The 144,179-nt window shown below is 42.8% G+C and overlaps 3 protein-coding genes across 14 annotated transcripts; all 3 read right to left on the bottom strand.

The window, feature by feature from the left end:
* Positions 1-21,060: 21,060 nt before the first annotated feature.
* Positions 21,061-27,668, bottom strand: LOC136546105 (L-ascorbate oxidase-like). Its single transcript, XM_066538079.1, has 2 exons — positions 26,773-27,668; positions 21,061-22,281 (listed from the first exon to the last, which is right to left on the bottom strand). The coding sequence occupies exons 1-2, from the start codon at positions 27,526-27,528 to the stop codon at positions 21,325-21,327; spliced, it is 1,713 nt and encodes a 570-aa protein (XP_066394176.1). The 5' UTR covers positions 27,529-27,668; the 3' UTR covers positions 21,061-21,324.
* Positions 27,669-84,266: 56,598 nt separating this feature from the next.
* LOC136541898 (uncharacterized) lies at positions 84,267-111,262 on the bottom strand. Of its 12 annotated transcripts, XR_010780522.1 has the most exons (5): positions 110,420-111,256; positions 110,200-110,344; positions 98,773-98,841; positions 96,847-96,978; positions 95,753-96,754 (listed from the first exon to the last, which is right to left on the bottom strand). XR_010780522.1 is itself a non-coding variant. In XM_066534071.1 (4 exons), exons 1-4 carry the CDS (start codon positions 110,617-110,619, stop codon positions 84,282-84,284), a joined length of 516 nt encoding a protein of 171 aa, XP_066390168.1. In that variant the 5' UTR covers positions 110,620-111,261; the 3' UTR covers positions 84,267-84,281. The 12 variants fall into 12 exon arrangements, 3 of the variants coding, with proteins under 3 accessions (XP_066390168.1, XP_066390167.1, XP_066390169.1); XM_066534071.1 differs by lacking the exons at positions 95,753-96,754; positions 96,847-96,978 and adding an exon at positions 84,267-84,383 and having other exon boundaries at positions 110,420-111,261; XM_066534070.1 differs by lacking the exon at positions 96,847-96,978 and having other exon boundaries at positions 110,420-111,262.
* A 4,691-nt stretch (positions 111,263-115,953) lies between these two features.
* Positions 115,954-117,303, bottom strand: LOC136546104 (heavy metal-associated isoprenylated plant protein 23-like). The gene is made up of 2 exons (XM_066538078.1): positions 116,800-117,303; positions 115,954-116,674 (listed from the first exon to the last, which is right to left on the bottom strand). The coding sequence occupies exons 1-2, from the start codon at positions 116,957-116,959 to the stop codon at positions 116,358-116,360; spliced, it is 477 nt and encodes a 158-aa protein (XP_066394175.1). The 5' UTR covers positions 116,960-117,303; the 3' UTR covers positions 115,954-116,357.
* Positions 117,304-144,179: the final 26,876 nt, after the last annotated feature.

Raw genomic sequence — 144,179 nt, 5'->3', positions numbered from 1 at the left:
ATGTCAGAAGATTATGAAAGAAATGTCTGAATTCCACCCTTCATAGTGAAGAAAGATCCAAGCATCATATTAAATGATGAAGACACTCCATGGTTACGACAAGATCATAACCAAGGGTCATATGTCAAGAAGAAATTCATTGTTGTGCCCGCATGATACAACGATGCATGTTTAATATATTATGTTTTAGAGATGGATATTATGTAATATGTTATGACTTCACATTATAATATGTTTAATATATGTTTCAAATTTCACAAGTGTGTGACATAGTTTTAGAAAGTCTATATGAGATTTAAGAATTTATGACTAGTGTTTGATAAAACTTTCTCAAATGGGAAAATGAGCTATGTAACAATTGTAGATCTTACTGAGGTGATCAAACTTGGTATTTAGAGTTTTTTCATCTGAGGTCATTTAGTGTCTCATTTGAGCAAGTTTGACCAAGTCAAATTTGGTCAAATGAAAAAACAACACTTTGACTCTAGTATTATGGACTCTAAATGACTTCAAATTGAAAAGTTTTGAATACAAAGTTTGTTAAACTCATCAAGATCTACAATTGTTGTTTTGGTCAACTTTCCATTTGAGATAGTTTGGATGGTTCAAATTTATGATTTTTAAATTTCGATGCCTACAAACTAGTTTTCGGAACCCTAGATTGTCTCAAATTAAAAAGTTTTGAATACCAAGTTTGTTTAGATCATCAAGATATACAATTGTTATATAGGCCATTTTTTCATTTGAGAAAGTTTGAACAAAATGTAGTTCAAATTTCATAAGTGTGTGATATAGTTTTAGAAAGTCTATATGAGATTCAAGAATTTGAGACTAGTGTTTGATAAAACTTTCTCAAATGGGAAAATGAGTTATGTAACAATTGTAGATCTTTCTAAGATGATCAAACTTGGTATTCAGAGATATTTCATCTGAGGTCATTTAGTGTCTCATTTGAGCAAGTTAGTCAAATTTGGTCAAATAAAAAAACAACACATTAACTCTAGTATTATGGACTCTAAATGACTTCAAATTGAAAAGTTTTTAATACCAAGTTTGTTAAACTCATCAAGATATACAATTGTTGTTTTTGTCAACTTTCCATTTGAGATAGTTTGGATGGTTCAAATTTGTGATTTTTAAATTTCAACACCTATAAACTAGTTTCCGGAACCCTAGATTGTCTCACATTAAAAAGTTTTGAATACCAAGTTTGTTCAGCTCATCAAGATATACAATTGTTGTTTTGGTCAACTTTCCATTTGAGCAAGTTTAGATAGTTTAAATTTATGATTTTTAAATTTCAACGCCTACAAACTAGTTTTCGGAACCCTAGATTGTCTCAAATTGAAAAGTTTTGAATATTAAGTTTGGTCAACTCATCAAGATCTACAATCCTTATATAGGCCATTTTTTTATTTAAAAAAGTTGTATAACAAAAATACTATATTTTCTTTATTTTTATAGGTTCAACAAAAATTTCCTATCATTTTGATCAAAAAACCAAGAAAAAATTGAAACATTGACATTACAATAATGTGATAATAAATTTCCTATTGAATAATATTAGTTTTATTAATTTTAAGTTACAAATATATTTTTGCATTAACAAAAATACTTAGTATTAGTAACATTTATATTCTATATTCATAAAAGAAATTAAAAACATTAGGTTACAAAATTTTCCTATTTACAATAAATAATTAGTTAATCAATAGTATTTTTTAAAATAAATATTGCAAAGTATTGAAGTTGCTATAGAATTAATTAGTATTAAACAAGGAGAACAAAATCAAAATCCTAGGCCTTTCCAATTACTCTGGCGTGTTACCAAAATTTTCAGGCCTTCAGTCCCGGCCCAGGCTAGGAACCGGGACTAAAGGGTGGGCGGAATTGCCTGCTCAAAAATGCCTTTAGTCCCGGCTGGTAACACAAACCGGAACTAAAGATCCTTTAGTCTCGGCTGATAAGCCGAGCCGAGACTAAAGAGTTGGACCTTTAGTCCCGGTTCGGCTTACCAGCCGGGACTAAAGGAGCTTTAGTCCCGGTTGCTGTTACCAGCCGGGACTAAAGGGTCCCGGCCTATATATATCGAACGGTTCCTCTATTCATCTTCTACTTTTCGATCTACAACGTCGATCTCGTCTCTGCCGTGCCTGTCCGCGTCGAGCTCTGCCGCGCCGCCGTCGTCGTCTACCCCCGCCCGGCCTCGTCGTCGAGCTCGTCTCTACCGCGCCTGACCGTGTTGAGCTCTGCCGTGCCACCGTCGTCGTCTACCCCCGCCCAGCGGCCATCGAGCTCATCTGCGCCGTACGTCGTGTCCTCGCGCGGCTCAGCTCGGCCCCGTGGCCGGCCAGCACGCCCGCCATCCGCCCCTAGCCTGCTAGCTAGCCCGGCCATATTTTTTAGATAGTTTTTTAGATAGTTTTTTTAGATAGTTTTTTTAGATAGTTTTTTATATATATGTTAGATTAAAATGTATTAAAATTTAATTAGTAGTTTATTCTTAGTTTTTTAGTTAGTTTTTTAGATAGTTTTTGATATATGTTAATTAGATTTAAATGTATTAAAATTTAATTAGTACTTTATTTAGATAGTTTTTTTGATAGTTTTTTATTATAGTTTTTGATATATTTAGTAATTATTATTCTATCTCTCTCTATATATGTGTTAGATTTAATTTTGATTTAGTAATTGTATCTATGTATATATGTTAGGTTTAATTAGATTTAGTAATTAATTCTATCTAGATATATGTGTGTTATTTTATTTAATTGGATTTAGTAATTATATTATATCTCTCTATATATATGTTAGATTTAATTTTGTTTTAGTAATTGACAAATTGTCGCGCAAGAAAATACTGGTGAGGTATATTCGATTATCTATCATCTCTTATAGATGCATGCGTACATATATTTGTTGTTAATCGTTGTGTTTCTACTCATGTATCCGGTCTCTGGATCTACATCAACCACCGACAAGAGTAGGAAAGTTTGAGGGCCAAAAAAGCCATTAGAGGGCCATTTCATAATATCAGCATTCAACACTGACACCGGCAAACCATTGGGACCATATGCTCAGACATATGTCAATCAATGTGGGTTCATTGTAAGGGATAGAATCCCAGTTAGTGCTCGTGAATGGAAGCAGAAGATATCCGCTCCTAATGTTAGTTTTGTATCTGATCGTGATAAGAACCTAGCTTGGAGAGATATCACTCAGCATTTCACATTACAAGCAGATGATGCTTTGAAGGAGCTAGTGAGGGATTGGACAATGAAGAAGATGGCAACATTGTTCCAGAGTTGGAAGAAGACATTGTATAAAAAGTTTATCTTGAAGAATAAAACGCCGGATTTCAATGCTAAGGCGTTTGTTAAGTTGGAGTCCCATTGGGATGACTTCGTACAATACAAGACATCTCAAGAGAGTGAGGAACGTGTGATGAGGAATCAGCAGAATGCCCGACAGAAGCAATACCATCATCGCATGGGATCAGGTGGTTATAGGAGTGCTATTCCCAAGTGGTAGAACCTAGAAGCAGAGATTACTACCAAGTGAATCATACCTGAAACAATAGAGAAGAACTGGCCTCAACGCGTGAAGAATTGGTTCTACGCTCATGGGGGAAGCCTAGACCTAGACACTAGCAAGCTAATTTTCGGCCAAAAAATTGAGAGAGCAACATAGAGACTAGCTCGTGCTAGGGAAGAAGCTGATAGTGGTGTTTTCAAGCCTAACAGAGAGAAGGATGAATTGACATATGCTCTAGAGAATCCCGAACATGGTGGTCGAACAAGAGGCTATGGGGCGGTTCTGTGGCTACAAGCATTCCCAGCAGACAAGGATACCTATAGAAGCTGCCAGAGAAAGAAGGATGAGGAGGCAGACCAAATCCGTGTATTGGAGCAATTTGTTAATGAGTCACGACAAGCATTGCTTGAATCACGTGAACGAGAAAAATCTCTTGAGGCAAGAATGCAGGAGGAGATCAAGAGGCAAGTGCAGTTAGCAATGAGTCAAATGCAATCGCAATCAACGCCGGTAGTCACTATTAGCCCCGTTGGTCAGATGAAAAGCAGTTATGCTTCCACGGAGCTACCAGTTATTCAAGATGACGCTGGGTTGCGCTTCCCTGTTGATGACATTACCGAGCCTCTAACAACATGTGAGCTGCACATTCCAGATGGTAATAATGCATCAATCATGGTGGCTGTCGGGGTTGTATCTCCAATAGACTGAACGAAGACACCAAGAATCCATGGGTCAGTTATTCAACCTAGATATGCTAGCGTCTTGGTCGATAGAGTGCTCAAAGGTTACAACAATGTTCCTCTTGACATTGAAGGCGATGATGGGGAGAAGACACTAAGAGAAGCAGAGAAGACATTTATTCAATGGTGCAAACGCTTCATCATCATTCCTAGGGCGCCACCACTTCCCCTACCTCACCCTAGGTATGAATGAAAGTGAATGAAATATTATTTTCCATTAATTTTATATTGGCTTAAAAAATAATTGACCCACAACTTGTTTTTGTAGCAGGGTCTCCCCCCAGCCTAGCCCAATCATTCATTCCCCATCTCATCACAGCATCGCGGGGGGCGAGACGACTTCATCCCCACGGCGATCTCCAACTCCTACACCGGCCCCACCGCCTCCACAACGATCTCCAACTCCTACACCGGCCCCACCGCCTCCACAACGATCTCCAACGCCTCCACGCCGGACTCCAACACTGGCCTCATCGCCTCCACGCCGGTCTCCAACACCGCCCCCACCCCCTCCACAGCGACGCACTACAGAGACGTCTAAGGTCCCGACGGCAAAGAAGACCCCAAAAAAAGAGTTATTTCTCAAGAAATACTTCCTAAAAAGACTGATGAGCAAATAACAGCTGAAGAAGATAAAAAAGTGAAAGATTTTTTTATAGATATCCAAAAGCAGAGACAAGCGAAGCTTAAGGAGAAGCCGTACTTTTACATACCACGAGATCTGCTGAGGCAGAAGGTTGAAGCTCACAAGAAAAAGATGCATAAAGTTCATAAGCCTCCGCCACTATCAGACTATGACCGCTCCCTCGTGAAGTCACATGATGCACATAAGAAAAGGAAAAGAGCATAAGGGAAGGATGTCCCACAGCTCGGACAACAGAAGCAACCAATGCAAAATCTTGTTGTTGCTAATGAATATGGTTCCAACATAGAAGTCTATCAACCAGACAACTCTAGAGAAGTGTCGGTTCAAGACCTTAATACTTTTTTTGAACTAACTAGTTTAACCTTGGATCAATTGACGGGCAAAGCTCCAATCTAGAACCTGGAAGTTGATACCTGCGGCTCTGAATGAATTGGGTACGCAAATGTACTTGCTCAACAAGTGGTACATGCAGGCATGTGGTAGGGGTGAGGAGTGGATCTTTGTCAGATTTAGAGACCATCATTACTTCCGTGGCGATGACATCTTACATATTAGTTTCGAAGAATTGCATCAACTATACCACTTGGACGCTCTGGACAAATCAATCATTAGCTCCTTTTGTTTGTAAGTGATTCTTACTTTTATTTAATAAACTCACTTCCATGCGTACGTGTATATAATTATCCTCACATGTAACTTATATTTATATACAGATTCTAGATGTCAGAGCTCCAAAGAATACAAGACACCAGTGTTGACTTCATTGATCCTTATATCATATTCAAAACCGATATTATTGTCAAGGAGCACTGGGTATCTGAAGCACAAACAAATATCATGAGGTTCTTCGTGAAGCAGCACGACAAGACAACAATATTTTTTCCGTACAACTTTGAGTAAGTATTAATAATAATGTAGTCTACACATTTTATGTAATATCAATACAACTTATATGCATGTACGTGTGTGTATAAACCAATGCAGGTTTCACTGGATACTCATTGTCATTGAGTTAAACTCGAGTCGGTTAGTAATCTTGGACTCGTTGAGAAAAGAGCGGACACTATACCAAGATATGATAGACATTATCTAGGGGTAATTTCGATCTCTCACGCACAACTATTATTGAATAGACTTTGCCATAATTTATTAACGATCGTACATTATTGGTCGCACAGGGTTTGGAAAGAGTTTATTCGGCAACACCGCAAGTATTGCAAGGCACCACTTAATGTAGTTGAAATATCAGTAAGTTGTACTATATATATTTTCCCACGTGTTTAATTACTATATCGTACTTCAATTTACGTATGAGATGATGAGAATAATCTTCTTCTCATACGGTGGTGTTTGCGGCAGCAACCAGGTAATAACTTATGTGGATACTACGTTTGTGAATTTATCACTGCACACATAAGAAGAACTCCTGAAGATGTCCTCAGAGTACGTATATATCAATTTTTTATTTATTTTTAAATGAATATATATATATATATGTATTAATACTTTTCCTTTTATTTCAAATGCAAGACTGAATGGTTGAAACAAAGGGTCATGCAAAAAGACCATCTGAAAGCAGTTCAAGAGTCAATAGCAGGATTTCTTCTAGAAAAAGTGCTAAATCCCAACGGCGACTTCTACTTTGATCCTAAGGAATAAATGATGTAAATTAAATGTTTATTGATATCGTTATTTTTTAGAACAAGATTATGAAAGTGTTGTATATATACATATATATCTATAATATATATAGTTTCATACTTTATTCGAATATAATAATGCTCGATATGAGAATTAGATGTAATTATATACGTGCGTGTATTTATATTAGTAGCGTAGAATACGTACATAAAAACATATTATATATTAAACAAATATGTGTAACTGAACTAAAAACAAATTAAACAAAAAAAGAAAAAAAGGAACCTTTAGTCCCGGTTGGTGTTACCAACCGGGACTAAAGGTTCCTCTTTAGTCCCGGCTTGATGACCCGGGACTGAAGGTTCCACCTTTAGTCCCAGGATCGTTGTTCCGACACGGTAACCGGGACTAAAGACTGTTACCGCCTGGGACAACAAGTCCATTATGTAGTAGTGTTTAGAGGTAACAACAAAACTTTTTTTTTTAAATAGGTACCAACAAAACTTGACTAGAAGGAACCGGTCTCTAGCGTGATGCCCTTGTGGAGTTGCAGTCAAAAGAAAACCGCAGCGAGTTAGGGAACACCCGAGAAACCAGCCCATACAACTGGAATGCAACTGAGGGAGTACTAAGAACACCCAGGAATGAGGAAACCAGCCCTCAACTGGGGCAGGTTTTCCCTAACAACACCGCCGCCGGCCGCGCGCAACTGATGGAGTACTTTACTTGGGTGAACGTTTTCTATAGTTCAACGGGCAAAAAATATACAGACTGAATGACTGATGGATCAGTACTTTACTCCCACAAGGCATGTGCCTGCTGCTACGTGTGAACCATATATATATATGTGACACTGACACTTTTATTTTAAATTAAATTAAAATTATTATATACTATATATGATAATAAGGTTTATAATGTGTTACTTTATATAAGTTTATATATTTTAACAAAAATGTTATGGCACATATATCACTGTTGTTAGTTTAACTATAATCACTCAATCTTTTTGTAAAACAATATTATTACACATATAATTCTTTAATGAAGGAATTTCAACGTATTGAGTGCTACTAGTAAGATGTAGTAGGCTCAAACAACTGTTTGTGGTGTTGTAGTATTTTTTATGAAGACAATGACAACAAATCTATTTTTACTCCACTGCATGCTATTGCTATATATGTAGGGATTGAAAGAGGGATCGAATTTTGCCGAAGCATGAGCACTGGCGGAGCCAGGGGGGGGGGGGGGGGGGGGGGGGGGGGGGGGGGGGGGGGGGGGGGGGGGGGGGGGGCTGGCAGGGGCCATGGCCCCCCCCCCCCCCCCCCCAATGTTTGACAACAAAAAAAATTATAAGTATGACTTAATATTTTTTATTTATATTAAGAGGAAGATTATATAAAATTCTTGTCATATATACCTATTAATATCTTATAGATAATATAATCATACAAAACACAACTAGATAATAAAATTATCGCAATAAAAAAGACCGAGCCGGCCCCCCTAAGTATAATTCCTGACGGCCGGCCCCCCCTGACTATAAATCCTGGCTCCGCCACTGAGCATGAGGTACCATTCAACCGAGTTATTATCGAAACTATTTTACGAGATCTCTGTGTACACGCATACATATACATTGGCTTGATCTAGCTACGGAGAAACAGTTGTATCGCGCAGTAACTGATAAGATTCGCCGTCATATCAGAAAAAAGAGGGCGGCCAAAGTGTTACGTGCAGTGTAGCTGTAAAGAGAATTGCTTTTGTTTTATATTATGATTGCTCTGAGCTGCGAATTTTCTAAAGAGACTATTATTTGTCCTCTAAACCGCGTCCATCCAGCGAAAAAGCTGTTAAAACTGGCAACATAAATATGAATTGGGTTTTGAGAAAGTCGAAAAGAATCGCTCCAGAAAGGGTCATAGCTAGCAGAGCTGGTGGCCACCTTTTGTAGAAATTCCATTTGTATGTATAATATTGAAACTCGCTCGATTATTTATTAGCCGCTGTAAAGCATAGCTGATAATGCATGGGATGACTCATCTAGCGTCCACTGTGTGTTTGTAATTTTAACTACTAATAATAAATAAAAGAATGGACGGCTCAATTATTTATATTTTCTGTTTTGGACTGAAACAGTATATATAACTTGTCCAAACAGAAATTTGGATGCGCATGTGGTCTCGTCGTCGTATCCATGAAACAGTATAAACTAAATACATATTAAAAATCCACAGAAGCGCAACATGTATTAAATGCAAAGATGAAAACATATATAGAGTAATTTATAAATTTATCAATTCTTGATAGAGGATATCATGTTAAATAGATATTGTGTTAGAAAATTAATAGAGAGAAAGATAATCGATTCTGATTTGTTGTATATATTAAATTTATCAAAAAATATATTTTTATCTTTTTTTTTTCGGCAGCATGAGTTGATGTGCTAGTTAGCTAAATTAGGGTGAGGTCGTGAAAACCTTTAGATCCCCTAACTCACACCATTGATGTTGTCAAAAAAAAATTCACACCACTGCATGCTATTTCTATGGAGGTATTGAAAAAGGGATCGAATTCTTTGCTGAAACATGGAGGTACCATCGTTCAACCGTTATTGAAACTACTCCATATTTATCGGCTTGGGCCTGTTTAGATCCCAACCGCTAAAAAACAACACTATGTTTGGATACAAATTAAAAGGACCAAACATGAACTAATTTCAAAACTAATTGCATAAGCGGTGATCAATTGACAAGACGAATCTATTAATCATAGTTAGGACATGATTAGCTCATATGGTGCTACAGTAAATATGGCTAATTGTGAGCTAATTAGGATCAAAATAAGGACTCATTTATAGAAAACTTAGAAGCCAAGGTGCTAGGGGTATAGATTTCCATAGGTTAAAGTTATTGCTTTAAATTTTTAGAGCCCAATTCAATACCATCTTGGGCCATTGTGCATCCTCGGTTTGGACTTGTCCGCGGCCAGTCCACTCGATCCACCCTCTCTTGGACTTTGACCTCAGCTAGAATACAAAATAACTAAAACTTAGGTGACCCACATCACATTACTTAGGCATTACATTGGTTGAGGTATTAATGAAATGTGTATATAAAATAGTAGTATGGCTTGAACTGAGCATAGCTTAGTTGGTTGGGTTCTTTATGGCAAAATCTATTCGCACGGTTTAAAGTCCTTGACTCGATGCAAGTGCTCATATTTTTTTGGATTTTTCCAGAATTTAACAGTGTTGTTCTTTCAGCGGTAAACGATGCACCTATGGTGGATTCGTCAACCTCGAGATTTATCGGACAACAAGCCACGTATGGTGACTTCATGCATTTATAGGAATGAGTGTGTGCATTTGTACTATGATTTGAAAAAAAAAGTGATATGGGAGAAATGATTCCTTAAATTAGTGGTAGTATAGACGGAAAATGTCTCAAGATATGCTAGCTTAGTTTTTCAGATATGCTCATTGAGATAGGTTTTGAGCGCGTGTGTTTATAGGAGCGAATATGAGTCTATATATGAGTGTTTTCATATGTATATATCATGATTTAGAAAAATAATGAATCCTCAGATTATTGGCAGTATCTATGAAAGTTGTATCGAATAATTTTTGGTCGGATTGGGTGATTTTGTTTGAGCCAATGCAAGTTTAGAGGTAACCACAAAACTTTTTTTTTTTTTGAGAATAGGTAACAACAAAACTTGACTAGAAGGAACCGGTCTCTAGCGTGATGCCCTTGTGGAGTTGCAGTCAAAAGAAAACCGCAGCGAGTTAGGGAACACCCGAGAAACCAGCCCATATATACAACTGGAATGCAACTGAGGGAGTACTAAGAACACCCAGGAATGAGGAAACCAGCCCTCAACTGGGGCAGGTTTTCCCTAACAACACCGCCGGCGGCCGCGCGCAACTGATGGAGTACTTTACTTGGGTGAACGTTTTCTATAGTTCAACGGGCAAAAAATATACAGACTGAATGACTGATGGATCAGTACTTTACTCCCACAAGGCATGTGCCTGCTGCTACGTGTGAACCATATATATATATGTGACACTGACACTTTTATTTTAAATTAAATTAAAATTATTATATACTATATATGATAATAAGGTTTATAATGTGTTACTTTATATAAGTTTATATATTTTAACAAAAATGTTATGGCATATATATCACTGTTGTTAGTTTAACTATAATCACTCAATCTTTTTGTAAAACAGTATTATTACACATATAATTCTTTAATGAAGGAATTTCAACGTCTTGAGTGCTACTAGTAAGATGTAGTAGGCTCAAACAACTGTTTGTGGTGTTGTAGTATTTTTTATGAAGACAATGACAACAAATCTATTTTTACTCCACTGCATGCTATTGCTATATATGTAGGGATTGAAAGAGGGATCGAATTTTGCCGAAGCATGAGGTACCATTCAACCGTTATTATCGAAACTATTTTACGAGATCTCTGTGTACGTACACGCATACATATACATTGGCTTGATCTAGCTACGGAGAAACAGTTGTATCGCGCGGTAACTGATAAGATTCGCCGTCATATCAGAAAAAAGAGGGCGGCCAAAGTGTTACGTGCAGTGTAGCTGTAAAGAGAATTGCTTTTGTTTTATATTATGATTGCTCTGAGCTGCGAATTTTCTAAAGAGACTATTATTTGTCCTCTAAACCGCGTCCATCCAGCGAAAAAGTTGTTGAAACAGGCAACATAAATATGAATTGAGTTTTGAGAAAGTCGAAAAGAATCACTCCAGAAAGGGTCATAGCTAGCAGAGCTGGTGGCCACCTTTTGTAGAAATTCCATTTGTATGTATAATATTGAAACTCTCTCGATTATTTATTAGCCGCTGTAAAGCATAGCTGATAATGCATGGGATGACTCAGCTAGCGTCCACTGTGTGTTTGTAATTTTAACTACTAATAATAAATAAAAGAATGGACGGCTCAATTATTTATATTTTCTGTTTTGGACTGAAACAGTATATATAACTTGTCCAAACAGAAATTTGGATGCGCATGTGGTCTCGTCGTCACTAGTAAAAAAAATGGCTTCTATTCCCGGCTGCCAACCCCTTTATTCCCGGTTACGCAGCCGGGAATAGGAGTTCGGAAATAAAGGGTTAGTAGTCGGGAATAGAAGTGGATCTTTAGTCCCGGTTGGTGATACCAACCGGGACTAAAAAGGTAGCCACGTCAGCGCCTGGGCTGGCCCCTTTATTCCCGGTTGGTATTATCAACCGGGACTAAAGGGTCTTTTTTTTCTTTTCCTGCTTATTTCAATTGATGATTCTTTTTTGTTTTAATTTGGTTTTCGAATATGCATTATTCGCTGCAAAGTAATATACATATACGCGCGCGTACTGTAAAGTTTTCGCTCGATCAATGCACGCAAGCAACACAAGTAAAAGTAAACTAAAACATAATATTACATTTCATCGTCACATGTAAAGTTTGCATTAATTGTACATTTCATCATCACATGTTCTTTGGATCAATATAAAATTTGGCTTTCATCATCACATATTTGGGTCATAGTAAAACTCGCCGCCGGGAGTTAAGACCTGATCATTCAAAAATCCACCTATTGTCTCTTGGATTGCTTTGAGATGGTGTGTGTCCAGAGTTTTTTCCTTCAACCAACGAGTCTTCAATTTGAGATATGAGATAAAGAAAAAGTATATTAGTATGTATGTATATATATATATGTGTGTATCAAGAATAACGATAAATAAATTATATCTATCACGAATATATATATATATATGTATGAAGAATATATATATATATATATATATATATATATATATATATATGTGTGTGTGTACACTTACCCTTTTTTCCTCTAGACTAGTTCTTTTTAAGCACACTCTCATGAACTCGCAAACATAGTATCCACAGAGATTGGTCCCCTGGGGGGCTGCAGCAGAATCCACTTTACAAGAAAAAGATTCGTCATCATCCGAGCATAGGGAAATTGAACTAAGATAGGTATATAGTACTTACTTTGTATAGCACTACTTTCAGTGGCACTTTGCATTTCATATGGTGTTCCTGACAGACCTTTTCCCAACAGCTACCAAATATCATAAAAAATATTTGGACCATTAATTTGCATGCAGAGAGACTGGAATAGTTTTGCTAGTGAGACTGCAATTACCTCTGAATAATATCTATCATCTCTTGGAACTCTTTTTGCTCTTTTCTCATCGAGTCCCAGATGCCTAGATGACCTTTCTCCAGATCGAGTTCCATCAATATTCAGTGTTCACTGTCATGTCCATTAACACTCATTAATTAGCTAACAGGTACAGTGAACATATATATATGGATACACGATCGTCGACATTATGAACACTTACCTGAAGTTGTAGGGGAAGAGTATACATTTCTTGTCACGTTGCTTCTCTAAGAACATCTTGATATTGACCTCCATTTCTGCTTTCCATGTTGGATGGGGTTTAGGGTTTTTGAATACGATATGTGGATCAATGAAACCAATATCAGTACACCCTCTCTTTTTGCACTCTCCCATCTCAAACATGCATCATATATATAGAGTGAGGATAATAAACACAGACATGTACGTACGTAGCGACTTATTATTAATTAGTAGAAAGAATCACTTACAGACAATAGCAGCTGATGAGAGTCTTGTCGAGAGAGTTCTGGTGGACTAGTTGGTGTAATTCAGCAAACTCAATGTACATAATGTCATCGCCACAAAACCAATGGTCGTCTTTGATTCTGACAAAAATATAGAACTCTTTCCGGTGACACGCGTCGAGGTACAAGGTGTTTAGCTTGAACAATTGTGTACCCAGTTTATTGATGGTCTTAGGATTCCATAGACTCCTGCCATGCTCATATTTCTGCCATTCATCCGCTACCGGCGCACTTTCGAAGAGGAAATCGCCAAGGTCGATACCTCTCATAGCATAAAAGTTAGCAAGTTCTGTCATATCCACTTCTTTATCAGCAGGTATTTCCATCATATCCAGCATATCTATGTTTGAACCATATTCATTAGCAATAACTAGAGGAGGGACTGATTGCAATTCTTGTTCTCTGAGTTGTGCAACAGTTTTCCCTGCTTTAGCAGCTTTCTTGATTATCTTGCTAAGAGTGTGGTCAAAGTCTGATGGTGACGAGGGCTTACGAGCTTGCCGCCTCTTTTTCTGCTCAGCTTCCACCATCTGCCTTAGTTTAGCTGGAGGTAGGTGGAAGTGCTTCTGCTCCTGCTGCTTCCTCTTCCCTGTGCCTGAGAAGAATGCTTCGACAGTTTTTTTAACCTCATTATCTAACTCCTCTTTACTCATTTCACCAGGCAATTTCTATGGAATTGGCCTTGGTTTCATGGGGGCCTTCTTGGTCGTCTTCGCCGGTGGGGCAGATGGCTTATTTGTTTACAGCCGCCTTCCCTGGTTCATGGGAGGAGGTGGGGGAACAGGTGTTGGAGACCTTCGAGGCGGCGTTGGGGAACGCCTTGGAGGTGGGGGGAACAGGCGTTGGAGACCTTCGAGGCGGCATTGGGGAACGCCTTGGAGGTGGGAGAATAGGCGTTGGAGACCTTCGAGGCGGCATTGGGGAACGCCTTGGAGGTGGGGGAACAGGCATTGGAGACCTTCGAGGCAGCGTTGGGGAACGTTTCGGAGGCGGTGGCAGCGGCGGTGGAGACCGTCTTGGAGATGGTGGGGATGCAGCCATGTCTTCTACCCCATCGTAACCGTCGCCTGGAGCACTATGCTTGTCTGGTGATTGTACTGTTGGACTTAGGTTGGGGGAGGCCCTGCTGTGTGCGTATAGAAGACAATGAGTCAATTGTTATTTAAGAGGCAATATAAAATTAACAAAAAAAATTGTTTCGTTCACTTTCATCCATACCTATTGTGCAGCAACAGCTTCCCGAGAATATTGATGTAGCGCTTGCGCCATGCAATGAATGACTTCTCTACTTCTCCCACGGTCTTCTCCCCGTCACCTCCATGAATGTCAAGAGGCACATCGCTAAAACCTTCAATAGCTTTATCCACCGAGACGGTAGCATATCCAGCTAGTACTACTACCCCATGGATTCTTGGTGTCTTGGTACGGTCGATAGGGTTTACAACACCAATAGCCACCTTCACTGTGCCATTATCTTTTGGAATGTGCAGCTCACATGATGTAAAAGGTTCAGTGACGTCATCCACGGAGAAGCGTAGCTCTGCATCTTTTATGGCATCAGGTAGCTCTATAGAAGTACAACTGCTTCTCAACTGATCGGGGGAGCTAATGTTGATTCCCAGAGCTGTTGTAATCCCATGGGCACTCAATTGTATTTGCACTTGCCTTACGACTTCCTCTTGTATTTCTTTTTCTCACCTTTGTGATTCAAGCACCGCTTCCCGTGACTCAATAACATATTGCTGCAAGATGTGGATCCTCTCTGCCTCCTCATCCTTCCGTCTCTGGCGGCTTCTGTACGAATCGATCCATTTAGGGAAACCTTGCACCCACGGAATAACCCCTTTGCCTCTAGTTCATCCAGAATGCTCAGTGGTCCCGATGGAATATGTCAGTTCATCTTTCTCTCTGTTGGGCCAGAATAGTCCACTATCTCTAGCTTTTAGAATTTGAATCAACCTTTCTGTTGCTCTTTCGAGTTTTGTGCCATGGACGAGCTTCCCGGTGACTGGGTCCAATCCTCCCCCATGACCTAAAAACCAACGCTTTGTGCGTTTAGTCCATAGTGCTGATTCAGGTACGACCCCCTTGGCAATAAGGTCTGCTTCTATTTTTTGCCACTTGGGAATGGAAGTCGCGTAGCCACCTGATCTCATGTTATGGTGGTATTGCTTTTGTCTGGAATTCTCTTGGTTCCTTCTCGTCCATTCCGCACTCTCTTCTGATGTCTTGTACTGTACAAATTCCTCCCAGTAGGGCCTTGCCTTCACGATTGGGCCCTTATCGTTCCAATTTGGAGTCTTGTTCTTCTTGATGTATGATTTGTACAGTTGCTTCTTCCAAGATTGGAATTGGGTGGCCATCTTCTTCATTGTACAGTGCCTAACTCGCTCCGTCAACCTTTTGTGAGTGATGTCTTCATGATAATCATCTGTTTGGAGCATGAAATGTGCAAGAACATCTTGCCAAATCAGCTCCTTGTCCTTATTAGAGACATAACTAATATGAGGAGCATTGTTATTTTTTTCCATTCACGGGCATTGATCGAGAGCTTGTCCCTTATAAGGTACCCACAGTGGTACACGAATTTCTGTGCATATTGTCCTAGTGGTTCGCCTGTAGCCACATTGAATTCTGAGATGATGTAGCGGCCTTCCAATGGCTTTTTGGCCCCTCGAACATTCTTTGTGTTCCCCGTCGTCGTCGTCGATCCAGACGGCTATGTACGCATAGAAACACAAAAAGTATTATAAAACGAAGGTCGATCCAGTGGGCTACATGTATGCATAATAAATAAATGAGAGCTAGATATTGAGAAATATATACCTCGCCAGAATTATCTTCATGATCAAGATTCAAGTATTGACTCCCGTCGTCTTCCTGCTGGTCATTATCAACATTAGCACAATGTTCAGTGCCGATGTTGATAATATCCATTATTTCTGCCTCTAGGTCATCGTCTCTTAGGTCGGCCATAGAGAGCCTAAACAATTATAAAACAATAATTATGCAATTAGGGTTTCATAGATATTTCATACACATTTCGGGGCGGTGGTGCCTGCGTGGGGCGGTCGGCCAGCGTCGGTGGCTAGGGAGGGTTTAGGGTGGTTTAGGGTTTAGGGTTTAGGGTATAGGCCACATGGTATCAGAATATAACACAATTGATTTTATCTTCTTTCTTTCTTTGGCTAGTATGCCATCTTTGATTGTATTGAAACTTTTACTTTGAAAGCCTACCATAAAGCATACTTAGCAATTCTACGTCTTTGTAAATGAAATCATCTTCAAGGATGGTAAATAATTAACAAGGTAGGCAATACATCAAGTAGGTAACATTTGAATTAATCAACTTAATGCAATAGGTAACATAGGTGATAAACTTTTTAAAGTAAACAAGGTAATGGTTTAATGCATAAACCGGGGCTTGCCTTCGTTGATGATCTCGGGTTCCGGATCACTACCACAATTATCGAATCCCGAGACAACCGGGAATTCTTCCACAACTTGCTCAACTAGAATCGGTTCACTCTCGGATTCTACATGAAATAATAACATATGCTTCAACATGATGATAATGTAAACATGATGCTTTCATGGTGCATGAAATATGACCAAAACAAGATCAAACCCTAAACCTAACACTTAGGGTTTGCTTTTATCCATTTTTGAAATAATTTGGAAATAAGCTCAAAATGAACTTGTTCCAAATGACCTTAAAATTTTACGTAAGCTTCCTCATGACAAATTAGTGTACCAAAACAAATTTCATAATTTTTGGAGTTATACAGTGGCCTACAAAAATCATAGAAATTACATTTATCAATTAATTGACTGAATTTTTGAACATTAAAAATTTATTCAAATTTCAAGTTTCATATTTTTAAACCATAATAGAACATGTACAAAAGCTACATACAAATTTTCAGAATTTTTGGAGCTGTAATTATTTTCCTATGAATTTCCAAAGTTGCTGCACTATTCAAAATTCAGAAAATAAGAAATCTCCCTGTTCTCTCTCCCTCTCTCTCACTGATGACCCGGCCCCTCATGTCAGCGACCCAATCAGAGCGCACGGTGGTGCTGCCAACTCTGGCCGACCAAACTCGCCGGTGGTGAGGCTCCGACGAGGCGGACCGCACCAGCATGACCAACACCACCCCGCGAACTTACCTCGACACCTAGAATAGAAGCAGACGCACCGAAGGAAGCTCTACGTCAGCCATGGCGACCACGGCGGCGAGACACACTCTGACGTGACTGGGCTATGACTGGGGAAACAATCGAGCTTACGAGCAACAGGATGTCACGGGGAAGGCGCGGCGTCAGGGGCGTCGGGACGATGCCCTCCGGTGAGGAAGAAGGCGCGGCGTCGGGGGCGGCGTGGCGCGCGCGCATGGCGTTGGGGGCGGCCGGGGGCTCCTCGGTGATGGGCGCGGCATCGGGGCTACTCTAGCGAGGTGAGCGAGCCTCGGGGTGCCCTTCGGTGAGGAAGGCGGCGTCGGGGGTGGCCGGGGAGGCGAATCGACGGCGGCGGAGCTCTGGGGACGCGCTGAAGACGAAGACGATCGATGAGGAGGAAGAGAGAAGGGAGGCGGCGGTTTATACGAGAGGGACCTTTAGTCCCGGCCCCATCCATCGCCCGGGACTAAAGCACCTTTAGTTCCGGCTCCTGCCTCCAGCCGGGACTAAAGGGGGGACCTTTAGTCCCGGCTCCATCCACCGCCCAGGACTAAAGTACCTTTAGTCCCGGCTCCATCCACCGCCCAGGACTAAAGGGGGGACCTTTAGTCCCGGCTATTGAAAGGAGCCAGGACTAAAGGATTTTTTGGCAGACCGCCAAATGCAGCCCACCTTTAGTCCTAGCTGGTGGCAGGAGCGAGGACTAAAGGTGGGCTACATTTTTATTTCCCGCCAACTTTTAAGCAGATTAATTTATTTTATATATGTTTTGTATTTAAATGTTTAAGTCTTATTATTTGCACAGTAAATTCAATACTAGGCATAAATTTTTTTAGAAAAAATAATAAACTTTATTTTCATTTACTACACAAAAAAATATTTGACCTAAACTATTGTGTTTTTATTATAAATGTTGAACATAATGCAACTAATACTCATTATTTTCGTTAATGCAAAAATGTAGACTTTAATTGAAATTATTAAATTTATTGGTTTTCGACAGAAAATTGGTTTTCACGTAATTGTAACATAAATCTTTAGGTTCTTCATTAATCATTGTATAATTAATCGATGAGTTCGGGCGCAAATTCAATTAAAGTTAAAAAAGTACCAAACCACCTCAGAAATATCTCAAACTTGGTGGTGGCTACACACAGGGCATTTATAGTCTTGAGAAAAAGTTTGAGACCAATCCGGCACTAGAAAGCAAATGGACTTCAGAGTCCCAGAGAACCTAGATGTATAGATAGGGTTCGACGAAAGGTTCTATATATCTCTGTGAAGCACGTCGACTCCGCCTATGTCGAAATGGCTTGAAATTTTTTTGACAGTCATTTACACCCAAAATATGGCCTCACACAAGATCTTAGATTTTTCTGATAATTATTTTTATTATTACATTTTTCTTTGTGCCGCGTGAGATGAAATACGATGAATTACATATTGAAAACAATATAATTTTGCATCAACCTCCACAAATATTTGTCTCCTAGGGCACAATAGACCATTTGGCAAAGTTTGGCACCATTCCGGATCATTTAGGGGGTGGACCCAGTTCAACGTATAATTAATCGGTGAATTCGCGCAGAAATTCAATTAAAGTGCAAAAAGCACCAAACCAGCTCAGAAAAATCTCGAACTTGGTGGTGCTATACATAAGGCATTTGAAGTCTTGAGAAAAAGTTTCAGCCCAATCCGACACTAGAAAGCACATGGACCTCAGAATCCCAGAGAACCTAGGTGTATAGATAGGGTTCGACGAAAGGTTCTATATATCTCTGTGAAGCACGTCGACTCTGTCTATGTCGAAATGGCTTGAAATTTTTTTGACAATTATTTACACCCAAAATATGGCCCTACACAAGATCTTAGATTTTTTTGATAATTATTTTTATTATTACATTTTTCTTTGTGCCGCGTGAGACAAAATACGACGAATTACATATTCAAAACAATATAATTTTGCATCAATCTCCACAAATATTTGTCTCCTTGGGCACAAGAGACCATTTGGCAAAGTTTGGCACCATTCTGGATCATTTAGGGGGTGGACCCAGTTCAACGTATAATTAATCGGTGAATTCGCGCGGAAATTCAATTAAAGTGCAAAAAACACCAAACCAGCTCAGAAAAATCTCGAACTTTGTGGTGACTATACATAAGGCATTTGAAGTCTTGAGAAAAAGTTTTAGCCTAATTCGACACTAGAAAGCACATGGACCTCAGAATCCCAGAGAACCTAGGTGTATAGATAGGGTTCAACGAAAGGTTCTATATATCTCTGTGAAGCACGTCGACTCCGTCTATGTCGAAATGGCTTAAAAAAATTTTGGTAGTCATTTACACCCAAAATATGGCCCCACACAAGATCTTAGATTTTTCTGATAATTATTTTTATTATTACATTTTTCTTTGTGCCGCGTGAGACGAAATACGACGAATTACATATTCAAAACAATATAATTTTGCATCAACCTCCACAAATATTTGTCTCCTAGGGCACAAGAGACCATTTGGCAAAGTTTGGCATCATTCCGGATCTTTTCGGGGGTGGACTCAGTTCAACGTATAATTAATCGGTGAATTAGCGCGGAAATTCAATTAAAGTGCAAAAAGCACCAAACCAGCTCAGAAAAATCTCGAACTTGATGGTGGCTTCACACAGGGCATTTGCAGTCTTGAGAAAAAGTTTGAGACCAATCCGGCACTAGAAAGCACATGGACCTCAGAATCCCAGAGAACTTAGGTGTATAGATAGGGTTCGACAAAAGGTTCTGTATATCTCTGTGAAGCACGTCAACTCCGCCTATGTTGAAATGGCTTGAAATTTTTTTGGCAGTCATTTACCCCCAAAATATGGGCCCACACAAGACGTTAGGTTTTTCTGATAATTATTTTTATTATTACATTTTTCTTTGTGCTGCGTGAGACGAAATACGGTGAATTATAGATTGAAAACACTAGAATTTTGCGTCAAAATATGGTAAAATAAAACTTAAAAACTTATGTGTGAAAATTATATTTTTCCCCTAAAATCTAAAACTATTTTTTCAACAAAAGACTCTAAAAATCAAAGTATACTTAAGAAAAGAATATAAATGAAACTAATAAACTAAAACTATTTGTTTTTTTAATGACTACTGGCGGAAGCTTTATTCCCGGTTAGAGGTTATAACCAGGAACAAAGAGCAATATTTATTCCCGTCTAAAGCCTTCAGCCGGGACTAAACATTTAGTCCCGGTTAGTGGCTCTAGCCGGGACTAAATGTCGATCTTTAGTCCCGGTTATAGCCTCTAACCGGGACTAAAGGTTTACCTGCTGAGCCAGCAGCGTTGGGCAGCAATCTTTACTCCCGGCTCGAGGGTATAGCCGGGATTAAATCTCCTTCACTCCCGAGTTCAAAAAATGCCAGGAGTAACTCCGAAAATAGTGCCGAGACAAAAGGTCTGTTTTCTACTGCGTGGTATCCATGCATGTCCGCAGGTACTGCAAAATTTCCGGCAAATTGGTTGGTCAGAGCAAGATCACCCCGTATTTGTGCAGAATGGAATTGACTAGTAACATACATCGTGGGGGTTGACTTTGAATGTCAAGCAGGGCCGTCTCGCTAATTTTAAAAGCCACAGGACTGTATTATATAATGTAACATTATTACGAATCTAAATTCCCATACAAATCTCTTATCATCTGGATTTCATTTTAGAACATTGATGAAACAAAAATACATAGTGCAACAATTTGTCTTCCTCCAGAAATGTGCCCGCGACTGAAGGTCTTTCGTACCATTAGATGGATTGTAGTAGCAAGAAACAAAAGAATGAAATCGATCAACGATGCATATGCTGCTGCTGAACAACATCAGCCCTCTCCTGGTTGATCGATGATTGGTTGTTAGTGGCCGCCCTTGGTCTTCCCGCACCCCATGATCTGTTGCGGGAGCTGAGCGACGCGCTCGACGCCTTCCTCGAAGGCGATGCCCATTCCCATGAAGAAATGAGACTCGATGTGGCAATGGAACGCCCACACGCCGGGGTTGTCGGCCTTGAACCGCAGCGCCGTCCAGCCGTAGGGGTGCACGGCCACCGTGTTCTTCAGGATGGGGTCCTTGAGGTTGTAGGACGCCGGGTGCACCGCCGGGTCGAAGCGGCCGATGCCGTAGCCCAGCACCCAGAAGTCGTGGCCGTGCAGGTGCCACGGGTGCGTCTCGCTCTTGTTGGCCGCCAGCATGTTGGCGTTCTGCAGCACCACGTCGACGACGGAGCCGAACCGCAGTCGGTACAGCCCGTCGCTGACCGTCGCGTTCGGGTTCGGCGGCGGAGCGTATACATCGTACCCCTGGTGCGCGTACGTCTCCGGCGGCGGGCGCTGATCGAAGGCGCCGAGGAGGCCGCTCTTCATGGCCACCAGGTAGGGCGTGTGCGGCAGCGTGAAGGACACGTTGTTGAGCGCCCACTTGATGTGCCCGTCGATCTTGTTCTGCGTGTTGAGCAGGAGGATGACACGGTCGGCGCGCGGCGGCGGCGTCTGGACGTGCGCAGGGTGCGCCACCGTCGCCACGCTCTGCCGGAACCGGTACGTGGTGTCGTTCCAGGCCGGCCCCGTGGGAGGGGTGGTCGGCGGCGGCTTCCGCGGGCTGCTGCGGCCGCCGTAGTAGCTGAGGACGGCGGTGCCCGTGGGCGTGCCGGGCTCGCGGCTGACGACGTTGGAGGCGAGCCAGTAGTTGCGGTTGGGGTTCTGGTCGGCCTTGATGAGGACGGAGTAGGTCTCGCCGGAGTAGATGTTGAGGTTCTTCACCACGAACGGCTTCACGTAGTGGCCGTCGGCCTCCACCACCGTCATTTCGTGGCCCTGCAGAAAGCATGCATGCCGTGGATCATTATTCACATTCTAACTGTGGTAAACTCTTTTGGTAACTCTGGTATATAGGATTAAAAAATCTCGGTCGGCAGAGATGCATTCCATTGGTATCGCCTTGCAAAATGGCTCTACATGCGTCTGAAAGGTCGATGTTCAAACTTCAAAGCCTAGGGAAACTACCCGAAACATTGACAGAATAAACAAGAAATATTTTGTCGCGCAGCCCTAGCTCCATATTTCGTTACTGCCACTCGCAAGAGTTGTTGGACGCAGTGGTTGCACAATACGAAAGCAACGATGGACGTAGAAATTGTTGGATGATGCTGACTTGGTCGCGCGTTGCTTGCTAGGTCGTCATTGCGCACGTTTGTAGACCAACTATGGGCGTCCCCAACAGGATCACAAACAGTTTGAAAAGAGAAAATTAAAGTTGTATAGCGTAGTGCAACGGTGCTGCAAAGATGTTAGAGCCAAAGAAAATCTTGGGAGACATGCGAGCTAGGCGCTCGAGTCCACGGTAGCGTTGTAAGTTTCCTTTTTTTTATTTTTTATCTCTCCTCCTGATTTGGTATCTATTAATTGTTTGGAGCTAGCGGCTTCAGCACTGTTGGGAACGCCCTAACCGTGGTTAATATAACCAAGCAAATGCATGGGTATCATCAGAGAGTTCAGACAGATCCAAAACGACCAAAGGTAGTGTATGTGTTCATCATTAGCTTGCTTCGTCTGTCTTGCCTTGTCTCGTCGATAAGCAACGTGCTGTGTCGTCCGATCTGCCTCGGGCGCGTTGCAGCTTTCGTGGCGTTTATTAGAAGTAACACTACCGGAAACCGGCGATTTGCCGAGTGCCGAGGCTTTGCCGAGTGTATTTTATCGGGCACTCGGCAAATACCGTGTTTGCCGAGTGCCAAATAAAATACACTCGGCAAACAAAAACACACGGCAAAATACGTCTTTGCCGAGTGTTTTTTTCTGGCACTCGGCAAAGAAGCTTTTTGCCGTGTGCATTTTTTTTGCCCTCGGCAAATCATTTTTTCGAAGCAATTTTTGAGGCCCTAAATGAATTCAAATGAAAAACTTTTCAACTACAAAGTTGTATAACTTCTCAAGATCTACAAAGTTTATTTTGGTCATTTCTTCATTTGACAAAGCGACAATAACGTTGTTCATAAAATCTACATATCTCATATCTCTCATATTAATTTCATGAAAGTAGAAGATACATATATAAGATTTGTGAACAATGTTACTACCACTACGTCGGATGAACAAATGACCAAAATAAACTTTATAGATCTTGATAAGTTATGAAATTTTGTAGTTGGCAACATTTTGATTTGAAATCATCTGGTCATGCAAAAACGACGTTTGAATTTGAAAATTTTAAAATTTGAATTTTTCAAACGACCTCGGATGAAAAAACTTCCTAAATGAAAATTGTAGATCTCCAAAAGTTATGAAACTATGTAGTTGACAACTTTTTGATTTGAAATCATCTTATCATGCAAAACTATGTTTGAATCTCTCAAATTTAAAATTCAAATTTTTCAAACGACCTCGGATGGAAAAACTTACTAAATGAAAATTGTAGATCTCAAAAAGTTATGAAACTTTGTAGTTGACCACTTTTTGATTTGAATTCATTTAGGGCCTCAAACAAGCAATTTACTCTCAGTTTACCCGAGTGCCTTTTTTCTAGCACTCGGCAAAGCCATATTTTGCCGAGTGCCTATATTTTGGCACTCGGCAAAGAGGTATTTTGCCGTGTGCATTTTTTTGGCCCTCGGCAAATCAGTTTTTCGAATCAATTTTTGAGACCCTAAATGAATTCAAATGAAAAACTTTTCAACTACAAAGTTGTATAACTTCTCAAGATCTACAAAGTTTATTTTGGTCATTTCTTCATTTGACAAAGCGACAATAACGTTGTTCATAAAATATACATCTCTCATATTAATTTCATGAAAATAGAAGAGAGATATATATGATTTGTGAACAATGTTACTATCACTATGTCGGATGAACAAATGACCAAAATAAACTTTGTAGATCTTGAGAAGTTATGAAATTTTGTAGTTGGCAACATTTTGATTTGAAATCATCTGGTCATGCAAAAACGACGTTTGAATTTGAAAATTTTAAAATTTGAATTTTTCAAACGACCTCGGATGAAAAAACTTCCTAAATGAAAATTGTAGATCTCCAAAAGTTATGAAACTATGTAGTTGACAACTTTTTGATTTGAAATCATCTTATCATGCAAAACTACGTTTGAATCTCTCAAATTTAAAATTCAAATTTTTCAAACGACCTCGGATGGAAAAACTTACTAAATGAAAATTGTAGATCTCAAAAAGTTATGAAACTTTGTAGTTGACCACTTTTTGATTTGAATTCATTTAGGGTCTCAAATAAGCAATTTACACTCGGTTTAGTATAATATATTGGGAACTAAAACGGAATCTAGACACAAGTGATAGTGTGGTGTAGTGGTAGAGGAGGTTTGTGCGCAGCGGGAGGTCTTGGGTTCGAATCCCGTCGGCCGCGTAGCCGTGAAATTTACGCGAAAAAAGCCGGAGATGGATGGGCGCTGACCGGTGGGGGCCTCCACCAATTAAAAAAAATTTCATTTTTTTTGGGTAAAAATTCCCATTTTTTCGGCTTTTTTTTCGGTTCCAACTTTGCCGAGTGTCGGCACTCGGCAAAGGCTTTGCCGAGTGCCCGACAAAAGACACTCGGCAAAGACGTCTTTGCCGACTCTTTTTTGCCGAGTGCTCTTTGCCGAGTGCAGCACTCGGCAAAGCCTTTGCCGAGTGCAAATTGGGCTTTACCGAGTGCCCCTGGCACTCGGCAAATTCACTGAGTCCAGTAGTGTAAGAGGGTGTTTGGTGTTTTAGTCGCTTCTAAAATTTATGTCACATTAAATGTTTAGATACTAATAAGGAGTATTAAATATATATTAACTATAAAATCAATTATATAGATGGAGACTAATTTGCGAGATGATTTTTTAATCCTAATTAATCTATTATTAGCATATGTACTGTAGCACCATGTTGTCAAATCATGGCCTAATTAGGCTTAAAAGATTCGTCTCGTAAATTAGTCGCAGGTTGTACAATTAGTTTCGTAATTAGTCTATATTTAATACTCCATGTACGTGTCCAAACATTCGATATGACAGGAATTTTAGAAGACATGCAGGAACCAACACCTAAGTATACTAGTAGTACCAGTAGTATGAATAGTACATAGTGGAATAATTTCGTGGGATATATAGCACAGTGTCTTATACGAGTACGAGCCAAGAACGTACACGGAGGCATACAGCCTGTTCGCTTGCTCGTAAATGATCGTAAATTTCCAGTCGGGAATAGTATTTTTCTCTCACACCAAACCAGCCAGCAGTAAATAATCTACGTTAGGATACGGCGTTCCGAACATGCTGATATTCCCTGGTTGCCTCGGGTTTGGAGAAAAAAAATGGTTCATGCGTAGCCTGCATCGGACTTCCCCCCAAAACACGGCATTGCCCAAGATTTGTGGCGCGAGATTGCAGCAGACGATTCTTGCTGTCGCCACTGCCGGCCTTGGGAAATGCGCAGCACTCAATATAATGCAAGTACTAGTTCCAAATTTTTTTTCTAAAAAACGTTACAGTAGCCATCACATCGAATCTAATTATTCGTGCATGAAGCATTAAATATAACAAAAAAAACTAATTACACAGTTTGATTGGAAATCGCGAGACGAACGTTTTGAGTCTAATTAGACCATGATTGAATACTAATTGCGAAATAAAAACAAAAATACTACGGTAGCTAAATTCTCAAATTTTTCCCATGAGTTGACGCGCGCGGCCGCCGGCGGCATTAGCAAATAAAACCGCCCGCGTTGTATGCTCCCCCGTGCTTAATTTGGCGACAAGCTAGCTTAGCACATGGGGATGCATGGGCCGGTTCCGTCGCCGCGGTTTGCTTTTGACTGCAATACACTGTGTAATGGGCAACATGCAATGCTGTCGCACGCTACCGATATTTGTATGTATGGTATGGATGATATGATTCCTTATGCTGGCAATGCAAATGGGCTCACTCTTTTCACTACCTTTACCAAAGTGGTGCACGTCATCTAAGTTTTTATTTTATTTCATCCAAATGCTGGCTTGTATTCTTAGTTGTGACTATATGACGATTTTCACATTTAACCGTGTCGCTAATGTATAATTAAGCTGCGCGTTACTAGTATATGTATGCATTATATATAGATCTTTTACCAAACATGCATGGTTGCCATCATTTTCTTCTATTCAACTACATGGAGTTGTTTCAAATGCAATGTTTTAGATCTTGACACCTGCTTTTGTAACTATTAATTAACAAATTGAAATATATTATTAAAAAAAAGAACAGGATGCGGAGAAACAAATAAATAAAGCGAGCGATCGAGAAGGAGATCAAAATCAAAATTAAACGTGCTTACCTCGATCTCAAAGTTGAGCGCCGACAGCGACGTGACGCTGGCAATGCGGAACCTGTAGGTCTTGCCGGGCACGACGGCGAACACCGGCGCGGCGCACTCCGGGAGCGTGGCGTTGCAGGCCCCGGCCGCCATGGACGAGCAGTTGACGAACCTGCCGCGGCCGTTGATGAGCAGCGACTGCGGCTCCCCCACCCAGCCGAACGGCACGGACGCGAGCCCCGTGGCCTGCTCGTAGGTGCTCTTGTGCCACCAGTCGTTGAGCAGCACGTGGTGCTCGCCGTCGTACCTGAAGGGCTCGGCGTCGGGCCCGCCGCCGGGCGCCGCGGCCACGACGATGAGGCCGTTGAGCCCCGCCGAGCGCTGCATCCCGTAGTGCGCGTGGTACATGTAGGTGCCCGGGCGGTCGACGACGAAGGTGTAGGTGAAGGTGTCCCCGGGGAGGATGGGGCACTGCGTCACGCCCTCCGTGCCGTCCGCCCACGGCGTGCCGATCTGCCGGATGCCGTGCCAGTGGATGGCCACGTTCTCGGTGAGCAGGGAGTTCTTCACCCTCACCACCATGGTGTCGCCCTGCGTGGCGCGGATGGTCGGCCCCGGCGTCTGCCCGTTGATGGTCACCGCCAGCTTGCGCACGCAGTCGGGGCTCTTGAACTGGTAGCTGATCTCCCACTCCTGGTGGACCGTGGCGGCGCGCGCGAGCCCTGCCAGCGTCAGGGACAGGAAGAGGCAGCAGAGGAGCCGCGGTCGCCAGCCCATCGTGGCTGGATCGACTCACCAGAGCAGGGGCTCGATCGGCGTTGCTTTAGACAGCTACCCCTGTCACCGTCGGCAAGCCGCGTTGGTTGAAGCTGGGTTTGGAGCGATCCTTTAGCTGGCTACTCCTGGACGCAGCTGCAAAGTATTATAGCTGCTATGTGTCGAGGTGCTCTTGTGGTGCATTGGCATTGCATATATATACACGGAGTAGTAGCGACCTGAGATCCATGACACGAAGCAGATTTTATCGAGTCAAATATGTTAAATGATCTACGCGCTCCCACCAACCAAATGGCCTTGACTTTGTGGCTTGGTATACTGCAGGAACAACACATGCAAGTACCTGTTCGATTCTAGCGGAAAAAGGCAGCATGTGCTTATATTGAGACATTATTCAAGTTCAAACTGAGACCACCTCGAACGTGATCACACCCAGACCCAGGGACGACGCATCAACAGAGCTGGGAAGAGCTAGGTTCACATAGAATTCGTCACCGTACCTTTTAATCGAAAAAGGATTGAGCAGAGCATTGTCATTGTCTCCTCTCTTCTTCGAACAAAGCAACTTTGAAGTAGTCTCTGTTCGACAATTCGCACAAATATCAACAAGTACTATTCGGTTTCTTGCACGGACAGAGGAACGAAAACTTGGTTCTTGTCGATCAAAGACAACGCGTCGTTTTGGCTATACTCATTCATTCGTGAACGTTGGAGGCCAAAGTATTTGTATTTCTTAATTAAAAAAAGGTCAATCCCCGTTATACGTGCTACTAGTCAATTCCCTTCTGCACAAATACCGGGCCAGGGGTCACTCTGTCTCCAAATAAATTAATTCTCAGAATCCCTGCAAATCTTAAGTTTAACTAATTTTATAGAATCCGTGCAAGTCTTAAGTAACTAATTTTATAGAAAAAAAAACTAATATCCGATCTTGACCCGCGGGGTAGGGTGCCGGAAGGCGTGTGATCGCTCGCAACGGCACCGCGTGGCGATGGATGGTTCCGTCGCCCGTGTGCGCCCTGAGCAGTCACGTCTTGCCAATGGCGTGGACGCCGCTCGGGGCGGGGTTTTGTCATGGGGTCTAGGCTTACAAGGTGGAAGGCCTAGGCGGGGCAGAAGTTGGTGGCGGGCATGAGCCCGTTGATGTGGGCGAACTCATAGCTCCCTACCTGGAAGGAAGTGGCTGGTGGTGATAGGAATAGCACCGGTAAGGCATGGTAGCTGAGGCCTATCAGCAGTGAACTCCCATAGCCATGCCGTGAAAATAAAAACATAGAGGCCTGGTAAGGATTCGTTGGAACTTCGTGTCACTTACCTTTTACTCTAATTGAAGTAGTTTCTGAGCTATAAACTTGATACATTTAAACTTGCCAGGAGTGTAATGTAGGATTTTTAAAAAGAGCAAGTGTCTGATATTGAGGCATGGATCCATTCCCATAGGAGTTCCTTCTTCCCCAGCTCCTCCACCACCTCCAGCATGTACGTGGCTTCCCCAACTCCACAGTTCTGACTTTCTGTACTAAATGTCCTCTGGACAGCCTTTTATGAATATATGGGAGGTACAGTTATGATATAAGGCTCTATATATTCGTTCATAAAACAAGGCCATTGATAACTACACAGATCAAACATTACTATAGATTGGCTTATCACTATCGCCACTTTCACTGCCGTAGCAATAGAAGCGACTGCGTTTTACTTTCACTGCCGGTTGGACCCATAGCGAGGCCTCTTGCTGAAGGAAACCGGCAGTTGAGACTTCTACCACCGACGGATTAACAGTAGATGCGGCTATGATATTTTCTCCGTCGCGTGAAAAGCCGAGCTGACTGGATAGGCGTTCTGGCCGTTGGCCCTACACGACTGTTTGGTCTATAGGCGGTAGTAAATTCAGCGTGAGTTATTTCCCTATTTTCCAACTACCCACAACATAGTTGCATCACCATTCCACTTCTCCATCTTCAAGGTTAGTGCATTGTTCCTCTCTCCATTGCACGCCTCGCGCCGCGCCGCCGCCACCTCATGTACGGCCGGCACAATGTTCCTCTCATAATTTGTGTGAACCATTGCATGCCTCGCGCCACGTTGCCGCCAAATCCAAAGGCAAGGGTATGCTTTCGCACTTCACTGATGGATCTTTGTCGGATTATTTTCCTCTTTAGTGATCTCATTACCACTAGTAGAGAAATGACTTTTGATCCACTTCGAAATTTGACTTTAGTCCCGGTATTTTTCGCGCCCGAGACTAGAGAAACCTTTAGCCCCGGTTGGTAGCTCCAAGCTACCAACCGGGACTAAAGGTCCCTGCCCAACGGCTACTATGGCAGGCTTTTGCTGTAGGGGACCTTTAGTCCCAGTTGAAGCTACCAACCGGGACTAAAGGTTAACTTTTACTACCGGTTGGTCCCTACAACCGGGAGTAAAAGTCTACTCCCGGCTAGAGGCTCCGTCCGGGACTAGAAAGGGACCTTTAGTCCCGGTTTCTGTCTCCAACTGGGACTAAAGGTCCCCTCCTATATACCCCTTCTGCCTCCCTGAGCCCGAGCCACTTCGAGCTCAGTGTTCTTGCTTCATATCGTCGGCCTCTCTTCTTCCTCATCGCCGATAATCACAAGATTTCTTTGATTCCTCCATCGATTCTTTGGTTCTAAAGGTTATCAACTTTATACTCTCATGTTTCATCAGTAGCATATCTCATTTTGTGGACTAGATATATGTGATTTTTTATGGTGGATTTTTTTTATTTGTAAGCCATTTAAGCTCAAAATCACTTTAAAGTTTGCCTATTTGGATGAAGGAAGGTTAAAGTAGTTATTCAAAACTAGTATTCAGCTTTCATTTCTTGCATGCATAGTACACTTCATGGTTTAGAGATATAGAGAATTTTAGAGTTTTTTTTAATTTTATTTGTTTATAAAATGAGAAATTTATATTATATTAAAAATGAGTACAGAGAGTAGATGACAACTGCTTCAGGGTCCTTGGCCTCTCATCGGGTTCGAAAGCGACTGAGGCCGGACCTCCCTCTCATTGCATGCGGTAAGTATGAGGAGAAGATTGTGATGGAGTACCGGGTGAGGAAGGAGTGTCCCAACAAGGGCCGTATCTTCTACAAGTGTCTGGATCACAATGTGAGTTATTTTGTCGCATTTGATGATTATGGTTAATTTATACTTATTTTCATGATGATTGTGATTAAAGTTCTAATTTTTTGTTTTAATTTCAGTGGGATGGCACTGGATGTTCAGGCTGGTACTGGGAGGAAGAGTATGTTGAACACATGCAAAACTCTCTTGCACAGGCGGCTACGGTGGCTAAAGAGACAGTGATCCTACGGAAGAAGCCCATAGATGTTGAACAAACGCATGATCTTTCTGTTTTAGTTTGGATTGGTCGTGAAATCCTTATGCTGCTGAAGTGCATTTTAGCTTTAGTTTTTTTAGTGGTAGTTGGGATTGTCTACATTGTAGTGAGACTTTCATAAATTAATACCTTATGTGGTGGCATGCATGTCGTATAATTAACTAATTATGTTCTAGGTTTTAATATGGTATGTATGTCATGTAATGTAGATGAGTCAGCATTGGATGTACAATGCTTATCGCCGCTCCCAAGAGTTCATTAAGGGCGTGCATTCTTTCTTACGTGTGGCCGAGGCAAACAAACGCGATGGTTCATGTGTTGCCCATGTGCCATATGTAAGAATTTGAAGGAATATGCTAGCTCAAGGATTCTTCATTCACACTTGTTGAAGTCGGGTTTCATGCCAAACTATATTTGTTGGACGAAGCACAGAGAAACCGGAGTTGTAATGGAAGAAGGTGAAGAAGAACAATGGGACGATGATGAAATTATTGCTGAATATGGTGCCTTCAATGATACTGCAATGGGGGAAGCTGAAGAAGAGGTAGGGGCAGAAGATGAGCCCGCAGATGATCTTGGTCAGGCCATTCATGACGTACAAAGAGAATGCGAAAGTGAAAAGGAGAAGATCAAGTTTGAGCGCATGCTAGAGGATCACAAGAAATTACTATACCCAACTTGTGATGCGGGACAGAAAAAGTTGGGTACCACACTAGAATTGCTGCAATGGAAGGCAAACAATGGTGTATCTGACAAGGGATTTGGGGAGTTACTGAAAATCCAAAAGAAGATGCTTCCGAAGGATAACGAATTGCCCGCCACTACGTACGAAGCAAAACAGGTAGTCTGCCCTTTGGGATTAGAAATCCAGAAGATACATGCATGTCCTAATGACTGCATCCTCTACCGTGGCAAGGAGTACAAGAAGTTAGATGCATGCCCAGTATGTCATGCATCGCGGTATAAGATCAGGCAAGATGACCCTGGTGATGTTGAGGGCGAACATCCCACGAAGAAAATCCCTGCCAAGATTATGTGGTATGCTCCTATAATACCACGCTTGAAACGTCTGTTCAGAAACAAAGACCATGCAAAGTTGTTGCGATGGCACAAAGAAGACCGTAAGGTAGATAATATATTGAGACACCCTGCTGATGGGTCCCAGTGGAGAGCAATCGATAGAGAATTCCTGGAGTTTGCAAATGACGCAAGAAACTTAAGGTATGCTTTAAGTATGGATGGTATGAATCCTTTTGGGGAGCAGAGCAGTAGTCATAGCACTTGGCCTGTTACTCTATGTATCTACAACCTTCCTCCCTAGTTATGCATGAAGCGTAAGTTTATTATGATGCCAGTGCTCATCCAAGGCCCAAGCCAACCTGGCAACGACATCGATGTGTACCTGAGGCCACTAGTTAAAGAACTTCTACTTTTGTGGAACAGACCAGGTGTACGTGTGTGGGATGAGCACAAACAGGAGCACTTTGACCTATGAGCATTGTTGTTCGTAACAATCAATGATTGGCCTGCTCTAAGTAATCTTTTAGGACAATCAAACAAGGGATATAATGTATGCACGCACTGTTTTGATGACATTAAAGGTATATTCTTGAAAAAATGTCGAAAGGTCGTGTACCTTGGCCATCGTCGATTTCTTCCTGCGAATCACCCCCTAAGAAAGAAAGGCAAGCATTTTAAAGGTAAGGCAGACCACCAAACCAAGCCGGGCAACCGAACTGGTGAGGATGTACTCAATATGGTCAAGGATGTGAAAGTAGTATTTGGAAAGGCACATGGCAGCGAACCTATTCCAAATGACACCGACGGTCACGCACCCATGTGGAAGAAGAAGTTCATATTCTGGGAGCTACCCTATTGGCAAGTCCTAGAGGTCCATAGCGCGATCGACGTGATGCACCTGACAAAGAATCTTTGTGTAAACCTGCTAGGCTTCATGGGTGTGTATGGGAAGCCTAAGGACACACTTGAAGCACGATATGACCTACGGTGTTTGAAAGAACGAGACAACCTGCATCTAGAGAAGACAGATGATGGACGCCATTACTTAAGTCCTGCTAGCTACACTCTTAGCAAAGAAGTGAAGGAAAGCATGTTTGAATGCCTAGCAAGCATCAAGGTACCATTTGGATTCTCCTCGAATATAAAGGGTATAATAAATGTGCCAGAGAAGAAATTCCTAAACTTAAAGTCCCATGACTGCCACGTGCTCATGATGCAATTGCTTCCAGTTGCATTAAGAGGAATTCTACCTCCAAATGTACGTCTAGCCACCGTGAAGCTATGTGCATTCCTCAATGCAATTTCTCAGAAGGCAATCAATCCAATGGATCTAGCTAACCTACAGAATGATGTGGTTCAATGTCTTGTCAGCTTTGAGTTGGTGTTCCCTCCTTCCTTCTTTAATATCATGACACACCTCCTAGTTCACCTGGTCAAGGAGATTAGCATTCTCGGTCCTATGTTCCTGCACAACATGTTCCCCTTTGAGAGGTTCATGGGAGTCCTAAAGAAATATGTTCACAACTGTGCTCGGCCAGAAGGAAGCATCGCCAAGGGCTATGGAACAGAGGAGGTCATTGAGTTTTGTGTTGACTTTATTCCTGACCTTGACTCGATTGGTGTTCCTGAATCGCAACACGAGGGGAGACTAAGTGGAAAGAGGACACTAGAGAAGAAAACATATATTGGTACACAGTACAATTATTTTAATAAAGCACACTACACAGTTCTGCAAAACTCCTCCTTGGTGGGTTCGTATATCGAGACACATAAAGAGTTGCGCCGATCTGAGTTTCCAGGGAAGTCTGAAGCTTGGATTACGCGTCAGCACATGGAAACTTTCAGCGACTGGTTGCGAAAAGAATGTAAGGGTGATGAGAGTATTGATGAGAAATTGTATTTGTTGGCTAGGCAGCCATCTGAAACGTCTTAATATGCCTAGAGGGGGGTGAATAGCCTATTTAAAAATCTACAAATGAACTACAGCAATTTGATTAGTATGACAAATAGCGAAATGCAAACTTGCTCTAGCTCTACAAGGGTTGCAAGCCACCTATCCAACAATTCTAGTTGCAATGATAGTTAGACACACAACTTGCTATGATACTACTCACTAAGAGCTCTCAAACTTTCTACTCTAAAGAGCTCCACTAAGCAAACTTAAATAGCAAAGCAAGCTCTCAAATCTAATTACACTAAAGAGCTTGCTACAACTAGTTTGCAAGAATATAATTGAGTGAGTAGGATGGTTATACCGCTGTGTAGAGGAATGAACCAATCACAAGATGAATATGAAACCAATCACCAGGAGAATATCAAATGGCAAGAGACAACCAATTTTTCTCCCAAGGTTCACGTGCTTGCCAACACGCTAGTCCCCATTGTGTCGACCAACACTTGGTGGTTCAGCGGCTAAGAGGTGTTTCACAAACCTCGTCCACATGATTGGACACCGCAAGAACCTACCCACAAGTGAGGTAACTCAATGACATGAGCAATTTACTAGAGTTACCTTTTGGCACTCTACCGGGGAATGTACAACTCCCCTCACAATCACCGAAGGCGGCCATGAACAATCACCAACTTGTGCCGATCCTCCACCGCTGCACCAAGCCGTCTAGGTGGTGGCAACCACCAAGAGTAACAAGCGAAATCTGCAGCGCAACACGAATACCAAGTGCCTCTAGATGCAATCACTTAAGCAATGCACTTGGATTCTCTCCCAATCTCACAAAGATGATGGATCAATGATGGAGATGAGTGGGAGGGCTTTGGCTAAGCTCACAAGGTTGCTGTGTCAATGAAAATGTGCAAGAGACTGAGCTTGAGCCGGCCATGGGGCTTAAATAGAAGCCCCCATGAAATAGAGCCATTGGCTCAAATATTTGGCTGACTGCGCATCGACCGGACGCTCCGGTCACAATGCACCGGACGCTCCGACCGTGAATACTGGACGGGTCCGGTCAGCCTACCAGACGTGTCTGGTAGCTCCCAGACTACCACGTGTTTAGTTCAAACCAACCTAGCCATTGCTGCCCATTCTGCCGACGACCGGATGCTCAAACTGGACGCACAAACACAAATGACCGGACGCTGAGCCGCTGCGTCCGGTCGAATCCAGTAAGCCTCCAGGGCCGATCGGACATGTCAGTTAAAAACTGACTGGATGCTGAGCCTCAGCGTCCGGTCAAGTATAGTAAGCACCCACGGACGACCGGACACGTCTGGTCACACCAGACCGGATGCTGCCAGCGTCCGATCAACTAAATTGTCGAGCACTGCGTTTCCTGATTCACACCGGACGCGTCCAGTGTGGCGACTGGACGCGTTCGGTCGCTGAGTTTGTCGCCAAATACCGGACGTGTCCGGTCACCATACCAGACGTGTCCGGTCACTCTGTAACTAGCGCGACTAACTCCTTTTTAACTCTATCTTCTTCACCCTTGCTCAAATGTGCCAACCACCAAGTGTATCACCTTGTGCACATGTGTTAGCATATTTTCACAAACTTTGTCAAGGGTGTTAGCACTCCACTAGATCCTAAATGCATATGCAATGAGTTAGAGCATCTAGTGGCACTTTGATAACCGCATTTCGATACGAGTTCCACCCCTCTTAATAGTACGGCTATCGATCCTAAATGTGATCACACTCGCTAAGTGTCTTGATCACCGAAACAAAATGGCTCCTACCATTTTACCTTTGCCTTGAGCCTTTTGTTTTTCTCTTTCTTCTTTTCCAAGTTTAAGCATTTGATCATCACCATGCCATCACCATCGTCATGATCTTCGCCATTGCTTCATCACTTGGAGTAGTGCTACCTATCTCATAATCACTTTGATAAACTAGGTTAGCACTTAGGGTTTCATCAATTAACCAAAACCAAACTAGAGCTTTCAATCTCCCCCTTTTTGGTAATTGATGACAACCCTTTCACAAAGATATGAATTGAGTTTTAATTGAATTCACGTTGCTTGCCCAAGCATATCTACCATGTGTAAAAGAGTATGGACAAGTTTCATGAACTCCAAATGGTAGTAATTGCTCCCCCTACATATGTGCTAAGAGTTTGGATTGTAGCTTGCACAAATGCTTAGATAGGAAATATAAGAGTTAATTTCTACCAAATGATGCTAAGGTATAAGAGATGGACCTTTGAAGCATGATACCAATCGGAGTGCACCAATATACCATCCTTAGCATCATTAGTAACTAGACATACACAAAAACTAGAATACCCCATGAGATCAACATTACATGCAAGGGTCTAGTTTCCATAGAATGAACATAAGTCTAGTTACTTAGCCTATGCATGCTAGTTTTTCATTTCATCATTCAAACCTATAACTAGCATACACCACACAAGCATGGATATTGAAATTAAGAACTTGTACCATGCAAACAAATATATGAAATGTTCATTCAAATGCATCATACAAGTTTATGAGCTTGCTCCCCCTACTTGTGTGATCAAAATTTTAATTGATCCCTTTCCTTTATCATATCTCTCCCCTTATGTCAAATACTCCTCTATCACTCATATCTTTGTTTCTCTCCCCCTTTGTCAACAATTAGCACAAAAGATGAGCTCAAATTATAGATAGGTTGGGGTAAAATCATGTGAAATGAGGATCATGTTTCAATGTGGTTCAATCTAGTTTACTTGCAAAAAATATTTAACTCGGTTTGATCCAAGGACAAGCTTCTTCACACCTCCAAATAGGATTATCTTGTACCATGTTGAGTTAAACACTTATAGCTCATTTTCTAAATCAAACACTAGGTTTACAAGCCCACAAACATGTCATATGCTACCACTAGATTATTTCAAACATACAAGCAATAGTGGTACCATACAAGCATCAAATTCATTTGATTTTCATAAATGAGCCTAGGACCTGATAGGAATGACTAGATGCACTAAACAAGTCCTTAGCAATGGATGGATGACATGTCAATCAACTTTACCTTGCTTAGCTCGAAGGAGAGGCATGTCATATAGTGGGGGTGCATCAACACATATTTGAGAAGTCAAGTATGTTAAATTCATTCCTTAGCTTGCAAAACCTCTTCTCATCAAGTGGCTTGGTGAATATGTTGGCAAGTTGATCTTCGGTGCCCACACTCTTTATGCAAATGTCCCCTTTTTGTTGGTGATCTCTTATGAAGTGATGACGGACATCTATATGCTTTGTTCTTGAGTGTTGAACCGGGTTGTTGGTGAGCTTTACGGCACTTTCATTGTCACATAGCAATGGCACTTGCTTGGATTTGATTCCAAAATCACTCAAAGTAGCCTTCATCCAAAGTAGTTGAGCACAACAACTACCGGCCAAAATATACTCTGCTTTGGCGGTTGAAAGTGCTATACTATTTTGCTTCTTTGATGACCAAGACACAAGTGATCTTCCCAATAGTTGACATGTACCTGATGTGCTCTTTCTCTCAACTTTGCATCCCGCATAATCGGAATCCGAATATCCAATCAACTCAAATCTTGCTCCTTTAGGATACCATAATCCAACATGTTGTGTATGCTTCAAGTAGCTCAATATTCTCTTAGTTGCCTTCAAATGACTTTCTCTTGGTGAGGCTTGAAATCTAGCACACATGCATACACTAAACATCACATCTGGTCTTAATGCAGTCACATAGAGTAGGCTTCCAATCATAGACCGATATATCTTTTGATCCACCATGTTGCCACTAGCATCACTATCTAAGCTTCCACTTGTCCCCATTGGTGTACTAATAGCTTTACTCTCATCCATTTCAAACTTCTTGAGCATGTCCTTGATATACTTGCCTTGACTCACAAATGTGCCATTCTTCATTTGCTTGATTTGAAGACCAAGGAAGTAACTAAGCTCTCCAATCATGGACATCTCAAACTCACTTGCCATCATCTTGCCAAACTCCTCACAAAATTCTTGATTTGTTGATCCAAAGATGATATCATCAACATAGATTTGCATTACAAACAAGTCATTTTCAAGCTTCTTGGTGAAGAGAGTGGTGTCAACCTTTCCCATCTTGAATCCCCTAGAGAGTAGGAAATCCCTCAATCTCTCATACCATGCTCTAGGTGCTTGTTTCAATCCATACAAAGCCTTTCTCAACTTGTAAACATGGTTGAGTTTCTTTTCATCCTCAAAACTGGGAGGTTGCTCAACATACACAAGCTCATTGATGTACCCATTGAGAAATGCACTCTTCACATCCATTTGGTACAACTTGATGTTGTGGGCACAAGCATAAGCTAGCAAGATCCTAATTGCTTCCAATCTTGCAACTGGGGCATATGTTTCTCCAAAGTCTAGACCTTCAACTTGAGTGTAACCGTGAGCCACTAATCTTGCTTTGTTCCTTATTACTATCCCATCTTGATCTTGCTTGTTCCGAAAGACCCACTTGGTTCCAATCACATTATGATCCTTAGGCCTCTCAACTAAATCCCATACTTGGTTTCTTGTGAAGTTGTTTAGCTCTTCATGCATAGCATTGACCCAATCAACATCCCTCAAAGCTTCATCTATCTTCTTAGGTTTAATGGATGACACAAATGAAAAATGCTCACAAAATGAAGCCAATCTTGATCTTGTTTGCACACCTCTTGAAATATCACCAATGATAGTGTCCAATGGATGATCTCTTGCAACATTGGTTGGTTGAAGCACTTGCACTTGATTGCTAGCATTTGATTGATCACTTGGTTGAGATGATGAACTAGCCATTTGTTGATCTTGCACATTGCCATCACTAGTGCTTGCTTGGATTTGATCATGAGAACCACTAGCTTGCACATTTGAGTTAGAGAGTACTTGATTCTTGTCATCTTCAACATCAATCACTTCTATAGGCCTTATATTACCAATGTCCATGTTCTTCATTGCATTGACCAATTGAGTGCCTCTTACATCATCTAGATTCTCATCTTCCTCTTGGGAACCATTTGTTTCATCAAATTCCACATCATGAACCTCCTCAAGAGTACCACTAGCCAAATTCCAAACTCTATAAGCCTTGCTAGTAGTGGAGTAACCAAGCAAGAAACCTTCATCACATTTCTTTTCAAACTTGCTCAATCTAGTGCCTTTCTTCAATATATAGCATTTACAACCAAAAACCTAGAAGTATGCTATGTTGGGCTTTCTTCTATTCAATAGCTCATAAGGTGTTTTCTCCATCATGGGGTGACAATAGAGTCGGTTGCTATAGTAGCAAGCCGTGTTGATTGCTTCGGCCCAAAATGAATGACCCACATTGTACTCACTTAACATTGATCTTGCCATATTAATCAAGGTTCTATTCTTTCTTTCAACTAGCCCATTTGATTGAGGAGTATACTTGGCTGAGAATTGATGTCTAATTCCAAATTCATCACATAACTCATCAATTCTAGTGTTCTTGAATTCACTACCATTGTCACTTCTAACTTTCTTGATTGATGTTTCAAACTCATTGTGAATGCCTTTGACAAATGATTTGAATGTTGCAAATACATCACTCTTGTCCACTAGAAAGAATACCCATGTGTATATAGTGAAATCATCCACAATCACAAATCTATATTTGTTTCCACCAATGCTAGTGTATGTGGTTGGTCCAAACAAGTCCATGTGCATCAACTCAAATGCATTAGATGTGCTCATCATGCTCTTTTTAGGATGTGTGTTACCAACTTGCTTTCTAGCATGACATGCACTACATAGTTTGTCCTTCTCAAATGTGACATCTTTCATGCCTCTAACTAAGTCATGCTTAATCAATTTGTTCAATTGTTTCATTCCAACATGACCAAGCCTTCTACGCCATAACCAACCCATGCTAGACTTAGTGATCAAACATATTGACAATTGAGCTTCTCTAGCATTGAAATCAACCAAGTATAGATTCTCATATCTAAATCCTTTGAATATCAAGTTAGAGCCATCTACACTTATGATCTCTGCATCATCCACACCAAATATGCACTTGAAACCAAGATCATACAATTGAGCTACCGATAATAGGTTAAAGTTCAAGCTCTCTACTAGTAGCACATTGGAAATGCTCAAGTCATTGGATATTGCAATCTTACTAAGCCCTTTGACCTTGCCTTTGCTATTGTCACCAAATGTGATACTATCAATCCCATTACTCTTGTTTTCATTGATTGAATTGAACATTCTTGGATCACTAGTCATGTGTTGTGTGCACCCACTATCAAGCACCCAATGCCTTCCTCCAGCTTTATAATTGACCTACAAAAGAGGATCAATTCCTCTTAGGTACCCAAATTTGCTTGGGTCCTTGAAGGTTAGTTACCAAGGTCTTTAGTACCCAAATAGCCTTCTTCTTTGGGCTCACAATTGGTGTACCAATAAACTTAGCCTTCACACCATTGGCACCCTTAAAAAGCATGTAACAAGAATCAAATTTGATTGAGGATACATTAGGTAGCTTGTTCTTGTTAGTCTTGCAATTTTGCTCTATATGCCCAACTTGCTTGCATCTATTGCAAAACCGACCATTGCCCTTCACAAAGCTAACTTTGGGAGTGACAAAGGCCGCCTTGCCTTTCTTGGGGGTATAGCCTAATCCCTCTTTGGTTAGAGAAAACCTTTGGCTACCCAAGCACTTTAGCAAGCGGACATCTCCACCATAGGCATTGCCTAAGGCATGAGTGAGCTCATTCACCTCCTTCTTGAGGGTCTCATTTTCCACTTTTAGTGAGTTTTCACAAGTGAGACCATCACTCAAGGGTGAAGTGGAAGTGGTAGTGCTACAAGAAGTGTTAGTGGGAGCAACAAAAATAGATTCATCAATAAGATCACATTTTAGTCCCACATCACATGATATGATCACTTGCTCCTTCTTAGCTTCCTCCACTTTGACTTGCTCAATAAGAGAGGAGTGAGCCTTTTCAAGCTTAGAGTGAGCTTTGCCAAGCTTCTCATGGGCTTCCATTAGCCTCTCATGAGTAGCATTGAGCTCATCAAAGGATTGCTCAAGAAATTTTACTTCCTTGCGCAATTCTTTGCACTCCTTTCTCTTCATCTCATTGCAAGCATGCACTTGCTCACACATGTCCAAGAGCTCCTCCTTGGTGTACTCCTCATCCTCATCATCATCATTATCATTCCTACAAGAGTCACTTTCACATTCATCATCATCACTCTCATCATATTTTACCTTGGTAGGCTTTGCCATGAGACATGTTGATGGAGTGTCATAGATGGAGAGCTTCTTGTTTATGGCGATGCTTGCTAGTGCTCTCTTGATAGATTTCTTGTCATCATCACTAGAGCTATCACCATCCAAGGAACCATCACTATCCCAAGTGACTACATAGCCTCCACCCTTCTTCTTCTTTTGGAAGGTCATTCTCTTCTCCTTCTTCTTCTTTTCATTCTTATCTTTCTTGTGCTTCTTCTTCTCATCTTCATCATTATCACAATTGTAGGGACAATTTGCTACAACATGATCGGGGCTCTTGCAATTATAGCATCTTCTCACATACTCTTTGCTCTTGGTGTGATCTCTTCTCTTTCTTGCACCATAACCCTTCTTCTTCATGAATTTTCCCATCTTGTGGACAAAGAGGGCCATAGCTTCATCATCAATATCACTAAGATCATCATCATCGCTTGATTCTTTCTTGGACTTGCCCTTGTTCTTGGATGATGATGAGCTAGCCTTGAATACTATACTCTTCTTCTTCTTATCTTCTTCTTCCTTCTTGTCATCCTTGTCATTCCCCTCCCTTTCCACACGGTATGTCTCTTGGGTCATGACATCACCTAGTACTTGGTTGGGGGTAATCTCCTTCAATCCTCCTCTTATGATAAGCAATCTCAACATCTCAAATCTTGAAGGTAGGCACATCAAGAACCGATGAGAGACATCATCATCCTTGATCTTCTCTCCCAATGCCTTAAAATCATTGACAATCACTTGCAATCGATGGAACATCTCCGGAATGCTCTCATCTTCCTTCATCTTGAAGCTTGTCAATTTATCCTTGAGGATATACAACTTGGCACTCTTCACCACCGGTGTGCCCTCATAAGTTTCTTCCAATCTTTTCCACACTTCATTTGCTCTTTCACAATCCTTGATTTGCTCAAACACCTTGGAATCAATGGCATTGTATATGGTGTTGAGAGCCATTGTATTGTATTGCTTGTTGATCTTATCTTGTTTGGTTGGATCATCGGGATCAATGAAAGCATAGTCATTCTCGGTCACTTCCCATACTTGATCATTGATTGAACCAAGATACATCCTCATCTTTGTCTTCCAATAATCATAGCATGTGCCATCAAAGAACGGTGGTTTGCCCCCCACGTGGTTGAACATAACTTGAGCCATAATTGGACATCGAGGTTGTTAAGCCTTTAATCAAACGGTGCCCATGGCTCTGATACCACTTGAAAGGTCCTAATATGTCTAGAGGGGGGATGAATAGCCTATTTAAAAATCTACAAATGAACTAGAGCAATTTGATTAGTATAACAAATAGCGAAATGCAAACTTGCTCTAGCTCTACAAGGGTTGCAAGCCACATATCCAATAATTCTAGTTGCAATGATAGCTAGACACACAACTTGCTATGATACTACTCACTAAGAGCTCTCAAACTTTCTACTCTAAAGAGCTCCACTAAGCAAACTTAAATAGCAAAGCAAGCTCTCAAATCTAATTACACTAAAGAGCTTGCTACAACTAGTTTGCAAGAATATAATTGAGTGAGTAGGATGGTTATACCGCCGTGTAGAGGAATGAACCAATTACAAGATGAATATGAAACCAATCACCAGGAGAATATCAAATGGTAAGAGACAACCGATTTTTCTCCTGAGGTTCACGTGCTTGCCAACACGCTAGTCCCCATTATGTCGACCAACACTTGGTGGTTCGGCGGCTAAGAGGTGTTTCACAAACCTCGTCCACATGATTGGACACCGCAAGAACCTACCCACAAGTGAGGTAACTCAATGACACAAGCAATTTACTAGAGTTACCTTTTGGCACTCCACCGAGAAAGGTACAACTCCCCTCACAATCACCAAAGGCGGCCACGAACAATCACCAACTCATGCCGATCCTCCACCGCTGCACCAAGCCATCTAGGTGGTGGCAACCACCAAGAGTAACAAGCAAAATCTGCAGCGCAACACGAATACCAAGTAACTCTAGATGCAATCACACAAGCAATGCACTTGGATTCTCTCCCAATCTCACAAAGATGATGGATCAATGATAGAGATGAGTGGGAGGGCTTTGGCTAAGCTCACAAGGTTGCTATGTTAATGAAAATGTGCAAGAGAATGAGCTTGAGCCGACCATGGGGCTTAAATAGAAGCCCCCACAAAATAGAGCCGTTGGCTCAAATATTTGGCTGACTGCGCATCGACCGGACGCTCTGGTCACAATGCACTGGACATAGCACCGGATGCACCCGGTCAGCCTACCGGGCGTGTCTAGTAGCTCCTAGACTACCATGTGTCCATTTCAAACCAACCTAGCCATTGCTGCCCATTCTGCCGATGACCGGACGCTCATACCGGATGCACAAACACAAATGACCGGACGCTGAGCCGCTGCGTCTGGTCGAGTCTAGTAAGCCTCCAGGGCTGATCGAACGCGTCAGTTAAAAACTGACCGGACGTTGAGCCTTAGCGTCCGGTCAAGTACAGTAAGCACCCACAGACGACCGGACGCGTCTGATCACACCGGACCAGACGCTGCCAGCGTCCGATCAACTGAACTACCGAGCACTGCGTTTGCTGATTCACACCGGACATGTTTGGTGTGGCGACCGGACATGACCGGTCACTGAGTTCATCGCCAAATACCGAACATGTCTAGTCACCATACCAGACGCGTCTGGTCCCTCTGTAACCAGCGTGACTAACTCCTTTTCAACTCTATCTTCTTCACCTTTGCTCAAATGTGCCAACCACCAAGTGTATCACCTTGTGCACATGTGTTAGCATATTTTCACAAACTTTGTCAAGGGTGTTAGCACTCCACTAGATCCTAAATGCATATGCAATGAGTTAGAGCATCTAGTGACACTTTGATAACCACATTTCGATACGAGTTCCACCCCTCTTAATAGTACGGCTATCGATACTAAATGTGATCACACTTGCTAAGTGTCTTGATCATCGAAACAAAATGGCTCCTACAATTTTACCTTTGCCTTGAGCCTTTTGTTTTTCTCTTTCTTCTTTTCCAAGTTTAAGCATTTGATCATCACCATGCTATCACCATCATCATGATCTTCACCATTGCTTCATCACTTGGAGTAGTGCTACCTATCTCATAATCACTTTGATAAACTAGGTTAGCACTTAGGGTTTCATCAATTAACCAAAACCAAACTAGAACTTTCACCATCATGGCATATCCTCATATACAAACGGTACGAGATAAATGGGAATACATTTTACATAGTAGCCCAAGATAAAAGGAGCACCAACCAAAATAGTGGTGTCCGCATAGATGCCACCGACCCTAATGGAAATAAGCAAACATATTATGGCCGCATAGAGGAGATATAGGAACTAAACTATGCACTTACTTTTAAGGTACCTTTGTTCAAGTGCCAATGGGTAAAGGCGACTAGAGGCGGGGTAGCAGTCGACGACCAGTATGGAATGACAACTGTGGACCTCAACAATATTGGGTACAAAGATGAACCGTTTGTCCTTGCCAAGGATGTGAATCATGTGTTCTATGTCAAGAACATGTCTACAAAACCAAAGAGAGGGAAAAACAACAATGACCTAATCAATGAGCCAAAGCACCACATAGTTCTTTCAGGGAAAAGAAACATCATCAAAATTGAAGACAAGTCAGACATATCAGAAGATTATGAAAAGGATGACTGAATTCCACCCTTCACAGTGAACAAAGATCCAAGCATCCAGCTAAATGATGAGGACACTCCATGGTTACAGCGCGATCATAACCAAGGGATATACATTAAGAAGAAGTTCACTACTGTGCCCGCTTGATATATATAGTGATGTTTAATAGTGTGTATTAGAGGTATTATGTAATAATTGTGAATTCAGAGATGTTTATTAGGTGTTTCCATTTTTTCTATGTTCAGATTAAATTTGTGCTTGATGGTGGGATTTCCATGTCGCACAAAGCAAAAAGCAAAAGCAATGCATCTGATGTGAAAAAATTGTTTTAGTCCCAGCTTGATATGGTGATGTATTAGACCTATTATGTAATAATTGTGACTTCAGATTTTTTTGTCGTGTTTTCATATTTTCTACGGTTTAAATGAATTTTCTGCTTGACAGTGGATTTCCCGTGGAGAAAGTGTGATGAAAAACCAAATGATCAATGTTAATAAGATGTGAAAACTAATTTCCTATTGAAAAGCAATAGTTTTAATGATTTTAATCAAGTAGTATATTTTTGCATGGTGCAAATTATAATTATTATTTACACTATGTTAAATATTTATATAGTAAAACAAAAGAGTTTAGGTTATAAATTTTTGTTATGTATAATAATGCAAAACCAAGTCCAGGAATTTTTTTTATAATTTTTTGGATAATATTTTATTTATTAGGCAATTAATAACTCTCTGCATATTTATATAAAAGAAATATATAAAAAAGGAAAAACTTCTGAAAACTTTCAGAAAGCCAACTGTAGCCCACCTTTACTCCCGGGTGGATCAGCCACCCGGGACTAAAGGTGGGCTACATTTTCATGGCCCGCAAAAAAATAACTTTAGTCCTGGGTCATGGCTGCACCCGGAACTAAAGGTCCTTTAGTCCCAGGTCATGGCTTCACCCGGGACTAAAGATCCCCTAAATATATATCGCCTCATCTTCTTCTCTGCCTCCATCATCTTCAACCATCTCCTGAGAGCCAGCACTCCGCCATCGCTCCTCATCGGCTCCAACTGCCTCCACGCGCCTCTCCCATCTCTCGCCGTCTCTGCTGGTGGCCCGGCTTGCTCCTCTCTCGTTCGTGCGTGGCGGCCAAACCCGGATCCATCGCCATCATCCTCGTCCTCACCCAGATCTGATTTGGATCTACCATGCCCTCATCGCCATCGTCAATCCTCGTCCTCGTCATCGCCGTGCGCTCATCCTCGTCGTCCCCTTCACCGGAGCGCTCGTTGTCGTCCCCTTTGTTAGAGCACTCATCGTCGTCCCCATCGCCACGCGCTCATCCTCGTCATCTAGAGATCACCTCCGGCCAGCATTGCACCTCGAGCTCATCCTTCGTCCCCGATGGCTGGCTCTACATGCACGCGCGCCTCATCCTAGCCGGCTCCACGCGCTCGTCATCCTCCACGCTCGTCATCCTCGATCTCCTCACCATGCTTGTGCTCGTGCTCATCTCGCCATCATGCTTGCAATTAGTAGAGTCTAAAACGGCTAGTCCTATTGGGAGCGACAGCTACTACTTGCTTGTTGCTTGTTGCTTTGCAGGAATGATTTAGTATCGAAAAGAAAAATTTTCATCTCCTTTATTTACCGTGCTTGTGTGCATGATATATCTAGGGTGGAGAGTATTTTCAAGATGATTGTATTAACTCAATGTATTTTTCTTCAAATATCAACCAAAAGTTCATTCATTTCTTTAAAAAACAACTAGTTTTAATAATGGTTCAGATGAACGCAAATTTATTCAAACCACTCATCTTGGTTGCAAATATATAAAAAAATTTAGACTTGCTAACTTAAGCATGGTACATATATATCAGCACTTGAGTTAATTTATTTGGATACTAAAAGTAACTATATATTGTAGTAACTTAAGCATGGCACATAATTGTGCTCGCCGTGCTATATGTGAGCAACAGTGTGTATAGAAAATGTAGTAGTTTACTTAAATATAATATATATATAGAAAAAATGTTGAGTGGATGAATTGTAGAAAAAATGTAGTAGTGTACTACAATATATAGTTGTAGAAATATATTAGAATCTTCGTCACAATTGAAAAGATTGTTTTTATTAGTGCTATGAATTTTTTGGTATATATATCTGAATTTTGATATATTGACACTAATGTTGATATATATCCTAATATCCTAAGCTCCGCTCCAAACCCTAACCCGGTCGAGCTCCGCTCTAAACCCTAACAAAGGCGTAAATAATAACCTTGAATTCTATAGTTATATATATTTGATTCTTCATAATTAGGGTGACATGAATTTTGATATATTTATATACACCAATGTAGATCAGGATATATATAACCTAATATCCTGAACTCGCTCCTAATCCTAACCCGGCCGAGCTCCACTCCAAACTCTTATATATACCTAATCAAGTTTCACGCATGCAAACCCTAACCAGAGCTTGGCGTAAATAATAACCCTAAATTCTATAATTATTTAAGTTTAATCCCCTAGCTCTATCCATTAAATAACATATGCATGACTAGTGTATGGATTTCTAGAAAATAAGAAATCAAAGTTATGCTTTGGAGACTTGAATTTCGAGTGTAGTTATTTAATTAAATTTAAGCACATGACTCGATCCATTTTATAGTTATATGGTTTTTATTTTTGTACATATATCTGGTGGTGTAAAAGCTAGATGGCTGCCCCGAGAGACAACATGGATGAAGAAATGATGGATATTATCAACACCGGCACTAAATTTGCCGATGATGACCAGCAGGATGTAGATGATGGGAGTCAATACCTAGCTCTTAAAAATAATCAAGAAAATATTGTGCAAGAAAATACTAGTGAGGTATATATATTTATATATATATATTTGAATATTATATATATATATTTGAATATCTATCATCTATTATGTGTACACATGATATTTATTTATTCTTTTTTTATACGTAGCCCTCTAGATCGACGACCACAATGGCGAAAAGCAAAAATATTCGAGGCCCGAAAAAGCCATTGGAGTGGCGCTACATAATATCAGAATTCAATACTGAGACAGGCGAACCACTTGGTCCACATGCAAGGAAATTCGTGCAACACTGTGGGTGCCTTGTAAGGGACAAACTTTCGATCAGTGCCCATGAATGGAAGCAAAAGATCAATGAGACTCATGTTAGTTTTGTCTTTGATCTTGATAAGAATTTAATTTGGGATGATATCCTTCAACATTTCACGTTGCAAGTGGATGATTATGATGATATCAACGATGATGAATTAAAGGAGCTAGTTTGAAAGTGGGATATGAAGAAGATGACCACATAATTTCAGACTTGGAAGAAATCCATATACACGAAATACGTCAAGAAGAACCTAACGCCCAATTTCAATATTAGTGGCCCGCTCGCGAAGTTGAGGCCCTACTATAATGATTTTGTACAGTACAAGACATCGGAAGAGGGTGAGGAACGGGTGAGAAGGAGCCAAGAGAATGCCCGACAGAAGGTATACCACCATGGCATGGGATCAGGTGGCTACGCAGCTGCCATTCCCAAGTGGGAAAAAATCAAAGCGGACATTCTTGCCAAGGGTATCACACCAGAATCACTCAATTGGCCCAAACGCGTGAAGAATTGGTTTGTCGCTCATGGGGGAAGACTGGACCTAGAGATCGGGAAGCTGGATACCGGTTTGGACCTTGCCCAAGTGCTCGCTAAAGGACCATCTGTTCCAAAAGTGGATCCTTGGAAGAAATTTGAACATGGAAAGAGTCTATACAACCCTGAGGCCATAGGTGAATTGGGTACGTAAATGTACCTACTAAACAAGTGGTACATGGCGGTGTGTGAATGGGGAGAGAACTTTGTTTCTGTCAGAGTTAGAAACCAACATTACTTCTATGGCGATGACGTTATATATGTCGAGTTTTTAGAATTACACCAACTATGCCACCTGGACTCTCTCAACAAAAGTCTCATTAGCTGCTATTGTCTGTAAGTGTGATTATTTCTACTATTAAAGTGCATTATATAAAGCTACATGTATATATATAAATTATATATCCTCACACTATATTTTTATATATGCAGATATGAGATGATAGAACTCAGAAAGAGAAAGGATAATGATGTTGGTTTCGTTGATCCAAATGTCGTATTCAAACACCCTAATCCCCCGCCTCAATGGAAAGCTGAACTTGAGAAAAATCTCATGAGGTTCTTAGTGAACCAACGAAACAAGGACATACTCTTCCCCTACAACTTTAAGTGAGTGTTAAATAATTAATGTCGATCATATGGATATTTTGTTCAATTATTTGCTTACTAGCTAAGCTATCTCCCATATATATATGTTGACTCTAGTTAATGTCGATCATATTTGTGTATAAAAACATATGCAGCAATCACTGGATATTGATGGTTATCGATATGGCCAATAGTCAGTTGAGCATCTTAGACTCATTAAGAAAAGAGCAAACAGAGTACCAAGACATGATAGATATTATCCAAGGGTAATTTGGTCTCTCTAGCAACTATATATACCCCGATCTCTTAACTGCAATAATTATTAAAGGCCAAATTAATTTTTTATTTTATTGGGCATAGTGTTTGGAAAAGTTTCATTGAGGAACACCACATGAAACATTGTAAAGCGCCACTGGATGTAATCGCACATAAAGTAAGTACTAGCTACATATATATATATATATATATATATATATATATATTTAATTAACACCATGCATGCTTTCAATTCACCGGATCATTTTTCCATAAAAGTTGGTTGTGAGGCAAGAACAGAGGAACAACTACTGCGGATACTTTGTTTGCGAGTTCATCATGGCGTATGCAAAAAGAACTCCTAAAGAGATCCTCAAAGTACGTTATATAAATATATTCATATATTCACAATTTCTTTTATTGCTCATATATATAAGTAATCACGTGACCAACATATATATATATATATTAATACTTTTCCTTTAACTTTTATTGAAGACTCTATGGTTGAAGGAAAAAGTCATACGACGTGACCAACTAAAAGCAATTCAAGAGACCATAGCAGGATTTCTTAATGACCAGGTCTTAAACCCCACCGGCGAGTTCTACAATGACATGAACGAAATATGGAAGCCAAACCAGATGGAGCGAATTTGTTATCCCAAGGATATGATAGAATATACAATGCAAGCTTTATTTGTAATATATATACATATTATATGTACATAAAATAACATACAATATATGTATATGCATGTAATATATACGTTAGTTTCATACTTTAGTTTGTACAAAATGTTCGAACATTATAAGCGTGTAGAATATGTATATTATTAGCAGCGTAGAATGCATATTCAAAAACCTATTCAAAAACCAAAACGAATCATCAATTGAAAATAGAAACAAAAAAAAAAGAAAACCTTTAGTTTCGGTTGGTAATACCAACCGGGACTAAAGGGCCGGCCCACATGGCTAGGCCGGGAGGCCTCTTTAGTCCCGGTTGGTATTACCAACCGGGACTAAAGGTGGACCTTTAGTCCCGGGCTAGAAACCGGGACTAAAAGAGGGGCCCTTTAGTCCTGCATTCGTGCTCCCAGTTGGGAAACCGGGACTGAAGGGGGTTCCCAACTGGGAGTACAGCTCGTTTCTGTACTAGCGTACTAAGTAAGCTCTCATCCTACTGCACAATGACAATCGCATGCTCTTTGAAATGGAGGCGGCCTCCAACAATAGGAACACATAGGCTAGCCTCATAGAGGATCTTGTTCTAGAGATCCTCCGCCGTCTCCCCACCCGCTCCTTGTTCTCCTACAAATTTGTCTGTCGCTCATGGAACTACCTCATCTTCGACAACTGTAAGGTGCTGCCCCCGACTGTGGCCAGCTTCTTCTACGACAGTGAGAATGGCAATTGAAACTTCACTAGCGTCTCTGGTGTACGCCCCCTTTCGAATTCTTGCCCTTCTACCCTAACAATATAGCTGTCTTAGATTGCTGCAACAGCTTCATCCTATGCTGGTGCCTTGGGGCTGATGGATATCGCTATGTTGTCAGCAATCTAATGACCCAGAAGTTTAATATACTGCCGCCTAGCACCCATGATGTTGGACATTCTGTTGGTGAGGCTCGCTTGGGGTTCGATCCGACAACCTCCTCGCACTACCATGTGATTGAGTATGTGGATGTCGACGATTTGTGCGCTGGTGTGGAGATCTACTTATCTGAAACTGTAGCATAGATCTATAAAGAATCTAAATAGGGCGAGGATACTGATGTGACATTTATAGATAATCAAGTGTGTTTCTTAATGGTTGTCTACACATTATGGGACACTCTAGGGAGTACTCTAAGATACTTGCTGTGAATATAGAGGGAAACACATGGAGAAGAATTGATAGGCCTAGTGTTCTTCAACACTCCATACATCAAGCTCAGGGTCACTTGTGTGTATGTACTATTGCTAGTCCCAATGATTCCAAGCTTTTAATCTAGATCCTTGAAGACTATGGTACTGATAATTGGACATTGAAGCATACAATCAGCATGCAGATCCTATTTGGAAGGATTAATATTAGATTTGGTATCATGGATTGGGTTGCCGAGTACACAGTGATTACAGTTCACCCAGAATGAAATATAGTTTTCTTTACTGGTGAGGATAGAACAATCATCGCATATGACATGGACCCCAGAAGAGTTCATGTCATCCCGCCCGTGTCTTTCTGTATGTTAAATGTAGCGTTAAAAAAGAGTTCAATTGCAGACCATTCTATCTTCCTTATGTTCCCTCGTTCTTGGAATCATTAGCAGAGCAGTAAATAAAGCTGCATTTGATGTATCTTTCTGTCATGCATTTTAAATGGACCTTGCTTGTCTATGGGCATGTTAATTTCCTCAATGATGGATATTGTCATTATGTTAGCTAAACTAGTGTGCCATCTTTGTTTTGTTTGCAAATTAAATTATTTATTTGGTGCACACATGCATTATGGTGGTGTTACAATAACATTTCAATACCAATGTCTCCTCAGCTTGACTTTTAATAGAGGGACGTGGTCAAGTGTACTATCTTTTGCTTGGCTTTTAATTTAATTCCTTAAAAAATGTGACGCGAGACTTGATTGGATGAACTCTATTATGTGATGAATATGGAAGTAGACATCAATTCTCGGTGGCGTGACAACTCCCGTCACCGTTTCAAATGCTGATTCAGCGTTAGTAGCGCAAAGAGTACTGTAGTAGAACACTTATATTGATTTACAGAGTAATTTCCTAACTAATTCATAGTAGAACACGTATATATTGAATTACAGAGACTGTAGTAGAACACTTATATTGAAGAGTACTGTAGTACAACACTTATACACAAAATCAAAACCTAACTGATATTTCACTCTTGCATGTAAAGAGTGAATTAGTTTCATATTCCAATTGCCTTTTCAAACAAAATAATTTCACGACAAAGCCTATAGTCATCGCTGCAAAACAGAGTCCTTTCTTCCCATCATTTTGGAACGCCGCAGTCGTTGTCTACGCACGGAAGATCGCCGTGTACCTATGCTGGTGACGGAGGCAGCCACTTGTTGCGCCACCATGTCATTTCGTGGATCACTTTTGCGGCCGCCTCATGGCACGGCCGACACCCCTTGTTGCTTAGCCGCCTACTTATTGGTCCACCGCCGCTGCCTGTCACCACCGCCCGCGATTCTTCCTCGCCCTCAACCCATCTTATGTATCGCCTCGCAGTGTTGTTGTCGCCAGCATCGCTATTGTTCCTATAGAGAAAATATGGTGACCAGATAGGCCGCCACATTGTGCCTGCCATCGGTGGCGTGGGTGAGATAGTCGAGGCATGGGCGAGGGCTATGGTTTTCTGCAAATATGGTTTGTATCCCGGTGAGCAAGCAAGCCTTCGGGTTGTCGACTTGGGTCAGTCTAGCAAGGAGGGCAAAGTAGTTGACGAGGTCGTTCGATGACCTCACCCCGCGTCTGCACCGACCCACTACCACGCACCGACCGACGGCGGGGTGGCCGCAAATGTTGCGCATGGATGAGCATGTCGCCCGTAGGCTACAAAGTTCATCCATGGGCCACTCCAAGGTTGCAGCAAGGTGACAGGTGATCTCAATTTGCACCTCGATAGGGAGCGCCGTCAGCGACGTGGGGTGCCGCCTCACCGCCATGATTGCTGGCGTGGATGGAGATATGGAGAGTTGGAGGGCTAGAGAGGCGCAGCGGCGTGACATATGTTGATTGAGGAGTTTTTCTTATGAAATTTAATTTTATTGATTGTGTAGTTATTGTGGCAAACTTGATTCCTGTTTATTTAAAGAGTATCATCCGACCACGTAGTGCACTATGCCACTTGATCTTGTACATTGGATGCGATCTCGACGGCATAGCACACAACATTGTAGTTGGGTACAGTGTGTTCTTACGTGTGAATCACACTCCTAATCGATGACCATTGTGACGGTTATGTTTCCAATGTTTTTGAACGCTTTGAGTACGCTGCTAGGCCAAGTGACATGAAATATGCACCTTGTGAACTCAACGCTGCCAAGTGAATGGCCGCCATTGAATGGACACGTTGGGTACACAACGAGGCGAATCAACGGGAAACATGCGCCTAGGGAAGTTGATGTTGCCATGTGAATCGTCGCCATTGCTTCATATAAGAAGGGGGTGCGGTGTGTTGCTTTCTCCACTCTAAACTTGCACAATTTTGTAGTTGATCTTCCTCTTTCTTTCTTCAACTATCTCTGCATGCATCGTAGGCCATAGTGACTCTGAGATCAAAATCTCATATTCAGACGATTCTAAATTTGAAGAGAAGGAGAGTGAGATCCTACTCGGCCTCTCCAATGGAGGCTTCAGGTTTCATGGTCGTGGAGAGGGCACCTTTGTGTGTCCTTTTTGCCATGGCAAGAAAGTGCCATCATGGAGTCTTTGCGAGTTGCTGCAGCACGTGAATGGGAAGTCTCACAGAGGTGAGGGGATCTCTAGGCCAGAGCATAGTGCTTTGGCCAAGTATATCCTGAGCAACGACGCCATGGCCCGAGACCACGAGCTTGGTGGAGTTGGGGACTGCGGCGGCAATTAGGCGGTGAAGGCTAGCAGGGAGAAGCGCCACGCGGCCAATATGGCGGACAAGGAAGCATGCAAGGAGAAGGTACTAAAGAAATAATAACTCTGTGTGATGATGTTTTTTTGTGATCAACCTTCTTTCAATTTTTATAAGTTACTACGTAGTTCCTATCACCAATCGAAACTAACTATATATATTTGAGTTAACACAGCGGACCGCACACCACATGGGAAAGGGCCCCTACTACAAGCCATCAAGCCATCCGCATCCCGCTGAAGCTAGTCTTGTAGTAGGATTTTATTTTATGTACTAAAATTTTAGCATAGAATATGTATGTTTTATATACATGCACTATGAAATATTCTTAACTTATGTATTTTTTGGGATCTTCCTTATCTTTGCTGTGATGTTTATTTTGTGTGATGGGGAAGCGGCCTTCTATGACCAGTAGTGTGATGGTAGCCCCCGAGCAGCTTAGATTTCGCGACCGTATGTCACGTCCGTCGTTAGGTGATATTCGTAACACGTAACCACCACCACTAGCAGTGTTCGCCTAAACGGTTTAAACGATCGTTTAAACGACCACTAAACGGTAAACGGTGGTAAACTGTTTTGCTTAGGGGGGAAACAGAAATTAAACGATTGACCGTTTAGATGGTCAAAAAATAGGAAAAAGCGGTCTAAACGGCCTAAACGGAACGGAGATAAACAGTATTAAACGAGCTAAACAGTTGTTTAAACGGTTGTTTAGATGAACATGAGGTAAATCTTGTTTAGTTTTGTATGGATAAATTTGTATACTTAAGTTTATTATATTTATAAATGTGTACACTCGATATGTTACATGCATAAATATCTATATTTGGTTCTTTTCACATGCATAAATATATATACATACCAAAATAATTGTTTTTTACACTAATAAATATGTATAAATGCTAGAATACTTGATTTTTTACATGCACATATATAATTATATGTATTTTTTTAAAGTACAAAACTGTTTAGACCGTTTAACTTCGTTTAAATACCATGTAAATAGCCTAAATGCTAAACGAAGGGCGACTGTGTAAAGACCGTTTATCGTTTAGGAAAACATTGACCACCGGTAGACTTCACCATCGCTTCTAGACGGTCAGGATGGCACCACTATCATCAATTTCCAAGCCCACCCAAATCCCCCGCACGTATTTACGAAGTTTCGCTCAAATTTGCATTGCTGCGGCCCCCAACTTTAGCTTACAAAGACGGCTTCCACACCCTGTCTGCCTCTTCCTCAGTGCTACTATTCCCCATCACCGCCGCTCACCGCCGACAATCTAGCACTCCACGCTGCGGCACCGGTACACCTCACTGCCCCGCACATATCCACCGGTGACCAAGGTGGTACTCACCGCCATGCCCACTTGAGCTCAGTGCTGCAAGATCCAAATGCAAGGGTAATGCTTTTACACTTCCCTTATCCATGTTTCTTGGATTTTTATTCCCCTCTTCACTCATGTAAGTAGGAAGCAAGCTTCCATCTAATTAGTGTGTGTCTATTGCTCTAGCAGATCCTTGTCAAGATGGAGGAGGTCCCCAACAAGATGAAGGGAGCAGGCATCCTAACAAACCATGTCTTGGTCCTCATCCTCCGCCGCCTCACCGCACACTCCTTGTGCAGCTACAAGTGTGTCTACCACTCCTAGAACCACCTCATCTCGAACGTTGAGTACCGAAAGGAGCTGCCCCAAATTGTTGGGGGATTCTTCTATCGCACCTAGAAAGGCAAATGCCACTTCACTAGCGTCACCAGTGAACACTCGTCCTTGTCCTTCTTGCCCTTCCCCATTCATGATGTTGTCGTCTAAGATTGCTGCAGCGGCCTCATCCTCTGCTGGTGTTTTGGGTGTTGCTATGTTATCTGCAATGCGGTGACTAACAAATGGTTTCTACTACCGGATAACCTCCGTTCTTGTGGTGAGGCTCGCTTGGGGTTTGATCCGACAGTCTTCTCGCACTTCCATGTGTTTGAATATGGGAAGATGAGGGAGGGTGAGTCCTTAGGTGTAAGGATCTTTAAAGAATCTGAATGGGGCAATGGTATTATAGTATCCACATATGCGAGAAGTATGTTTCTTAATGGTTTTATGCACTGGCTTGAGTTCTCCTAGATCATTGCTGTTGATATGGATGGAAAGATATGGACAAAAATACAGAAGCCACATGGTGATGCAATCTCCATCCATGAAGCCAAGGGTCAGTTGTGTTTATGGATTGCTGATATTTACACTATGACTCAGCTTTCAATCTAGATCCTTGAAGACTATGGTAGTAACAAATGGACATTGAAGCATACGGTGATCACGCTAGAGATATTTGGACAAAACAATATTGAATTTGGTTACGAGGTTTGTGATGCGGACTATAGAATGATTGCGGTTCACCTTGAATGGAATTTGAATTTCATGTGTTTACACCAAAATTTAGAAGGAAGAACGTGGGAACTCGAAGCTTCTAGGATTGTGTCATCAAGGAATCGATTAGATGTGAATCGGTATCAGCTGATTTAGATGCGATGTTAGAATCGGCTATTTTATAGATGCCGTCAGCAGACGATGTCAATGGGCTATGCTTGAATGTCATTAGGAAGATGTGTCGGAATCTATGAATAAGGAAAATTAGGGTCCAAGTTATTGTTAAATTAGGATGTTTTTTTATTCCAAAAATCATAATGAGTTGTATTTGAATAGGATTCATATTTAGGTTCTGTTATAAATATTAGACCCTGGTTATTGTACAAAGGGACGAACACTCAATCAATACAATCTTTCTGGCTTTCACCATCGTATTAGGAGTAGGAGTACTATAGATCTTGACGAGTTCTTTAGCAAACAGGGCTGCATGTTCCATTTAGCCGATGATGTTTTCTTATATCACTTCTTTGCTGGTTACCAATTCTATAATCAATGACTATATTAATCGACTATTTAGTAGTATATATTGGAATCTTAAGGAAGGATGTTCTAAATTTTGTACTTGGGTGTGTTGTACTTGTTTTTGTCTCGATTAATCAATCACCATAAATATGCTATGATCCATGGGCATTAGTTATTTTGATTTACGTTATCATCATTTAACATTAGCCGATCATCCTTAATCGAAAGATCTTCATTTCATGAATACACTAGATATCAACTATTTAGTCGATAGCCTTATTGAAGTGGCTACTTAGCTGCATATTTGGAACTGTCTGGAGTAACACTAACATGTTCCACCTTAAATTACTAATAAGATTTCTTCTCCTTGTCAATTGCATGTCAAATTGACTAGCATGTTGTTGGGTTTTTAGAGTCGGCTAGTTCTATGTTGAAGTCAAGCAGATCTATGGTCTCATTCCGCTTAGATCTTTCGGCTTGCTGTGTGTTGATCACATCATCACATTTTTGTGTCAACACACTTTTTGGCACACCTGGTGGGATCACTATCATCATGGCAGTTCACAACAACAAGGACATTCTTATGGTGCCTTATGAAGACTTACCTGATGAGGATAAAGATGTCATTGGTAAGGCTATAGAGGAGTTTTAGAACAAGCACTTGTTGTAATATATGAAAACACGTGACAATAAAGTTATTCAGAAATATCCACTACCGAGAGTTTTGATGCATGGATAGTGAGATACAGACGAAGCTGATGATAGACGTTTCTTTGTAGAAGCTATCAATAAATCTGTTCATTATGCAACGTTGAATCATAATACAGCTTTCTTGAATACATTTCATGATACCATGAAGGATGTGTTTCATGGATTTCCACTTGATCAGGTTGGACCAGCTTATTACAATATTCTACATCCGTTGACTCTGGGGACTAATCAAGCCAGTACTAGCCATCAAGAAGCAACACTAGCTAAGAGTGATGATGCCTAGGCAATTTAGAATTCATCTGAGCAAATTCAGGGTGCTACTACTAATCAAATGCAATATAATCCTGGATCATCAGTGTAGTATGTGCAATAGCCGATAGGACAAGTTTAGAATCAGATGGTTAATTTTGGTACATTAGGCCAAGTACCGCTGTTGCCTCAAAAAATAGCACCATCAGTTCAAATGATTTATAGAGATATAGATCCTAATATTTTCAAACAAAGATTTCAAGCAGCAAATCAGCAAGGGGGCCGATAGATAGATATTCCATAAGGATATCATTATGGTCAGATTATAATACCTTCAATATGATTCTAAATCTAGGATATCAGGGCACTCAGAATTTCAATCCATAGATGGGTCAGCAATTGCCAAAAAATCCAAACTCAAATGCTGATGAATTATTGCTCAGAGTAACCAAAATGATGAAAAACCAGTTTGGTTTAAAACCAAAAGGGGAGACCTTTTCGTACAAGCGTCCATATCCAGAGTGGTATGATTTGATGGTCCTTCCTATGAACTATAGGCTTCTAGAATTTGCTAAGTGCACTAGTCAAGATAACACAAGTACAATAGAACATGTCAGTAGGTATCTTACTCAGTTGGGTGAAGCCTCTATTGAAGAAGCGCATCGAGTTCGTTTCTTCTCTTTGTCCCTGTCAGGACTAGCTTTCACTTGGTTTTTGTCATTAGAGGTTAATTCTAGTGCCAGTTGGAGTGACCTTGAGAAGAAATTTCATACATATTTCTATACTAGGACAGGGGAAAGAAAGATCATAGATTTGACAACTATAAAGCAAAGAGTTAATAAATTCGGTGTTAAGTTCCTTCAGAGGTTCTGAAAAACAAGAAACTTATGCTTTTCGTTGAATTTCACTGATGATCAGCTAGTTGTGTTGGATGTTCAAGGAATGTTGCCAACATGGAGACAAAAGCTGCTTGGGCAAGAATTTGACAACTTAGGTCAATTGGCTCAACGGGTGGCAGTACTTAATAGTCAATTCTAGAATATGTGCATAGGTACCTGATTCCAGAAGAATGCTGCAATCACTGAAGCTTATAATCCATATTTAGTCAATGATGATGATGAGGATGATGAATAAGAGGAAATTGTTGTAGCTGAATGGAATTGGGGTAAAAAGATAGTAATGGTTCCAAATCCTTGGCGAAAAGAAGTTGAATAAAGTTATGATTTTGATGTTACAAAAGCAGACAAACTTTTTGATTTCTTGCTTGAGAAGCGACAGATTAAATTGCTTGCCAATCATGTTATATTACCTCCCAATCAGTTGAAGAATAAGAAGTTCTGCAAGTACCATAACACTACTTCTCATACTACTAATGATTGTAGGATTTTTTGGCAACATATTTAGAGGGCTATTCAGCAAAGGAAGCTTAAATTTGATATGGCTTAAAAATGAAGGTTGATGATAATCCTTTCCCGAAGGATCAGAACATGGTTGATGCTAAGTTATTCAAAGGGAAGACTAAAGTTTTGACATCAGCTAAGGCAAGAGAAACTAGAACGGTTGATCCAGAGATGTAAATATCGGCAGATGAATATATAAAACTTAAAAGGAGTTGTGACCAACAAAAGAACTGATATGAGTAGAGATAAATGTCGAGAGATGGGGCGATGAGACCATGTGTTACATCTCGAATTCTGTTGAATAAATGGTAACGATAGAAGGAAAAGGATTATCAGCGCTAGTTAGAAGAGAAAGAATATCAGCGTCAACAAAAAGAATAGAGATATGAAAGAGAACAAGCTGAGTCACATTGGGATTGCCCTTTCTTCAGACATTGTTGGAATGAAGGTTTCAGACAATGTCTGAAGAAAGGGTTATCAGCGCTGGTTAGAAGAGAGATCTGAAACCTTCATTCCAACAATGTCTGAAGAAAGGGCAATTCCAATGTTACTCAGTTTGTTCTCTTTCATATCTCTGTTCTTCTTATTGATGCTGATATTATTTCTCTTCTAACCAGTGCTGATAATCCTTTTCTTTCTACCGTTGCCATTTATTCAACAGAATTTGAGTAGTAACACATGGTCTCATCGCCCCATCTCTTAATGTTTCTCCATGTTCATATCGGCTCTTTTATTGGTCACAACGCCTTTTAAGTTCTTTATATTCATGAGCCGATATTTGCATCTCTAGATCAACCGTTCTAGTTTCTCTTGCCTTAACTGATGTCAAAACTTTAGTCTTCCCTTTGAATAAGTTAGCATCAACCATGTTCTAATCCTTTGAGAAAAGATTATCATCAACCTTCATTTTTCGAGCCGTATCAAATTTAAGCTTCCCTTGCTGAATAGCCCTCTGAATATGTTGCCAAAAAATCCTGTAATCATTAGTAGTATGAGAAGTAGTGTTATGGTACTTGCAGAACTTCTTATTCTTCAACTGATTGGGAGGTAATATAATATGATTGGTAGGCAATTTAATCTGTCCCTTCTCAAGCAAGAAATCAAAAAGTTTGTCTGCTTTTATAACATCAAAATCATAACTTTCTTCAACTTTTTTTCCCCAAGGATTTGGAACCACTACTATCTTTTTACCCCAATTCCATTCAGCTACAACAATTTCCTCTTCTTCATCATCCTCCTCATCATCATTGACTAAATATGGATTATAAGCTTCAGCGATTGCAGAATTCTTCTAGAATCGGGTATCTCTGCGCATATTCTAGAATTGACTATTAAGTGCTACCACCCGTTGAGCCAATTGACCTAAGTTGTCAAATTCTTGCCCAAGCAACTTTTCTCTCCATGTTGGCAACATTCCTTGAACGACCAACGCAGCTAGCTGATCATCAGTCAAATTCAATGAAAAGCATAAGTTTCTTGTTTCTCAGAACCTATGAAGGAACTCAGCACCCGATTCATTAACTCTTTGCTTTATATTTGTCAAATATGTGATCTTTCTTTCCCCTATCCTAGTATAGAAATATGTATGAAATTTCTTCTCAAGGTCACTCCAATTGGTAATAGAATTAACCTCTAATGATGAAAACCAAGTGAAAGCTAGTCCTGACAGGGACAAAGAGAAGAAACAAACTCAATATGCTTCTTCAACAGAGGCTTCACCCAACTAAGTAAGATATCGACTCACATGTTCTATTGTATTTGTGCTATCTTGACAAGTGAACTTAGCAAATTCTAGAAGCCTATAGTTCATAGGTAGGGCCACCAAATCATACCACTCTGGATATGAACATTTGTACGAAAAGGTCTGCCCTTTTGGTTTTAAACTGAACTGATTTTTCATTATTTTGGTTACTCTGAGCAACAATTCATTAGCATTTGAGTTTGGATTTCTTGGCAATTGCTGACCCATTTATGGATTAAAATTCTGAGTACCTTGATACCCTAGATTTGGAATCATATTAAGGGTATTATAATCTAAACCATGATGATATCCTTGTGGAATATCTATCTGTCGAGCCCCTTGCTGATTTGCTGCTTGAAATCTCTGATTAAAAACATTAGGATCTATATCTCTATAAATCCTTTGAACTGACGGTGCTATTTTTTGAGTCGACGACAGTATTTGGCCTGATGTACCAAAATTAACCATCTGATTCTGAACTTGCTATGTCGGTTGTTGCACATACTACACTGATGATCCAGGATTATATTGCATTTGATTAATAGTAGCACCCTGAATTTGCTCAGATGAATTCTGAATTGCTTAGGCATCATCACTCTTAGCTAGTGCTGCTTCTTGATGGCTAGTATCGGCTTAATTAGTCCCCTGAGTCAATAGATGTGGAATATTGTAATAAGCCAGTCCAACCTGATCATGTGGAAATCTATGAAACACCTCCTTTATGATATTGTGGAATGTATTCAAAAAAGCTGTATTTTGATTTAGCATTGCATCATGAATAGATTTGTTCACAGCTTGTACAAAGAAATGCCTATCATTAGCTTCGTCTATATCTGACTGTCCATGCATCAAAACTCTCGGTAGTGGATATTCTAAATAACTTTATTGTCATGTATTTTGGTGTATGACAACAAGCACTTGTTCTAAAACTCCTCTATAGCCTTACCAATGACATCTTTATTCTTATCAGGTAACTCTTCATAAGGCACCATAAGAATGTCCTTGTTGTTGTGAACCAACAAGATGATTGTGGTCCCACCAGGCATGCCAATAAGTGTGTTGACACAAAAATGTGACGATGTGATCAACACACAGCAAGCTGAAAAATCTAAGTAGAACAAGACCAGAGATCTGCTTGGCTTCAATATAGAACGAGCCAATTCTGAAAACCCAATGATATGCCAGTCAATTTGACCCACAATTGATAAGGAGAAGAAATCTTATCAGCAATTTAAGGTGGAACATGTCAGTGTTGCTCCAGATAGTTCTAAATATGCAGCTAAGTAGCCACTTCAATAAGGCTATCGACTAAATAGTTGATATCCAGCGTATTCATGAAATAAAGATCTTTAGATTAAGGATGATCGGCTAATGTTAAATGATGATGATGTAAATCAAAATAACCGATGTCCATGGATCATAGCATATTTATGGTTATTGATTAATCGAGACAAAAACAAGTACAACACACCCAAATACAAAATTTAGAAGATCCTTCCTTAAGATTCCAATATATACTACTAAATAGTCGATTGATACAGTCATTGATTACAGAATTGGTAACCAGCAAGCGATATAAGAAAACATCATTGGCTAAATGGAACATGATCGGTATAAAGCATCGAGCCGATAAGTTTGATGAAAAGAGTATAACATGCAAACAAATCGACTATCTAATATAAATAAATCTACAAACAGTTTGAGTCTAATCTATTATCATCAATAGTGAGGGTCAATTGGATCAATGTAGCTATGATAATGATAACAAACTAAAGTCAAAGAATCTATAAAACCATCTATATGTTGATAGATTCATGAAAACATGCTATATGCGTGAGAGTATAGGCAATCGGCTAAAATAGCTGATGCGGTCATAGCAAACAAATAGAGTACATATCTTGATCATGAATAAAACCACTAATCGATAATTTCTAATCTAAAGCCTTACTAGTGGGGTTCAACCGGATCGATGCAGTTATGGTAGTATCATTAGATTAGATCTCATTAAGTAGTGAGTTTATTCAAGATTAAAACATGTCTTTGGATGCATACTATGTTTGATTCGAATAGAGATAAAATAGCCGATCTAGAGGAATTTAGCCATCAATTATAAGATTTAAAGCATGACCAGATCAAAGGATGATCAATTAAGATGATATGATGCCGATCTATCTCTATCTCAATCGAGTGATTTGTTATAATTAATAAAACATTAATTATAACAAGATCGATAACTGATGAATCAACCAAAAATAGTAAGAAAAATCTTACTAATCTTAGGAGATTCGATAACTGGTGATATTGTATTAAACAACAAGTTATTTAACACAAGATTGATAACTTTGATCTATATTATGATTCTTAAGAGATCAATCAGCTGATGTAGCCTTACAAACAATAATATGGATCGATAACTAACTTATATTATAGCTCATAAAAGACCAATCAGCTGATGCAGCTTTACAAGCACAATACAAGTCGTGACAGTACTCACAAGCAAGCTGGAGGTTGATCAGTTGATGCAGCCCTGTTTGCTGAAGAACTCACCGAGATCTACAATACTCCTACACCTAATGCGATGGCAATAGCCGGAAAGATTGTATTGATTGAGCGTTCGTTCCTTTGTACAATAACCAGGGTCTAATATTTATATCCAAAACTTAAATATGAATCCTATTCAAATATGACTCATTAGAATTCTTGGAATAAAAGAAAACTTTCTAACTTAACAATAACTTGGACCCTAATTTTCCTTTTTCGTAGAGTCCGACACATCTTCCTAACTCCATTCAAGCATAGCCCATTGACGTCGTCTGCTGACGTCATCTATAAAATAGTCGATTCTGACATCGCATCTAAATCAGCTAACACCGATTCACATCTAATCGATAACTTGATGACACAATCCTAAAAGCTTCGAGTTTTCGCGTTCTTCTTTCTAAATTTTGGTGTAAACACCTTGTTGGGGAGGACAGAACACTGCTTGCATATGACATGAACCATGGAAAAGTTCATGTCCTCCCTACACGGGTCATCCGCTGTTCTAGACCTATCTGGAGTCTATGTATCAACAGACCTCACTATCTTCCTTATGTTCCTTTGTTCATGAAGTCATTAGCAGAGCAGTAAAGGTGCATATGATGTATTTTGTTGCTAGGCCATGTCTTTGTTCAGGTAGGGAATTGTTTTGAGTCTATATATAGTCCAATTTTGGCTTTGTACATAAACCAATGGTATGTTGAATATTATTAATTATTAATTATGTTGCTTTGCATTATGTAGGTTTTAGAGTCTCGGTGCTTTTGAATGATTTTCCTGCAATGGCTATGGGAGGAAGAAGATGGGTTCCATCATGCATTGGCTACCAAGCTAATCAAGGAGTGTCAATCTAAAAGAGCAGAGCACATCTACCTTATATAAGTCTGTAGGGAGCAGAACATTTATTATGCTATCTATGTACTGCTTGTGTTAATTCATCAGTTGACACAGTTGTTATGTTAGTGTCGAGCATTGTTATTATAATAAGTACTCTTCATTGTGGACATGATGAATGATGTGTAATGATTATATATGTATGGAGTGTGTTCAGTAAGTTATTAAGGCCCAGCTGAATTAGTAAATACATTATGAAAACTAAAAGCAATTCTGCCACCCTCAATTGTACGGGCCGTTGGTTGTGTTTCTCATCACCGCCGCTATTCATCTGATGCGGCAGGGATCAATAGTGTATCTTCACCGAATCATTTAGTAACCCAACACCGACTAAAGGATCATCATGGGCGGATCGTACTGCAATGCAACGGTAACGATGCCCTATGACTAGGCGGTTCATTCGTTGAAGCGATAGTGATGTTCGCCTCGACACAGGCAGGTCATGCTCCAATGCGATGGAAACAAGGACCTAATCACGGACGGATTATAAGCCAACACGATGGTGTTAGTGTACACCTACACAGGCGGGTTGGGCCTCAATGCGATGGAATAAGGATCTGATCATGGATGGATCATAAGTCATGCGGCGGTGTTAGTGCATACCCACACAAGCGAGCCATGCTCCAATGTGGCGGAAGTAAGGACCTTATCACGGACGGATGATAAGCCAAAACAGCGGTGTAGTGAAGATCCCAGTTGGTCTCAAATAGCGATGGCGATGGCTATGACTATCACTGCCGACAACTTATTACCGAGGCCGAAATCAGACTACGATAGGGGTTACGACATGGCTGTGAAATGTGCGAGTGTAGTAGTGAAATATTAATATATTATCAATTTTATGAATATGTGAAATACAACAGCATGCATCAAGCATGACAATCACTGCACGCTTCCTTCAGTTTAGTTACACTCCTATACATTGAATTGAATCATAACTGTTATCTTATTATTAATTGTATTTTCAATTGTCTAATTGCATAGCAGATTGGTACTCTTGTATCATGTGTTGGAATGGAAACTCTGGAGGAAACATTGAGTAGGATCGCTTATGGAGTCTATCATGGTCAAGTGAATGCCACAACAAGTGGTGGGGATACGTACTCCCAAGGGGATGATGAATTTCCATTACTTTGGCATGTTGTACTGTAGATGAACAGAGGCTTAGTACTTATACTATGATGCTATGTGGTTCTATTCACTTTGGTCATTTTGATGGCACAAGTGTTGTTTGTGTCAGTGCCTCTAATGAGATATTGTAACTTAAAACAATATGAATTAATGAATGTTGAATACTGATGGAAAAATGCATGTGTATTGTGCCATGTTTAGATTTGTATTTGAATTCATTTTTTGAATTAAATTATATATTGTTTGTTCAATGTTATGACCTACATTTTGTTTGTTTCCTACAAATTTTTACCCTAGGGAAATGACCTTTACACGTAGGCTGGGGAGTGTATCGACAAAAGATGCTCGGCATCCACCGAGGGGTATCCCACGATGGTAGATTTGTCATAGAGGTGAGCGAGATTAGGAGCGAGGTGGTAATACAAGCACCAAGACACAAGATTTAGACAAGTTCGGCCGTCAGTATGACATAATACCTACATCCTGTGTTCTGATGTATTGCGTTGAGATGTCGAGTAGGAGACCCCTGCCTCACCTTATATACTCTGGAGGGGTAGGGTTACAAGGAAAGTATCCTGTTTGGTACTATACAATAGCTTGCGGTGCACGCCGAGCAGTGTCGTGCACGCCTTAAACTTGTGGGCTGGGCCACCTCTGATGGTGTGGCCCATGTCTTGTCTTGTGGATACCGGGGGCCATACCCCCATAGCTAGTCCCCGAGCTTGATAGTAGATGACATAGTCACGTGGTGCTAGGGTCATAAAGTAGAAGACCAGCCGAGTAGGCAGCCAGTCCCTGGGCGTAGCCTCGAGATGAGAAAGGCGCACATTCACTGTAAGGTGAAGTGTGCCCACTTAGTCCCCGAGCCTGTTGGAAGATGAAGAATGAATCTTGTAGTAGGGTCAAAGAAAAAGAAGTCTGAAAGCTTTGCCGACGTCATCCAACATACGTGTATCAAGACCCTAGACGTGCTACCCAAGTTCTGCACCCTGATCTAAACAGCATGGAGCAGCTTGATAGCACACCGATGAGACATAGCAAGATCCAACCACCAAGGGTGATGTCTGAGCACCAAGGAGTTCCCGACGTAGGTTGGCGATGTCTAAGCACTGAGGAGTCCCCAGCATAGCTGCCGATGGCCGATGAGTCCCCGGCGTAGCTGGTGATGTCCGAGCACTGAGGAGTTCTTGGCGAAGCTGATGAGGTCCGAGCACCGAGGAGTTCCCAGCGAATTTGGCAAGGTCCGAGCATCGAGGAGTCCTCGGTGTAGTTGGCGATGTCCGAGCACTGAGGAGTCCTCGGCGCAGCTAGCGACGTCCGGGCAGCAAGGAGGTCCTGGTGTAGCTAGCGATGTTCGAGCACCGAGGAGTCCCCAGCGTAGCTGGCGATGTTCGAGCATTAAGGAGTCCCCGGCGTAGCTGGTGATGTCCGAACACCGAGGAGTCCTCGGCGCAGCTGGTGACGTCCGAGTAGCGAGGAGTTTTTGGCGTAGCTAGCGATGTCCGTGCGGTGAAGTGTGCCCACTTAGTCCTCGAGCACAAAGAATTGGAGCACCGAGGAGTAACCGGCGTAGCTATTGATGAAGCACAAACAACGAACAGTCTGGCCAACTGGTCGGCGATGAAGTGAGCATCGAGTAGAAGCGACCGGCGAACAGTCCGATCAACTGGTCGGCGACGGAGTCCATAAACCAAGCGGTTCGACCAGTTGATCGGTGGAGAAGTCCGAGCACCAGGTGGTCCGATCACTTGGACGATGATCCTACAATACAAATATGTAGAACTTGTAGTACATGATGTAAAGATATATTAACTCTGAAGAAAAAATAGCATATGTAGCTCGGCGATCAGTTGGAGCGAAGATGTATTTATATTTAATATAAACCGTCCGACCAGTTAGTGTGTAGCTAAGTATCCAACCCTAGCTAGCCCATAGTCCATAACATCGAGCGCACAGCCCATGCACGTGTAGGAGGAATAGGCGTGACCAAGGAGCCACTGCTGACCACCAATAACGCAGAGCGCGGAGCCTATATCACGTGTAGGGAGAAGCCGGAGACAGGGTCGTCTCTAGAGGTGTCTGAGCATCAACACGACTGTTTGGGGGTTCGGAAATTGTTTGGAGAGCAAACATGGAGAAAATAGTTCAAAGAAATATCATGGCGATATATGGAGATTGGAGAATATTTAGAAAAATATTAAAGCGTGACTTAGCTTTAGATAGAACATCTGGTCGGTGGTGTATGGCGTTATCTAATCGGCGTTGATAGCGAGCACCTAGCGAGCGGTGAGTTGTTGGTGAAGACAACCTCAGAGGTGGTTCCGAGACTGGATCTGCTATCATGGGGGCTGGTGTAGCCGGCGATGAATCGTCGCCGTAGACCAACATGGATCTCCACGAGATTGTTGACGAGAACGCGCTGTTGATTTCAGGTCCATCTGGCTCACCATGGGATCAAGTGCACACCCCTACCTAGCGCGCCAACTATCGATAAAAGATGCTCGGCAGTCCACCGAGGGGTATCCCACGATGGTAGATTTGTCGTAGAGGTGACCGAGATCAGGAGCAATATGGTAATACAAGCACCAAGACACAAGATTTAGACAAGTTCGGCCGTTAGTATGATGTAATACCTACATCCTATGTTCTGATGTATTGCATTGAGATGTCGAGTAGGGGACCCCTGCCTCTCCTTATATACTCTGGAGGGGTAGGGTTACAAGTATCCTATTTGGTACTATACAATAGCTTGCGGTGCACGCCGAGCAGCGCCGTGCACGCCTTGATCTTATGGGCTGGGCCACCTCTGATGGTGTGGCCCATGTCTTGTCTTGTAGATACCGGGGCCATACCCCCATAGAGTGACATGTTAGCAGATTTCCCTAGGGGTAAAATTACCCTAGGGAAGATGATATACCCCCACAGAGTGACATGTCAGCGGATTTCCCTAGGGGTAAAATTACCCTAGGGAAGATGATTTTCCTAGGGTTTTCTAGCAATACCCTAGGGAACTTATTGGTTTCCCATGAAAACAGTCCCTAGGGAGTGTTCCTGATGATTCACCCTAGGGAAATTGGTTTCCCTAGGGTATCTGAGCCTTTCCCTAGGGTTTTTGGCCCTAGGGAAATAGGAGGATTTCAATAGTGTTGGAAGGAAGTGTCCATTGAGGGTCATTCCATGGGCGTGTTCATTGTAGACCATGGGTCTCATGTCTCCAGGGCGAAAAACCTGGCCATTGCTGGAGGTGAAAGAGGGTACTTGCCCTCCTACATGGGTGCACTCTGGGATGCGGCCACCGGGGGCCGTTCTAAGAGTCTATCCACTGTAGACAATGGAGTCTAGGGCTCTAGGGCGGAGGATCTGGCTGGGGCTGAAAGTGAACATGGGCACTAGCCCGACGACATTGGCGAACTCAGGGTTCCCATGGCGAATGCGGCCACCGAAGACCATTTCGTGGACGACTCCATCAAGAGTGCGAGGAGCCATCGCTTCCTTCTCAACAAGGAGAGTGCGCGACTGTCCCCTACCTGGCGTGCCAACTGTCGGTGTTTTGATAACTGGCTAGTAAATTTATACGTGTGTCGTGCTGCTCTAGGAAGATGATGGTAGTATCCAAAGATACAAGCAATTATACTGGTTCAGGCCAGAGCCCTATGTCCAATCTTAGAGAAGATCGAGTGCATGTTCCTCGGTTGAATGCTCTAAAGTTCTTACACTAGGGTGTGTAAGAAGAGGGTGAGAGGTAGGAGGAGCAAGGTGAGGGACTACCCGAATGAAGTCTCGAGAATCCATCCCCTTGAAAGGGAGACTTGGCCACCCTTATATAGAGTCCAAGGGCCAGGTTACATATAGAGAGAGAGGTTCTCCCGACCGAGTGGGCGTGAGCCTACAAGGAAGGTCGTCTTGTCCTAGCGTCAGCGCACGTCCGGGCATGGTTGTTGTCATGGTCTTGTGTCCACGTCGCGGCATGGCGTGGCGTGATGCTACAGTGTCAGTCATGACGGCACTGTTGGCACGGTGGTGATTCACCAGCTGTCCTACGCGACGTGATATTGTTGTGGCCTTCGTCATTGTCTCCTGTTCTCCCAGTGGCATTGTGGCAACAATGAGAGAGTAGGTAGCCACCCCTGGGTCATCGGTCACCTTTGCTGGTCGTGGTGCTGGTGGCCTCGATCCCAAGCCACAGGGTCAAGGTCTTTGGTGGCTTGGCCGGTCTTGGAAGTCAAGGCCAGGGTCATGCGCCTCATCCTGTAGTTGGTAGGGTCGTACGGCTGTCTTGTCGGACCGTATTTGGACGGTGGGTCTCCGTACCAGTCATCACCACCTAGCGATGTTGTCTTATCTACGCAGCGTGGCTCAGGAATGGCGTCTACCTCGAGGCTGTTGTCCCCTCAGTCCTGTCGGAGTGAGTGGGGCATGCCTGTCCTTGTCAGGGTTGGCATACCCGATACAGCTCGATCTCTTCCCGTTCCTTCTCAGGGGTCGGGACGAAGGAGAGGTCGTGTGGTGCTGCGTAGTGTGCAGCAAAAGAAGGTGGGAGAGGTCATGGTGGTCCACCCATTATTAGCGTTTGGCCTAGATCTCGTATGGCTTAGATGGGCCACGATTGTTGGGCTTCGCGTTTGGCCTAGATCTCGTATGGCTTAGATGGGCCATGATTGTTGGGCTTCTGCTAGTTGGACCAGCGTGGGCCGTCCGAGTGATCAACTAATCGGTGTCCTGAGATACCCGGTGTATTATAACCCCAACACATGGATAAGATTACGAGCTAATTAACGAATGCCTACCCCTATGCATAACGCGCATCCAAATTTCTGCTTGGGCAAAGTTTATACAGTTTCAGTTCAGACTTTAGAAGAGAAAATTAGTTAAGCCAGCAAAAAATGAGATCCTACCTAGGAGGAACTAGGTGGTATTTTATTAAGAAAAGAATATAGGCATCTAAATTCAGTTGAAGACAAAACTTGAATCTAGGTGGTTAGATGCATTGCCACATCTTTCACCCAACCAGTTGAGCTAGGCTCACTTTCTATAGTTGAGTGAGCCACCCCTTCCTTTTATCATAAGCTAAAATTAAAAACACATCGTAGACGCTGCTGAGTCATCCAATTATCATTTTTTACAGCTGCTAATAATTAATATAATCGGGATTATTTCAATGAGCAATGGAATTTCTAGAAAAGCTAGCCAGCTCTGCTATGACCATTTCTTGAGCAATTCTTTTCAGCTTTCTCAAAACTCAATTCATATTTATGATTCCTGTTCAACAGCTTTTTCGCTGGATGGACGCGGTTTAGAGGACAAATAATAATCTCTTTAGAAAATTCGCATCTCAGAACAATCATCGATAAGACAAAAGCAATTCTCTTTACAGCTACTGCACGTAAAACTTTGGACCCCTTTTTTTCCGATATGACGGCGAACCTTATCAATTACTCCCTGCGTGCTCAGAAGAATGCAATTCTAGAAAAATATCGTATTTTAGTATATTATATTTTACTAATTATAGATAAAAAAAGTATAAATACTTATAATATAAAATAAATATTATTAGATTAATTACGAAATGTATTTTTATAATAAATTAATTTGGAGCCATAAATATGAATATTATTTACTAAAAACTTGGACAAATGTAAAGCACCTAGGTCCCGTTTGGTAGGGCTTCACTTCACTAGTGATGTCATTTTTTTTTAGCTTCAGCTCCACGAACAGTTCCACCGGTGGAGCTGAAGCGGTTTTGGTAAATCGTTTGGCAAAATGGCTTATCAGTAAGAGCATGTTTTAGGGGCCTGGAGGAGGAACCGGGAGAAGCCACTTTTTTTGGCTCCATCCCACCCCAAATCACTCTGAGAGCATGTTTTTAGGGGCTTCACAAGTAAAGCTATTTTACTTTACCCCGTTTGGTAGAAAACGGCTCCAAACGGCTCCTGAAGCAGGTGAAGAAGCCCTACCAAACGGGGCCTTAAAGTGGCACGCAATCCATTGTTGCATTCTTTTAGGGACAGAGCAAGTACGACTACTGGAAACCGGCACTTTGCCGAGTGCCTGCGGCACTCGGCAAAGCCTGAAATACACTCGGCAAAAAATTAATCGGCAAAGAAGCCTTTGCCGAGTGCTTTTTGTCGGCTTTGCCGAGTGCCGGAAAAGCACTCGGCAAAGATTTACACTCGGAAAAATGAAAATACGAAAAAATCTAAAAATAATAGCAAAATTTTTTTTCGGGGGAGGCCGCCACCGGCCAGCGTCCGTCCGTCCAGCGTCACCGGCCATTGAAGTTGCTATATTTTTTGCGCAAAATTCACAGCTAACGTGGCCGGCGGGATTCAAACTCACGAGCTCTCCCTCGTATGTCTGCTGCTCTACCACTGCACTACACTTGTGTCAAGATTCTATTATCTATCCTCATATATTATACTAAACCGAGAGTAAATTGCTTGTTTGAGGCCCTAAACGAATTCAAATCAAAAAATGGTCAACTACAAAGTTTCATAACTTTTCGAGATCTACAATTTTCATTTAGGAAGTTTTTCTATCCGAGGTCGTTTGAAAATTTTGAATTTCAAATTTGAGAGATTCAAACGTAGTTTTGCATGATAAGATGATTTCAAATCAAAAAGTTGTCAATTACATAGTTTCATAACTTTTGAAGATCTACAATTTTCATTTAGGAAGTTTTTCCATCCGAGGTCTTTTGAAAAATTCAAAATTTAAAATTTTCAAATTCAAACGTCGTTTTTGCATGACAAGATGATTTCAAATCAAAATGTTGCCAACTACAAAATTTCATAACTTCTCAAGATCTACAAAGTTTATTTTGGTCATTTGTTCATCCGATATAGTGGTAGTAACATTATTCACAAATTTTATATATCTCTCTTCTACTTTCATGAAACTAATATTAGAGATATGAGAGAGATATAGATTTTATGAACAACGTTATTGTCGCTTTGTCAAATGAAAAAATGATCAAAATAAACTTTGTAGATCTTGAGAAATTATACAACTTTATAGTTGAAAAGTTTTTCATTTGAATTCATTTAGGGCCTCAAAAATTGCTTTGAAAAAATGATTTGCCAAGGGCCAAAAAAATGCACACGGCAAAATGCCTCTTTGCCGAGTGCCAAAAAAAGACACTCAGCAAAGACGCATTTTGCCGAGTGCCAAAAAATGGCACTCGGCAAAATGCCTCTTTGCCGAGTGCCAAAAAAAAGGCACTCGACAAAGACGCATTTTGCCGAGTGCCAAAAAAATAGCACTCGGTAAAATACATATGTGCCGAGTGCCAGAAAAAGGCACTCGGCAAAGACGCATTTTGTTTTGCCGAGTGCCGAAAAATAGCACTCGGCAAAATACATCTTTGTCGAGTGCCAAAAAAACACTTGACAAAGCCGTCTTTGCCGAGTGCCCGATAAAATACACTCGGCAAAGCTTCCGGCACTCGGCAAAGTGCCGGTTTCCAATAGTGTACATTACAACGATACTACTGTTTCTCCCTAGCTAGCTAGATCAAGCCAATGTATGCTTGTACACAGAGAACTCATAAATAGTTTCTAGCTATAACGGTTGAACGATGGTACAACTGTTTTAGATCGACCTCCTTCGGCGCTCGATATACGCGCGTTGTCCGTATGTTTGAACTCTTCTTCGTAATAAAATGATACGTAAATCTTTTGCGTATTCGAGAAAAAAACGGTTGAACGATGGTACCTCATACATGCTTCGGCAAGAATTCGATCCCTCTTTCAATACCTACATAGCAATAACATTCAGTGGTGTAAAAATAGATATGTTGTCATTTTCTTCATCAAAGTTACTACAATACCGGAAACAGTTGTTTTAGCCTACATCTTATAATTACTAGTAGCACTGTACTCAAGACGTTGAAATTCCTTCATTAAAGAATTATATGTACAAACCTTACTTATTGTCATATATAATAATTTTATTGTAATTTAAAATAAATTGTCAGTGTCACATATATGCATGGTTCACACGTAGCAGCAGGCACATGCATGCCTTGTGGGAGTTGTGGCGCGAGATTGCATCAGTCATTCAGTCTATATATATATATTTGCCCGTTGAACTATAGAAACTGTTCACCCAAGTGAAGTACTCCAGTTGCGCGCGGCCGCCGCCGGCGTTCGTTGTTAGGGAAAAGCTGCCCCGGTTGAGGGCTGGTTTCCTCATTATATTCCTGGGTGTTCTTAGTACTCCCTCAGTTGCATGCGGCCGGCGGCGGCATTGTTAGGCAAAACCTTACCACCCAGTTGTATGGGCTGGTTTCTCGTGGGTTCCCTAACTCGCTGCAGTTTTCTTTTGACTGCAACTCTACAAGGGCATTACCCGCTAGAGACCGGTTCCTTCTAGATAACTTTTGTTGGTACCTCTAAACTTGCATTGGCTCAAACAGAATCACCCAATCCCACCAAAATAGCATGCAGTGATGTGAGTTAGGGGATGTAAAGGTTTTCACGACCTCACTCTAATTTACCTAACTAGCACATCAACTCATGCTGCCTGAAAAAAAATATTTTTTTGATAAATTTAATATATACAACAAATCAGAATTGATTACCTTTATTCTCTCTATTAATTTTCTAACACAATATCTATTTAACATGATATCCTCTCTATCAAGCCTTGATATATTTATAATTACTCTATATTTTTTCATCTTTGCATTTAATACATGTTGCGCTTCTGTGGATTTTTAATATTTATTTAGTTTAAACCTTAGCTTAAGTTATATCAGATCTAGTTGCATATATTTTTTCACATCATGAAAATATACTTTGACTTTCAAATTTTGATCTTTTAAATTCTTGCATTTGTTTATCCATGTACTAAGTTCAAACTCTAGTGTCTATTGTGTCTTTTATTCATATTTTTTGTTTTATATATTAAATGGTCTGGGTCATCGTATCTATATTTACTATGATACCATAAATAGTAGTTTTAGCCTGCATCTTCGCACTTAAGATGTTAAAGTTCCTTTATTAAAGAATTATATTTACAATGTTACACTACGTCAGTCGGACTATAACTGCTGGTTGCTTTGGACCCAGCAGTGATAGGTTCGTGGTTTTAACCGACAACAATAGGGTTCGTGGCTTCAACTGGTAGTGATACACAATAGACTGTTTTGCACAAAAAAATCATAATATTTTCATAAGAGATCAGATGAAGATAATATTTAAATCAAAATTATAAAGTTTAAAAAGATCTACCACTTTGTAGTTGACAAGTTTTTAATTTGAGATGGTTTACGAGTCCAAATATTAAATATAAGCTCTTGAGTCAGATTTGATATGATTAACAATGTCAAATGGACACAAAGTTAACATCAAAGTTGTACTACTCGACGAGATCTACAACTCTGTAGTTAACAACTTTTTTAAAATTGAGATCATTTGGAGTCTCAAATATACAATATAACATTCACAATTGTATAGTTAAAAGAATAACATGGGCTGTATAGATACATGTGTAGTGTAGCTCAGTTAGTATGAGCGCTTGAGGAATGTGAACATTTTCTTGAGTTTGAACTAGAAAAATACACATTTTCTAGGCTTTTTACTACTTATCATTGCCGGGTCTAGAACCGCGTGGTGATGGACTTGCCTCATCGTTGTCCGGCAATGTAATTTCTGGTTTTTAACCGCTTATCATTGTCTGGTCTAGAACCTGATAGTGGACTCGTGACATTATTTAGCCTCTTCCCTGGTTGGTTTCTAGGCTAATAAGCCCGACTGGTGCTGATTTGTTGTGAGAGAAAAATATTATTGGCTGGCTGATAAGCCCTGTCTAAAACCAACAAGTGAACATGTTGATTGTCTAAAAGCGTGATAGAGTTCCGACCCGGCACTAACAAGCAATCCTTGGCGTAGTGTTATTGTTTTCTATAAAGATAGAGTGCTAATAATTAAACTACAAGCACTAATATGACATAATGTTTTGTTAAAATATATAAAATAACGAATTATGAAATTTATTGTCATAAAATTATAATACAGTTTAAAACAAATTATCAGTGCCAGCTACATAGTTTGTTAAGGAAATATTTTTTTCAAACTAATAAACTATATATATGAATAATGTATATGTTGTATACATGTTGAAATATTATTTACTTTGAGTTAACGGTGACATAACTATAGGTAATTTATAAGTATATATATGTAGTTTATGATTATTTAATATATGGTTCACACGTAGCAGCAGGCACATGCCTTGTGGCGTGAGATTGCATCATGAGCCTATATATTTTTGCCCGTTGAACTGTGGAAACATCCACCCAAGTAAATCACTCCATCAGTTGCACGCGGCCGCCCGCGGCGTTGTTAGGGAAAAGCTGCCCCAGCTGAGGGCTGGTTTCCTGGGAGTTATTACTCCATCAGTTGCATGCTGCCGCCGGCGGCATTGTTAGGAAAAAACTATCCCAGCCAGTGGTAGAGCTCTTTGACTTTGACGCCTAGGGCCACTATCAAAGCGTATATAGCATCGGATCAAAATAACACCCGCACCGGGTCTAATAGCGATAGATAACAAAACTAGCTTATAAATGCATAAGTTTAGATTATATCTCAAGTTCATACTTAAATCCTTAACATAACTGATAGAACATGATTGTGGTTACAAAATTACCTACCTAATGATGGTTTGGGTCAGCCTCGCCTATCATATCTTCATCAACAACATCATATGAACCTGAACATACATACAAATTAGCAATGTAGTCCATAAAACATAATTTGATCATTCGACAAGAAAGGTAGAAAATATCAATACAACATACCACTTGCTCTAGTTTGAGGTAATGGAGGTAACTTTTTTATCCGAGACTTCAGTACTTGAAAGTGATATAAAATATCTTTATATTTGATCTTTGCAAAGACATCTCGCTCAATATAACAAATCATCCTATAATTCAACCAATCCCCCCCCCCCCCCCATATTACTCCTCAACTTAGTCTTGACAAATTTCATAGTTGAAAAGGCTCTCTAAACCGTGGCGGTCGCAATTGGCAAAGTCAAGGCTAAGACAACGAGGCGATAAACCAATTGAAAAACTATGTGTTTTAAGATCTCCAAGGTCGTGACAATTAGCAAAACTAGAATCATTTCTCACTTCACCAATGAACATGTCAATTTGATCTCTAAGGCATAAAAGGTCATATGAGTATAAGTCAGCTTTATAAATCTTAACCACCTCTAATATTTTGGATTTGTCATAGTTGGTAAAAAAATCCTTGGATCTAGACAAGCAATGCATCTCAATAGTTGAGTAGACTTTTCAGCAAAACGATTATTCAGAAAGGATATAGCACAACACAGGTTGCACCACTGCTGCCTGATGCTGCAGCACAGCAGCCACTAGCCAGCGCCCTGCGGGCTGCAGCCACTCCAGGCCGGCCACGGCTAGTGCGCCTCCATGCTAGGCCTAGGCTGGCCGGCAGGCGGCCGCTGGCATGCCACGCAGTCCCCTGGTACCGTGTGCCCGCGTGGTTCGCCGCTCAGGTGGTGGCAAGCGAGAGCGGCGGCGGCACCTGGTTGAGTGGAGCCATGGAGGAGCCTGCGCCTGGGGCTGGGGGCTGCACCGCTGGGGCCTCGATCGGCTGCTCGGCAAGTCGGAGACGCAGAGGAGAACCCTAGGGTTCGAGTCATCAGGTCGTGAGAGTGAGTCCGCGTCCCGCGTCCGCCACGCGATGCAGTTAGCCAACTCTGCCTCTCCTCTTTTTTCTCGGCCAGAGGTACAAAGGATTTGGCCCAATGACTAGGGCTAGGCCGAAAAAATACCTATACTGTAAGGGGAGAATTTGGCCCATGCTTGGGGCCGTGGCCCAAGTGGCCCCAGGCCCAAATCCGCCCCTGATTCCCAGCTATATGGCTGGTTTCTCAGAGTTACTAATACTCTAAAGAATACTTCTTTAACATATTAACTTTTAGCACATACTTCGTCTGTCCCTGAATAAATTGATTCTTAGGCTTGTCTTCAGTTAAAAATTTTAAACTTCGACCGGATTTCTAGAAAAAACTGTCAAGATTTATGACATCAAATTAGTATCATTAGATATTACCATAGAATGCATTTTTATAATATACTCATTTTATATCATAGATGTCATTGCTCTTTTCTATAAAGTTACTCAAACTTAAGATAGTTTGACTTGCACAGATTCTAGGAATTGATTTATTTAGGAACGGAACCATTGAAACTATATGTGATTTTGATAGATGCCAAATCAGCAAGAAACTACTCTTAGATACTATAAGAGAAACTTTAACAAGGACCCTCAAATCAGGGCCCCCTACTTTTTATTTGAGGACTCTCCTCATTTTTTAGGGGAACTCAGGCTACCAAAATTTTGCTCCCAACTCCAGCAATACTACCTAAAATTGGCTACCCAAACTAATTCTAGTAGAGAATGACATGTGCATTCTCTCTCGTGTTCTTCTCGTCGGAGCAGAGATGGACCCGGCCAGGCTGCCACACCGGATGCAGGCCACCGCGCCTGGTTAGGGAGCCGCGTTGGGGGCAGGCTGAGGGTGGCGGCTAGGCGCATGATCGGTGGAGGGCAAGGGGCGCGGCGGAGGAGGGCCGGCGCCGGGGGTGGGCGGCCCGGAGGTCTGGTGGTGCGCTGCGGCGCCAGCAAGGAGGTAGGATGGCAGCATTTGCTGAGCACACGCAAGGAAGACAAGTGCGCCTGTACCAGAAAAATTTTGGTAGTCACTTGTTGGCCAACATAAGTAGATAGTGGAAGAAGAAATTTGTTGGGCCAACAAATTTGGAAGTCTGATAAGTAGCCTAGAGTGTATTTTTTAGCATCCACTACCCAAATGTAGAATAGGTAGTGTGTTTAGATTGCTAAGTTGCTCTAAAAAGATACAATATTTTTCTATAATACAATGAAAATCTTAGGGCCCGTTTGGTAGAGCTCTGGCTCCAGCCAAAATAGCTTCAGTTGTGGCTTCAATGGTGGAGCAAATTCACCTGGAGAGCTGAATCAGTTTTTTGGACCGTTTGACAAAACAGCTTCTTCTGGTTATCCAAAAGGATGAATTGTCCATAATACCCCTTTCTTCCTTTTTTCTTTTTCTTTTCTTTTTTCCAACCTTGTCTGTTCGTTCAAACCGCACGCGGCCTATCCATCTATCCGACGCATTTCCTTCAACCTCCTACGCATCGCAGCGCGCCATGGGGCCGTACTTCCGCGCCTGCGCCGGCTCTGCCCTCCATGCCAGCTCTCTCCTCCAAACTTGACGCCCCTACACTTCAGCGTCCGGAGCTCCAGCCACTACGCGCGCTGCGCGGCCATGCGCTCGCCCTCCCTCCTCGCATGCGCCTCCGAGCACTGCGGTTGCGGCTGCATCCTCGTGCGCCTCTGCCATCCATCCTTGCGCCGTCTGGGGCAGACCCGATGCCTCCGCATGAGCTGTGGTGTAGACTAGGCCCGATCTTCCGATAGGTATGATAGCGTCGATTGGTGGAGACTCGACGTTCACGATCTAGGCTTCGAACCAAGACTGATTCGGACCCTGCAACTGTTACACCACTGCTCCGTTGGTTATCAACCACGCGAACGCGATTGACCTCGCCGAGAAGGCTTTCCTGCAAGCGAATTGAGAACACAAGCAAGAACGGGATGAACGCAATCTGAAATTACAAATAAATATGAGGCTTATAAAAATAAGAAGGAGTTCAAGTCTTTATTCGAAAGGACTAATCGCCACAGGCGAACAAGATCAAGAATTTAGGCCTTGGTTTACAGCAAGCGGCCTTGGCAGCGACAGTTGCAGCAAAACGACGTCTGTTTCACGAGGAAATCAAGAACTAAATAAAACCCAAACCCTAAGGAGAGTGACGGCTGCTATTTATAGAGTCTTGGGCGTCACCCCCCTGGACGTGCCCCCTAATGGGCCCAAACACGATACACGGTCCAACGGACCAAAAGACGGTGTCGCAGCACCCTGACAGATTCTAGACGCTGACTTATTTTGACGATTCCCGTTGATTCCGAATGTCTTTTGACATGAAACCACTTGGATTGGCTTGCTTATCAAATTAGCTTTCCAACCATATGTGGATCGTCGAAAACGGAGTCCGGATGCGTCCTGGGTGACCAGTTTAAGGCAGACTCGAACTTGAGTTGCTTTGGGCCTCCACCTCGGGGACTCGAACCGAATTAGCCTCGGACCTCCTTCTTGACTTGGACACCATTGCTGACCTCCTACCCCTCCATACCATGTGCCAAACATGGTCATATGCATGGGTGTCATGTCCTCATCAAGCTGCGCCCCAGCATAGGCGCGCCGCATCTGCCTCGACGCCGGACGAGCTCCGCGCCACCGTCGTGCACCCCGCGATGCCCCTACGCCGCCGTCGCCCGCGCCGACGCTCCTCGTGGGCAAATCAGGCCACCGGCCGCTTCTGGGCCCACCCTCTGTCACGGAGCCGGAGGATGCTACATTTTTTTGGCTCCTACTCTCTCTCCTCGCCTCTCTCAGCGGGTTTCCCATGGCTCCGAACGTGGATTGACCGGTGGAGCAGCGAAACTACTCCTGGAGCTGGAGCTGGTCCAGGAGCCATACCAAACGGACCCTTATTTGCACTTTACCGACGATTCCGAACAACTGCCTGAGGTCTCGGGGCGGAGGTCTCGGGGCGGTGGCTCCACTGGTTCTAGTTTGTTGGTAATGTACAAAAAATTAAAATGTACATGTATTGTCTCCCTTTAATTTTCTTTAAATTTTTTTGACGTCAACGACGGGGAGGATCAAAACGATCCTCACCTGATTTTCACTCCACAGATGCCGGCGTAGCAGTTTGGTGGAAGGGGTCAAGCCCCTAAGTACTTATAGGATTACAGCATTTTGGTAAAGAATTGGAGGAGATACATATCAAACGAGTTGCTCCATCTAGCAGCCAGGAAGCATTCAGTCTAAGGATCCTGCAGGCCCAGGATCGAGCAGATTCTTTGCACGCCGCAACAAGGCGATCAACGCTGGGCTCAAGTCTTCTGAAGACCACCTCGTTCCTGTGCTTCCAAATTTCCCAGCAACACAGGAGGATGATGGGGTGAGCAACATCTTCGTGGATTCTGGGCGGGGTTGTTAGAATAAACTACTGATTCCTTGTGTGAACATACAACAAGGGAAGGCGGCGTCGAAAAGGCCCCCTGCTGTGGTACTATAGCCGTTGCAGAGGCAGGCGCCGAATGGCTCACCTGCCGCACTATAGCCACATGCAGGGACAGACGCAGAAGTCAGTCTTGCTGTGTTATCTAGTTACTGTTACAGCATATGCTCTGTACTAGGACTAGATGAATAGAGTTGTATAAATAGACTGCCATGACAACTAAGAGAGTTTAGATTTGCCATCTCCCATACAGGGCTTCAGCCAACGCTGGTGTCTTGTACTGTATGTATGCTCTGTTCTCCCTCTTCTTCAACCTCTAGCTATAGTGTGTGGGGACGGACAACACTTGTTCGTGGTTGGCTGAGCTAGTGGGTGCTCGGCAACACTAGCGGATGCTCGACAAGACTGGTGAGTGGTTCACTCACCTGAGCCGGTGATCCTATGGGCTAACAAGTGGTATCGGAGCCGTACAAGCGCCGTCGCCAGAATAACCGCTGGCGATGACGGGCGGTTTAGAAATGGGCGACAACAGTGGCACTGTTGTGGCTACCCAGCCACGACCGAAGGTCATTGTTCGCACGGTGTGGGAGGTCAGCGACACCAGTTGGCTGACGCTAACTCGCACCAACTATGGAGAGTGGTCGATGACCATCAAGGTCAAGCTTAGAGCCTAACGGCTCTGGAATGCTGTTGATAAGGGCACCGACAATGAGAAAGATGACATGTCAGCGTTGTAGGCTATCCTCGCTGCTGTACTAGCGGAGTACATGGAAACGTTGGGGGCGAAGAGCTCTGCTAAGGAGGCGTGGGAGGCTATTACGGCAATGCGCGTCGGTTCTGACCGCGCAAAGAAGGCGACGACCCAACTTCTGAAGCAAGAGTACGCCAACCTCAAGTTTAAGGATGGTGAAATAGTGGAGGACTTCTCCATCCACCTGTAGACGCTCATCAGCAAGCTGAAGAGCCATGGCGTCACCATCTACGAAGAGGAGGCGGTGTCCAAGTACCTCCACTCCGTGCCAGCAAAGTACATCCAGATCACTCTCTCCATAGAGACGATGCTGGACTTGTCCACCCTCACCATTGAGGATGTGATAGGCCATTAGCGGGCGGTGGACAGCAACGAGCGCCTGGAGCAGGCGACAACAACGAAGGACAGCGGCAAACTGCTGCTGATGGAAGAGGAGTGGGCTGCTCAGAGGAACTCCGGGAAGGCAGCCTTCTCCAGCCGCGGTGGCGATGGCAAGCGCCGCGGCAAGGCTTCTTTAGAGAAGAAGAAGTAGGTCAACCCCAACGCATGTCGGCGCTGCAGGAAGATGGGCCATTGGGCACGGGAGTGCCCAAATCACAAGCAGGAGAAGAAGGTTGAGGCTCATCTGGCGCAAGCTGATGATGATGAGGCCACTATCGTGTTGATGACGTTTTGTGCACTGCACGACGTCGAGGCCGAGGAAAAGGAAGAGGTGAAGACAGTGGAAGGACCTGGAAAGGCCCTGAAGACTGTCAACCTCGATGAACCACGCGCCCAAGTCTACCTTGGACATGTGGGCGCCGACCAGGAGCAGCGGTGGTATCTGGACTCTGGTGCCAGCAACCACATGACGGGCTCTAAGGCATCCTTCTCTGACCTCGACGACGATGTTACCGGTACGGTGAAGTTTGGTGACGGCTCACGGGTGGCAATCAAGGGCGCGGCACCATCATCTTCAGGTGCCAAAACGGGGAGCACCGCACGCTAAAGGATGTATATTACATCCCACAGCTACGTTCCAGCATCATCAGCATTGGTCAGCTGGATGAACGCGGTAGCGAGGTACTAATCAAGGACGGAGTCCTTAGGATCAGGGACCGGGAGCAGCGACTTCTTGCCACGGTGAAGAGGTCCCTGAACCAGTTGTACCTGCTCGACCTGAAGGTAGAGCAGCCGGTGTGCCTGGCGGTAAGGTACACCGAGGAACCGTGGATGTGGCATGCCCGGTTCGGACATCTCAGCTTCGACGCGCTTGATCGGCTGGAGAAGATGGTCCGAGGGCTAACCCACATCAAGCACAGAGTGATGCAACATTTGGGGCGCCAGCAGCAGGAGCAGAGAGATTAAATGCTTGGGTCAGCTTATCCGCCTCGGAACTCGCACTCTTAAGAGTCAAATGCGGGAAAGTTTGAATTTGTCTCTACCGATGGGCCTGCAGAGGTAGACGACCATTGCGACGTCCGTACTAGCTACCTCAATGGTGAAGATGAACTCCGCCTTGACCCTAGCCGAGAGCCTCACCGAGGAGGCCGTTAGGTGGAAGGAAAGCAGGTTGGCAACTTGGCAGCAGGAGACGTGAACCGGCAAAGCTGTCATGAACCAGATGGTCGCCAGGGAGGGGAGAGGAAAGCCAAGGAAGGGGTGGCAGTGGAATAGAAATCGACGAGAAGCCGATCTTGGAAGACAACGCCTGGCCTAACAGCTTGGGACGAAGAACATACCTGGGCTAGCCGCACTGGCCTGAGGCGTCATCGGGCATGCTGCTTCACTTTGGTCCCGTTGGCGGCTAGCTTGTGGCGGGGCGCGGTGGTTGTCGGGGCTTCTACACCGACACTGCTGGAGGCTGGGGAGAGGCCCGCGGAGGGGGTGGCGGCGGAGCTAGAAACCGGCAGGGAAGGTGGCGGCTCCGGAGGTCGTGGTGGCGGGCTTGGTGCGGCATCCCCGGGGGCCGGCGGGAGAGCTCCGGGGGCTCTCTCCCAGAGACATCGAGTCCATGTATGTACTTTAAGTTTCTTTATGGTTAATTTCTTTGGTTATACAATTTGTTCATGTTTACCAAGAATATATGAGGATATTTGTTTAGTTAGAATACAGTTATTTGCGAAAGGGCGTGTAGCCTAGTGGTTAGCATCAGTAACACCTAGGTCCTAGGTTCGACTCTTTATGGGAGCGAATTTTTCAAGATTTAACAGCGTTGTGCTTTCAGTGGGTTGTATTGTGTAATTTGTAAAAAAAAAAAAGAATGCAGGAACTTCATATCATCAGATTTTAGCGGATTAGCTACTGCAAAAATAAATTGTACTATTTTATATATACGGATGCCATATACTCCTATGTGATATGATCATTCCGGAACAAAACAATGACATGTGCATCTTTTTACCGGCACTGCACGATACTCGGTGATCTTTATCGAGGTTAGAAAGAAACTGCTGGCCTGCAGGCTTTACTAGATCGAGAGGCTGATGAGCTGATGAGACAGATTTGAAGCTGTAAAACCATCGGATCTCACAGTTCTGATCTTGCAGCATGAATCACACTTCGCACCGTCCAACTTTGATTTTTCAGTCATTTTGTCAGATGCGGTCTGGAATCATTTGCATGTGCACATCAACGACTAGGACGACAGATAGTCCCACGTACTCAAGCTAACAGAATAAGAGTCCAATACACTGTCGGTCCGTAGACTTGTCTCGGGCTCCAGCACTTGTCCGAATGGGTTTTGACCTGCTCAACATCCACCTGGAGAAAGAGCGGCGGACGCAGGTTACAAGCAACTCGAAGCTGACCAACGTCACCTCTCCGTGCATAAAGACCTCGAGGCTCGTTATCGTGACACCTATTCTGCCTCAGCCAACATGATCTTGAGTCGGTAGACGATGAGTCTACCATATCTTGCAATCGCTTTTGTTTGTCTTTGTTTGCCCCTGATCATTTATTGCCTCATGCAGAGAGGGCCTACACGATCTGTCTGGCTTTGAGCCAGGAATAGGCAGCCGGGGACTCCAACAGCTAGCTCTCGGCTAGCTATTCTGACCTGGACCGGAAAAAAAGTATGAGAGAGAGCAGTTACCAGTGGTGAACACATAGCTTATCTATTTCACGTAGTCTAAGAATTAGAGAGAGGAACATGTGGGTCCAATATTATATAGAAAAATAAGAATATATAAAATAGTCTTTGCTTTTATCTCTCACCTCCACGTCGCTACGTAGCTAGCACCATTGCGGACGCACATTTGCGATGTCATGCTCAGCTGTTTAGAGACGTTGTCATCGCGAAAGAGCGTCTTCAGGCAATCCCCAGGCAAGTCCAGGTTTTGATAAAAGGAGGCCACCATCAGGGGAACTTAGGTGGCTCTTGTGGCAGTGCGCTCGTATTACCCCACAACAGACAGAGTAGTTGATTGTCGGGCTTGCAGCCGACTCCCCCCCCCCCCCCCCCCCCCCCCCCCCCCCTTTCTAGGGTTTCCGAGTAGCCACCTCAAACCTCGCTGACCAGGTGAGCCTAGAAGATATTAGAGACAAACTTGTCTGATTTTGTAATGTATGCTTAAAAATGTTGTAGTGGGTGTTTGGCCCCTTTGGTTATGTTTAACACTTTTTCTAATTAAGTTTTTTGTTTTGTGCACGTTTTTCTCCACGGACCAGATGGTCAGGAGGTCTGGTCGGCACCCTCGCGGCGGGTGCACTCGTTCGCCTACCGGAGGTAAAAAAAAAATCCTCTCGTCTGTCCCGTGTTTCCCAAAGCACAGGTAAAAGGACCAACCCACTCACAGGGTAACAGGCCCCTGTGTGAGGGCGGGGCATGGGATTCGGGAGTTTTCTCGGCCTGCGTGAGTGGTCTCTTCTACCTTAAGCACAAAGTTGCGGGGGTTGTCTGCCCACTGCAGGACGAGTTTTTTTTTAACTTTTGTGCACTTGTTTTGTGCACGTTTTTCTTAACTTTTGTGCTCTTGTTTTGTGCACATTTTTCTTAACTTTTATGCGCTTTTGGATTATGTAGTAATCATGGGCTTATTAGAAGTTGGCCCTGTGAAGTGCTAGGTTATGTGATCAACTCGGGTTGAGCTCAGTGATGATGCCTGAACGATAGTCGAGGGATGCCGAGTGATGCAGCGGGATGCCGTAGGTCAGCAAGGACACTGCAGGGACACCGAGTCATGCTGCAGAGGGATACCATGGGATAGCGAGGGAAGCCACGGGGATGCCAAATCACGCCGCAGCGGGACACCAAGTGCCGCAGCGGGAGGTTGAGTGACACAGAGTCACGTTGAGTTATATTGTGAGCCGACATGGGAGGTCAAGAGGTGCAGGACACCATGTTGTGCCACAGGAGAGCAAAGGATATTTGCGACGTCGATCATGCCTTTGGGACGCCGTGTCATGTCGCAAGATATGTTGCCTGTCGCATGCCTCCACAAGAGATGAGTATTGTCATAGGTTTTTCCGCGATGGTGGGTGTGATTTGCTCAAATTCCATGAACATGAATACTCGAATACATGTCATGTCTCCATGTCGTCTATTACTTAACAGACATTCAATCAATCATACTCATGGCTATAATCAACATTATCAACTAAACACTTATTAAAAGGTTCATTACATCATTCATTAATAAAGTAAATAACACAACAAAGAGGCATGTATGCTAGTCATCTAGAGAAAAACTGAATATTAGCCTTGGTTGGGATTCATGGTGCTAAAATATTTATCGTTAAGCCAAATAGAAATGTTTAGCAAAGTTAAAGTGCCATTATAGTTGTAATAGCAAAACAACTAGCAATACCATAGTGCAGTAGGCCCTCTGAAAATGCTACAATGGTTTATTTAAAACATATCTTTCGACTACAAATACCCGTATATCTATCTATAAATTACCTATCATTGTCAATATGAACAGTATAATTTCAAAATAATCAATACCTGCTTCTCCATTAGTTTGTCACACCCCAAAATTTCTGATTTTGGGTTGTGAATAGAAAAAACTAAATAAAACAAATGGTTTAAATATCTGTATAAGACTTGACAATACTCATTTAAGTTTTAGCAAATTTAGTTAGGGGCCGTTTGGATTCTTTCATTTGGAGGAATTGAATTCTATTTAATAAATTAGGCTATTTGGCTTGGAATTTGACATTCCACCACTTTCCAAAGTTCACATATTATAGCCTATCTCAAATTCATAGGGTGGAAGATGAAAATTGATTCTATAGATCACCATTCTATGATTCAACTTTGCAACTTATAATACGTTCTTCAACTCGCTCCCCTACAGTAGAAATGCAACACATAAGTATGTCTCTTGTATAGCCGACAATAATATACAAATATAATCCATATACAACCATATTAGCTTAATTAATATGTGTCTCAATCATGATTATTAAAATGAATTCAAATCCAATGATCCAAACGGGGCCTATAGAAAATTGTGGTATTTCAAACTTTTCCAAATTAATTTGGTGGGCGCTTGCCTGATGTGATGTTTGCTTGAAGCATGACTATATCTTGTGATTGTGAAAAGTTTTAAAGCGCGTTTAGTAAGTCATTTATCTTTCTCCGGCTTGTGTCTGTCTTTTTTTGTAATCAAATATCTGCTTTCTCGATCTTAATCTTTTCATTTTGAGTTTCCCAAGATCCTTTTCTTCTGCTCCAAATCTCACTCATTTGAGTTGATCATCCATCAACCTATCTCTCAAAACTTCTCAGGAAATTTTCTGGCTTTTTTGGAACTTCTTTTCACTTTTCTATGAGCACAATATAATTTTTTGATGCTCCAAAATATCTTTTCATGAGCTCCAAATGCTTTATTTGGGTTCACCACATTCTAAAATGTCTTTGGGAATTTTCCCTGAATTTTTGGATCTTTCAGAGTATTTTTCATGATCTAAACTTTAAATCTAGACTTTCCTAGAATTATTTTATTCGCAAAATTAATTAATCCCAAAAATAATAAAATATCTTGTTTTCCACCGTCCTCAAAACTTACCAATATATATATGCCGGCGATCTACTCGATGTGACCTTTCTAGAAGTACAACCCATTTTCGTAGCCGACACTCCTATCTCCATAGATCTAAAGTTGAAGTTTCAAAACCCTACAACTCTAGTGAGCTTTTCCGACCACCTCGGGCGTCTCCGGTGAAAACCAACACCAGCACGAGGGTCGTCTTGTTGTTCTCTACTCCATGGTTTCTTTCCTTTTTTCGAACCCATGCCCAATCATCTAATGCCTCCTTTTCCTCTCTTTTGCCAGTGAGTTCTCCGGTTAACTCCATGGGTGCTCTTTGTTCTTCATCGTTCCTGGCTGAGGCGAGCTTCACTGTGGCACCTCGTCCCGGACACCTTGGACCACCCCAGCGCCGCTTCTCTGGGTGGGTCTAGCCTCGCCCTCACTGGCCATTGCACTAGGCCAACACCCCTATTGGTGTTCAGTCTGAGGAAGCATCGCACGCACCACCATAAGTTGTGCCACCCCCTACTGTGGGATGGACCAAGGAGAACTACACCAAGCTGGGAAACAATGCGTCCGAATCCCACACTCGACTAATGGGGTTGCTATAGGCCTACTACTCTGACATGGAGACAGTTGTGGAATATTTCTGCGAGGAGAACAAGCATCCCCTCGAGGACACATATTGGAAGTCTAGGGTGTGCATCTTCGTCTAGGATGAAGCTAAGGGAGCTTTTCCGGTGTACTTGGCCTAGAACCATAGGGTTAGTCATGGCAGTATGGAAGAAAGCATGGATGATGTAGCTTTTGAAGCCTACATGGGTCTCCGTGCTCGATGCTTTGGGGATATGATGGAGGATCAATTCTAGTTCCTTGGGCGATGATGAAGCCTGAAGGTCTGGATCCAACACTGTAGTGATGGTCAACTTTGCCCATGAGCTGATTAAGTGGAATGAGCGGCTTGAGGAAGAGCTGAAGGCACAACAGGAGGCTTCCAAGTGAAGCCAAAAGATGGTGGATGACTATAGAGAGAGCCTCAAGATTCCAAGGTTGTATGACAAGCTTTCCCGAGACCCTCTACCATAGGAATATGAGTCCCTTTTTATGTAATAAGATGCTAGTAGCGTGAGTCAAGTTGAGTCGAGTCTAGTCTAGTGTGTGCTTGTGAAATTTGGCGTGCTTAGTTGGGTTGTGCTTATGCTTATGTTTTAGTTGGATTTTTTGTAATAATTGCTGGGAGTTTTGTGGGCATGTCCACATGTCCCATTGATAAGGATCATAAGTTTAAGATTGATGAATATATAGTTTGGGTTGTTAGTTTGGGTTGTTTATATCTGTTCTCTCAGTTCTGTTTTCCAGACCAGTCTATCTTTATCATAATTCTCATTAAATTCTGTACGACCAAAGATTATGAAATTTTGATGGGAAATAATAGACTATTGTACCTTTCTCTGACCGCAAGAATAATCTTTTTATCAGTTCTGGTTTGTGAGATATGACTGTTACAAGTTGGGGGTTTTGTGCTGTCTGAAATTCTGAGCAGTCTCTGTTGCCCTCTGTTTTTGGCTAATTTAACGACAGAATCTGGAAAAGTGATTTTAATAAATTTTGTAGATAACTTCCTAGTCTTTCCAACCATATAAATAACATCTTTGTTGGATATCTAGAACTCGTCTTATGAGTATTTTACCAATCTATTGTTGATGGAACTCGCCCAGAAAACTTCTAGCATTGTTCTTTATCTTTTATAAGTTATTTATAACTATATCTCTAAATTTTGAAACTCTGATTTGGAAAATAGATGGCCGACAGAGGAAGAGGTAGGGGTCATGGCAGAGGTGCCCCTATGGATCCACCACCACCTACTATGGAACAGCTCATGGCAATGCAGGCGCAACTGATGCAGACAATGATGCAACACCTACAAAATCAGCCCGTGGGAGGACCACCACCTATTCATGTTAGAGACAAGCCTGCTGAATTCATGAAGGGACACCCTTCAGTGTTCACTCATGTTGTAGATCCGTTAGAGGTGGATGACTGGCTACATGCAGTGGAGAAGCAGCTCAACATAGCGTAGTGCAACGACCTGGAGAAGGTGTTGTATGCATCAGAACAGCTTCAGGGAGCAGCCCAGGACTGGTGGGAGTCATTCAAGTTTGGGCATCCCAACAATGCTCCTACTATCACTTGGCAGAAATTTAGGATGAATTTAGGATCATATCATATTCCCGCAGGGTTGATAGAGCTCAAGCAGGAGGAGTTTAGGGCCCTGAAGCAAGGGTCAATGTCTATGAGTGAGTATCATGATAAGTTTGCTCAGCTATCACGCTACGCCCTGGATGAAGTAGCTAATGATGACAAGAAGCAGTATCACTTCCTTAAGGGATTGTATGACGGTCTCCAACTTCAGCTTATGTCCCACACCTACCCTTACTTCCAAGCACTTGTGAATTGTGCTATTGTGATTGATAACAAGCACAAGGATATCGAAGCCAAGAAGAGGAGGCTTCAGGGACAAGCCTCTAGAAGCAACACTTGCCAGTGCACCAACCCACAGCAAGGCTTCTAGCAGAGGTCTCCAAGGGCCATCTAATCAGTGGATACATGCTCCGTACCCGTAGCGCAACCAGTTCAAGCAGCGCCAGGAGAACCAGCAGCAGGTTGGTCAGTGGACACCAGGTGAAGGGAACCCCAATACTACTCCAATGAAGACTAGTGCCCCTAACACCCCCAATAAGTATTTTCGTTGTGGAAAAGAGGGACACATGTCTTACAACTGCCCTAAAAAGCCAAACCAGCAAACTCCCTAGAAGCAAAATAGCAACCAGAAGCTAGCACCCAATATTGGAAGGGTGAACCATGTGTCTATCGAGACAATGCTTGAGGCACCAGAAGTTATGATGGGTACGGTCAGTGTCAACTCCATGTCTGCTATCGTTCTTTATGATTCTAGTGTTTCGCATTTCTTCATTTCACAATTTTTTGTTAGAATGCATAGCATACCTTTATGTGCCATGAAAAACCCCATACTATTAAATTCACCGGGAGGGGGTATGCAAGCTTCTTATTGGTGTCCCTCGGCTAGTATTTCTTTAAGGGGGGTAGACTTCAAAGTGAGTCATATTGTGTTGAGAATAGCTAGTATTGATGTTATTCTGGGTATGGGCTGGATGAAGCAACATCGGGCAGTGATTCAATATCAGGAGAAGGTGGTTGTTTTGATCACACCTAATGGAGATAGAATCAGTGTTGATGTGGTAGTGCAAGCACAACCGATAGCCATTGTGAATGAGATGAATGATGACGTCAACTACTAGGACCGTGTTATGGAGGAGTTTTCGGATGTTTTCCCCGATAACTTGCTAGGTATGCCACCTGACCATCATATTGTGTTTATTATTGAATTATTACCTGGAACTACACCCATAGTTAAGCATCCATATAGAATGGGGGTTAATGAATTAGAGGAACTTAAGAAACAATTGAAGGAGTTGCAAGAGAAAGGTTTCATACACCCTAGTTCATCTCCATGGGGGCACCTATGATCATTGTTGATAAGAAGGATGGTACTCAACGGATACGTGTGGACTATCGGTCTCTTAATGAAGTCACTATCAAGAATAAGTACCCGCTACCAAGGATTGATGACTTACTTGGTCAGTTGAGAGGTGCTTGTGTGTTCTCAAAGATTGATCTACGTTCTGGTTATCATCAATTGAAGATTCATGCGACTAACATACCCAAGACAACATTTACTACAAGTTATGGGTTGTATGAGTACATAGTTATGTCATTTGGCTTGACCAATTCACCTGCATACTTCATGTACTTGTTGAATAAGGTGTTCATGGAATTTCTTTATAAGTTCATGGTGGTATTCATTGATGATATACTAGTATTCTCCAAGACTGAAGATGAACATGCTAAACATCTAAGGTTGGTCTTGCAAAAGCTCAGGGAACATAAGTTGTATGCTAAGCGAAGCAAGTGTGAGTTCTGGTTGAAGGAAGTCTCTTTTCTGGGTCATGTTGTCTCCAATGGTGGAATAGCAGTGGATCCAAGCAAGATAGAAGACGTGTTGAACTAGAAACCGCCAACTGATGTGAGTGAGATTAGTAGCTTTTTGAGATTGGGTGGGTACTACAGAAGGTTCATTGAAGGGTTTTCCAATCTTGCCAAGCCTATGATAGCTCTGTTGGAGAAGAAAGCTAAGTCTGTGTGGTCTGAGAAGTGTCAGGCTAACTTTGAGGAGTTGAAGAAGATATTGACTATAGCTCTAGTATTGGTTTTGCTAGATTTGAACAAGAATTCTCTATCTATTGTGATGATCTCGGTAAGGCCTCGGATGTGTTCTTATGCAAAAAGGAAGAGTTATGGCATATGCATCAAGGCAGTTGAGGAAGCATTAGATGAACTATCCCACTCATGACTTGGAGTTAGCAGTAGTGGTTCATGCTTTGAAGATCTAGAGACACTATTTAATCGGGCATAAGAGTGACATCTATACGGATCATAAGAGCTTTAAGTACATCTTTACCCAGACAAATCTAAATTCGAGGCAACATCATTGGTTGGAATTGATTATGGATTATGATTTGGAAGTGCACTATCATCCTAGGAAAGCAAACATCGTGGCCGACGCTCTAAGCAGAAAGAGTTATGTTAATGATGTTCGGGTGACACCATGCCTAAGGAGTTATGTGCAGAGTTTGAGCAACTGAACCTAAGCATTGTCACTAATGCCATGGAGCTAGAAGTGACGCCTACCTTGGAGCAACAGACTTGCAAGGGTTAGTTGGAGGATGAGAAACTTAAGGAGATAGCAGAGAATGTAGTGATTGGAAAGTCACAAGGCTTCAGGATAGATGAGAATGGCACTCTATGGTTTGGGAAAAGGATACGTGTACCTGAAAGTGAAGGCTATCCATGATGCAATTCTACAAGAAGCCCATGAGTCAACTTATTCCATACACCCCAGAAGTACCAAGATGTATTTGGATCTTAAAGAGAGGTATTGGTGGAATAGATTAAAGAGAGATGTAGCAGAGTATGTTGCTTTGTGTGATACATGCCAAAGGGTTAAAGTAGAACACCAAAGACCTACAGGGTTGCTACAACCAATGAAGATACCTGAGTGGAAGTGGGAAGAAGTTGGTATGGATTTTATTGTTGGATTACCTCGCACGCAGAGAGGTTATGATTCAATATGGACAATAGTGGATCGACTTACTAAAGTTGCTCACTTTCTACCGGTCAAACTACCTATGCCAGAGCAAGGCTAGCTGAAAGGACCGAGGATGCTGCCTAGAGGGGGTGAATAGGCGTTTCTAAAAATTCAACCATTGAAAATGCAAAAATGATTAATATAGGAATTTGGCTTGGAAATCCCAAACCAAAGAAACAAACCCCTCACGAGTTAAACAACAACGCAAACAAGGTATAGAGAATATATCAATGAGCTACAACCCTGCAACACAAAGTTAGAACAACAAATGAATAACTTCAGCTCAGTCAACTAATACCGAACGTGTCTGGCATCAATACCGGACGCGTCTAGTATACACGGGTTCTGCTCGGGCAGCCCTCAACTTGCTCCAATTGATTTCTCTTTTCAATCCAAGTTGCAAACCACTACTGGTAACTTGTTGACAAGCTCAAACAACATGCAAAGATCACAAATACCAAAAGTAAAGAGACATTGAGACACGATATTTGTTTTACCGAAGTTCGAACTATGTTGAGTCCTACTCACCGTTGAGGGGCTGCAAGTGACCTAGTGAAGGTCAGCTCAAGAGAACCATAAAAGCCACTCTAGTCGAAGTCTTTTTCAACTCCTTTTCCTCCTTCCACTAGTTTATCCCTTGCCTTGGGGCAATGGAATCAAACTGTTACAAACTTTCTGAGGCACACCATAATCTCTTGAGTACTATCTGGCGACGCCTAGCCGTCTAGGACCAAAGAGTCCAAGAGTAACAAATGCAAATCATCAGATTGACAAATATGCACAAGTGCTCAAGGGTGGCTTGCTCTCCATTTTGAATCTCACTCAACCCACAAGATGGATTTAGCAATTTGGATCAATCACTCACTAAGAGAGGGTTGGAGAGTGTTCTCAAAGCTCAAAAACATGTAAGAATGTCAGCAGAACAGCAGCCTCCAAAGGTGGAGGCTAAGGGGTATTTATAGCCTCTTTGAAAAACTAGCCGTTATAGAGCTGTTGGGAATACCAGACACGTCCGTACAACTCCAACGGTCACTAAGTTAGTGGCGCTACGAGGCATTGGAACTCCTGACGATTGCCAGGACTTCTGGCTCCCAAAACTCCCAGCACTTGTTAGAACTCCCGACGAACCAAACCGAGAACACCGAAGAAGTTGCCACGGCTGACCCAATACCAGACACGTCCAGTATGATACCAGACACATCCAGCATTTCTAGCTGTAGCAAAGTAAGTTAGCACTTGTGTCACTCTTTCACTCAATCCTAACATGGGTTGGCTTGAGCATGTATGAATAATCATCTATCAATATGATGCATCCCTCTTAATAGTATGGCATACATATTTACTCAAGATCAAATGAAAAAGAAATTTGAACCGCTAGAGTTGATTTCTTTCAAACCACATGCCATAGATTCTGATATTTGACAAGTGAGGGTGCCAATCATGTTAACTTTGATTTTCTCCTTGAGCAAAGCCATCTTGAGCATGTGCCTTGATTGCATTCAATAAATATGAGTTAATTCCAAATGTATCAAGTGACTTCAACAATTCATCCAAGATCTGATTCTCCACTTCAATGTGATCATCATGGTTTGATTGGTACCTCAACAAAATGCAAGTACTTCCTTCTTCACCCTAGCTAGGTTCCTCGATCGCTAAGCCGTCGCTTGCCCTTCACCCTTGCATAGTACCTCAAAGCATTTCCTTGCTATCTTCACCATCTCAAGCCATCAAGTCACATCTTGTGTTGAATCATCCATTAAATTCAATTGTATAATTGTCTTTCAATATAACAAGCTATAAAAAGTGAGACCATTCCATATGCAATCCCTTATGTCTCATTAATTATTTTTTAACGTGCTTGCTTTCATATGAGTCATCGAAATCCCACAATGAATAAGCCTTGCATAAGTTCCATTTGCATTGTTGCCTTGTGTTTGAACTAGATTGTTTATACAACACCACATCATTTTGACTTTCATCAAATACCTGTGAGATAACCCATTTCTTGTCCAACACTTAGCAAACGGGTTAGTCCTATAATCACGTTGCCATTCAATCATCCAAAACCCACTAAAGGGTTGGATGCACTTTCACTAGCAGAGTTGTACATGGAAAGGATAGTGTGCCTGCATGGAGTCTCAAAGAAGATCATGTCTGACAGAGGTACTCAGTTTACATCATTGCTCTGGCAGAAGGTACATAGTTCTTTAGGAACAAAGTTGAATTTCAATTTTGCTTATCACCCCCAAACTGATGGACAAACTGAAAGGACCAACCAGATTTTGGAAGACATGTTGAGATCTTGTGCACTGCAGTATGGTACTAGTTGGGATAAGAGTTTTCCATATGCGAAGTTCTCATACAACAACAGTCACCAAAAGAGTCTCAAGATGGCACCTTTTGAGGTGTTGTATGGATATAAGTGTAGAACACCTTTGTTTTGGAATCAAACGAGTGAAAGTCACGTATTTGTGTCTCAACTAAAGAAGTTTTTGCATATACCAAAAGAGCAAATATCTTTGGAAGAGCTTGTTGTTAATGAGGATCTCACATATGAGGAATACCCGGTAAAGATCTTGGAGACAACAGAAAGAGCTACAAGCAGCCGAGTTATAAAGGTGTGCAAGGTATAGTGGAATCGGTACACAGAGGACACGGATACTTGGGAAAGAGAGGAAGATATGAGGAAAGCATACCCACAGCTATTTGAGTAAGCACTTCCAAATCTCGAGGATGAGATTCATTTTAAGGGGGGTAGAATCACTTATAAATCACTTATAAAAGATAAAGAACAATGCTAGAAGTTTTCTAGGCGAGTTCCATCAACAGCAGATCGGTAAAATAGTCATAAGTCGAGTTGCAGATATTCAACAGAGACATTCTTTATATGGTTGGAAAGCTTAGGAAGTTATCTACAACATTTATTAAAATCACTTTTTCAGATTCTATCGTTAAATTAGCCAAAAATAGAGGGCAACAAAGACTGCTCAGAATTCCAGATAGCACAGAAACTCCAATTTGTAACAGTCATATCTCACAACCAGAATAGATAAAAAGATTATTCTTTCGGTGAGAGAGAATGATACAGTAGTCTACTGCTTCCCATAAAATTTTTATAATCTTTGGTCATACAGGATCAAATGAGCATTATGATAAAGACAGACTAGTCTAGAAAATAGAACTGAGAGAACACATATAACTAACCCAAACTATTTATTGATCAATTTTAAACTTATGATCCTTATCTATGGGACTTGTGGACATGCCCACAAAACTCCCAGCAATCATTAAAAAACTCGAACTCAAACATAAGCATAAGCACAACCCAACTATGCACACCAAAGTTCATAAGCACACACTAGACTCGACTCGACTCAACTTGACTCACGCTACTAGCGTCTTATTAATAAAAAGGGACTCATATTCCTATGGTAGAGTCTTGGTGAAGCTTCTCATACTTCCTTGGCATCTTGAGGCTCTCTCTATAGTCATCCACCATCTTTTGACTTCACTTGCAAGCCTATTGTGCCTTCAGCTCTTCCTCAAACTGCTCATCCCGCTTCATCAGCTCATGGGCAAAGTTGACCATCACTACAGTAGTTAGGTCTAGACCTATACGCTTCATTATTGCCCATCCTAGTTCATGGTGATAGCGACAAAGGAACCAGAATTGATCCTCCATCATATTTCAAAAACATCGAGCGCGGAGACCCATGTAGGCTTTAAAACCTGCATCATCCATGCTTTCTTCCATAGTGGCACGACTAACCATATTGTTGTAGATTGAGTACACCTGAAAAGCTCCATTAGCTTCATCCCAGATGGAGATGCACACCCTAGACTTCCAATAGGTGTCCTCGAGGGGATGCTTGTTCTCCTCGCAGAAATATTCCACAGCTGTCTCCATGTCAAAGTAGTAGGCCTGTAGCAACCCCATTAGTCAGCTGTGGGATTCAGACGCGTTGTTTCCTAGCTTGGTGTAGTTCTCCTTGATCCATCCCATAGTAGAGCACATCTTTGTGGTGGTGCGTGCGATGCTTGCTAAGTCTGAACACCAATAGGGGTGTCGGCCCGATGCAATGGCCAGCGAGGGCGAGGTCAGACCCGCCCAGAGAAGCGGCGGCGGGGTGGTGCAGGGCATCCGGGACGAGGTGCCACAGTGAAGCTCGCCTTAGCCGGGAATGATGAAGGACGAAGAGCACCCATGGAGTTCACCGAAGAACTCGCCTGCAAAAGAGAGGAAAAAGGAAGCATTAGATGATTTGGGCATAGATTCGAAAGAAGGAAAACACCACAGAGTAGAGAATGACAAGACGAACCTCGTGCTGGTGTTGGTTTTCGCAGGAGACGCCCGAGGTGGCCGAAAAAGCTCACCAGAGTTGTAGGGTTTTGAAACTTCGGCTTTAGATCTACAGAGATAGGAGCGGCGGCTATGAAAACGGGTTGTACTTCTGAAAAGGTCGCATCGAGTAGATCGTTGGCATATATATATTGGTAGGGTTTGAGGTAGGTGGAAAACAAAGATATTTTATTATTTTTGGAATTAATTAATTTCACGAATAAAATAATTCTAGCAAAGTCTAGAATTAAAGTTCCAAAAATTCGGGGAAACTTCCCAAAGACATTTTAGAACATGGTCAACCCAAATAAAGCATTTGGATCTCATGAAAAGATATTTTGGAGCGTCAAAAAATTAGATTGTGCTCGTGGAAAAAATAAAAAGAAGTTCTAGAAAAAGCCAGAAAAATTCATGAGAAGTTTTGAGAGATAGATTGATGGATGATGATCTCAAATGAGTGATTTGGAGTAGAAGAAAAGGATCTTAGGAAACTCCAAATGAAAAGATTAACATCGAGAAAGCAGGGATTTGATTACAGAAAAAGACAGAGACAGGCTAGAGAGAGATAAACGACTTACTAAATGCGCTTTAAAACTTTTCACAATCACAACACATAGTCATGCAACAAGCAAACATCACATCAGTCAAGAGCCAACCAAATTAATTTGAAAAAGTTTGAAATACCACAATTTTCTATAACTAAATTTGTTAAAACTTAAATTAGTCTTGTCAAGTCTTATACAAATATTTAAACCATTTGTTTTATTTAGTGTTTTATATTCATAACCTAAAATCAGAAAGCTTGCATCAAAGTAGTGGAATCACAAATTCTAATCTTCAAGCGAAGCCTCCAAACACCACAGGGACGGTCGACTAGGGGTACATAAGCCTATCAGTTCTCAGAAAACTCACTAGGTTTCACGTTCTGTTACCCATCCAGGATTTTTATCCATGTACTAAAAATAAACAAGCATAAGTTCATCTCGTACTTAACAAGAATAACATGGGGTTCATAAAGCTCAAAAGAGGCGACACTGGTTTACTGTGGTTCGCATTTTAATAAGTCACAATTTAGCACTAAATTAGCATATAGTTGTGCTTAAGCCCCAATTAAACCACATGATCAAATAAAGCAATGTTTTATCTCATGATTAATCAACAACATAAATGATTCTACTATTCTATGAGTTTTTCGGGCCGCTCGTGACCATGAGCACGGATGTTATAACAGTTTTACACTCTCCAGATGTTGTACACTTTCACCGTAAGCCGTGATTTAACCTTTCGCACAAGGTAGCTAATCTCTTGACCCACTACCAAGGAAGGTTGACAGGGTTCACTATGAAGCCTTTCAAGGGTCCCTAACAAATTAGTAGCCGCTAGGTTTCCAATCGGAAAGAAGATGTAGAGCTCCCCTTCCAGATGGCACATTCCGCGCAAGCTATACACATAAGGACAGAGGCCGCACTATACCTGACTCGGCAAGCCCCTTTTGCGCCTTTTCGGGTAGCCACTAACAAACTAGAAAAGGTCCCCCTAATTGACTAAAGCTAGAGCCATGTGGCACTCTCGGTTGTATTGTAAGTCCTAGCTTTTGCCGACAGATAAGTCCTTAGAGAGGGCCAAGAGCATCATGTAAAAATGCAAGAGCTCTCTCGCCCTATAATCAAGTTGCTAAAAAGCAAGTTTTACTCCTTGTTGCATAGAACCATTAGTCATTATTCAGAGCATGTGTAATTAACTTGAGCGCTAGCAAAGTACCCATATGCAAGTATATCCCATCGGTAACATGGAACAAGATAACAATTAACTAGGATGTCCTTACTGGTAATAAATAAGACACATGCATATGACTAAATAATTAATGGTGAATAGGACATCAAGGAAGATCCCATGCTATACTTACCTTGTTCAAAGTGCTCCTGTTGATCCTGCTCGTCAAAACACTCCTGGTCACCAACGTAGTGCTCACAGTCTATACTCGATCAACACAGCAACATGCAAGCATCCAGAGGCAATCATGCATAGAAAACAAAGGCTATAGATTAGAACAGCACACCAACAGTGGAAAAATGTTTAAAAGGCTTATAAATCTAATATACACGTTGCTACGATCACATAGACGCAAATTGCACTTAAATCGGACCTAAAATGGAGAAGATACGATAAAAATGGGCTCTGGGTGGCAGTTCTGTAAATAACACGAACTAATTTACGAATCTTCTATACCTACGTAGGAGAACCCCATTGATCTATTTTTCTGTAATTTCATAAAGCCATGTCATCTAGATGGCCCACAACTCTTCATTATCCCATGCAAGAACAGAACGCACTTGGCCATTCTTCTTCCCAGCGACGACACCCCCTTCCTCTGCTGCCCCTTCTCCTTCCCACCCCTTGCGCTGCCACGACTTCCAGCAACGGACTGAATCAGTAATCCAATCCCATCCCATTATGTGGAAGAAACTAACCCTATCCTCATCATTACATAGCCACCGAAGAAGGCAATCCGTTCATCAAGGACTCAAGGCAGCTGATGCGCCTCTCCCCCTGCTCTCTTTCCCACTATCTACCTTTGATTTTTGCTGTTGTGACCCGTGATCTCCCATATTTTTTTTATGCAGCCACAAATGAGCGAGGTTAATAAGAAACTGCTCGATTGAACTGAGTCGTCACTACCTTCGTGTTTAAAAACCTTACAGCACACTGCCATTGTCATCCAGCCCTTCGTGTTTAAAAACCTTATACTGCACACTGCCATCGTCATCGAGCACGGCTGCCTGCTCGCATCGTCATCTATGGGCTATGGCGCCGAAGGAGCCGGAGTGCCGTACAGCCCTTTGGTAAGTGGTCACGCGCCCAGGCGCTCCAATTTGTAACCTCTCTTGCCTCGGCTACGATCCGTGACATCGCTTCCCTGCTTTATTGTATCGACCCCTCATTTTGTCACATTGTGTTCCAGCTCAAAAGGTGTTCGACGTCTTGCCCCAAGGTACCATTGCTGACTTGCTGTAGAGTTCATGCTCTATTGCTTCATAACTCTCTTCCTGATTCGTACACAAGCTAACATCTCTTTTTTTTCATATTTACATTGGGTGAGTGAATGCATCTTCTAGCTTATGCTGAAATTTGGCTTATGCTAATGCTTATGTTAAAATGTTGCGAGAAAAAACACTGTTCCGTAGCTGAATATAAGCTCAAGCGAACAGGTTGTGGTTTGCCGGCCGTCCGCGCCACCGAGCATTCGCACTACAGCTCTCCTAAGCCATGACTAGGAAGCGACAACACGATGAGAGATACTGCTCAGCATCAGCAGTTAATCCTGCTCAACTACCATAGGCACCATATCCTTCAAAACAGCATTGAAGCAAGACAGCAAGTTCATTGTGATTAGCGACTGAGACAAATTCCTGTGGCATAAGTACGTACAATAATAATCTAAGAGCACTACAATGGATATTGTCATATTGACCTTGCAGTCCAGAAGCAAATCGTTCACATCACGGATGCAACATGAAAAATTTATCCACCCATCGTAAGAACACATGTTCCCAGATTACCAAATATATTTTTTTTCTGACTGCAAGTGCAAGTTCCTGCTACCATCTCTATGCTTGATTCATCCAGTGTGTCTAAAACTTCCCCTAATTCTTATAGCTTATTTTCTTATATATACATACAAAGTTCCTACAGCAACGCGCGGGTATCATCTAGTTAAAATAAATCGGAAATCTGTATTTTTAAATCTGAGCAGGACTGGCAGAAACATGAATAAACCAAGGGTATCTTTAACAAGATTAAAGACGAAGGGTTATCGGCTGATCTGAGACACTGGATCAGAGATGGACGGCTCAGATTAAATGAAAGAGAGGGAGATGGGAAGCAGTCGGCCAGAACAGTGTCTCCGGCGCCAGCCATTGACGGCGGCGAGGAGCTCGCCGGCGAGAGCGGAGATGGCCCTAGAGACCACGATTCGACCCGGGAAATACACGGGGAGAAATAGGATGGAATGGGGTTCTCACCGCAGACGAAAACGAGGGCGGAGACGGGTCGGGGACGGCTTGCGGCTCGGTACGGCGGTGATCCGGTTCCTGCAAGGTCCGGCGACAATTAGCGAGCGACCGAGAGCGAGAAAGAAAGAAACCGAAGCTCCGCAGCCTTGCTCACGGCACGGAGAGTCTCGGCGGCGTGCTTACGACGGTGTTGGAATGGTGGAACGGCGGGGTGAGCTCGGCGGCGCAAGCTAGGGTTGCGGGCTCTGTTTTGGGCGATGGCGGCTTGTAGATCGGCAAAGGAAACACGGAGGGAGGGCGTCAGCTTATATAGAGGCCTGGGCGTGCACTCCACACGGAAATCACCGTGGAAAACGGCTTCGGGTCGCGGATTTTTTTCCCCCAGGCGGAAACCGGCTCGGGCACGGGGAGGAAGGTTGGGGACGACAGTGTAGTGCGGGTCCCTGATGGCAGTGAGAGAAAGTGGGGCCGGCTGGTCAGCGAACCTGAGCGAGGAGGGGGGGCACGCTACCGCTGCGGCTCGGCCACTGGGCCGGCGGGATGAAGTGCAGAGCGGGCCGTCAGCCAGCAGAGAGAGGGAAAAGGGCGCGCTGGACCGCGGCGCGGTGCTGGGCCGGCGGGTGCGCGCTGCGCAGAGAGGGGCCAGCGGCCGAGAGAGAAAGAAATTTCATTTTTCTTTTTCTGAAACTGAAAGTCTGAATTTTCCAAAGCTATTTTCAAAAAGAGTTCAATTCATTTTGAGTTTGAATTCAAAACCAGAAAATACAGAGATAAATATGCAGCAGCATGTATGAATCAACATGTTCCTAATCCTTATGATGGATTTTAATTTAGCAAAAAATATTATTTCCTATGTTTGAATGCACACACAATTGCATAAATAAATTAATTTTGGCTATTTCAAAATAATGTAAATTTTAGGGTGTTACAGAAGATGAAGCTAAGTGCATAAATAATATAATGGCACACTCTATGCATTCAAAAGATCAAAGATGTGAATCTAGTTAAAAATAGGAACAAAACGTAACCTATTATCCCTGCCTCCAAATGAGATAGATGCAACTAGAAAGCAACGCGCGGCGTTGCCGCGCGGTCTCGTCAGATGCCAGCGTCATGGAGCTAGCTGTGTATAACAGTAGAAGACCAATCCATTGTTGGCTCTTTTTCTTTTGAAATTTATTTAATTTGAAAAGAAAAGTGAATAATTTTAGAAAAGGACTGTAAGAAGCATTGCAAACCAAACATCTTATTAGCTAGCTCCGAAGGTAAGAGTTGTAGGAAACTGAAATCTTTGTTGTCTTTTGTGGTGTGAGTAGCTTGCCAGCATCGGAAGTGAGGGACAAAGGCATGGTATTATTGTCCTTGTCCTTGCAAACTTTCTTGGATATGTCTCTCTCTCGTTCTTTGCCTAGCTACACAAAACAAAGGGCAGGTTGATTTATACAGGAAAGTGTAGTTTAGCTTCAGGAAGGTTCAGTTCCATGATGATGATGGCTCTCTGGCAAAAGAAGCAACAACATCTGGAACATGTAAGGGTGTTGCCAATCCTAATATAGAAGCATTTGAATCTGACAACCTCATACATAGGAAAAGCCATGTCAAATATACTTGGAATTATATCAAAGGAAGTATCCAGTTGGATTTGAGTGCTTAACCCCAATATAGTACATGTTTTTTTTCTCGAATATGCAAAAGATTTGCGTATCGTTGTAATTAAGAAGAAGAGTTTAATCATACAAATGATGCGCTTCAGAGAAGCACCCTCGGAGGCCTTACAGCCGTAGACTAGACCGTCCTAGCAAACCATTCGAAGCTTCGATATTACATAAAAGGTCTACAACCGAGCTAAGGGTAGCACTGCAACCTACGAAGCCGGACACCTCCGCTGCTGGCTGCGCGGTCCTACTCCGGCGTCCTAGAAGAGCTTTCTACCTGCCCTGGTGTTGGCCGCTGGAAATAACTCGTCCAAGGCTTCAACTTGGCTCGAAGTCAAGTTGCCAGTGAAAATGGTGTCGTATGCTCCCTTGGATGTGGAAGAAACTGGTGCCGCCGACGGCGCGATGGCCATCCTCTGCATGAGTAGTACCTCGCCCCGCTTGGAGGTGGGTGTAACACCCCTGGTGTTAGTCTTGCCTAATTGCATTTACATTCCATGAACATGAGCATCATTCATCCATTCATGAGCATATATCACTTGCAACATGTGAAACATGACTATGAAACAAAAGTATCATTTCAATTGTTTTTCATCGTTTCAGTACATTTAGTGCTTGATTATTGTATGACCAATGTGTGGTATGGCTAAATATATTGTTAAACATCTTAGCTATGCTTAGAAAGTCATTAGGAACAATGTTCATGTTGATCATTTTGCCTAATTAAGTTTCCAAGTCATGGGTTGACTTGTTTTGACCCTAGGACTTTTTGGTTTGACTGTTCAAAAAGCACCACTTAGAATGTCTGCATGTCTGAGCAACCTAAAACAAAGTTGTAGCAAATTATATAAGGAACAAAAGTTATTTTGTGACCAAGTCATGAAAATGTGCACAACATGCTCTAAATGGTCCCACAAGTCAGAAATTGGGTTGGGTTCAACACTTAGAAATTTCTAAGTATAAACTCCATTTTTCAGTTTCTTGAACACGACTTTGGCATGATTTTACTCTCTGTCCTTTGCGAATTAGACAGTGATCTCTAAATGAGTTTTGTAGCTGGCATGTAGGTGTACAACTTTTGTTTTGATTTCTTTCGCTAACGATCAACGGATTAGGAGATAGAGCATCACCATTTGGCGCTGTCAGTCAGTTCCTGGTTCTCTAAATCGCGCTACAGTGTTTTGGCTTCAGACCATTCATGGCCGACCGAGGTCAGATGGTGGCCGCCGCGTGTCCGCCACGCGCTCGGCTCGCCCTGACCATGCAGCGCGCTGGCTGGCTTGAAGAGGAGCGCGCCCTGCTGCCCTCCGCACGTGCTCTGCCCTCATTCACCCCTCCGTGCCTTCCCCATTCACAGCCGCAGTGCACCGCCGACGCCATCAGCTCCGCCGAGCTCGCTCGAGCTCGCCGCGGCGCCACAGCCACCACCATCCAACCCGTAGCTCCGCCATCGCCTCACGGAGCCAGCCAAGCTGTAGGTGAGCGACATTGCCAAACCACGCACCACCACGGCATGGCCGCCATGGTCGCCGCCGGTGATCTCACGCGGTCCCGCCTAACCGTTTCACCGTAGCCGCTAGCCGTAGCACAGGAAGGTCCGCCTTGTTTACCAAGAGCTTACGCGCGCCTTGTATGGCCACCAACCGTCGGGGTTCACCGGAGCACCACCGTGCGCCATGGCCGAGCAGCCGTGGGCCATGGCCGACGTCCCTGGAGTCCACTAGAGTCTAGTTTTAGGAGTGCTATGGATGCGGGAGGCCGAGGTGAGCACGCCGGTGCCGTCGGCTTCACCGGAGAACTCGCCGTCGGCGAATTTCGCAGCTGCCGCGCCGTCGTCCCCCCTCCGTCCCCTGTTTTCTCTCGCTGACGCGCGGGCCCCTTTTGTCAGCCGCCGCTGCTGCGAGGGAACCAGAGCTGGGCTGCGTCGTTCTGGGCTGTGTGCGCGCGCAGTCGTGGGCCGCCTAAGCCGTTCGGGCTGGCCCAGTAGCTGATTAGGTTTCCTCTTTGTTTTGTTTATTTTGTTTTTCACAGATTTGTATGCACGATTCAAAATTTTGTAAATCAAGTTTGGTAGATCCAAATGTTATGGTTCAAATTTTGTTGAGTTCCTGGTAATGTCTAGTATTTAATAAAAATATTATATGAGCATAGGTTTTAGAAATTTTGGATGAATTAAATAGGACTTTGAAATGTGTTTTTAGATGCATGCAAACTTGTTGAAATTTTATCTTGAGTTTCTGTGGTCCAAAAATTATGAAATTTTATGGATATGCTAGTCTTGCTTAGTAGAAGCTCTGGTTAAAATTTCAGAGCTAGTGCATGTGTAGTTTTTGAATTATAGATTTTCCTTTTATCATTGATTAATACTTGTGTGAATTTTCATAATTTTTCTATAGATCTAGTAAAGGTAAAATTTGGTGAGTGCTATTCTTATGCTAGAGTGATACTAGAAAAAATGAGAAATCTGTTGCTTGACACTTTTAACTAAGGTTTCCTATTTATGCCTTTTTGAGCACTTATGCCTTATCATTTTTGTGTAGACTATTTTACTTATCCAAATGCCATGAAAATTTTGTGGTAGTCTACTTATAGTAGTACTATACTACTGTAATTTTCTTAGATTTTTATAAGCACCAGAAATATAGGTTGCTGTTGTAGCCCTAGTTTAAAATGAAATAAAATAATCCTCTTTAATGCAAGTTAGTTAATAATGTTAGCTTTGGTGTATCTTTGAAGCATTTGATAAGATGTGTTGACTTAAACATATTAGTAGTAGAAGAGAATGCAGTAGATGACATGTGCTTGTAGTATATTTTCTTGCATGATGTTGACTACCTTGCATTCAAAAATATCCATTGTATTCATCTCATCCGATGCACCGATTGCATAAGCACTTACGCACATTGCATCATACAGGATCGCAAACCGAGAACCCAGTCGTCATACCCGAGGAGCCCGAGGAGCAGTTCGAGGTGCAGCCGCAGGAAGTGCCCGAAGCCGACGGGGAGGACGTTGAGGAACTTCCGGAGTGCCCCGATCACCGTCCGAGCTCCTTCGAGAGAGGCAAGCCCCGGAGCATTTTCTCCCGGTTTGCGATTATTTAATTAAATGCTTTACTTTAATTGATGCATTATGTTCAGGAGTTGTTTGCAACCGTTGCTGCATTATACCTTGTCTACCTTTGTTATACTATATCCTTGTTATCCGGGTATCTGCAGTCGAGTCAATGCTTAGCTGGCTTAGACCGGTAGAAGTCAGGTGATTTCCTGTCACCTGCGAGCTATAGGTGGTTACCTGGATCTGCTTGGATGACTATGAAGTCATGGTATAACTAAGTGTTAAATGAAGTTGAGACCGGACGGAGACTTGCAGAGTTTTGGACTGTAGTGCTTTCCGTCTGTGTCGATTAAGGACCGATCGTTGTTGGGCCTCGAGTCATGTTGAACGCATGCCTTACATTTAGCTGGCCGGATAAAGTACCTTCCGACCACGAAGCTGGGAGATTTTTCAGGCCGAGTAGATTGCCCACAACGTACTGTGCCGGAGCAGGTGTGGTAGGACACGGGGGCGGGATGATAAGACCAAAGTGCAGTCGGTCGGCCCCTGGGTACATGTGGTTCCTAGCAAACTCGAGATACCTGGAAAGTTGACTCGGTGATCAATATCTCACTTTAGCGGGTGAGTGAGGTTTGTGTAAGGAATAAATCACCAGCTGGTTAGGAATCGATTCGAATCGCCATCGCTCCTGTATAGTGAGCACTTGACTTGAGTGACTTCATCGTAGTAAATGTTTATGGAACACTTGGATAGTTATAATGAATATGACAGTATGGAAGTTGTTTAATGATCATTGGTTATCATTATCTGCTTAATCACATGTTTACTCTAGTATAGGTGCAAATCTAGTCGACAGGTTCATAATAATTAACTTAGCAATAATGCTTTTAGAAAGGTTCTTGAAATGCTAAAAATGCTTCTTTTTGCAAATGAGTCAGCTACCCTACTATAAAGCCCTTCATAATCCTTGGTGTCATTTATTTTCGGTTATGTCGGGTAAGTCTAGCTGAGTACCTTCTCGTACTCAGGGTTTTATTCCCACTTGTTGCAGATGGGCAGATGTATTACAGCTACTGTATCAACTGTCTTTATCCTGCGATGGGTGATGCTTAGGATCATGGGCATGGTCATTCCTTACGTCTCGTCTGATGCTTTTGTTGGAGATGATCATTCGCTGGCACTATATTTAAACTCTGCGTGAGTGTGTGTGGTTTGAACAAATGACTTCCGCTACTTTTATTCAAACTGGTTTTGTAATAACTATGTTGAAACTCTGATGTATCTGAGATTGCGAATTTTTATGTAATATGTGATGGTGACCGCTAAACTTATTACGATCTTGGCTGGAATGGAAGTTGGTTTGAAATCCTTCGTGATTTCATGGACTACCGAGTTATACGGGCTTAAGTTTGCTAAATCGTCTGCTCTGGCGGATGATTTTCTTACTTAATTTCATATAATTGGTCGGTTCTGTTACAGTGGGTACATGCGACAATGGCTAAGCGGCAATCCGCCTGCTCCTGATTGGCAGGGGGCACTTTGTTACCGCCTTCTGCCTCGGAGGACTATCGATCAATGGCGACTTTCTCTTGCACTGCACCTCCTCGGTGAACCTTGCGAGACGCCGAGCAGCCTCACGTGGTGTGGGCGTCGCATCGTCATCCTCGACGTCGAGGCCCACCCGAGTAGGCGTGAGCTGTGGCAGCTCCTGCACCAGCGGTAATTAAGGCAAGGGAGCAGCCGGTGCCGGAGACATTTCCTCAATCCCAGAGAGGTAGCCTCCAGAGTATGGCTCACGACGAGTGAGGCGGTGAGCTCCTACAGCATCAGGTCGAACGAGACGACCAATGCGGGAGGTCACGCACTCATGCACAGCGCCAGCGCCAGCGGATCTGGCTCGGGGAAGCATAGTGCAGCAGTAGAAGTAGGTGCCTTGTCGGCGTGGTCGGTAGGTGCACCTGTGCCGATGTCCTTTGGCTTAGTCTTGCGTCGCCGACGTCATCGTCGTCTCCTACCGGCGCCCCCCACTGCCGCCGGTGCGGCACCCTCCGCACCGCCGCGCGGCGCGTGCTGGGAGGCCGGGGGGTCGTCGTGAGCAGAGTACCGTGGCAGGTTGGCACCCACCACCGCCGAGGTCGGAGCAGTCCTTTGCCTGTGGTCCTTGGTGAGGTGTCTGAATCCGCGACAGCGCAGACAATGCCGTGGCAACCGGCAAGTCTCTACTCGGTGCGAGTAGGAGAGACAGTTGAAGCATCTGTCGGGATCTTCTTGACCTGCGAAAGCTGCTTTTGGCTAGGGCAAGGCTTCGTCGAGGCAGCAGCAGATCCTGTCACTTGCCGGTGGAGGATCTCACGCCACCCATCGGTGTTGGGGGCGGAGACCCATCCATGGCGGCCGAGGCGTTAATCGGCAGGGACACGACCATCCACTGGCCGAACAGGCAAGCCGTTCACTAGCTGCGGGCGTGGCCAGCTGCACTTCCTCCGCCTACGGCCATGTCCCTGTCGGCCAAGTTCAGCACCAGCATGGCCTTGCAAAGGCCCGTGTCCAACGTTCGCTCCGCCGTGCCCCAAAACTACGGTTGAACGAGTCTGGGGGCACAGAGGCTAGCTTCGCCGGGCGACGAGTGGCATCCAGGTATGTCGTGGGGTGGTCGTCATCGGTCTCCGTGGATGTCATTTAATTTTCCCTTCGTTCCAATATAGTACATGTCAGTGAGGGCCGTGGAAACAATTACATTACATTATTCTAAAATGCAAGCCTATAAACCAGACAGTGGATTTGAGTGCTCCACCTAGGGATGAAAACGGATCAGATACGGACGGATATCACCGATATTACATTTGTTTTCATATTTCTGTTCAGATTCGGATTCGAATACGGATAGTGTCAACTATGTCGGATAGGATACGATTGGATATCGATATCATAAATATGCGATTTGAGTATTCGGATACAGATACGGTATCGGATGTTGGATATCCGGACTCGGATACGGACAGATCTCAACCCCTCTAAACGGATTCGGTTTCGAATATGGTCGGAAAATATCCATACCGTTTTCATCCCTAGCTCCACCCCACTAAGCCAAAGCACGAACTTTATGTTAGCACCACCATTTTGCATAGACGCTGCAAAGAGGCTGGCGACTTCTAGTATTATGAAGCTCCTTGAATAGCTTGATATCAACGCATTGCAAGGCTCCGATCTCCATGTTCACAAATGCTCTCAAGAGCTGAACAACATCACATACTGTCTATTCAATAGATTGCTGAAATTTAACAAAGAAACAAGTCCAGAGATAACCATGGAGGAGGAAAGACGCGGGCAGTGCTCACTGTGACACTTGCTGAAGGTAGCATTGGGCAATTGGCATGGGGAGCACGAGCTATAGAGCAGAGGCGGTCGTCAGCAGCCTTGACCTCCCTGCAGCAAGCACGGGATAGTACGGGAAGGTAAGATCGTAGTCGCCGAGAGGCAGCCCTTGCGACATGTATTTCTATAAGAGGAAGTAGAAATTTTAGTACATGTTCAACCAACGGTAATGATCCAAGGATGCCTTTGTTCAGTTTCGAACTGAACAGTTATCTTACAGAGGCGAAACATTGACCATCTCGTCTACGCGCTGCCTCTGCCCATCGCCGCCAGGACTACACTCGCCATAGCATAGACGACGTTGATCATTGTAGCGGCGGGCTAGCCTCATCGAGTGCAGCAGCAAGGAGGGAGGCAGTGACCGCGGCGGCTGGGATGAGGGCCTGAGGGGGAAGGTGGGCTCCATGGGTGCGAGCAGGGAGGCGGTGGGCTGCCACGCCTGGTGCTGTTGCGGTCTTGCCGGTAGCCTGCGCCTACTTACGCCAGCGCCGGTGGCTCGTGGTCATGGGCGCGGCCCCGCCCGCGTCTCCTCGCCAGCAAAATCAAACATTCCGATAAACATACACAATAGTAGTAAAAATATATGATAAAATATACATGCTCATGGGCTGAAATAGGAACTCCAATATTATAAGGGAGTCCTTTGGATAAAAGTATAAATCAGAATAGAGAGTCATAGTAGCTGATAATAATTTGATGAAATCTTTGGAACTAATGACAGAAATACTAAAATTAACTACAAATGGAATTAGGGGAAGCACACGGTATATATCTAATCAGTCCATACATGGCAGTTAATTTAATTTGGGGGGGGGGGGTTGTTCTTTGTCATGTCAGGAACAATCCTTTGATCATGCAGTAGGTAAGCTGGAGAAGCTATTAGCAAGTTCAGAGATGTTGGGATGGTGAGCTACCACGACATAGAAGAAATGGGGAGATATTTGTCTTCGATTAATTCTAGGTACGAATTCCTTCTTAGGTGCAGATGCTTAGGACACAAATATTATGAACTGTAATGCCACACAATTTAGATGTGGGCACCAAGAAGAGCATCGACTGAAATATATCCTAGCCTATATATGGTTAACAGGAAACAGGTGGACATGCACAGTAAGATCAGGCCATACCACAGTACCACACCAAGCAGTCAAGCACTGAGGAATAAGTGACTTATTGGGGATCAGCATCATGGTGCAAAGTAATCAGAGGCAAAGTAGAGGAAACCAGGGGAACCTTCAGGCGTCGTTGCCACCCGCTGCTCGAGAAGATCCCGGAGTGCGCCGAGAGCCACGGCCGCACAAAATGTCGCGACCTTGTCACTGAGCTTAGCGAGCAGTGCACAGATGCACGTGGCGGCAGCGATGACATTGCTGTTACTCTGTAACGATAGAGATGTGTATGTACAAATCATCTAGAAAAATTGAGACGAAGCGATACAGGAAAAAAAAGATACCTTGTTTCCATTTCATCAAACACATTGGCTTCATTATCCATGGAACTGGCGATGCCGGCACTGAGTTCATTGGTCGCTGGCAACGGCGAGCACACGGGAACAGGAGGCAGCCGGCGCTGTCCAGCTGTGGTCTTCACCATCGTCGGGCCCGGATCGCTGCAGACTGGTGCCGGCCCGCCGCGGCCTCCGGCCTGGCGCATGCGGGCTGCGCCGCCGCCGGCCAGGGCGTGCGAGAGCTGTCACCGCCGCCGGGCGCACAGCAGACGCGCGAGCATGGCAGGGCGAGGCGCCCTCGGCCACCGGCGCGGCGTGGTGGCCCCGGCGTGGGCGTGGCTGGCTCTCCAGTGTGGGATGCGGCCGGCGGCGACTTGCAGCCTGCGATGCGCAGGTAGGGGCAGCCGCCGGTCAGGCTCGCGCTGGCTCCTGCCCCTGCCGTGCGCCTGGCGGCGATGGCAGCTCCCGCACGCGCTTGGCATGTCCCACGAAGAAGAGCTTGAGGAGGAGGAGGAGGTGGCGGCAGCAACGGCAGTAGCAAGCGTCGACCAGCGCGGAGGCATGGCGTTGGAGCCGCCGGAACCAGATGCTCATGGCCTCGGCGATGCGCCGTCGGCCCACGGCAGCAGGCCGAGGGGGAGGGCGGCGCCGGTGCGTGTGGAGGCGGGACGAAGACTCTAGAATGCAGCTCATGTGCCAATGTCTGAACCGTCCGATCAAGATCCATCGCCCTAGAATATCCTAATGACGTGGCCCAATAAAATTGCAGGGCTTGGCTCTGATTTAGAAAGATAGAGATAGAGATAGAGATAGAGATAGAGATAGAGATAGAGATTACACAATCTGCGCTAGTGTAGGATGCGCTAGTGTAGGGATGGGTGCAGCAAATAAAGACAAAAAGAGTGAAGATAGAAACGTAGTTATAATATATCCGTTAATAAGGCGGTGAAAGAAAAAAAAAACATGTCACGTTCTTCCTATTATGTAAATGGAGTGCGGTTTGATGGGCCGATGATGCACATGCTCACTCTGCAACAACAGAATGGCATGGTTACAGTGTCACGTTGAACAACATTGGACATAACTGTCACGATGATATAGAACTAGGAGATGAGTTTTTGGAGCACAAGCTGCGTTGAAACCCAAAAAAAAAGGTACAGTACCCGATTTTTTTTGGTCTATCCGTGTAATTGTAGAGGCCCCCTCGCTAGTTAAAAGTGGTTCAAATTAGAATGTCTGGAAGAAAAAATTTAAGGGATACGGAGTCAGAGACGAGAAGAGAATAAAAAGAATGCAGTTGCGTAAAATAAATAAACCAGGGCGCGTTGGAGTCCATAGGTTTCCCAGCATATTATTTAGCCCATGTAGAAATCTCATCTGATGGTCCTGAATCTAGGCTTCTGCACTTCATCTGGGCTTCAATTAAATGGGCCTACGGAAGAACCCCAGAGACGGCAGTAGATCTCTCGAGTCTGGAACATGTTAGGGTTAGTGGCGAGTGTCATTCTACTTGACTTCTAATCGAGTAAGCTTGCATTTTGCTTTAAATATTCCATGCGTGGAAGTTTCTAAAGTGAACTTTTGCTTTGTGAATAGATGGCTAGTGTCGACAACAAAATTCTTCCCCGGAAAGAAGGGGACGGAGGACCCGTGGAATTATAAGCAAAAGCTTCGGCTCAATATTCCTGCGTCGTTGATGCACATGCATTTTGCGCACAAAGCATGCAGTATATGGCAATTAATATTTTGAGGAAGTTTCTACACTTTCAACGGAGCGTTCTAGGTTCAACTGCACACTTTTTTCACGATTAATTTTGAAAAAATAATTATCGTTGGGGATGCACGAATTTATATATATAGTAATGAAGATGGAAAGGAAAAAGTAACTAGAATGCAGGCCATGTTTAGTTCCACCAAAATCCAAACTTTAGCACTATGCAAAAAGAAGAATCCCCATCACATCAAACTTGCGGTACATGCATGGAGTACTAAATGTTGATGAAATCAAAAACTAATTGCACAGTTTGATTGTACTTTGCGAGACGAACGTTTTGAGCCTAATTAATTAACGATTGGACAATTATTACCAAATACGAACGAATGCTACAGTGCGCTGCAGTGCTGAGGAATTCCGGCGGCGCCGATTCCGCAGGCAACTAAACGCGGCCGCAATAGCATTTTTTTTAGGGATGCAATAGCATAAATATAAGAGTGAAAACACAAGACATAGCTAGGATGATGTGTTCGCCAATGCAAAACAACGGGTTTTTCATTATGGGCCCTGTTATTTGACATAGATAATAAGGTCTCTTTCAGAAAGCGGGAAATTTTCCTCTTTTTAGGTTTTCCTATAAAAATAAACTAATTTTTATTTAAATTTTGCACTGTTTTTTTTAAAATTCCTGTTTTCAAAGGAGCCTAAGAGTACATCTTCATTACAACCGAGGTGCCTAGCTGGGGTTGATTGAAGCATATATCAGGATATAAACTTTGGAGAATAAGGAAGAAACTCAAACTTGGAGCTCAGTGGGGATCACAATCTTTAGAGGCCATTTTCTTCCAAAAGAATAACTACTTCTGTTGTTGTTTTTTCGAAGGCCAAAATAACCTACACTTCGTTCATGCTTTATTAGTTTACTAATAAACACCTATATTCGTTAAAAATATAGAGCCAATTCCCTACAAACCATTATAAAAGATTCAAATTTCATAAGGACCACCGAAAAAGTTATCATGACCTTCGCATCATCGTTTTATTTTTTTGGCTGTCTTTGTTCTTGCCATCACCTTCGTTACCTAAATTACAATTAGGATGTCAATTCTTCTAAAAAAATTACCATTTTGCCCTTGCATTCATATGTCTATGCGAAGAACCATTTTGGTGTCATAAGCAATAATGGTCATGTGGAACCTACCTGCCAGCCGTGTGCCTAAACTGTCAGCCTCTTCTACATGTATTTCTTCTTATTATTTTCTTCTGGAGCCGCCCATTTTTTCGCCCCTAATCTTCCACCACTCACCATGCGCCACCACATCGGCCTATCCTGTTAGCGCCACTCGTCCACCCACCCGTGTCATCGTACTAGGCTGCCTTACCCGTGCCGCCATACTAGCGTGTCTCGCCCATGGCACCATACCACGCCGAACCGTCCCATCCACACTATATTAACACATTGCCCTGTCCTCATCACCCGGTTCACGTCCCTCAATGGACGTCTAGTTATTGGTGCCAGTGACGATGCTCCAAGGAGGGGAAGGCGACTTGACAGGGACGACGGTTTGAGTCAATGGGCCACAACTCTAATGGCGAAAGGTGGCGGAAGACATACTGCAGCTCCGAATCAAGGTGGCGAATCATGGCAGCGCAAAAGGCAACGACCTCGACCTACGGAAAAGAGAGAAGAGAGAAGCCAATGGGAGAGAAGAAAGGAGAGGAGAGATGTAGGCACAAGTTCTGGCCTTTCAGCTACCACCATGGTATTGTACCTGATGCTCTGGCCGCAGACGGTGCTAGTAAACTATGTGTGTTTCTGCACTAACCACAATGACGGCGTGCCATTCACGATGTTCCTAGAGCACAACTAAGGCTGGATAACGAGCCGACTCGGCTCGTTTCGGCTCGGCTCGTTCTGACTCATTAAGATAACGAGCTAGCTCGGCTCGGCTCAGCTCGTTAAAAGCTTGAGCTGGCATGCTTGTTAAGCTCGTGAGCCAGGTATAAAAAATACACAAAATATAATATTTGCATTTATCTAAAGTTTGAGAATAATAATAATACAAAAGAAATGAATCTAACAACCTTAAATTGAATAAAAAAATTAATATGCGCTAATATATATACAAGTATAATAAAATACTATAATATTCATGCATCTAACTACCTTAAATGATACTTTTTTTTCTGGAAGCTTGGCTCGTTTAGCTCGCGAGCTGGCTCGAGTTGGCTCGTTATAGCTAACGAGCTAAAATCTTGGCTCGGCTCGGCTCGGCTCGGCTCGTTATCTTAACGAGCCGAGAAGAGCCGAGTCGAGCCAGCCACGAGCCGAGCGAGCTAACGAGCTTCGAGTTTTTCGTCCAGCCTTAAGCACAAGCAGTCATATGCCTAGCATTACATCCCACCATCACCTGACCTAGAGCCTCCCGTGCCTAGACCAAGCTCGTCATATTCTCGGCCATTGATGACCTGCTCACCATGACCAACATCTCCCCAGTGGACATTGACATCTTTGGTGGTGAACTACAGCCTACTCTGCATGGGTTAGGAGCACGCGAAGGCGTTGCCCAACTGGTTGTTCCACATGGGCGGCGTTGCTATCCACCAACAACGCCATCATTCATCCAGGCCAGTGGTGTAAACAACTATCGGTCGTAGCTAACCCTCTTCCAACACAGAAGTGATGCGGCGAGGCCCACCCCTCCCACCCTATCTATAGATGTAGGCAGATTTGAGTCTTTCTTCCAATTTCTGATTAGTACCAGAAGAGGAGAAGAGAGAAGAGAGAAGTCTAGAAAAAGAGAAAAGGAGGATGAGATAGCAGGGGCAAAAAAAAGACATTTCAAATCTCTCTTAGCTGTCATTTTAGCTAAAATGGACAAGAGTAACATAGAGGAAGACATTTGAAAAATGATTTCAAATAAAAAGTAGTCAACTACAAGATTTCTCAAGTAGTCAACTTTGGTTTAAGCCATTTTTCCATCTGAGGTCATTTGAAAAACTTTAAAACTTGAATTTGAAATTATGAAAATTTAAAAGAAAATTTTAGGGCCTTAAATTATTTCAAATGAAAATGTCGTGAACTATAAAGTTGTAGATTTCTTTGAGTACTACAATTTTTGTATAAATTTTGAGAAGTTATGAAATTTACTGTGGTGCACCTATTTTTGAGGTGGCCAAATTGCTAACCGACTTTAGAAGGTGGTTCGGTTTGCAGCCGCCACTAAAAATAGAGGGCATTTGTAGAGGCGTTTGAGCTTTCCAGCGACCTCTAAAGATTGATTTCTAGAGATGGTTGAGCCATCTCGGAAACCATTTTTAAAGGCAGTTTTTTATAAACTTACCTCTGCTAAAAATGGAGGTATTTCTAAAAATTATTTTCTGTAGTAGCGCTACCAAAATAATCCTAACTATCTAGTTGAAGTACCTATAGGCTAAGACGTGCCTATGTGCATACGCATATATATATACTCATAAACAAACATTTTATTGAGCTAAATATCAACTATATATAGTGGATATTAGTGGTTAATTTGTACCACTATTCACCTATAAACAATCATTTGTCTTAATTAAATAAATGCTGCATATGGTATGGCACTTTCATTTAATCGACTGTTTATCACATTTAAATAACAATTTAGTCTGAATAATGGCTAAGCGGTAGGTGACCAATTATTTACCACTTATCCATTCGAACAACTCACGCAAAAGACTTGTTTTTTCTCTGTATTAATTGTCATCTTTAGACGACCAACTCAATTATATCTCTCCCTTAATTATATATTGAATGGTGCAAAAGCATGTTAAATTAATCAAACAGAGCAATCCAACTGCACTATCAAGTACAGACACATCATAGGTTAATAGAATACACACACATATGTAATACACACACCAACCGATGCATTATGCATACATGCAACACACAACTCTACATATGAAATCTATAACAATCTAAAGGTGGTAGGCTAAGATTCGGCAGCACATGCAAGAAGGAGACGAACCTTGGAAAAAATCTCTCTGTGCTCGCTTTTGGTTGTATCAATATACAAAGCATACAAACATATAGCTACGTACACATGTGTCATGGACATGAACATCCAACCGAGACGATCCTATATATTTTCTTCACATTTTTTTCACATCCACGATTTTGTGTTATCGAAGAGAGCTGCGTGCACCCACTGCACACGGTCGATCTGTAGCTAGCTATTTGACTGTAGTAATTTACATGATGGAGCATGCGTTGGGGTTGTCGTCGCTGAACATGGTGACGAGCCGCTCCTCCTGCGGGCCTGCCGCCGTGGGTCCGCCGTAGCTGGAGACGGGCATGACGGCGTCGACCCTGCGCACGTACCCCGGTGGCGCCTTCTTGTCGTAGGCCGGCGCGGCGTACGGGTGCGCGACGAGGCTGTAGGGCACGTAGGGCCAGATCTCGGCCTTCTTCCCCGTGGCCTGCACCCGCTTCACCACCTTGTGGGGCTCCACGTACCCCTGCACCGTCACCTTGTACTGCTTCCGGTTGATCTCCACGGAGTGCACCCCTGACGAATCGAAGAAGTCATGCATCAGGAAGCGTCATCAGTTGATATGCTTTGAGTACAACAGAAGGTTGTATTTCTTGAGAGTACGTAAAATCTGATGAAATTGAAATAGGCACTGTATGTACCTTTCATGCTGGAGAGGGCGTTCCTGACTTTCATCTCGCAGCCGTCGCAGTCCATGCGCACCCTGAGCTCCACCGTCTGGAACTGCTTCCTCTTCTTGTACCGGCGCCGGCCGCCGCCGCCGCCCAGCAGATCCGACAAGTACTCCAGCGTGCCTCCCATGGTGGTTTAGTTAGTTCCAAGCACGAAGGGACGACCGAAGAAACAAACCGATATGATGATGAACCAAGCTTCTGCTGTTCTGTTCTTGAAATGGTCACCACTCACTCACTAGTCACTACTCACAGTCACAGCGCGCGCCACACAACAGCTTTTCTTTGAGCTTTGATGTTGAATGGTAGCTAGAAGAAGGTTGCGGTATATATAGGCCTCGCCTCCAGCAGCAAGCTCAAGCAATTCAGGCACCAGCTCACTGACCTGATGAGCTGCTTCCTTGCCGGGTACGGTTTGTATATGTGTGTGTACAGCTAGCCTATAGCCTAGCCGCGGAACCGTGTCTCGCTTTGCGCGGTGACGCCCGCCAGAAGTTTCCCAAGATGCCTTGCCGCGGCGCCTGCATGCAGCAGATGCATTTCTACCTGTCCGTCCGCCGTCCGCCTGCCGAATTCAGCTCAAACCGACTCCGCGGAAAAAGCCAGCTTTGGGGTGGCAATGGCAAGGCAAGGCAGTTTATTTATCTTTCCCCTGTGCTAAGCAAGGGGAACAGGAGGGAGGACACCACGGCGGAAACGGACATGTCCTTGCGTCCCTTGTGTTGTTGGGTACCGTACCGCTGGCTTCTTCAGGCGGTCCTCCACACAACCATTTTCTTTACAAATTTCGTATGGTTGATTACACCTCAAGACAAATGTCAGTGGTCTTCTCTCAGCAGATGGGTTTCTATTTTCATAACATTTTCTATATAATTTTGTATAGATGCTTATTACAAGTTGCTGTTTTTTAGGTAACTGAAGACTAACAAATTTTCCCTCATGATTGCATTGCCCATCCTCAACTTGCTCCGGTTTTCTGGAGGCGATGAACCAGAGTAACAGAAAACCCTGCTCTGCTGCTCATGCATTTGCCGTGGGCTGGTGTGAATGATGCCATGCCGGTTGCTCAACAACTGCTGGGGCTGGGCTGGCTCAGCTCTGTGCTTCAGGTGTAAGCAAGTCGGCAGCGGGAAAGGAAGGTAGTAGTGGAGTCCCAGCAAGGGACAGGTGGGCAAGAAGGACTCCAATCAGGGGCCGCCAACTGCCACGCTTCCTCCGCTGAGCTGTGCCGATATCCCCTCGTTGGGTACCTGCGTGTGGGCCCCCACTCTGCGGGTCATAGATAATTCCGGCGATTATGCCGTGATTGTAGGATGAGGCGTCCTTTAGTTTATTTTCTTATTACAAACTCTCACCCTTCCTTCGTTCACTAGTAGAGAACAGATCTTTGATCCTCGGTTAAAATAAGCTCTAGTCCCGGAATTTTTTCTCCCGGAACTAGAAATACCTTTAGTCCCGGTTGGGGGCTCCAACCGGGACTAAAGGTCCCTGCCCAACAGCTACTGCGCCAGACAGAGGTGGCAGGGACCTTTAGTCCCGGTTGGACCTTTAGTCCCGGTTGGAGCCACCAACCGGGACTAAAGGTATACTTTTACTCCCGGTTGGTGGCTCCAACCGGGAGTAAAGGTCTACTCCCGGGCCGTGGCTGCGTCCGGGGTTGGAAAGTTACCTTTAGTCCTGGTTGGATCCACCAACTGGGACTAAATGTTCTCCCTTTATAAATCGGCCGTCTCCTCCTTCCTCCCCGAGCCCGAGCTCAGCACATTTTGAAGCTCACTGCAGTAGTGTTCTTGCTTCCTCCCTCCCTCCATTGTTCCTCCATCTATTCTTCGATTCCTCCGTCGATTTCTTTGATTCCTCCGTCGATTCTTCAGTTGTAAAGGTTACCAATCTCATACTCTCATTTTTCACCATTTTCTTATGCCATTTTGTTCACTATATATATTTATGGTTCTTTATTGTGGGTTTTTTTCATTTGTAAGCAATTTGAGCTCAAAATCACTTCAAGCTTGCATATTTACATGAAAGAAGGTTAAAGTATATATAAATATAAACTTAGAAAATAGTTAGAAAATTATAGCAAATCCGTACTAGTTGAACTTGCGGACCGTGTTCAGCTCGGTAAGCATGTTCTCTGTCGAGCGGTAACGGACATCAAGGAGGAGCTTTGATTCTACGAGGGAGAGCGACAACGGTCGTGGGAGACCGTGTTCCCTTCCTCGTAGAATCAGAGCTCTTCCTTGACCAAGTACGGTGCCATCCGGTGGAGAAATGCTCGCCGAGATGATCACGTAAGCAAGTTCAACTAGTACGGATGGTTATTTATTCACATGTCTCGATATCGTCGCAGTAGTCTGTCAATCACCGTACTTTTTATTTTAACTTTTTATGAAATGAAAAACTTAGAAAATAGTTAGAAAATTATAGAAAATCCATACTAGTTGAACTAGCGGACCGTGTTCATGTCGGCGAGCATGTTCTCTGCCGAACGGTAACGAACGTCAAGGAGGAGCTTTGATTCTACGAGGGAGAACGACAACGGTCGTGGAAGACCGTGTTCCCTTCCTCGTAGAATCGGAGCTCTTCCTTGACCAAGTACGGTGCCGTCCGGTGGAGAAATGCTCGCCGAGATGATCACGTAAGCAAGTTCAACTAGTACGAATGGTTATTTATTCACACGTCCCGATATCGTCGCAGTAGTCTGTTATGTGTGTACACTCCCATTCTTCTGTTAATTTGCGGAAATATCATGTGAATTACTTACCTGCCGCAGTAAAAGACGAGAACACAATGACCATTAAAAATATCATTGTTTAGAGATCTAGATAATTTTATAGTTTCTTAATTTTATTTGTTTATAAAAGGAGAAATTTATAGTGTATTAAAAAAATGAGTATAGAGAGTAGATGGCAACTGCTTCCGGGTCCTCGGCCTCTCATGGGTTTCCAAAGCGACTTAGGCCAGGCCTTCCTCTCATTCCATGCGGCAAGTGTCGTGATGAGACGAAGATTGTGATGGAGTACCGAGTGAAGAAGGAGGGTCCCAACAAGGATCGTATCTTCTACAAGTGTCCGGATCGCAATGTGAGTTATTTTATTGTATTTAATGATTATGGTTAGTTTATACCTATTTTTATGATGGTTGTGATTAAAGTTTTAATTTTTTGTTTTAATTTCAGTGGGATGGCAGTGGACGATGTTCAGGCTTCTACTGGGAGGAAGAGTATGTTGAACTCATGTAAAAATATCTTACACAACAGGCAGATACGGTGGCTAATGAGGCAGTGATCCAGCCAAAGAAGCCCAAAGATGTTGCACAATCGGGGGATCTGTCTGTTTTAGTTGAGATTGGTCGCGAAATCCTTGTGCTCCTGAAATGTATTTTAGCTTTAGTTCTTTTAGTGGTAGTTGGGATTGTCTACATTATAGCGATGCTTTCATAAATTTGTATCTTTTGTGGTGGCACGCATGTTGTATAAATAATTAATTATGATCTAGGTTTTAATATGATATTTATGTCATGTAATGCAGATGAGCCGTCATTGGATGTATAATGCTGATCATCGCTCCCAAGAGTTCATTGACGGCGTGCATTCTTTGTTACATGCGGCCGAGGCAAACAAACGCGACGGTTTCATGTGCTGTCCATGTGCCATATGTAAGAATACGGTGGAATATCCTTGCTCAAGGACTCTTCATTCACACTTGTTCAAGTCGGGTTTCATGCCAAACTATATTTGTTGGACAAAGCACGGAGAAACCGGTGTTGTAATGGAAGAAGGTGAAGAAGAACAATGGGACGACAATGATATTATTCCTGATGGTGCGTGCTTCAATGATACTGCAATAGGAGAAGCTGAAGAAGAGGTAGCCGCAGAAGATGAGCCGACTGATGATCTTTGTTAGGTCATTCGTGACGCACAAAGAGAATGTGAAAGTGAAAAGGAGAAGATCAAGTTCGAGCGGATGCTAGAAGATCACAAGAAATTATTGTACCCAACTTGTGATGCAGGGCAGAAAAAGTTGGGAACCACACTAGAATTGCTGCAATGGAAGGCAAAGAATGGTGTATCTGACAAGAGATTTGGAGAGTTACTAAAAATCCAAAAGAAGATGCTTCCGAAGTACAATGAATTGCCCGCCACTACCTACGAAGCAAAACAAGTTGTCTGTCCTATGGGGCTAGAAATAGAGAAGATACATGCATGTCCTAATGACTGCATCCTGTACCGTGGCAAAGAGTACGAGAAATTAGATGCATGCCCGGTATGCCATGCGTCGCGATATAAGATCAGGCGAGATGACCCTGGTGATGTTGAGGGCGAACGTCCGCGTAAGAAAATCCCTACCAAGGTTATGTGGTATGCTCCTATAATACCACGCTTGAAACGTCTGTTCAGAAACAAAGAACATGCAAAATTGTTACGATGGCACAAAAAAGACCGTAAGGTAGACAATATGTTGAGACACCCTGCTGATGGGTCCCAGTGGAGAGCAATCGACAGAGAATTCCCGAAGTTTGCAAATGACGCAAGAAACTTAAGGTTTGCTTTAAGTACAGATGGTATCAATCCTTTTGGAGAGCAGAACAGTAGTCATAGCACTTGGCCTATTACTCTAAGTATCTACAACATTCCTCCTTGGTTATGCATGAAGCGGAAGTTCATTATGATGCCTGTGCTCATCCAAGGCCCGAAGCAACCTAGCAATGACATCAATGTGTATCTGAGACCACTTATTGACGAACTTCTCATTTTGTGGAATAAAGAAGGTGTACGTGTGTGGGATGAATACAAACAGGAACACTTTGATCTGTGAGCATTGTTGTTCGTAACAATCAATGATTGGCCTGCTCTAAGTAATCTTTCAGGACAGTCAAATAAGGGATATAATGCATGCACACACTGCTTCGGTGATATTAGAGGTGTATTCTTGAAAAAATGTCGAAAGGTCGTGTACCTTGGCCATCGTCGATTTCTTCCTGCAAATCACCCCGTAAGAAAGAAAGGCAAGCATTTTAAAGGGAAGGCAGACCACCTGACCAAGCCTCACAACCGAACCGGTGAGGATGTACTCGATATGGTCAATGATGTGAAAGTCGTTTTTAGAAAAGGACATGGAAGCTAACCTATTCTGAAAGACGCTAACGGTCACGCACCCATGTGGAAGAAGAAGTCCATATTTTGGGACCTACCCTATTGGCAAGTCCTGGAGGTCCGTAGCTCGATCGACGTGATGCACCTGACGAAGAATCTTTGTGTGAACCTGCTAGGCTTTATAGGTGTGTATGGAAAGCCTAAGGACACATTTGAAGCACGACAGGACCTGCGTTGTTTGAGAGAAAGAGACAACCTGCATCCAGAGAAGACAGATGATGGATGCCATTACTACGTCCTGCTAGCTACACTCTAAGCAAAGAGGAGAAGGAAATCATGTTTGAATGCTTAAACAACATCAAGGTACCATCTGGATTCTCCTCGAATATAAAGGGCATTATAAATGTGCTAGAGAAGAAATTCTGTAACTTAAAGTCCCATGACTGTCACGTTCTCATAACGCAATTACTTCTAGTTGCATTAAGAGGAATTCTACCTCCAAATGTACGTCTAGCCACCGTGAAGCTATGTGCATTCCTCAATGCAATTTCTCAGAAGGCAATTGATCCAACTGATCTAGCTAAACTACAGAATAATGTGGTTCAATGTCTCGTCAGCTTTGAGTTAGTGTTCCCATCCTTCCTTCTTTGATATTATGACACACCTCCTAGTTCACCTAGTCAAGGAGATTTTCACTCTCGGTCCTGTGTTCCTACACAACATGTTCCCCTTAGAGAGATTCATGGGAGTCCTGAAGAAATATATTCAAAACCGTGCTCGCCCAGAAGGAAGCATCGCCAAGGGCTATGGAACAGAAGAGGTCATTGAGTTCTGTGTTGACTTTATTCCCGACCTTGACTCGATTAGTGTTCCTGAATCGAGACATGAGGGGAGACTAAGCGGAAAGGGGACACTAGGGAGGAAAACATATATTGGTACGGATGATGATTATTTCAATAAAGCGCACTACACAGTTCTACAGAACTCCTCTTTGGTAGATCCGTATATTGAGACACACAAGGATCTCTTACGATCTGAGTTTCCAGGGAAGACTGAAGCTTGGATTACGCATAAGCACATGGAAACTTTCGGCGGTTGGTTGCGAAAAAAATGTCAAGGTGATGAGAGCATCCATGAGCAACTGTATTTATTGGCTATGCAACCATCATGGCATATCGTCACATACAAAGGGTACGAGATAAATGGGAACATATTCTACACAGTAGCCCAAGATAAAAGGAGTACCAACCAAAACAGTGGTGTCCGCATAGATGCCACAGACCCGAATGGGAATAAGCAGACATATTATAGATGCATAGATGAAATATGGGAACTAGAATATGCACCTACTTTGAAGATCCCATTGTTCAAGTGCCAATGGGTCAAGGTGACCGAAGGCGAGGTAACAGTAGACAACGAGTATGGAATGACAACAGTAGACCTTAGTAATATTAGGTACAAAGACGAACCATTCGTCCTTGCCAAGGATGTGAATCATGTGTTCTATGTCAATGATATGTCTACCAAACCAAAAAGAGGGAAAAACGATAATGACTCAACCAAAGAGCCAAAGCGCCACATAGTTCTTTCAGGGAAAAGAGTCATTGTGGGAATTGAGGACAAGTCGGACATGTCAGAAGAATATGAAAAGGATGACCGAATTCCGTCCTTCAAAGTAAACAAAGACCCTAGCATCTTGGTAAATGATGAGGACACTCCATGGTTACGAAGCGATCATAACCAAGGGACATACGTAAAGAAGAAGTTCACTGCTGTGCCCACTTGATGATATAGTGATTTAATATAGTGTGTGTTTGAGATATTATGTAATAATTGTGAATTCAGATGTTTATTATGTCATGTTTCAAATTAAATCAATGTTTGATTTGGTGGGATTTCTCTCTCAAAAAGGTAAATTAGGATACTGAGTGATGAAAAATTAAAATATTAACGTTAAAATAATGTGAAAACAAATTTCCTATCCAAAACCAATAGTTTTAATAATTTTAATTAAACACTACATTTTTACATTAACGAAATAATAAATATTAGTTACATTATGTTTTATAATTCTAACAAAAAATAAAAAAAGTTAGGTTATAGATTTGGCCTATGTGCAATAAACAAAAAGAAAATTCATATTTTTAACAAAATAATTTTATGCCTTTTATTTAATTTACTATGTATTTAACAAAAACTATTGCATTTCTATTGTATTTAACAAGACTATTGCTTAAAACAGGCGGGAAACGAAACTGCAGGCCACCTTTACTCCCGGGTGGGAAGCCCACCCGGGAGTAAAGGTGGACTGCAGTTTCGTGGCCCGCCAAAAAAAATCCTTTACTCCCGGTGCGTGTTACCTTTACTCCCGGTTGGTAACACGCACCGGGAGTAAAGGTACCTTTACTCCCGGTTGGTAATACGCACCGGGAGTAAAGGGTTTTTACTCTCGGTTGGTGGCTGGCATCGGGAGTAATTCTCTCTGATATATAACCTCCAGCGCCTGGCGCAGATCGATCCGCTCATCTTCTTCCTCGTCGAACACCGCCGCCCTCTTCTTCCTCGCGCCACGTCCGTTCGCCTTCCGTGATACCGGCGCCGCCCTCTTCTTCCTCGTGCGGCCTCCACCGCGCGAGCCCGTGCCCCTCCACCGCGCCCTCCTCCGCGCCCGAGGCCCTCCACCGTGCCCGTGGCCCCACCGCGCCCGAGGCCCTCCACTACCGAGCTCGAGGTGATATGTTCGTCGATCTCTTTGTATATTCACCCGAGCCCTCCACTGCCAAGTTATAGATCACGTCGAAAACTACAACTTTGGTGTAAGCCATGTCAACGCTCGAGGTCGATTGAAAATTCCAAATTTTGAATCACAAAATCTAGGAACTAAAAATGAATATTTGGAACTCTAAATGATTTTAAATAAAAAACCTGATCAGCTGTGATTATTGGGCTGTGGCTGCAGCTGTTTCCAGTTCTGCCTACAGTAGAGCGAGGCCAAAGAGAGAAAGATGGAGTTGTCAAGCTCACATTTCAAAACCATATCTTAACGCAAGTTTTGAATATTTGGATATTATATGGATAAATTAGCAAGTTCAGAGTATCAAAAACTGTATTTTATGGTACTAAAATATATTTTAAGATCACTAGGACCTGAACTCATGACAAGTTTAATTAAGGACCACCAATGAAATTACTTTAGAAATTAATTAGATCGATGTAAATCCATGGCTTGTATAATAAACACGCTATATATTATTTAGAAACCATTGTCGTTGTCACTAAAGCTGAAAATGATCCAGCCCATCAACCGCCATATATTCATCACTATATGATATGCCATTATTCCAAGATGCAGTTTCAATAGAAGAATTTTTTCTATCTTCATAGATCAATGTTTGTTAACGAAATTTTATCCAAATATATTCATGTAGGGTCTTTTTTTTGAAGGATTTGTTGTAGGATATATAATGGTCAAATAGGAACTCAATTTTGATACCCAGTTTGTAAACTAAGCGTTTTTTAGTTTATAAAAAATATCACATGTGATGATGTAAGCAGTTTTGGTTGGACTTGTATGCATGGCTACAGACAAATGAAGGAAAACTTCAACGTTTCTTCATTTGTGAACTTTGAATATACAGATATAATATATTAATGTTGCTAAAGTAATATGAGCATTACATATTTTTTCCGGAAAGACTATCTTCAAACTTTATATTATAGCATCAGAGATCGCCTGTAGAAGAAGAAAATAAATTCTTATCATTTCGAAAATAGTAATGGTTATATTAGCAATAAGACACATATACTTACATTTCATAATGACTTATAATTACATTATTAACATAGAATTTTCTCATATAATGAATGACTACATGGTTCACATGGTACATAGGATCACAACATCACACACCGACACCGCCCCGGCACGCCTCACGTCATCATCGTCGTCAGCACGCTGGCCCGCCTCACGTCGTCGTCGTCAGCACACCGGCCACCACGCCGACACGTATATATACGTCATTTGTATTCATATGCATGTATATATACATCGCGGAGCACCGCCGCCCTCGTTCGTCCATGCGTTTCTATGTATACGGCGGAGCACCGCCGCCCTCGTTCACCCATGTGTATAGACATATATACGGCGGAATGGAGCACCGCCACTCTTGTCACACCGCCCTTTCTCGTGGCCTAGTTGATCAACATTCGTATTATCGTTATCGTTAATGCTAAACAATCACACCAGGGCGAACCGCGCTGTTGATGTCACCGACGTGGTTCGCCTTAGTCACCGACGCAATTTGCCCTCGGCCGTTTATGTATAGCCCTAATTCGCCCTAGTACCGACGTAGTTCGTTCTAGTGTGGCGAATTGCGTCCGTGACCGAGGGGCAAGATTTAATAATGCATATTGTTCGTAGATTTTACGCATGTAAGCAAAGATTTGACGTACTATATATTGGTTTTGTTTTTTGAAGCTAGATGGCCGACCCGAGAAACATGGATGAGGAGGAGTTGATGATGAATTTGATCAACACTGGCACTCAAGTTGCCGGCGATGATGGTGCTAAAAATAACGTGCAAGAGGATGCAGATGACGGGAGTCAGTACTTAGCTCTTGAACAAAATGAGCAACAACATATTGGCCAAGTATATATTTTTTATTATTAGCTATATATATTATCATATGTCTTATGTGTGCTCATGACATTAAAAATAATGTTTATGTTTTGTAGCCATCTGGATCGACATCAACAACTACAACGAAGAGTAAAAATGTTCAAGGTCCCAAAAAGCCATTGGAGGGCCGCTTCATCATCTCGGAGTTCAATGTGGATACAGGAGAACCGGGGGGGGGGCGAATAAAATGAAATTTGTGCACCACTGTGGTTACCTTGTACGGGACCGGCTCCCGATTAGTACCCGTGAATGGAAGAAGAAGACCAATGCTCCTCATGTCAGTTTTGTCTCCGATCGTGACAAGACGTTAATTTGGAATGATGTCTTGGTACATTTCACGCTCTAAACAGATGGTTATGATGATATAATAGATGGTGATGAATTGAAGGAGCGAGTTAGGGATTGGGTAATGAAGAAGATGGCCACCCAGTTTTAGACTTGGAAAAAACACCTATACACGACGTATGTCAAGAAGAACATAGCACCAAATTTTACTGTCCCAGGCCCGATCTCAAAGCAGAGGCCCTATTGGGATGAGTTTGTACAGTACAAGACTTCGGAAGAGGGTGTGAGTCGGGTGATAAAGAACTAACGTAATGCCCAACAGAAGACATACCACCATACCTTGGGATCAGGTGGCTATCCGACTGCCATTAAGAAGTGGAACAAAATGGAAGCAGACCTTCTTGCCAAGGGTATCAGACCAGAATCACTCGAGTGGGGAGAACGTGCAAAGAATTGGTTTTTCGCTCATGGGGGAACACTAGACCAGGAGACAGGGAAGTGCATTTATGGCGCAAGACTGCAAGAAGCAACAGAAAGATTGTTTTATGCTTAGAGAGCTACTGCTAGTGGTGCATTTAGGCCCAACAGAGAGAAGGATGAGCTGACATACGCCATCAGGACTATTGAACATGGTGGCCGAACTAGAGGCAAAGGAAGTGTCTCGTGGGAGCATGGATTCCCTCAGGACAGACCTTCCTACAAAAGTCGCCAGAGAAAGAAGGAAGAAGAGGCACAGCGGCTCCAGAGGTTGGAGGAAGCGGTGCGTGAAGCATAGGAGCGGGAAAAAAACCTTGAAGCAAGAATGTAGGAGGAAATCAGAAGGCAAGTGCAAATAGCAGTGAGTGCAAGCAAGCAGGCATCAGAGCCAGGAATCAACATTAGCTAATCTATTCAGTTGAAAAGCAGCTGCGCTTCCACGGAGATACCAAATCAAGGGGACACAGGACTGCGCTTCCCTATGGATGACGTCACTGAACCTTGTACAACGTGTGAGCTACACATTCCGAAGGAGAATTCCACAATCAAGGTGGCTATCGGTCTTGTTAATCCTATCGACCGAACCAAGACACCAAGGATTCATGGGAATATAATCCAAGAAGGATATGCTACCATCTCGGTAGATAAAGCTGAAAAAGGTTTTAGTGATTTGCCTCTTGACATTCCTGGAGGTGATGGCGAGAAGACTCTAGGAGAAGCGAAGAAGATATTCATTCTATGGCGCAAGCGCTACATCATCATTCCAGGGATGTCGGCTCCACCTCCTCCTGAACTACCTTACCATAGGTACGTGCGGATGAAAACACTACATCATTAATTTGTATTGGCTTAAATAATTAACAATCTGCTCATAATAATATGTCATTCCTTTTTTTGTAGCAGATCCTCCCCTAATCTAAATCCAATTGTTCAATCGCCAGATCATCATAGTGCTCTGTACGATGACATTGTGTTGGAAGACGAGGCTGCATCCACACCATCATCTTCAAGGAGGTCTCCAACGCCGCAGCCGCCACCTCCAAGGAGGTCTCCAACGCCGCTGCCAACACCTCCAAGGAGGTCTCCAACGCCTCCCTCGCCCCCGCCTACCAAGAAGCCTAGCAAGAGGCCAGCCCCTCAAACGAAGAATTAGTCCCCGCCTGCAAAGAAAGCCACCGTGAAACCAAGGGCTATTCCCAAAATAATATCTGAAGAGAAGGAAGAAGGAACTGATGCATATAAAAAAGACATGTCTAGATTCTATGACAAACTTAAAATGAATCAAGAAGCAAGGAGAAACCCGGAGAAACCGTACTTCTTCGTAGCTCCAGATATTCTAAGAAAAAAAGGTGACTTCTTACCAACAACAACAGCGGGAATCTCGTAAGCCGTCCAAATCAACGTTATCAGACTATGACTGCACTCTCACCAAGTCAATTGAGGCGGCACAGAAAAAGAAGCGGGCAGGGAAAGGTGTTGCCCAACTCGGACAACAAGCGCACCAATCAATCCCCCCGCTAGTTGTTGGTAATGAATATGGTTCGAATTTAGGATTAATGTATTAGGCAAACATACCTCCGGATATCGATTTGGATCACCTTGGTGAATTTCTTGATGAGACTGGTCTCGACCTTTACCAGATGTTTGGTGATGGAAACATTGAGAGTGCGGCGGAGGTTGATATTTGGAAGAAAAAATTTGTACTAGGCCAGAGTCAATACAACCCTCAAGCCTTATCTGATCTGGGGACGCAAATGTACCTGCTAAACAAGTGGTACATGCAGGCGTCTACCAGTGGAGACTTCTGCGTTGGTGTCAGAATTAGAGACGAACATTGGTTCCATGGCGATGATGTTATGTATGTTGACTTTGCAGAATTTCATCAACTATGCCACCTGACCTCTCTGGACAAAGTTATCATTAGCTGCTATTGCCTGTAAGTAATAATTCTTTCGATCTATTATTAAACTCATCATATGTGTGTATATGCATATAAATTATCCTAATAAGTACTATATATATGCAGATTTACAATGACAGAGCTCAGAAAGGAAGGCTGCAATGAAATTGGTTTTGTTGATCCCCATATAGTATTCAAAGACCCAATTACTCCAAAGACTAATTGGAAGTCTGAGTCAGAGAGTAACCTCATGAACTTCTTAGTGAACCAACGCCACAAGAAGGATATACTCTTTCCCTATAACTTCAAGTGAGTGTTAATCATGTCGATCATATCCTTAATGGCTCATATGTTGATTCTAGTTAATTAATGAGTGTTATGCGTTATATCCTATAAACACATGCAGCAATCACTGGATATTGATGGACATCGATCTGGTGAAAAGTCACTTGATAATCTATGACTCGATGAGAAAACCACAACAAGACTACCAAGATATGATAGATATTATCCAGAGGTAATTTCGGGATCTCTAGCAACTATATATACACACAAACATGATGATTAACTATATCTGATGACGTGGCAAATTTTTTATTGGGCAGTGTTTGGAAAACCTTTATTGAGAAGCAACACATGGAAAAATGCAAAGCACCACTGAATGTAATCCCTTTGAAAGTAAGTCCCCTGAATCGCATCATCTTTATTAATTAAACATATAGCTTTCACCGGATCACCAGATTGGATGACAAATTTTTTTCTCGTAAAGTGGTGTCTGAGGCAGGAACAGGGGAACAACTACTGTGGTTACTATATTTGCAAGTTTATCAAGGTGCTCTCCCAAAGAACTCCTACAGAGAGACTCAAAGTACGTTAAAAATACACTATATATTCATTTAATTATTATTATTGATTGTGTTACTATATCTTTATATATATATATGTACATATATTAATTTATTTTCCTTTAATTCAAACCTGTAGACTCGATGGTTGGAGAAAAAGATCATACGGCAAGACCAAATCAAAGCAATTCAAGAGTCTAGCCGGATTTTTTAATGAGCAGGTCATCGATTCCAAGAGCGAGTTCTACTTCGACCCAACACTGCCATTGAAGCCAAGCTAGAGGATGAGAGGAAACTTGTTATGTCACAACAACTGTAATGCAATCTTTTGTAATATATGCACATGAAATAATATAATGTAAAATACACATATGCATGCATGCATGTAAATATATATATGATGCATGCATATATATATATATATATATATATATATATATATATATATATATATATATATATATATATATATATATACTTGAATTGTGTGATTTAATACGTTCATTGTGCTTGAACCGAAACATACTATATGCGCGTATAAATGTATAATTAGCAGCGTACAATACGACTTCGAAAACCTATTTTGAAAAGAAAACAAAAAAAAAATGAAAAGAAAAGAAAAGAAAAAAGAAAAAAAACCTTTAGTCCCGGTTCGTATTACCAACCGGGACTAAAGGTGCCGGCCATCGTGGCATGTCAGGAGGCACCTTTAGTCCCGGTTGATGTTACCCACCGGGACTAAAGGTCCTCCTTTAGTCCCGGTTCCTGACCCGAGACTAAAGGACCCCCTTTAGTTCCGGATGCTTGCTCCCAGGTGGGGAACCGGGACTAGAAGGGGTTCTCCGTCGAGAGTAAAACTCGATTCTCTCCCGGTGGTTACTTGTGCGTCTGGCATGGGTTCACTCCGATCCGCATGCGCTAGTTCCCCGTTTTTTCATGGAATGATTTGATTCCTGAGATTGACTTGCGGAAGTTACTAAATAGAATCGTCTGGTGACGGACGACACAGACTGACAACGAAAACCAAACAAACATCTCAGGTCCGATCTTAGGATCGGATCATTCCGGACGGAACGATCTTATAAACCAAAAGTAATTCTCAAAAGTAGGAACATATATGTAATTCTCCAAAAAAAAAGTTGGAACATATATGATTTACCTTTTGGAAGTAGTGAAGCCTACGCTTTTACCTTATGTTGAAAAGTAAACTTTGATGGAAACCTCATTTTGTGGGTAATGTGAACAAAAGGCTAGCTACTCGATCATGTGTGGCATATGGTATTTCTTCTCTTTGAAGGTCCTGGCCTAACCTTCTCTTTAAACCCCAGCCCCCAGTCCTCTTTTATTCAATTTTGTTTCCACTTCTTTGGAGAGAAAATAATGCACTCTTTTTTAATAGACACCACCTCATAACATTCTGCTGAAGAAATAATAAATTATCTAATTATTGAAGGTATATGCCTTGGTATATCAATTATATGAAACTACTAGGCAAAGATAGGTAAGATGTATATAATGTGAAATTAAATATGATATCTGTTTCAGATGGATTAATTGGGTTACATGATTGTCTTTATTCTTATGGAAAAGCTAAATGCTGTCTGCATAAATCGTCTAGTGGCGATTCGTGTTCCAAACGAAATAATCATGTCAAGAATTGATCCTTTGGATCAAACAAAATGAATATATCCTTCTGATAATTGATGTCGATGTTGTTGCATGAAAGAAAAGAAAAGAAAATAGAAACATTTAAAATAGACCAATGAAACTTCGAATCAATGAGCCTGTAGCACTACAGGCATCTTTTTCAGATCGACAAGCATCATGTACATGTTCCGAAACAAAAATATAAAATATAAATTTACTAGCTAGGGGGCCTCAAATTCAAATCAAGACATTACTAGGTGGCTCTGTTACTGGGATTAATTGGCATGATATACCAACTCAAAAGAAAATTTACTAGGGGCCTTAAATATAAAAGAAAAACGAAGCTGAAAAAAAAAACTGAACTCAATATGCATGCTTACTGAAATTCTTCGCCAAGCCGTAGGAGAAATTTATATAGTAATAAAAGATAGGTGTGCTGGTTGAATTTTTCTCCAAACATCGTGTGTAGGTGCGCGTGTTGTTTGATAGTTTCTTGACCTTTAAGATCTAATGCTGAAACAATGCACTATGAATTGATTATTATTAGGTTGTGTGAAGAATCAGACCATAATTAATTATTCTTTTCCCATTATTGATAAAAAGGGTCCCAAATAAAGATGCAAATGTAGGGGAGTGTTAGTTGAAGTGAGCCCAGCAGCTTTCTCCACTGACAGGAGCGTGTGTGCGGCATGCATGGTGTGCTACCCTACCACCACTCAACATGAACTTGGCGTGAGGAATATATCATCATGTCTCCCCCCAGCCGTTATCTTTCTAGTAGTAGTAAAGTTAGGCGCAATTATTAATACTAATAGCCAGTATCTTTGACTCATTGAATTGGCCTTGCCTCCATATATTTTTTGTGAAGCTACCTTTGCTTTGTTCTCCTTCCTTGCATTGCTTGGTGCATGCCGCCGTTGGAGACTTAGCCAGTAAGAAATGGGACACGTGCGTATATATATTATTAGGTGTTGATCTCATGGTTTGGTTTCTATGATGCACTGCAGCCTTTAGTTTGTTATTACAGTGCTTTAATAGGTCAGATCGACACGTTTGTTTAATTTAGAAACTCTGAAGGAAGAAAAAGAATCCAAATTAAAGGAGTGCAGTATTCACCAAAATCCTCTCATTTCGGACAGAACCAACCTCATTACGATTTCAAGTAGGGTTGTCCAGAAGATGAAGTGTGACAGACAATGTACGCGTACGCATTAGCACCAGTACCGACGATATTTACGTGCTATGCACTGCCGAGTAATAAACTAACAAGAGTGCAATAATACAGCGTTGCCTCACGTAGAGTATACGTATTTGGTGTTTGGTTGCTCTACTGGTCTGGACATCACCGGTCAGGCAGCCATCACAGCCTCCGGCCGCCTGAGAACGCTGTCCGGGAGGCTCCTGCGTGCACGCCGACATGCATAGAACGAGGACGAATCAATGGAGCTGAGAATCAGGAGTCAGTCCACTCCATAGGAGACTGACTGACGGGAAAAGGCGCCGTTCTTATCTCTTGGAAACAACGTGGTCAGGCACGTCGATCGGGCATGACTGTGAGCGCCACCGATCGAACAGGAGGAATACATGCATGTCGACATGTTCACCAATAATTGGTACTCGAGTGACACCTTTTCTGATCTCAAAAATGGAAAAAGGGTGGCATTTCCGATCAGGCCGGCTGGTTTGCAGGTTAGGGATGATCCCCTCTCGGCTGGCTGCAACACGAAGCTCGTCACAAATATACTCTGACTTGTGTAACATAAACAAGTATCACTTATACAGAGTATAGCCCCTGCACATAAACTTGTCCACAAATAGACCACCATTTATTAAGCAATACTAACTGACGTTAGTGATTATGGTCACTGTCTCAAAAGTTGGTGATTGCCATTAACTAATGGGAATTGTTTTGCTGCCAACTCATGTCTTATGGTGTGTTCGGTTTGTGGAGTCACCCCATGCTTCATGAGTTGATCCATCATGAGTTCATCTCAAGAATTTTGGTGGCTCATTCCTCATCCATATACTAATTATTAGCTTGTGAAAAATGAGATGACGATGGATCAACCTATTCCATTTTACAAACTAAATAAAAAAGTGAGGAGTGAAGAAGATTGACCACCCCATTTCTCAAACCAAACACACGTTTCTCCTTTCATTCCCACGCCCCTGACTTCTGAACCCTGCAGTTTACCATCAGGTTTGAATGATCCAAGTGAGACGAGAACAACTCAAAAACCCTCTGGGAAATATGGAGACATCGAAACGATGTCGTATTCAGACATCTGGCGCCAAGCATAGACCGCCTGGTGGCTGCTTGCAAAGAGGCAGCCAGATCATGGACCTGCAGGATACCAAACAAGAATGAAGCTTCGAAGAAGAACTGGAGTAACGTAGTTGACATGTAATCTCATCCCCTCCTTTGCTACTCTTGGCCGTAAACTGTAAATTGGAGGGCTCTGCCCCATCCACCCACCGGTCTAACCGGCATCAGTGGAATGAATGAATCAGGTGGGGATTGGTTTTGATCCCCCGAAGCTTGACCTAAAAAAAACCTCTAGGTTCAAGAATCGATCTACTCAAAACAATAGCCAAGAAAATTCTCAAACTGGTCGAGGTAAATTTTTGTCAATTGTACATAGTCCACAGTTCCAAAATTCCGATGTATTGAATCGAACTCTTGATATCAGTGGTGGAACAATACAGTGTGTGGAAACTACCCTCAAGAATCAAAAGATAAAACTCCACAAAGCATAGCCGTCAACAACCGGTCTTCATATAAAGTGATTTGGCGCGTTCCTTAGATTAATCCAAAAGCCTGTACTTTATGTCAAAGGTGGCAGCATCTCAAGATTTTGGTTGGAAAGAGTCCTCATATCCCCCAGCAAATCTTTCAAACAAGATCATCCTTTTTTCTTTTGTATGCAATGTAACGTATTAAATAAGTGTTTGACAACTTGAGAGACGAATCAGGTGGAGGGACTAATGTTACCATAAAAAATAGGACAAGGCTTGGTTTACATGAACTCTATGTTCTGACATATAAATTATAATATAATCTTCAGTGTCTTCATAGTTTCAGACATCCATCCATTTAGCATACTAGAGACTGACTGCTGCTATATATCCATCAACCACAAAGACAATCTTGTATATTAATACGGTACAGGACAAAGTATGCGCTTTTTGCTGTCAGAAGCTCCAAGCCTCTTCACTCTTCGCTAAGCACGACTCATTGTTATTGAAATGGTGTAAAATCGAACTTGAGCTTTGTAACTTCAACCACCCAGAAGCATAAGGGAATGAAACTGAATTTAAAAACAATGATTGGATTCAATACAATATGCAAATGATGCGTCCAAGAGCCCAACAGGAAATTGAGAGAAATTTCATTAGAAGACAAGCTGTGGTGTGAGAAAGATGCCCACGGGATCTATAATGCAGTAAATGTTGACGAAAAACAGCACACTGCAGACATCCATGGAACCTATATCAAAGTTCAGAGCTACAACTTTACAAGGCACAATCGTGAAAACTAAAACTGAATAATAAGATCAAATGTAAACCAAAATATCTCTACACCTTCCTTTTAATGCTGGAACACAAGTGCACATGTTGGATTATATAAGTTAACATCAAAACATCTCACAGAGTATTTCCTAACAGACTAACTGTCCAAATAGGTCTTCCGTAACTGACTGACTGGCATCTCAGAGTATTTATGTTGTTCTAGGCCTTAGCATTCGAACACTGGGCTATCACTCGAGTTACCAAAAGCATAATAATGAATGAACAAAAGGAACAATAATAGACGAATAGGCACTCATAAGCAACTGAAGGAATTAGGGTTCCATTCCTCCCCCCTTACATTGCTCTCCAGGAGCTCTATTTATACACTTCCATATCAGTTATAATGCCGGTAATGCCCTTCCAACCGCCTAGATCCTAAGGCATATTCCATACTTTTGAGCCCTTCTTGGTCCATTATGTCTTTGACCTCCCTTGGAAAACATCTCCCTCGTCCGGTCCCCCCATCCCGGACTCTACCACTGACGCAACGAGGGGGGTCCATGTCGAGGGAAATGTACTACTCCTGTCCTTTCGACCGTTCCTGCCATTTCGCAACACCGACGAAAGAACTAACCTACATGTCGAATAAACAGAGTTGTACCGAAAATGTCATGAAGAGCGAAAGGGGGTTCGCACCCTTCTGACGCGTCGTGGTTAGGATAGCCGAAAAGCTATCGGCAGGATAATGGCCGAAAGCCTTTCGTGCGTCCTGCCGATAGCCATGGGGCTTTGACAACAATGCCAGTAATCAAGGTGTGAGTACCGAAGGGTGTGCATTGCCTCCTGGCACCATTGGCGGGCCTTTTGGTTCTCATTGGAGAAAGTAGTGTCGAAAAGCACAGAAAAGGGGAGTCGAAACTATGTGCCATCCTCCAACAGTAGCCCCTCGACGCCTCTATTCGTCGCTTGCGTCGAAGAGGGCACCATAACTTTGTAATGTTTCAATCCCCGGCGCCGTCCTGAAGGATGCGAAACGCGCGTGTGAGAGATTCTTGCAATGTAACTTTGAACGTTTCCGTTGTGCACAATTGTGCTAATATAATTAATTAATTTTTTTCTTGGTGTTTTTTTCAATCGACGTGACTCGTGCCGCATCTCTTGGCCTTCCTTTGCATGGGTATATATGCCCCCCCATTTGCTGATTTGAGTCGTGCTTCCTGTGATTCAGCGGCCAAGAGATCGTTTGGAGCTCCCAGCGCTTTCAGCAAGCGCTTCGCATCTTCTTGAAAATTTCGCGCTTTGGTTTCATTTCATGACCCGGTAATATTTTGTCTTTCCCTCGTTATTTTCCTTTTTGTTTCCTTTATTTTTTTGCTTTCGTCGCATTTGTGATTTCGCCATCTCTTTAGATGGCTCGCACGGTTGAGGCGACTTCCTCCTCTAATTCGTCAGGCAGGAACGATACCAACTCGAAATCTTTGAGCAAAATGATTGTTGACAGTTCAATGTCTAAGAGGGTGAATGATGGTTCGATTGGGTCTTCGGCTTCGTCCAGCAACAAACATTCTGATTCATCTGGCTGAAATGAGCGCAACTCTCATGACTGTCTTGCTGGAGTTGTATCTGACACGGAGCCGACCGATTTGGATGAATCTGAGACATCCGTAATGGTGTCAGTCATAGACTCTGTCAACAATTCATCTGCGCTAGATTTGATCGGGAACACCTTTTGTCTAAGGCACTCTCGTGTTACTCATATGCTGATCCAAGATTTCGTGAACAAGGAGTGCCTGACTCCAGACAATCATCCGCAATTTTGGCTCCCTGGCGATGAGGTTGTGCTGCAACCACGACTATACAAAGCGGTTGTCTTTCGCAACTTCTTTGTGGCTGGCTTACAATTCCCGCTCAAAAAGTTCATTGCTGATGTGCTGGAACGGTTTGAAGTCCAGCTTCATTAGCTTACACTGAATGTTATCATGTGCCTTAGAGTTTTGGCTATGGCCATGAAGATGATGGGATGCGAATTGCTGGTGGACATGTTTGTTCGTTTTTAAGAGATACAACAATGCCGAAACAAGATTCGGAAACCTAATAATACAACGGGTTACTCCGAATTTGGTGCTTATATTTTCGTTCCAAAGAAGACCCGAGAAACCATTAGTAGTGTGACCCCTTATCGGAATAAATGGTCACAATGGACCAAATATTGGTTCTATCACTGTGTCTCCATGGACTCTGATGTTGTTGATGCTGAAGCGAATGGAAGAGATAGGGCATCGCCATTGGTCTCTAAGCTGACGCCCCTTTCGGGGACTCGTTTGCCTACCGTTTTGTCATCTTGGCCGAAAGATGTGTGGAGCGGAGAAGCTTTCGCTCTTACCTCTTTATGGCAGACCAGTCAAGATTTGATTGAGGAATGGATAGCTTATGGTCGAAAGCCTCTATGCTCTTACACCATGTTTCGCGGAATAGTTGATCTTAACGGATATAAGGGCCCGACTCTGGAGTGCGAATGCCCTAAGTCTTTCTGCAACGACAAGGTATTCGTCCAATACATCGAAGGTCAAGCCAATAGGGTTTGTGGACCGTATCTTGAGAAAGAGCTGGACGCGAAAGTTGCTAGCCTCGGTTCAAAAGGAGGTTGAGCTAAGTTTTCGACTCTATGGAGGTGGTTTATGAGGACCAACCCGCGTCGATGCCCCAACCGCGATAGGGCGCGCATGCCACGTGGCCGCCATGCGCCGGCGAGCACGCTGTGCGGCAGCCCTGGCCTGCCCCGTGCCCCTCCTATCATGCCTTCACTTGCCCGACCGCGCTGCGCTCCTCCTCACTCCTCCACTTCGCTCCCTCACCTCCGCTAGCGCCAGCAGCAGCCGCAGCGCTCGCCTCTGCCACTGCCCACACCAGCAGCTCATCGGAGTTGGCCATTCCGGCTGCTCTAGTTCGCCTAGGCCATCTCCATCTCACCAGCAGCTCTGTCTCCACCTCGCGCAGCTTGTGCTCGTCTCTGTTCGATGTGGTAAGGCTCGAGCCGGCCGCTATTGCTCATCGGAGCACTGTCGAGCTCACCGGAGAGCTCCGCTTCCATGGACCTCCCCTTCTCTCTCCCTTTCTCTTTCCGTTTTTGCGTGCGTTAGCACCGCCTTGCCCTCGCGAACCTCATGCACGTCTCCCCGCGCCCTGCCATGGCCGGAGTCAGCGTACCGCTGATGAGCCATGCCACCGCTCCGCCATGCGTGCCATCAAGCTCCCTTCCAAGCTCCTCTAGTGCCCATTCTTGGCGCATTGGGTCCGCCTCATTGCGGAAGAGCCCCTAGTGGTGACCTCACCGCCAGCGAGCTCACTAGTGGCGAAAGCCGGCCGGTCAGCGACAGCCCTGCTCGGCTCCGGCTAATGCGTGGGCCCAGATTGACCATTGGTCCCGCCTGTCAGCACCTCTGGGTGCACAGCACCGGGTGCACTCAACGTTTTCGTCGGCTGATTTTTAAAAGGGTTTCAGAAATGATTTTTAGATTTCTATTTTAATGCTTTGGGAATTTATAACTTGCTCAAAATGGCTCCAAATTTGTTGAAACAAATTTTGTTGTGTTCCTTGTCACCAGATCTACATGATAAAAATATTGCATGTCATTTTTGAGATACTTTAATGTAGAGCTTTATTTAATTCTTGATATTGCTAATATCTTGTAAAATGTTTAGTAAATCCTATATGTATCAGAAAAATATGATTCCAAGTTTGTTACTCTTCTTGTGTAATGTACTTTATAGGAAAAATATATGCCATGCATGTCCTATAGAAAAATTATGAGGTGTAGTTCAAGTGCCTTTAATGGCTGATTTTTATTATTTTTGCTAGAGAGCAAAATTTGTATAAAATATGCATGTGATAATTTTTGTGCAATGATTATTTACTGTGTAGAACATAGGAAAAATATTACATCTGTTGTTTGACACTTTTCACAGTACAAAGTGTTTTCATGATCATAATTATGCTATAGTTTGTCATTTTTGTGTAGGCTAATCCAATTATTCAAATGCCATAAAAATTTGAAGGTAGACTACTTAGGGTAGTACTGTGCTATGATAATTTTCTAAGATTTTTCTATGCTATAAAAATAGATGTTGCTATTCAAACATATTATTAATTAGGGTTTAATCAAATGTTGCTTTATGCATGATTAAGAAATTAGTGAAGCTTTGGTGTATCTTTGAAGCATTTAATGAGATGTGTTGACTTAGCACATTAGTAGTAGAAGAGAATGCAATAGATGACATGTGCTTGTAGTACATGTTCTTGGATGATGTGCCTACCTTGCATGCAAGCATATTCATTGTGTTCATTTCATCCGATGCACCTTTTGCATAAGCACTTACGCACCTGCATCATACAGGATCGCAAACCGAGATCCCGATCATCATACCCGAGGAGCCCGAGGAGCAGCTCGAGGTGCAGTCGCAAGAAGTGACCGAAGCAGACGAGGAGGACGTTGAGGAACTTCCGAAGTGCCCCGATCACCGCCCGAGCTCCTTCGAGAGAGGCAAGCCCCGGAGCATTTTTCTCCCCGGTTTGCGATTATTAATTAATGCTTTACTTTAATTGATGCATTACATTCAGGAGTTGTTTGCAACCATTGCTGCATTATACCTTGTCTACCTTTGTTATACTATATCCTTGTTACCCTGGTATCTGTAGTCGTGTCAATGCTTAGCTGGCTTAGACCGGTAGAAGTCAGGTGATTTCTTGTCACCTGCGAGCTATAGGTGGTTACCTGGATCTGCTTGGATAACTATGTAGTCATGGTATAACTAAGTGTTAATTTGAAGTTGAGACCGGACGGAGACTTATAGAGTTTTGGACTGTAGTGCTTTCCATCTATGTCGATTAAGGTCCAACCATTGTTGGGCCTTAGGTCATGTTGAACGCATGCCTTACATTTAGCTGGCTGAATAAAGTACCTTTTGACCGTGAAGCTAGGAGATTATTCGGGCCGAGTAGATTACCTACAGCGCACTGTACCGGAGCAGGTGTGGTAGGACACGGGGCACGATGATAAGACCAAAAGGCAATCGGTCGGCCCCTAGGTACATGTGGTTCCTGGCAAACTCGAGATTTTTCTTGGATAGTTGACTCGGTGACCGATACCTCACTTTAGCGGGTGAGTGAGGTTTGTGTAAGGAATAAATTACCATCTGGTTAATAATCGATTCGAATCGCCATCGTTCACTGGATAGTGAACACTTGACTTGAGTTACTTCATCGTAGTAATGTTGATGGAACACTTCGACATTTATAATGAATATGACATTATGGAAGTTGTTAATGATCATTGGTTATCATTATTTGCTTAATCACATACTTGCCCTAGTATAGGCGCAAATGTAGTCGATAGGTTAAACTTGACAATAATGCTTTTGGAAAGGTTCTTGACAATACTAAAAATGCCTCTTTTTACAAATGAGTCAGCTACCCCACTATAAAGCCCTTCATAATCCTTGGTGTCACTTTATTTTCGGTTATGTCGGGTAAGTTTAGCTGAGTACCTTCTCGTACTCAGGGTTTTATTCCCACTTGTTGTAGATGGGCAGATGTATTATGGCTACAGTATCAACTGCCTTTATCCTGCGATGGGTGATGCTTAGGACCATGGGCATGGTCATTCCTTACGTCTCGTCTAATGCTTTTGTTGGAGATGATCATTAGCTGGCACTGTATTTGAACTCCGTGTGAGTGTGTGTGGTTTTGAATAAATGGCTTCCGCTACTTCTATTTGAACTTGTTTTGTAATAACTATGTTTAAACTCTGATGTACCGGTGATGTGAACTTTTATGTAATATGTGATGGTGACTGCTAAACTTATTATGATCTTGGCTGGTATGTGAGTTGGTTTGAAATCCTTCGTGATTTCACGGACTACCGGGTTATACGGGCTTAAGTTTGCTAAATCGTCTACTCTGGCGGGTGATTTTCTTACTTAATTTCATATAATTGGTCGGTTCTGTTACAGCTAGCATCAGAGCATGGTTTAGCGTGTTACTGTTCACAAGTGTATTTAAAACAAAAAGGCATTTGAAAAACGTGATTTCCAAACTAAAAAGTGTGCTAGTGGTCATATCCTTTATGCCCAGTTAAGGACTCTATGTGGCTTAATTAAGTACTAACTTGGGGTTCTTGCATCATATTTCTCTTTCGTTGCTCATATGGCGTGCTATTGTATGAGTGCCACTTGTTTGAGTGGTAGTGTATGGATCATTTGCCTCTACGCCTCAGTAAGTGTGAGTTGTGAGAGCATGATCGGATACACCGCTGATCTAGGGTGAATGCTTATATGATGCTGGAGTAATTACATGTTCTACGCATGTTTTATGAAGGTATCTCATGTGTGGGTATTCCATCCGTTGAGGCGATGCCATCAATAGGACAATGGTTTGGGTAGTTACTATCGTTGTACACGTATCTGGGGATTCGTGTAGAGCGTGTAGCTAAAATTTACTGCTTTTATGCATTCATTGGAAATTGGGCTGAAATGAATCTTCTGCAGGTACATAACAACGTTATCGTGTAGAATATATTAGATACGTATTTGAGAGATCGTTTGTATGCCACCGAATTCGTCGCTAGAAATTATTTATTTCATAAGTTTGTGAGAATGTACGACACGTACATACATCATATTACTTGTGCATTTCATTCATGTCATGCATTCCTTCCCTTATAAATTGATTATCTCATTTTGATAAAAGTTGTATCACCTAAAATATGTTCCCACGAGGTAATAAAAGAAATTTTGCTACAGATGGCCCGCACGAAGCAGACCGCCCGTAAGTCCACCGGAGGAAGAGCACCTCGACATCTGTTGGCCCTGAGGGAGCACCGCACCACGGACACCTTCTTGAGCGAGTTTGTCATGCCGACCTTGCTTTGGAGAGTGCTCCATGATGTGGGGTACCCAGAGGGTCAAGAGCGGTGTACTCTTGGAATGAGATCCAGTTAGCAGAGGATGGACTTGCAGTGGTAGAGATCACCGTTCCTACCCTTGGTGATGCTCCAGAATGGGATGGTTGGCACTTGGAGTTTGAGGGTCGCACTCCTGTTGAGGGTGCAGAGGGAGCAGCTTTCCGTGTCATCAGGGACATCATGAGCAGATTTCCCAATGAGCTTATAGCAGCTCTAGCTGGCACCTTTCCTAGGGATGATCCTCGTGATGCTATTTGGGTTCAGCCTTAGGGAAGTGCTTTGGTTAGAGGTCCAGCTGAGGGACAGGCTAGCGACAACCATGCTATGAGTGCTATGTTTGCCGCTATCAGAGCGTATCAGGGTCTTGAGTGTACCTACTGGACTTTGACTGGCTTATGTGGTCATGATAAGCTCAAGGTAAGAAAGCAGAAGAAGAAGTAGGCACGTGCTATAGCTAGTTTGCAGGAGCAGTTGGCTGATATGAGCTTACAACAGGACCAAGCGGTAGAGAGAGGTGATAGAGCTATGCAGCGGGTGCATACATTGACTCAGGCCAACAACAATGCAGACCGCATGATTAGACAGTTGGTTCAGGAAAGGAATGAAGCCTGGAACGAGAGGGACCTTCTGCTGCAGAGGATCGATGAGCTAGAGGAGTACAACGTCAATCTGCACGAGGAGTTTCACGCGCTCTACAAAGGGGTTGGCCCATATGCTCCTCCAGACGCTGCTGGCATAGACATCGATGATGACAACAAGGACGAGCCTATAGTTTCACCTGGGGGCGATGTTGATGTCTCTGACCCCGACGATGGCCTCGAGGAGTAGGCTAGTTGCCTTGCGCTAGTGTTTAGGTCCTATCGCAATGACCTTTCTTTTGTCAGCATGTAACCTAATGTATCTAGCTTTGAACTTATGAGACTTGGCATGTGATTGGAACTTGGCTAGTAATGCGATATCTAAACGCATAAAAGTCCAGTGTATGTATGCTGGCAATTCAGTTGTATGGATGCGATGTTTGCATTTGAAGTAATTTAATTAGTGATGTTGTTTTAATTGGGATGCGATTATTGTGCCTCTATTTTATTGTATGAATTTATTCTCTCCAGTAAATTCAGTACGGCATAATTTTTCGTTCACTCACAATTATTACAGCTTCACTCAATCATTACTTGTTGCTAAAATATGCAAATGACAAATACTCGCCGTACCACTTATGAGTCCGCTGAGACAGGTGGTAATGGCGCTGGGACAGGTGGAAGTGGTGGAAACAACGTCAACAACAATGAGCCCCCCTATGAACCGCATTTGCCACCTCCTCCCCCGCTCACCCTAGAGGTGTTCTTTGCACAGTTGCTCGGGAGTCAGCGCAACACGGAACAATCCCAAAAGAACATGGAGGATTTTCTGCGTACCATTGCCAACAATGTTCAGCGCGGTAACAATCAGGGTGGTGGCAATGAGGTGAATCAGTACAGCAACTTCAAGGATTTTATGGACACCAGGCCGCCAATATTCAAGGAAGCAATGGAACCACTCGATGCTAAAGAATGGATCAACACTATGGAAGATAAATTCCGTGTGTTGAGGATGACTAAGGTATTGAAAACTGAGTCTGCTGCACATCAGTTGCAAGTACTAGCGGGAATGTGGTGGAAGCACCATCGCACCACCTTCCCTCCAAATGCTCAGATTACATGGAGAGAGTTCATTGGGGCCTTCTGTGGAGTTTATATTCCACCTAGGCTGACCGAGATGAAGTTAGGAGAGTTCTTGGCGTTGAATCAGGGCACCAAAACCGTGACGCAATATTTGCATGCTTTTCAACAACTTGTGCCATTATGCTCCCGACATGGTTGACACCGATGCTAAGAGAATCACCAGTTTCAAGAGAGGACTCAATCCAAAGATGATGAAGCATGTGGGTACCATCACCCACGCCAGATTCAATGA

Source organism: Miscanthus floridulus, chromosome 3, assembly GCF_019320115.1.
Source record: "Miscanthus floridulus cultivar M001 chromosome 3, ASM1932011v1, whole genome shotgun sequence".
Taxonomy (NCBI): Eukaryota; Viridiplantae; Streptophyta; class Magnoliopsida; order Poales; family Poaceae; genus Miscanthus; species Miscanthus floridulus.
Note: the sequence above shows the minus strand (reverse complement) of the source record. Positions and strands in the feature narration are given on the sequence as shown.

Bases quoted from the DNA above. Each gene is read 5' to 3' on its own strand.
- LOC136546105 (XM_066538079.1), bottom strand. From the start codon at position 27,528: ATGGGCTGGCGACCGCGGCTCCTCTGCTGCCTCTTCCTGTCCCTGACG. The intron at 22,282-26,772 runs GTAAGCACGTTT...TGCTTTCTGCAG, and splicing joins CGCTCAACTTTGAGATCGAG to GGCCACGAAATGACGGTGGT.
- LOC136541898 (XM_066534070.1), bottom strand. From the start codon at position 110,619: ATGCGCCAGGCCGGAGGCCGCGGCGGGCCGGCACCAGTCTGCAGCGAT. The intron at 98,842-110,199 runs GTTCCCCTGGTT...GATCGAGTATAG, and splicing joins GGTGGCAACGACGCCTGAAG to ACTGTGAGCACTACGTTGGT. The intron at 96,755-98,772 runs GTAAGTATAGCA...TCTCTTTTGCAG, and splicing joins ACAGGAGCACTTTGAACAAG to GCGAGTTCTTCGGTGAACTC.
- LOC136546104 (XM_066538078.1), bottom strand. From the start codon at position 116,959: ATGGGAGGCACGCTGGAGTACTTGTCGGATCTGCTGGGCGGCGGCGGC. The intron at 116,675-116,799 runs GTACATACAGTG...TCGATTCGTCAG, and splicing joins CGCCCTCTCCAGCATGAAAG to GGGTGCACTCCGTGGAGATC.